The sequence below is a fragment of the Sorex araneus genome, chromosome 3, assembly GCF_027595985.1.
Source record: "Sorex araneus isolate mSorAra2 chromosome 3, mSorAra2.pri, whole genome shotgun sequence".
Taxonomy (NCBI): Eukaryota; Metazoa; Chordata; class Mammalia; order Eulipotyphla; family Soricidae; genus Sorex; species Sorex araneus.
In genome coordinates, this window is record NC_073304.1 from 175,938,237 (window position 1) to 176,049,872 (window position 111,636).

Sequence of the window (111,636 nt, forward strand, 5' to 3'; positions counted from 1 at the left end):
AGTGCTTGCCTTGCACATGGCTGATCCAGGTTCAATCCCCGGTGCCTTACATAGTTCCCCAAGTCCGCCAGGAATGATCCCTAAGCACTAAGTCAGAAATAAGCCCTGGGCACTGCCAGGTGTGGCCCCAAAACAAAACAAAACAAAACAAAAAAATGATTTAGTTTACTTTCAGTATTTTGTGGCTTTAGTTACATCACATTTTTCTTTCCTTTCACATCCGTGTCTAGGAAGCATAAGACACACGAGGAGTTCCATGATCATTTCTGCTGCTCTGGTCTTGGTGAGTACCCGCGTTGTGGGGGTAACCCGGCATTCTCATTTGTTTCTTCTGACTCCTGAATTCTGTCCTAACTAGGAACCATTTCAGAGCCAGGACCTCAGCTCATAGCTCTCCCCTAATCGTACTAGGAGCATCCTGTAAGATGTAACTCACAGTTTTTACTGTGTTTGGGTTTTGTAACATTTTAGACTATTGGAAAATTACAGCACAAAACTTAAAATTTTGAATGGCCAAAACAGCCTACTCACATTTTGGTGGACAGATATTTTCTTATCTGGTCAGTTACAGCTTGAACTCATTCAAGTGGAAAATTAAGGCTATCAGGGAAATGTTGACAATTTAAGGACTCCAACATTTTATATTGATGCTATAACAAACTCTCCATAGCATGATTAAAGCATATGGGCCTATAAAATATTCAAAATTATAAAGATTTAGAAGTACAATTAAGTATACTAAAGATGCATGAAAATCACTCAGATATGGCCTTTGGTTGAATTGTCTGGGAACCCCCTCCATGTCTTCTTCATGTGGAAGGGGCAGATATTTGGGGGGAAGGAGAGGGGACAGGTCAAACCAAGAATTATTCCAGGGCTATGAAAACACACAGCTTCTTCTGTTTCCTGTGCGGAGATGTGAAGGGAAAGAATGCAAGGAAGTTCTTACCTATTGCCAATATACTAGTATATCCATAGCAGCTATGACCCAACTCGTATCTCTACCTGGAAGGCTGTTTTTATAAATTTTATCTATTAAAATATTCATTCTTAAAAAAAGACAGCTTTACAGATGAGAAAACTAACACTGGAGAGGTTAGACACTGGATTCAAGAATCTGTTGAGGTGATTCAAGAGTTGGGGGTGGGAGGGTGCAGTAGTACAGCAGGTCGGGCATTTTCCATTTGCCTTGCATGCGGCTAGCCCAGGTTCGATCCCTGGCACCCCATCTGTTCCCTGAGACTGCCAGGAGTGATTCTTGAGTGCAGAGGCAGGAGTAACCCTGGAGCATTGCCAATGTGGTCCCAAAACAAACAAGACAAAACAAAATAGTGGTAAAAAAAAATAGTGGTACAGAAAAGGCAAGTTTAGAACCCAGATTTGTTGTCTGATTTCTCATGCAGTATTCTTTCTACGCTACCACTTGGATGTTCACATAAATAAGGCAACTATAGTTTAACAATTAAAAAAACATGATTCTAAAAGAGGCACCTTCATTTGGTGTCCTTTTTATCATTAGGAATGGTATATGGACTAGAAATAGGCATTTAAAATATCTGAAAAAGATAAAATTAACTTTTGACATGGAAAAAGAAAACAAAGTGGGGGCTGGAGTGATAGTGCAGTGGGTAGGACGTTTGCCTTGCACACGGGTAACCTGGGTTCAATCCCCAGCATCCCATATGGTCCCCCAAGCACTGCCAAGAGTAATTCCTGAGCACAGAGCCAGGAGTAACCCGTGAGCATCGCTGGGTGTGACCCAAGAAGCAAAAAAAAAAAAAAAAAAGAGCCCTATTGGTGTGACCCAGAGAAGAAACTCAAGGGCTGAACAGACAGGCTGCCAGGCCATTCTTGGACCACCTGGTCCGCAGGTACTAGCAACGGTGACCTGTGACATGGACCTGGAGATGGAGCTGCCACAAACAAAGCTGGTTGTAGCCTAGTGTGGTCCCAAAACAAAATTCCAGCAAAAATTCCCCCTCCAGGAGGAGAATGTAATCAATGCATCAAAAATTCAGAAATGTGAAAGCATCTATACCTCTTCATCCAAATCTGTAATTTTACTAATAAGATTATAAAATTCCGTTTGAGTGCTAAATATATCACTTTTCCTAGTCTGTTTTTCTGACTCAGGAAAAGTCTCCTATATTTCTTCTACTAGAAATGGGAAAAATGAAAATTTACCTGCCAAAATTATTACTAAGTCTATATTTGCCAATATTGATTATTTTGACAGTAGTTCCAAGTACACTACAATTACTTTATTTTTCCCTTTTGCTTTTTTGGACCACATCCAGTGGTGCTCAGGGCATACTATTTCTCCGGCCCCACAATTACTTTCTTTGAAGATGCAGTGTATAAATAAATTCTTCTTGTCTAAATAAGGACACTTGGGGCTGCAGTGATAGTACAGTAGGTAGGGCACCTGCCTTGCATGTGGCCGACCCGGGTTTTATCCTTGGCATCCCATATGGTCCTCTGAGCACTGCCAGGAGTGATCCCTGAGTGCTGAGCAAGGAGTAACTCTGAGATCACCAGTTATGTGGCCCCAAAAAACAAAAATTAATTAATTAAAAAATAAATAAGGACACTTATTTTCTGATAGTGGTCCTTTTAATTTTTATAAACATTTTCAATAAAATATTTTGTTTGGATTCTAGGTATCTTTACAAAATAAAACTTTTATGAACAAGAAATCAGAGAAAGTGAGTATAAAACATATTTTCGCATGTTCAAGCAAAATTATGGAGGATGGGGAATAAAGATTTCAGACAATAGTTAAAAACCTGGTACCTTGACCTAGGAGCAACTATTATAGCTCTCACTGATATCTCTAAATGGATTTACTTTGTAAATGAACGGTACATTTTAAAATCGACCTTACAGTTAGTTCATTATCTGCAATGAACAAATTCATATAGTCTACATATATTTATATCACAGAATATAATTCCTAGCAGAATCTTTTCACTCCAGCTCTACATACATAAGAATGACATATTTGGTTCAAGGTAAACCTGATAGGAATAAAGTGAGAAGAACCGGGGGCTAACAGTGCAGATAATAGCGTTCCACAGGGAATTTGTCTGCTGAGAATTTGACAAAAGAGCCCGTCGATTTACCCACAAGAAAGCAGAGTATCCTGGATCAGATCCCCATCAGACTCCTGTTCCCTCGGGACAGATCCCTGTTCCGAGGCTTCCCGCTGCCCTGAGGGTGGTGCCCTGCACCCCGGTACCCTATGTGAGGTAGCCAGGGCAGCGGGCAGTGGGCAGCGGTCAGCAGAGACACTCTGCTCGAGGCTTCACAGCCTCCTCGGAAGAATGCACAGTATTTGGCACAAAGCCACTTTTCACCCCTTCCCAGCCATCCTGGATGCAAATCTCTCCCCTTTTCACGAGCTCGTAGATGTCCCTGGTGAGGGCGGTGAAGGACTCCTCCACATTGGTGGCATCTTTGGCCGAGGTCTCCATGTACTTCATCCCGCAGTCTGCGGACAACTGCTCAGCTTCTTCCCTCGTCACCTGGCGCTGGGATGCCAAGTCACACTTGTGTCCCACCAGCAGAAACACGATCCGGAAGGGCTGTACGTGCATCCGGGCTTCCTCCAGCCAGTCCTTCACGTGTTCGAAAGAGCGTCGGTTGGTGATGTCGAAGACCAAAAATCCACCCACTGAGTTGCGGTAGTAAGAGCGAGTGATGGATCTGAAAGGGACAGCAGGAAGGGGGTCAGGGGACCAGCTGCTCTCTCTGCCCGCCTTCAAGTGGCACCCTAGGACGAGATGCAGGTGCATGGGTGCAACTGAGTTAGAATTTATAAATCTAATTGGAAGTGTCCCATGTGAGCACTGTTGTGTGAGACTGATCTGCAATCCGGATCAGTCACGACAGAACTCAGAACTAGCACTGCCTTTCAGGAAGGCAGACACACATTCTCATGGATGGCATCTTTTTGTTAGTTCTGGTTCCCCTCCCCACCCCCTTTTTTTAAGGGGGCCACACCTGGCGATGCTCAGGGGTTACTTCTGGCTCTGCGCTCAGGAATTATTCCTGGTGGTGCTCGGGGACCTTGAGGAGAGCCAGGGATCGAAGCTGGGTCGGTTGTGTGCCAGGCAAACACCCTATGTGCTGTACCAGCCCCAATGTTAGGGTTTGAGGCTCCATGTTCTGTGGTGCTTGGGGGTCACCCGTGATCAAGGTGCTCAGGATATCAAGCTCTGGGCTCCATTCCAGCTCTCTGAGTCACCGCCCCATGAGGAATTCTTGCCTGAGGATTATCCGTTTTTACGACGGATCCAATAGACTCATCCTTCCAACAGTGTTAATTAGGCAGTGCCATTTGGTGAAGGGCCAAGGAAATGGATCTGAAGATGTTTTTACTTTGTTTTATTTTGGGTCTACACTGGGTGGTACCTGGGAACAACTCTTGATTGCATGGCCAGGGGCTCTCCTGACAGTGCTCAGGGGCCATGAAGTTGCAGAGACTGAATGCGGGCCCTCATGCATGTTAGGCACCTGCTCTAACCCTTGAGCTACCTCTGGGGCCCCCAGAGTGGTAATTTTTATTTTATTATTATTATTATTATTATTATTATTTGGGGGGGTCACACCCAGTGATGCACAGGGGTTACTGGCTCATGCACTCAGGAATTACTCCTGGCGGTGCTCAGGGGACAATATGGGATGCTGGGAATCAAACCCAGGTTGGCCGCATGCAAGGCAAATGCTCTACCCGCTGTGCTATTGCTCCAGCCCCCAGAGTGGTAATTTTTAGAATCAACTTCTCTGATACAGGAGTTACTGGTGCTTCAAGGAAGATATTGAAGGCACACGGGAGGGATTTAGGAGATTATTCTTTTATAGGAGAAAAAAAATATTTGAGTAAGAAACCCGGAAAGGGAGAAGGGAGGGAGGGAACCAACAGCTAGATGATAAAAATCTACTTGTGAAAAATCTACACTCTGGTTACTGGATTTCTCAGACTTCACCGCCTGCCTGCTTATGCACTCTGTCTGACATGAGGTCTGGATCATCTATAATGTCCCCTGGCATCTAAAGTGGTGGCTAGATTTCTGTTATAACCAAATAGCTTTAGCCAGTGCATCCTAGCCCCTGGGTGCACTATATAAACAGCCTGACCTTACTCTGTTCTAGTGAACGGAAGCTCCAGGGAGACAGTGCTCCTCTGTGGGCCATCTTGGGTACCCAGGCATTAGGAACCTGCCCATCTGGGATCAGATCATCTCTTTTTCTGGAAGGCTAGGAACCACATCGAAAAGTGTAGGAATTAAATGAGTCCCCTTAGGAAGAAAGCCTGCTGGGTGGGTGCGATAGTGCAGCAGGTAAGGCATTGGCCTTGCACCAGGCCAACCTGGGTTGAATCCCCAGTACCGCATATGGTTCTTCTGAGCCCACCAGGAGTGATCCCTGAGCGCAGAGCCTGAGTGCTGGGTGTGGCCCCCCAAACCAACAAAAGGACTGCTTTTTAGCTTAGGCATTTTTATTTACTTTATTTTGATGGGGAAGGGGTCACGCATAGCCCCCAAGGTATCATGGTTTTACCCCAAGACTGCAGCTCACTGAGGGAACTTCCCTGTTCTTTACAATGTCAAGTGTCATAGATTTTTCACATTAAAAAGAAAAAGTCCCTAGGGGGAAGTAAGAAGAGGAGGCCTGGGAGTGACAGGGGCAAGGGCCTGGTTCTCAGGCTCTGCTGTGGTGAAGTATCTGCGTGTATCTAATCCCTCAGGGCCAACACCATACCCAAATGACAGCATTAAACTTGGAAATGTGACAGATCAGGATGGAGGGTTTGGGGGGGTGAGAGGCCTGGGGTCACTCACTGGTGCAAGGACCAGAGCTGGAACATTGTATACCCAAGTCTCTGTGTCAACAACTTTGTCACTCACGGTGCCTATACTAACAAACAAACAAAAACCCTTAAATAAAATTGGGCAATGCTAGTTTAAGCAATTACAGTTGGCAGGTTTCTCTGCTGTGCTGCTTCTTAGAATTTTGATAGGAATTTCTGAGTGAGAGCTCTGTGAAATACTTGGGTTTTTTAGATGTGCTTAATCACAGAACCCAGTGCTCTGAGACTTCAGGAAGACTTCCTTTTCTTGGGGCTGGAGAGATAGCACAGCGGGTAGGGCATTTGCCTTGCACGTGGCCGACCCGGGTTCAAATCCCAGCATCCCATATGGTCCCCTGAGCACGGCCGGGGGTAATTCCTGAGTGCAGAGCCAGGAGTAACCCCTGTGCATCGCCAGGTGTGACCCAAAAAAAAAAAAAAAAAAAAAGCAAAAAAAAAAAAAAAAAGACTTCCTTTTCTTGGTCTATAACCTGTAGCTAGAATCAAAATGCCCCAAAGTTTATACAATCTGAATGGAAAGCCCCCAAAAGAGAGTAGTACAGAGAGTGAAAAGCTCTTGCCTTGTCCATGGTTAACTTTGGTTCAATCTGAGCACCACGTATGAGTCCCTGAGCACTGCCAGGAGTGAGCGCTGAGCGCAAATCTAGGACTAAGCCCTGAGCATAGCTGGGTGTGGCTCTAAAGCAAAAATTAATACTGCCAATTATACTTCAGTAAAGCCAGAATGTGGGGGAGAAAATTAAAGCCAAATCTTTAAGATATTATTTTTTGGGCCACACCAAGTGATTACTCTTGGCTTTGTACTCAGGAATCACTCCTGAAGGAGCTTGGGGGACCATATGGGATGCTAGGGACCAGCTGTGTGCAAGGCAAGAGCCCTGCCCACTCTACCACATCTCCAGCCCCCAATATGGTTATAACTATCCCCTCACTCTTTTGTTGTCCTGTAGCATTTGCTAATGCTTTCAAGTCAGTGTTGAAAGTTGGTTTCTTTTTATTTCTAATTATCAACAAACTGACAAATATACTGTTTCCCACAAATCTTGCTGGTATAATTAGGACAAAGAAAAAGTCTTTAAAATAAAATCAATTAATCAATGTTCATTTTCTTGTCCAGACGTTGAGGGAAAAAATCTTTTGGAAGAATTAGATACAAGCAAGATTTTACTACCGATCTTATAGATATAAATCAACACAGTTGCTAGAAGTTTAAGCATAAAGAAAATGTGGACTGGAGAGATAACACGGAGGGTAGGGCACTTGCCTTGCACGCTGCCAACCTGAGTTGGATTCCCAGCATCCCATATGGTCCCCTGAGCACTGCCAGGAGTAAGTCCTGAGTCCAGTCCCAGGAGTAATAACTGAGCACTACCAGGTTGTAGCCCAAAGTACTTCCAGGTGTAGCCCCAAAACCAAAACCAACCAAACAAAAAATAAAACAAAAAAATAAAGAAAAGGTTTTATTATCTTCACTTAAATCTTTTGTTTTGTTTTGGGGGCAAGGACTGGACCACACCCTGCTGTATTCTGGGGTCACTCCTGGCTCAATGCTCAAGGTCCTCAATGTGCCAGCCAAGTGCTACAGCCACTCCCTGCACTATTATTCTTCCAGCTCCAATTATATTTAATTTAGAGGGGAGAACAAATTACTGCCAGGAAATATGTTTTCCTGACCAGGAAACATCTCAAAGTTCATGTCTGAATGAGATCAGAAGTCCAGGAATTTGCTATCAACATCAGAATGGTAAAAACGTAAGGAATCTGAGAGAGATAACAAGGATGCCTTCATTTGTCAGATAAGAAATCAGGAGTTTGAGAAAGGCTTTCAGAGGAAGGAGACTTCTTGAAAAGAAATCAATGCCCTCTTTGTGGAGTTCTAGGTCCTGGTGGTTCAGATCAATGACCTCTGCACATCTCCAAAGGGTGGCCTTGCCATCTCTCCATCACACACACAGCAGTAAAGGAAGTCCCGACATGCTAGGAGCTCACTTCTCTCTATGAGTCAGTGTCACAGCTGGAACAGGAGCCGGCACTTTAGCTGCTGGAGCGGGCTCCCTGGGGTGGGCTGATCTCATGCACAATAGAAGGGCATAGTGGGGGGAGGTGAGGGTAGGGAGAAGTGTGTTTGGGAAGTCCCCTCCCAAATCTGTCTTCAAAGCAGTGGCCTGCTGAGAATTGCAAAATGCTCCAGCCAGCAATGCAACCTTAAAAATAAACAACAGGGGGTGGACTAATAGGGCACTGGCCTCCCATGTGGCAGACCCAGGTTTGCTCCCTGGCACTCCATAGGGTCCCCCCACACCCCAACACCACCAGGAGTGATTCCTGAGCGCAGAGCCAGGAGTATGTCCTGAGTATTGTTGGGTGTGGCCCCCAAAGGCCCCCCCATGAAAAAAATAATAGCCCTCAAACACTCAACTTACCAGGTTCTCTAAAAAGTTAAGTAACCTTGACCCAGAAGATCACAATGTTGAAGATCACAGTGAAATATAGTCACTGCTTATATTTCACAGTTGGGTTTATTCCTCTGAGCCACCTCTGTGGCCGCCCCCTGGACCTTTGGACAGACGTCATTGGGAGCCTTTCTCCACTTAGAAACGCAGGTTCTGGTCTGGGATGCTGGGGAAGCAGCCACACCCATGACAGATTAAGGAAGGGGCAAGTGCCTGACAAATCTCAGCATCTCTCTTTTCTCCTTAAAGCAACACCCGCAAACTTCCAGAGACAGCTCAAGCCCGGACCAAAGAAGCTGGCCTCGGGGACTCAGTCCCTGATGTCACATCTGATTGCTCTGAAAGACACATACCCAGGGACCTGGCCCGGTGCTTCTGATGACTAGAGAAGTACTGCCAGGTGTTCCAACAGTGACAGCGCCTGCCCTCTGCCTCTGAGCTTACTCGGTGAACTGGGTCAGAGCATCACTCATGGAAAGAACCCAGAATCAACCAGGAATCCCAGAGCCGGACTTCGCAGTTTGGCCAGAAGCGACTGGTAAACCCGCGAGGGAGGAGGAGGGGGGAAGAAGGGGAGGAAGAGGGGGAGGAGGGGGAGGAGTGGGAGGAGGAGGAGAAGAAGGAGGAGGAGGGGAGGAAGAGGAGGAGGAGAGAGGGTGGGATCTTAAGAGCTGGGCATCCAAATCCCAGAGGGGCAGAGGGAACTGGGGGACCAGTGGGGAGTTAGGGGGACCGCGAGGGTGATCCCGGCTCAGGCGGAGAAGGGAGGACGCAGAAGTTAGAAACTGCCGGCTCTGGAAGAGGAGGGGCAAGGGGAAGCGAGATCCGGAGTGTTTGCACTTTTTGCATGGGAAGTGTTTGTCCACATGCAGGAGGGCAGGACCGGGCCGGGCCGGGCCAGGCAGGGCAGGGCCGGGCAGCTCAGCGCAGCCCCCCACCTCCACCGTGTAGGAGGCCCTACCTGAACCGCTCCTGTCCCGCCGTGTCCCAGAGCTGCAGCTTGATCCTCTTGCCCGGCTCGATCTCCAGCAGGCGGGAGAAGAAGTCCACGCCGACGGTGGGGTCGCAGGCGGGGGCGCGCAGCCCGGGAAAGCGGCCCTGGGTGAAGCGGTGCAGAAGGCACGACTTGCCCACAGTGGAGTCCCCGATCACGATGAGGCGGAACTGGTAGATCCAGATGGTCTCCATCGGGCCGCCCCGCCCGCCGTCCGGGAACTGTCCCTTCAGCACCTCCCGACCGCGGGGCCGCGGGCTTCCAGCATGTTCCTGCAGCCGCAGCCGCGCCTGGTCCTCCGCCCTCCCGGGAGCAAGGGGCGTGTCCGGGCCCGTGGGGGCGTGGCCGTGAACCAGGGGGGCGTGGCCGGCCCGCGGTGGGCAGAGGAAATTAGCATTCCCGCCCCCGTGACTACTGTAAATCACTCTCTCGCACTTCTCACTGGGCGCCGACGGGAAAGTGGGTGTGGTCAGGGGACGTGACAGCAGCAACTACCAGTGAGAATAAAGCCAGGGCTCAGTTCCGGGAAAGTCAGCCAATGAAAAGTGCGACTCGTTTTCTTGCGCTTCAGAGCGGGCTCTTTGGATTCTGGCTGACGGAAGGCGATCGTTCAGGAAGTCACAGTTAAGTCTTGAATTGATTTCACGTGTTCTAGGGTTCTTACCTCCTAGGTTTTATTTTTTATTAAAACAAAGCTATAATAATTAAAAAAGATCGTGATTTACAAATTTATTTATCATGCAGTTTCAAGCATTAGTGTTTCAATACCACCAGTGTCCCCAGTTTCCCTTCTAATCTCAACCTGCCCCCTTAAGCATATAACAAATTTACTTTATATTACTTGTTCCAAGAAAACTTTAAGAAATGATAAGTAGATTGATTAGATAATAATGGTTTGTAGATTAGTATATAATTTTAACCTATGTAATTAAGGAAGTTAAAATCATTTAATACAATATAATAAAATGCCAGTTCTCACATAAGTAAGTTTTCAATTCTGGAATCTAAATACTTGGATCTCATTATGGTAATAATTATATCTTAGCTGTCACTGAAATTGTGCTAATATATTTTGGAGTTTACATGAAATCGATAAGGCCTACATATGTAAAATTTCCCCCTACACTTTATATAAACACCATGGTTTACAAAGTTCATGATGATTTGTTACAGTCATTCAATATTCCAACACCAATCCCACCACCATTATCTTTCCTCCACCACTGTCTCAAATTGGGAATTTTGCTTCTCCTGATTTTATTTAATTAATTAATTAATACTCTTTGGGTCATACTCGGCAGTGATGCTTAGGGGTTACTCCTGGCTCTGCACTTAGGAATTACTCCTGGTGGTGCTCAGGGGACCATCTGGGATGCTGGGGATCGAACCCAGGTCGGCCACATACAAGGCAAATAAATGCCCTACCCACTGTACCATCACTCCAGGCCCCTCTCCTGCTTTTAAAGAGGACTTTGCTTTAAGGTATTCTAAGGTGAAGGAGTTGAAAGCAGGTTTGAAATAAGTGGCCGAGCAAGTTCTAGATATTACCTGCTCAATGACAGCCACCAATGACAGCGCTGCTAGAATTGTACATAATACACGGGGTGGTGCTGGGATCAAATTTTTGGCCTCAAGCCTGCAAGGCCAACACTCTACCACTGAGCCATGAGGCACAAGCCACATTCCCACCCAGAGACAGTTCTTTTGACATCAGCTAATCCCTAGGTTCAGGCTACAACTGTATCGCTATATCACTGCTACAACAATAGCAAGATTTTTGAGCTATGTGGTAATGATCAGTTTAGCCCAAGGTCTAAGGTGGTGCTTCTACAGTGGGTAAAGAAGATTCTTGGCTTGAAAGCAGAGGTTCTGGTGAGCGGTGGTGGCGCTGAGGCACCCCCTTGGGAACTAGGGGGTTTTGTTTGGTTGTTTTTTTTACCACACCCAGTGGTGCTCAGGACTTAATCCTGGCCCTGCACTCAGGGATCACTCCTGTCTGGGCTCGGGGGGCCATATGGGGTGCTGAGATCAAACCTCCTTTGGCCTTGAGCAGGGCAAGTGCCCTACCTGTTGTACTCTCTGTCCTGGCTCATCGAGCCCCATGGTTTGGCCTTTGCTAGGGATAGATCTTAGCAGTTTTTTTTTTTCTTTTTGGGTTGGTCATAACTGGCAATGCACAGGGGTTATTCCTGGCTTTTCACTCAGGAAACTACTCCTGGCGGTGCTTGGGGGACCATATGGATGCTGGGAATCAAACCTGGGTTGGCTGTATGCAAAGCAAATGCCCTACCCACTGTACTATTGCTCTAGCCCCCCTTAGCAGAAATTAAGTTCAGTCTTTCATAATTATTATCAGACTCACTTTGGACTCAAGTTTTGTGAGTCCAATATTATTGTTAATGTCAGGTACCTTGCCTCTTACCTGTATTTAAAGGCAGAACCAGGGGCTGGAGTGATAGCACAGTGGGTAGGGCATTTGCCTTGCACGCAGCCAACCTGGGTTCAATTCCCAGCATCTCATATGGTCCCCTGAGAACTGCCAGGGGTAATTCTTGAGTGCAGAGCCAGGAGTGACCCCTGTGCATCGCTGGGTGTGACCCAAAAAGCAAAATAAATAAATAAATAAATAAAGGCAGAACCATAGATATTAATAGTCCACGTCCACTGGGCTGGAGTTAGGATTGGCAACTTTATATATATTTTTCCTTTTTTGGGGGGGGAGGGTCACACCCAGTGATGCTCAGAGGTTACTCCTGGCTCTGCCCTAAAGAATTTCTCCTGGCGGTGCTTGGGAAACCATATGGGATGCCAGGGATCCAACCCAGGTCAACCGAGTGCAAGGCAAATGTTCTACCAGCTGTAGTATTACTCTGGCCCCAAGGATTGGCAACTTTAGAAGGATGAAAAATCTTAGAAAAGCATGGAGGGAAGCCAAGGGAATAAATCTTTTGGTAGGACTTTAACTCTTCTCAGGAAGTAGTTTGGAGTTCTAATTCAATATAATGGGATATACCTTTATGGAACGATAGTACAGTGGGTAGGGCGTTTGCCTTACATGCGTCTGACCCAGGTTCGATTCCTCTGTCCCTCTCAGAGAGCCCAGCAAGGCACCAAGAGTATCCCGCTTGCACGGCAGAGTCTGGTAAGCTACTGATGGTATATTCGATATGCCAAAAACAGTAACAAGTCTCACAATGGAGAAGTTACTGGTGCCCACTTGAGCAATCGATGAACAACTGGACAACAGTGCTACAGTGCTACATACCTTTATGGACTTAACCTGGAAATATTTTATCAGGTGAAACGGAGTCTCTCAGTTGTTCAACATGAAAACACATGTAGGCAATTTACGGAATTAAGTTTACTATAATAAACAAGTTAAACATAGGGATCTGTGTTTCAAGGTTTAGCTTTTAAAAAACTGTTATGAATATTCCCATGGTGGTTAGGTTTTGGGCATGGTTGTCAGTGCCGAGCAGACCATGTGGTGCTGGGAATCAAACCCGGGCCTCTTATACGCAAAGAGAGAGCATCCCACTGAACTATTTTTCTGGCCCTATCTTTGTTTTTTTCCAGGGGGAGATCTTCCCAGCAGGGATGTTGGGGCACTGGAGCTGTATCTAGAGGGGTCTGGGAGACTCTGCTATTCCAGGGATTGAGTCCAGGGCTCTGTCTATGCCAGATATGGGCCCCAGCCCTCTGAGTTGTCTCCCAGACTCTTCTTTTTAAAATTGTTTTTCTTAAAATAGCAAATCCATTAGAAAAGTGATTCACGTTTAAGATGAAGATTGTTTTTTTGTTTGTTTGTGGGCCAATCTGGCAAGCTCAGAACTTATTCCTGGCTCAGTACTCAAGGATCATCACTCCTAGTAGTGCTCAGGGGATCCTATGGGGTGCTGGGGATTGAATCCAAGGTTGGCTGCATGCCAGGCAAGTGCCCTCCCTGCTGTGCTATCTGTTGGGCCCTTGTTTTGCTGTGTTCTCTGGGTAGGGGCTTTCAAGAGAACTATCACTAAGGTACAAATTTAAAAAGAGGACCCAGAACATAGCTTGGTTGAACTTACCTGGGAAATTGCTATTTGATTAGGAAAGGTCATTTCTGCCAATGAACAGGTTGCTTACAAATGAAGAATTTATGATCATTAAGTGGGGTGGAGGTGCATGTCTGTCCTCACCAGTAACGAAAGAGATGCAAATTAAGTCAATGCTATGCAACTTTTGCCATCAAAGGGACAGTTTTGCTGAGGGTGACTAACTTGATGATCGATTACTCTATTTTTTTCCTTACCTCACTTTTCCCATCACTGGAAATTAAATGGCTCAAAGGTTAGGGTATAAATCATCACAATGAATTTCAAGACCATTAAAGAAAGCAATTTTGCTGGAATTTCTGAGCAGTAAAAGTAGAAGCAAATTTTCTGCTAGTCCCGGTTCTCAAGCATTAAAATATTTCTGCTTTCCAAAGATGCTTGGAAATCAATATAATTGAGGGAGAGAAGGGAGAAATGATTGGTGCTCTTCCAAGCCAAAAGCCCTTTTGAGATGCCTGTTATTTCGGGTTGGAAGCCTCCCAAAGACTGTGCAGGACCTTTCCACCTCATCAGAGCTAACTGCTTGGCTCTGACTGCTCTTGAGAAATGACTTCACTCTTATTGTGTTTTATAGCAAGCAGTTTTTCATTGGGGAACAGGCCACCTGCATTCTTCAGTAATGCATTTGTGGAGTTACGGCAAGAGTGGTTATTCATTTATTTATTTTATTGAAAACATAGATTGGGGCTGGCGAGATAGCACAGCAGATAGGGTACTTGCCGTGAAGGCAGCTGACCCGGGTTCAATGCCTGGCATCCCACAGGGTCCCCTGAGCTCTGCCGGGAATGACCCCTGAGCACAATTGGAGTAAGCCCTGAGCACTTCTGGGTGTGGCCCCCAACCCAACCCAACCCACAGGGACCAGGTGTATTAGAGAAGACATTAGATGGGCCTCCCTGAAGTTTGTATATTGAACTGTATTTCTCCAACATCCCAAAGATCTTAAAATGGAGAAGAAAGAAATTTCTTTTTCCAACCCACTAGCTCCAGATCTCATCACGTCTGGCCAGTAGTTCTTTGGTTTTCTTTGCCTGAATTGGGGTTGGAAATCAGGGTCTCACCAGGAGAGGCACGTGCCACCAAGCCACAACTGAGACCCTAGTGAGCATGTCCTCTTGTTTCCTCCCACCCCTGCCTGTAGCTCTTTGAAACCTGTTGTGGCTACCTCTCAGCCTCAGCATGGGCAAGGGAACACAGCAGGCTACACCTCCACATGGCCCAGGTCTCTGTCTCTGTCTGTCTGTGGGTCTGTCTCTCTCACACACACTCACATACATGCATCATTTCCTGTTTTCAGGACCACCACTGTTTGCATTTCACTCTTTTCTTCCATACAATGGACAGTGAAAACTGGTTTAATGACTGAAAACACACGATTTTCATCTTTCTATATTAAAGTTTTTTTATTGTTATAAAGTTGTTCATGATGATTTATTACATTCAATATTCCAACAACCAATCCCACCACCCTTGCACCTTCCCACCACCATTATTTCCAACTTTCCCAACCCAACCCTTATAGCAGGTCCTAAATAGTTTATTTTATGTTACTTGTTATGAATAATTCGCTAAAAGTGATGAGAAAAGCTTTCCTTAAAAGACAGTGTGTGGGGGCTGGAGCAATAGCACAGTGGGTAGGGCATTTGCTTTGCACGCGACCAACCTGGGTTCAATTCCCAGCATCCCCTATGGTCCCCTGAGCACCACCAGGGGTAATTCCTGAGTGCAGAGCCAGGAGTAATCCTTGTGTATTGCTGGGTGTGACACAAAAAGCAAAAAAAAAAAAAAAAGACAGTGTGTGAAGATTGTGTGTCTCACCCTGGAGCTACTAAGCCCTTGTACAAGAGATTACTAACATGTTGTTGCAGGTTAAGCCTTGTGTGTTAATATCTTCTTAATGGAGATTGGTTGCCTTCTCCTTTCCATCCCATCCAATGTGGCATGCTACTCCTGGTATACCAGTGGTGCAGTGTTTGCAGCATTTGCAGCCATGTGCTCCAGGAATTCTAAAATTTTGAATGGGGTGATACAGCTGAAGTTAATTTTTTTTTTTTTTTTGCTTTTTGGGTCACACCCGGCAATGCACAGGGATCACTCCTGGCTCTGCGCTCAGGAATTACCCCTGGCAGTGCTCATGGGACCATATGGGATGCTGGGAATCAAACCCGGGTCAGCCGCGTGCAAGGCAAACGGCCTACCTGCTGTGCTATTGCTCCAGCCCCTGGAGTTAAATTTTTAACTGGATGATGACTTTGGGGTCCAAAAGCATCTCTGCAGCTTGTTTATCTCTTACAATATTTATTTATGAGTCTCTGGATCATGGCCAGTAAATGAGCTTATTCATGGGTGTGACTGCCAGGCTCCAGGAAGAACAGGGAGAAAGTGCAACCATTTATAATGGTGGTTCCAACTCTGTCCCCTGTCCAACAAACGATATATCTCCAACTTAGCCCTCACATTAACATAAAATATTTCTAAGGCGACATCCCAAAGCTGATCATTCAACTCATAACCCCCTTTCTCCACAGGGACTATATGGATTTTTTTGGAGGAGAGCTATGGGGCTGGAGAGCGAGCTCCACAGAGTCTTGGGCATACTGTGCATGCGCGCAGGCCAAGTTCAACCTCTGGCACCTCTTGGTTCCCTGAGCACTCCCTGGAGTCACTCCCTAATTACTGAGCTAGAAGTGGCCCCTGAGCGCCACCAGTGTGTGTTTGTGAAAACCAGAACAATCCCCTCTAAAAGAATAGAAGCCAGGCAGGAGTGAGAGTCCAGTGGGGAGGACATTTTTCTTTCATGTGGCCAACCCGGCTTTGATCCCCGCCATCCCATATGATCTCTTGAGCACCGCCAGGAGAAATTTCTGAGTGCAGAGCCAGGAGTAATCCCTGAGCATCACTGGGTGTGACCCAAAATGCAAAAAAATAAAAAAATAATAATAAAAAGCTGTCCTTCTATTCTGTTTGTGTTGTGCCCCGAAAACCAGAATAGTGCCTGGCTTGGAGCCAAGCATCTGATCTCTGATGTTTTAGAAAATCAACATAAGGGTTTGTGATCATTTTCATCCCTTTGGAGCTTTCTAGGCTTAAACCTGGGGCTCCCATCAGCAGGCGCTGTGCTCCAGTCAGGAGTTGCCCCAAACCTGGAAAGGAGACCTCGCTTCCTCTGTCTGCACGGTAAGTGCCAACCAGCTTTTACAGAGTTTGGATGAGCCTGTTCCCCAAAGGTTAGAAAACTCATTCCTTACCGTCCGGGTGTCACCCCCAAGCCTTCAGAGTATGCGACTGTAACGCTGAACCAAGCTTATGTTTTGGTTGGTACTCGGCAGAAAACCAGGCTGTGATTTGGACTGAAGAACAGGGGGAAATTCCTTTAGTTCTGCTTCTAGCTTTATTTCTAATCAGTCCGTGGCTACTTGGTAACTTAATAAAGCTACGATTCAAGTCTTTTCCAATTACTTTTCCAATTTCTTCCAATTCCAGCTGCTTTTTAAGGCCATATGTAGTGATTACCATTAGTTAAGATTTTCTTGTGGGAAATACCAGACACGGCCAAACTCCCCACAACCCCACTCCAGGCAGTGCTCGGTGCTCAATTATATAGGTTAAGAATTAGTTTCTATTGGCTTATTTCCAGCGAAAGAAAGCGTGTGCTTCAGAAACAGAGCCAGCTTCCCTCTGCGGTGGCAGCTGGGCTCCACAAGGAGGCAGTGCAGTCCAATGGATAGCTTCCCCGGTGGGCAGGCCCACGGGTGTTCACCGCTGTGAGCTCTTGTTAACAGTTGAGTGATTTTGCTTACTAGTCTAAGGTATTAAATCTATACTTGTATATCTCTATAGGAAAGGGATTTCTTTTCTTTTTTGGGGGTCACACCCAGCAATGCTCAGGGCTTACTTCTGGCTCTACACTCAGGAATCACTCCTGGCAGTGCTTGAGGAACCATATGGGATGCCGGGGTTTGAACCCGGGTTGGCCGTGTGCAAGGTAAATGCCTAACCCACTGTATTGTTGCTCCAGCTTGAAAAAAGGGATGTGTGTATATGTGTGTGTGTGTGGTTGCCAGGGATCAAACCCTCATTTTCCGCATGCCAGGCATGAGCTTGACCACCAAGTCACATCCCCAAGAATGTTTTTGTTTGTTTGGCTTTTGGTTTTCCAAGGACCCGGTAATGCCGAGGTTGGCCCTGGGCCTCCTGCAGGCACAATACATGCTCCAGCCTATTGAGTGAGTCGTGGCCCCACAGATGCTTTTTGAATTCACAGAGGAACTGGCACACCCAGCGGGGCCTGGCGAATTGATATTCGGGGGTATTAAGAAATCATATCCGAGTGATAGACACAGATTTTCATCCTCTTGCTATTTGCCTGCAGCTTTAGAGGCTCCCAGAAGCTAAAAGCCAGGGAGAGAGAGTGGGGGGGGGAGAGGAAGAGAGAGAGAGAGAGAGAGAGAGAGAGAGAGAGAGAGAGAGAGAGAGAGAGAGAGAGAGAGAGAGAGAGAGAGAGAGAGAGGAAGGGAGAGAGAGAGGAAGGGAGAGAGAGAGGAAGGGAGAGAGAGAGGAAGGGAGAGAGAGAGGGAGAGAGATGGAGAGAGAGGAAGGGAGAGAGAGGTGCTTGCCATAGAGGCAGGTGGGGGTGGGGTGACTTGATGGGGTGGGAGGGAAACTGGGGACACTGGTGCTGGGAAATTACACTGGTAGAGGGATGGGTGTTGGAACATTGTATGACTGAAACTCAATCATGAACAGCTATGTAATGCTCTATCTCATGGTGTTTCAGTTAAAAACAAACAAACAAACAAACAACAACAACAAAAAAAACAGGCGTGAAAGCCCTCATTTGCCCACAGGCCTGCTCCCCTCTCCAGACCCTTCCCGAGGAGTAAGTCACCTTTCACTCGGGTTCCACAGAAGCCTCCCACATCCTGTGGCATCCATCAGCAGTAACCTGCATCCACTCTGTCCCTGGATACCCTCACAGCCTGCTCCCTCCTGTGGTCCCTGACTTCATGCTCTTGGAGGCCTGGCCGGCTGCGCAGGGTCCCCTACGGAAGGTTCTGGCCCTGCTGTCTGTCAGCCTTGTGGGGCTGGTCTCAGCTCCCTGCGCTCCTGTGATTCTTGCTCTTAGGACCTGGGCTCAGGGGAGGGAACCGGTTGACCTCTGTCCCCCTACTCCCGCCCCCGGCCCCCAGTGGCCTTGGTTTTGGTGACTGTGGTAGCCACTGATGCGTGTTTGCAGTTCCTGTTCGTCTTGCCCATGCTGGCCCTGTCCATCTCCTGAGCTGCATTTCCTGGTGGTGGCTGAAGGGCCATGCCTTACAGCGCTACAGGAACCATGTGATGCCGAGACTGGAACTTAGACTTCTGAGTTGGGTCCCTCGCCCCAAACTCCTACTCCTACTTTTAAAGAGGATGCTTCTGTCACCGCCTCAAGGAGCCATTCCAGACATCCTCGTGCTCTGGCCAGTGCCTCAGCTTCACTCCCTTTGTTATAGTCAGGAATTCCGCACCAAAACACCGGGGGAGGTCACACACACACACACACACACACACACACACACACACACACACACACAGGGCAATGGGAGTTGACTGCACCCTGTTCCTATTTTCGGGATAGGGTTCGAGTAATGCTGCCACAACGGAGCTGTGGCTGGGGTCAGGATTCAGCTTCACTAACTCTTGCTTCTGTAACCTGCTTGCTTGCTTAGTGGAGTTCCAGGATACAGTTTTGCCCTCCCCCCTAAAAAAAATCCTCGAGTTTTGCTCTCAGCAGTGCCTTGCTCATCAGACTGGGCTTGAGAGAAAGCATCACTGGCCTGCTAAGAAAGACTCCTTCATTTGAAACAAAACTCTGAGTCTGTGGAATATTTGGGGGTGCCTGCCTAGCCTCTAACACTTGCTCCTTCCCCCACATCTTCTCCCCACCCTGGAGATTGCAGGCAGCTGTCTCTGGGAGCCAGAGCGGGCATCTACAAACCTAGTCAGTGCCAGTCCATGCTTAACTGCATGACTCTGGGCAGTTACGAACCTTTCAGAGTTTCAGTTACTTGTTTTGTAAAATGAACATGATCATTGCCCCATGGGAAGCACTCACAGCTAATGATGTTGCGATTTCAGTGTTGTGTGCTGTGCAATGGGCAGTGTGGGTCTGGTCAGAACTCCTTAAGCCCTCACTCAGCACCGTGTAAGCACCCTTAGATGCCTCTCTCTCTGTCCACAGTCCTCCTGGCATTCTGTGTGGGTCTCAGTTTGTCGATCCCCCAGGACTGCACTCTTTTGCTGAGCGCTGTTCTGCCTTTGCTGTCAACCTCTTTTAATCCTCCCAATCCTTTGATAGTTTCATAAAAAGCCATCAACAATTGCTATGTACTTATTCAAGGTAGTTTTTTTCCTTTATTTAAAGACTGATTGATTAATTTCTCTTCCTTTCTTTGCATGGTTCGCTTGTTTTGGAGCTGTCTACTATTCCTGGGGCTCTGCTGGGGGTTGCATTCCTGAGCACCCCCAACTTCCCAGAAATTCTCCGGGGAGCTTAAGGCAGCTCACCACCACTCTCACCCAACACTGAGCCCCGTCCTGGTGCATCCATGGCACTTAACATGTGTGGTGTGCTACTGCTGTCACTGACCGTTTTGTACATCCTTTATTTCTCCAACAAATTATTGATTTTTTTCCTTTCTTGGGGGCTTGGGGTTGCAGCTAGCAGTGCCAGGGGCCAGTCCCAGTGGTGCCTTGGGGGACCACGCGGTGCTGGGGTGCAAGGTCCTGTCCAGTCCTCTGAGCTTTCTCCTGGTTCTTTTCTCTTTTCTTGTTTCTGGTGTTTGGGGGCCACACTCGGTGCGTAACTGATTACTTTTGACTCTGTGCTCAGTGGTCACTCTTGGTGGGCTAAGGGGACCCTCTGGGATGCTGGGGATCAAATCTCAGTCAGCCACATGCAAGACCAGTGCCTTCCCCACTCTTCTACTACTCTGGCACCCAAGTTTCTTTCTTTCCTTTCACGCATTTATTTTTTTAGTTTTGTGTGGTATGGAGTGGGTCAAATCCAGTGTCTCATAACTGCAAGCATGCACTCTTTCTGTGAGCTCTCCTCCCAAACTGTTAACTTTGGATGCAAAAACTACATGCATGTGAACACATATGTTAACCTCCTGAATACGAGGACCATCTCTCTGTTTGTTTGTTTGTTTGTTTTTTGCTTTTTTGGGTCACACCCGTCGATGCACAGGGGTTACTCCTGGCTCTGCACTCAGGAATCACCCCTGGCAGTGCTCAGGGGACCATATGGGATGCTGGGAATTGAACCCGGGTCGGCTGCATGCAAGGCAAATGCCCTACCCGCTGTGCTATTGCTCAAGCCCCGAGGACCATCTCTCTGAAACCAAACACCGGGGCATGTGGCTTGTGAAACTGGTAGCTCCCGGACTGGGAGACAGCACGGTCTCTGGACTTGGGCAGTGAGAATGTGAGATGTCCACCCACCTTCCATAGCCAGTTTATAAAGCCTTCTCGTTGGCCCATTTAAGCTTGTTTTTCTAATGCATTTGGCAAAATCGGAAAAGTGACATAATTTGGCATCTAGAAATTGGAAGTGTAACTTTGGGACTTCGATTTAATGAGAAACAACGAACTCGAAGTATGAACCTCAGATCCTGTAAGCCGCAGACTAGTAGCCAATTTATTTTGACAGGAGTTTAAACGATTTAACCGTTCTTAATTTATTTGGTTTTAATTATTTATAGCAGCACACTGGAGTGCGAGTAACAGTCTTGGAAAATGTTCTGCAGGAGCGGGCAGCGCGTGGCAGTGACGGAACGTCGGCGGTGAGGCTCTTTCCTTTCTGCTGATGTGGGTGAGTCTGTGAGGGTGACGGGAACCCCCACGGGGACGGGCCGTGGGGTGATAGGGCACCACCATCCTCGCCTTTGTGACTCTCTGTGCTGGAGTCTTTCTGCTCTTTTCTCAGCTGTCGGCAGTTCACCAGACTTTCAGTTCATACTGAGCTTCGGTTTCCACGCATGCGTGCTCTATCCCCAGCCCTCTCTACTTACTAGCTTTTTAACAGCAAAACGTGGAACGCCGTTCCCTTATATCTCAAATGTTTAGATCACTTCTTTTCACTTCTGCTTGGAAGGTGTTAAAAGCACTCCAGGGAGCTGGAGTGATAGCACAGAGGGTAGGGCGTTTGCCTTGCACGCGGCCGACCCAGGTTTGACTTCCAGCATCCCATATGGTTCCCCGAGCACCACCAGGAGTAATTCCTGAGTGCATGAGCCAAAAGTAACCCCTGTGAATCGCCAGGTGTGACCCAAAAAGAAAAAAAAAACAAACAAAGCACTCCAGTATTTGAAAAATAATGCAATAATGTAAAGTGTACTAAGACCAGCTTTCTGGGTAAAGACCCCCACTTTCTGGGGTGGTTCCCTGCTAATACTTGCCCTGGCATGTCAACGAAGGCACCTTACTTCCTTCTTACTGAGCATGAGACTTGTACTTTCACAGTCTGTTGGCTCGGAGTGCAGAACCAGTGAAATCAGCGTGCTCGTTACTCCCAGCAGTCGGGGGCGGGGCCGGAGGAGCACTCCCTCTGAGGGCCTGGTGTCCCTGGGATTCTGCATCCCGCTCTCCCGCTCTGCTGCTCCACTGCCCGTACAGAGCTAATATTCCCATTATTGGAGGAAGGAGCTCTCGTGGGACAGACTTCCCATAAAAGTGTAGATTCCCTCTTCTGTGTTTCACTTCGATGGTGACAGAAAAATGAGAGCCTTACCAGAAGCGGATGATGGAATTAAAAAGAAATTTCAGAAGGGAAGTTTCCTGGGGTCCAGTTCGTGTGTGTGTAGCATGTCGCAGATGTGGTTTGAGTCCCTGGTTCCCGGTGCTACAGGGAACCACTGGGTTTGGCAGAGGCCGCAGGGCACTGCTGGGGGCACCAGTATCGCTAGGTCCACAGGGCCAAGCATTATCCCCACATCCTTGGACCATCACACTGAGTTGGAAGCTCAGTTGTAGGAGAATTGGCCGAGAATTAATTCCTTGGGCACATCTTGGGAGCCCCCCATCCCCAAAAAGGAGGTGCCTGTCTTGAACTTCTGACCTGTTCACTGTCACTGTCACTGTCATCTCATTGCTCATCGATTTGCTTGAGCGGGCACCAGTAACGTCTCTATTGTGAGACTTGTTGTTACTGTTTTTGGCATATTGAATATGCCACGGGGAGCTTGCTAGGCTCTGCAGTGGGGGTGAGATACTCTCGGTAGCTTGCTGGGGCTCTCTGAGAGGGATGGAGGAATCGAACCCAGGTTGGCCGTGTGCAAGGCAAATGCCCTACCCGCTGTGCTATCGCTCCAGCCCCAAATGAAATAAATACAAAAAGGAATCAAGTTGCAGGGCGGGGGTGCGGTAGCCCTAGAGGGGCGAACTCTTGGGGTCAGGTAGGAAATGACCAAGGCTGGTCGTGCTATTCTGACCTGGTAGAGGCAAAAAATAGCCCTTGAAGATTCAATGAGCCCTTTAAGATCTCTCTCTCTCTCTCTCTCTCTCTCTCTCTCTCTCTCTCTCTCTCTCTCTCTGTATCTCTGTCTCTGTCTCTCTCTGTCTCTTTCTCCCCCCCACCTCCTGCGCTGCCTCCACCTCACATGGCACAGAGATTGCTTTACAACAGAGTGCTGCTTTTATTTTAAACCCTATGCATAGTGTCATTTGTAGTCATAAAATATTCAGTTCAGATATAAAACAATTTTAAACTGCTTTGAACCAGGGAGCTAGTACAGGGGTTCAGGCTTGTCTTGCATGCATGTGGCCAATCCCTGGTTAATCTCTCGCACCTCATAAGGTCTCCTGAGCACTGCCAGGAGTGGCCGCTGAGCACAGAGCTGGGAATAGCCCCAGAGCACCTAAAAAAAGGCAAAAACAAAAATCAAGAAAAAGAATTTGTAATAAAGCTACTGTGTACAGAGGTGGAAAATTTTGAAGTAAATGTGGCAGATCTCCAAGTCTCCCTTCATGAAAGTGAAGGTTAGCTACACACATTCACCTGCACACTCACAACACACACACACACCCACACACATCTACACCTACACTCACACACATACTCATACACACACAGTTACACACACTCATGCACACACACATACACACTCATACACACACACACACACACACACGGCGCAGTCCATGGCATGGAAGCTCAGGTGCTGGCTCTGGCTCTCCTCCAGTGCTCCTGACTGAACAGGCCTAGCGTGAAGTCGGAGAGTCTCCACTTCTCTCAGGCTCTCAGGGCTGCTGATGTTTCTGATTTGGGAACCACATTTTGAGAGTCACTGGTTTAAAAAAAGCCTTCAATAATTGATGGGGCAAACAGACAAAAAATCAGTAGGAGATGGGATATTTGAAGAACCCATTACTAATTGATTAATTTAATGGGCATATTAGATCATTAGAGAACACACATCATTTTAAACACATATGAAACATTTATGAAAATTGACCAAAACGAGGGCATAAAGCTAGGCTTGGCAAATTTCAAAGTATTGGTAGCACGTAGACTGTGTTATCACATAATTGAGTTAGGAGTTGGTAGTAGAAATATACTTCTTAAAAGACTATACTTTTTCTTAGAAATGAAGAACTAGGTCTTACCTGGTGGTAAAAAAGAAATCGTAGCGGAAATTGGAAAATCCTGAGAAACCAGCCAGAGTGCTTTGAGATCCAGGGAAGGTGACATCAGACTGTGAAATTGTGACCAGCCTGGAAACAGGATGGAGGAAAGGAGGCAAACAGGAGTTGGCAGGAGAGAAAGAGGCTGGAGAGCTGGTACAGGGCGGGGTGCAGACCTGGATGCCAGTGGAAAGGGGAGGGGGGGGTCAGAGTGCCCGTTGCAGGGTGGGGGAGGGGCAGATCACTCTGGTTAATTACCAACTATTATATTTGACAGATAGGTTTTTATTATTATTATTATTATTATTATTATTATTAGTAGTAGTAGTAGTAGTAGTAGTAGTAGTATTACTAGTTTTGCTTAACCCCATGTCTGTATCTTTACTGATGTCTCTTGGTCACTTAGTTTGGTATCTGGCCAACATCACTTGTATCACTTGTCATCCCGTTGAACTTCGATTTGCTTGAGTAGGCGCCAGTAACATCTCCATTTGTCCCTGTTGCATGCTAGTGTAGCCCAGTGGTATCTGCTCACTCCAGGAACAGGAAGAACTTCAAACTGTTCATTCAGGGTTTTGACAAAAATGTCTGACCATCTCGTTGGTGGGTGGCCATGTGGTCTTTTGATGTCCCATGGAATCCAATTGGTAACAGCTCTAGTCCAGCGGTTTTCTCTGAATTGCATTACTGTCCGGCCCATCCAATTTTTGATGTCTTGGCAAATGACACAGCATCCCTGATTCTTGACTGTCGACGGAGGTCGAAACTCCGGATTCCTTCTCTCATTTGAGTGAAACATGATATACAAGGATAGCTCTTTCGATTCCTCTTTGAGATACCCGAATAGCATTCTCATTCTGTTTTCGTAGGGCCCAGGTCTCTGAGGCGTATGTTAGTGCAGGAAGAACGGTGGAATCGAAAGCATGTGCCTGGAGCCAGAGGTTCTTCATCCTCTTCACCACTTCTTCAACACTCTTAAAGGCGTTCCATGCTGCTCTCTTCCTCCGCGCAATTCTGGCGCCAAGTCATTCCTCATGTTGAGTTCTCAACCCAGGTTGAGAGCTACTGCATTCGGAGATGTTCATTGCATTGAGAGCAAATGGAACGTCAGGGACTAGTTCGTTTTTCATGAACATTGTCTTGGTGAGATTCAGCTGCAGTCAGACCTTTCCACACTTGCAGTCGAAGTCGGCCAGCATTTGTGCCGCTTGGCTAACGTTTGGTGTTATGAGAACGATGTCATCAGCGAAGCAGAGGTGGTGTAGTTGCCAACCATCTATCTTCACTCCCATTCCTTCCCACTCCACTACCTCCACTACCCAGCCACAGCCACGCTCCAGGCCGCTGGCCAACCTCAGGAGCAAGATTTCAGGCAAGGGCTTTTAGAAAGGCAAGAGAGAAATTGTCTGCGACTGGGGGCAGAAATGCGGGGGTGAGGTGAGAGTTGGCCATTACTTAGGAATAACCAGGAAGAAAAAGCAAGTTTCTTATAAAAGCAAGTTTCTTTCTTCAAATAGAGAAGGTCTTGAGGGGTCTTTTCTTCTCTAGTAAATCACGGACCACTTGAGAGCGAGAAGCAGATCTAAATGGCTCTTTATCCCCCTGACACCTGGCACGGGGCCTCGTTGGAGTCGGTACCTGGAGATGCTGGTGGAGGGATGAAAGGGAGGAAGGAAAGGATCAGACATCCTGAATATTGCTGATCATGGCTAGAACTCTGCACAGAATTTGCATTCAACCAATATCTGGTTGATTGATTTGCAATATGTTCCCTTGTAAGATAATGGCAATAATGAGAATTCTTCAAAGTTGCCATCTGAGCACACAGCGTTATCGATTCATTCAGCTTCAGGATAAATAATTCTGACATTTTTGTTTTAGGTACGGTGTGTACTTTGGATGATTCAAGCTGAAGACAGAGTGATACTAAATTTCTTAGAGCATCTCTGAACAGGAAAGTGAGGCTTGGCTGGAGAAAGTTATTTGTCTCTGTGAGCCTCAAGTGTACCCGCCAGAGATGGATCTGATTGGATGCTACCACAGGGGTTTCTAACAGAAGGATTCTGACTGGGGAGGGAGTTTATGCTTGCCTTGGGCACCGAGCGATAGCACAGTGGAGAGAGTGCTTACCTTGCATGTAGCTGACCTGGGTTCAATCCCCGACACCCCATAGGATCCCGAGCTCTATCAGGAGTGATCCCTGAGAGTAGAGCCAGGAGTAAGCCCTGAGCATTGCTGTATGTGGCCAATGCTCACTGGGTGCTCACACAGTCTGAACACCTCTGGGAACGCCCCTGAGCACAGAGTCAGACTATCACCTGAGTACTGCCAGGTGTGGCTCCCAAACTCCAAATATAGAGAATTAAAACACACATCCCAGCCTTAGTGGGATAGAACTGATCCCTAAAAAAAAATGCTTAAAGTGGTTAATGTGATGGCTACATAACTAACAGGCTAAGGACCGCAGCAAGCTCAGTCAGCGTGTGCAGCACCTCACGTCGAGGCTTTCTGTGTGTTTGGGGAGAATGTCTGCCATCTGCTCTGTGGGCACGTTTCAGACCTTGAGTGGAGTATTGTGAGCCGCACCCTGGGGACAATGCCAAAGAGCCCCAGCACTTCCTGTCTGCTGAAGGCACTGCTCTAGATGTCGCCCCTTCCTCATGCCCTACTTCTCTGATTTCTATTTCTCTTTCTCTCTGTTTTTGTTTGTTTGTTTGTTTTTGCCACACCCAGTGATGCTCAGGGGTTACTCCTGGCTCTGCACTCAGAAATCACTCTTGGCAGTGCTCAGGGGACCACATGGGATGCTGGGATGGAACCCAGGTCAGCCACATGCACGGCAAAGTCCCTCCCTACTGTACTATTGCTCTGTCCCCTGATTTCTACTTTTGCTTTGTTTCTTGGGCCACACCTGGTGGTACTTATGGGCTGCTTGTGTGCGATGCTCAGGGGCCACTCCCAGTGGTGCTCCACCATGCTGAGGATGGATCCTGAGTCTTTTCCATGCCAGGCCTGTGCTAGCCCTTTGGGCATCTCTGGCCAATCATACTTTTCCGGATTCAGGTATCATGTGGTGTTTGTCTTTCTCTGACCCACCAGTTTCACTCAGCGGCTGCACTTCAGGCTCAGTCCTCTGCTGCAAATGTCGAGACTGGCCCTTTCTGGACTGAGAAATATCTCAGAGCATTAATCCGAGCTTGAACATCGGCTATACCCCAAAGCTCCCACACTTCTCATAAAAACTTTTCATAAAGCTTTTTTAAAAACTGCGGTAGGGCGTTCGCCTTGCACGCGGCCAAGCTGTGTTCAATTCCTCTGCCCCTCTTTGGAGAGCCTGGCAAGCTACCGAGAGTATTGCGCCCACACGGCAGAGCCTGGCAAGCTACCCATGGTGTATTCGATATGTTAAAAACAGTAACAATAAGTCTCACAATGAGAGACGTTACTGGTGCCTGCTTGAGCAAATTGATGAGCAACAGGATGACAGTGACAGTGACAGTGACTTCAATGGACCTGAAACATTGCTTTCGATATTGAAGGAGTTTCAAATACTGATATCTGTAATCTATTTTAAATTCTTCCTTCTTTTTTAAATCCTTTCAAATAAAGAAGTTGTATCCATGACTAATATGGTATGAAAATATGCCTCATGAAATAACATACTCCTAAACCATAAACGTTTAGGATTATAATCCTGGGGCTTTTGACTGGTGAGGATGAGGGTATTAAGCCTATGTTGTGTTTAGTGAAATTTTTATTTATTCTAAAATTTGAGGGTCCTCACTTGGTGTTGCCTAGGGCCTCTTCCCGGGGCACCAACCACTGGGCCATCTGCAGGGCCCTTGGTGAAATTTGTAGAGTGGATTTTGGTCCAGTGGCAATGGGGTGGGAGGGGCTCCATCCAGGGGACAGCATCTAGATGTCTGTCCATCTTTCCTCTCTCTAAGGACTAATTTACTCACCTGACCATTTCTGTCTTTGTTGTTGTTTGTCTTTTTAGTGTTTTGGGCCACACCTACACTCAGGGCTTCCTCCCTCTGTGCTCAGATATTACTCCTGGGCCTGGGGATTTGTTTATTTATTTGTTTGCTGGGCTGGAGCGATAGTACAGCGGGTAGGGCATTGGCTTTGCACCTAGCTGACCTGGCTTTGGTTCCTCTTGGAGAGCCCGGCAAGCTCAGAGTATCTCGCCCCCACGGCAGAACCTGGCAAGTTCCCTGTGGCGTATTTGATATGCCAAAAACAGTAACAACAAGTCTCACAATGGAGACTGGTGCCCACTCGAACAAATCGATGACAACGGAATGACAGTGATACAGTGATACAGTAATTTGCTTGCTTGGAGGCATCTGGGCTCTGGCTCTTTTGCAGGGAAAGCTACAGAGGTTACCCCTAGCGTCCCCCCTTCTGTGACCCTGACGAAGCTCCCCAGGATGGGGGATTGTCTTGGTCAGTAAGGGCTGCATGACAGTGACCGAGCTGACCCAGACCCCGAGCTCAGAGTGGGTCCCTCGCAGAGTCCTCACACGCCAGGCCAGACGGCCCCTGGATGCCATCACGGGGAATGATGGCGGGACCCAGATTCTCAGGCGTCAGCAGCTCAGGCCCCCTCCCCTGTGCCTGGCTGGGAGCCATGTGACTAGGAGCAGAGGCTGTCCAGGGGGACTCTGTGATAAAGCAGAGTCCATCCCTGCTGGACATGCCCGCAGCCACACCGGGCACAGAGGGTCACACAGAGGACACGGAGACCGTGAGAAAATGAGCCCAGGCGAGCGGCCCATTATCTAAGCCCCAAAGGGTGTCACCGCACCACCCCCGCGTGCCTGCCCTCCTTCCCACCAGATGAATGGCTGTTCCCTGGCTCTTCCTCCTTCCCAGGATCAGTCACAGCTGTGTCCAGTCCTGGTGGCAAAGCCCTCCTGTGTCCCAGGCTCTTTCCCACAGCTGATGGTCTGAAAGTCCGCCTGGAGGGACCAAGCAGCCACAGTAGCCTTTGGCTTTTAGAGTGCAACCCCAAGACCCCCAGCCATGGGGTAGCCCCGCTCACTCCACCAGAGACCCCGGGAGCTGCGTGGAGAGCGACACTGTGGGGCCCCAGCTATTAGAGCCCAAAACCACCCACTGGTGGTCCCCAGGCTGTGCAGCTACCCAAGGTACCCGAAGCCCACTGCCCGTAACTGTGCATCTGTGGGTCACACTTGGTAGTGCTTAGGGGCTACTCCAGGCTCTGTGCTCAGGGGTCACCTGCCTCAGATTCTCCTAATTTTCTTTTCTTGTTTGGCTTTTTGGGTCACACCCGGCGCTGCACAGGGGTTACTCCTGGCTCTGCACTCAGGAATTACCCTTGGCAGTGCTCAGGGGACCATATGGGATGCTGGGAATCGAACCTGGGTTGGCCACGTGCAAGGCAAATGCCCTCCCCGCTGTGCTATCGCTCCAGCCCCTCTCCTAATTTTCTGATGCACAGAAACCGTGAGAGAGATGATAAGGGCTGTGGCGTGAAGTTGCTAAGACCCGGGGCTGTCTGACCCCGGCAGCACTAGTGGGGACAGCACAGGGGTGGTGGGACATTCCTGGTCCAGGCGATGCTCAGTTCCTGCCACGTGTTTGCTTTATTTCTTCCGCTCTGTTTCCTGGCACCATTATCAAGTGCAAAACCCCCAGTACTTCAGTGACCTTCTGAAACAGCAAAGTGTGGTTTGGTGCTCACAGATCCGCTCCATCAGAATCCTGAATCTAAGAGAAAGTGGCCTGAGCTGTGGGGAGCAGGAGGGGACGAGCCGGTGTTGGAGAGACGCTGCTGGGTCCGGTGGGCATTACGCTTTCAGGCTTGCTCTGGGCGTACAACACACTGGTTTGATGTTTACTCCGTGACACCGTGGCCCGAAGCTGACTCTACCCCGACTTACAATCCCCCTGCCGCTTGCTCCGTCCCCTGTGCTGGCCTCTCATGTTCTTTCCAGGTCAGTGCAAACCAGCCCCTGCTGCTTGTTTCTGGTGGGTGGCTACGCTAACAACTTACCACCAATTCAGTGGCTTCAAACAGAACAGATGCATTCTCGGAAATCAGTTTCCCTAAACTGAAGGCAGCAGGACTCCTTCCTCCCAGTGGCTCCGCAGGCTGCCTTAGCCCTCGGCATCTGGCACCTCCCCCATCTCCCCGAGCACGTCTGCAAATCTCTGCTCTTGCCAGTGCTCCCTTCTCTGGTCTGGGCCCTGGTGGTTCCTATCCCCCATGGGAAATGAATGATTTCCCCTCCTTACCTCTGCCTAGCCCCTGTCACTCTGTATTGCCGTGTGTAACTAACTGCTAGGGATCAGGAACCGGCTCTTTGGGGGAGGGTGGAACCCAGCCTGCCACAGCCTCTAAATCCGTCTCCGAGCCCTGCGTATATGGACTAGACCCACATACACTCTCTACAAATGGACCGACTGTACAAGCTGGAGCTTTGTCTACATTTTTTTTTTCTTTCCGCATCCCCAGACTCTCGGGCTGGCTCTCAGTCTGTCCTTTTGTCCCAGCTCATGCTGCCGTGCATCTGTTACAAATAGAAAGCACATGAATTTAGGGAAGGAGAGACTTGGCTGGGAGGCAGTGTGCCAGGGTGGGGGCATGGTGACAGTGGGGCAGACAAGGGGCAGGATGGAGTTGCAGCCATGACCGAGGCGGAGAAGGAGAGGAATCAGCCTGTTTGGCCATCAAACATTTGTTTCAGTGGGAGCAGCAGTTCAGCCTCTCATTTTGGAGCTAAAGATGGGGGCCTGCCGGATGGGAAGGACACATCTGGGCCTGGTCAGAGGCTCCCCTGGAAGGCGGGAGGTGCTGTCACTGTCTCATCTGTTTCCGGGAGGAGATTCAGCATGGCCAATGGACAGGTGTCACGGACACTTTCTTTGGGGGATCTGGCTGAACCACACCTGCCAGTGTGTTGGGGGCTACTCCTGGCCCTCCTGGTGGCCACTCATGGTGGGGCTCAGGGGGACACGTTCCCATGCAAAGCGTGTGCCACAGCCCCTCCTCCCTGTCCCCCCCCCCCCCACCTCCACCTGGAGCTTTCTCCCTGCCCTTGCTGGGAAATTGTTTTCCTAAGCTGCTTAGAGAGATGACAGAGGCTATGTCCATTAGCCGACCTCAACTCCACCACAGCCTGTCAGAGGCCCTCAGGACCTGTGCACTGAAATAACGGTCCTAACGCTAGTCAAGGAAGAGTTGGCCATGTCATCGGAAGCACAGAGGATTCAAACGGGAGGAGAGTGAGCCTGTGAGAGCTCCCGCGTCCCGCCAGTAGAGCAGGACCAGAACCATAGCACAGGGGTGGGATGCTTGCGTCGGCAGTTGCACCGACCCGGGTTCTATCCCAGCATCCCACAGGGCCCCCTGAGTCCCAGACATCACCGGGTGTGGCCCCCAAACCAAAACAAAATAAACTCGCTGCAGAGCAATGGGTAGTGAGGAGCCACAGAGCCACAGAACCCGAGAGCTGAACGGGCCTCCCAGCTCCGTGCACAGGTTTCCTTTGATTTCCGATGTTCCTTCTCCTGAAGAACGTGGCCTCATGTCCCTGCAGAGCCGGAGGCAGTCAGCTGGCTGGGTTAATCATATCCGGACTTCTAAGGACCAGTCAGGAGCCTGGCCGGCTCAGGCCCATTGTCCTGACCTCCTGCTGCTGGCTTCCTGGCCAGAGCAAGGTTGGGGCTGGCTCGGCGTCCCGAAGGCTCAGGGCTCTCCCCACCGGCTTCGAAAATCAGGACCTCCCCCCTCCCCCCCCCCCCCCCCCGGCACATGGGAAGCTGATGCTGGGGGCGGGGTGAGGGAGGGTTCTGTCCCCGCATCACCGGGTCAACTGCTGTACATTCACGTCATCTTTTAGGTCTGAACCCACAGTGGCATTTGTGATGAGCATTATTTCCCACGCTGGTTGGGGTACCTCTGGCATGTCCGTACAACTGACTGGGACCAGCTCTGCCCCTTAGTTGGGTCCCAGCCGTGTCTTCCCGCGGCCCCTGGTGGCCCCTTGCGGAGCATCTTGGAACGTCGCAGTAAAAGCAGAAACCTGTCAGTCATCCCAGGCGGCCGCGGCTCTGTGCCGAGTCCTTTTCAGTTCACGTTGCTCAGATCAGGGGTAGGCGGAGAAAAGAAGTAAGAGCAATCCGGGAAGAGCAAACGCAACAGCCGCCTGTCACAGAGCCATCCAAAAGGCAATGCGGAGAAACAGCCAGTGCAACCAACCCCCCGACAAGCATTACCCCATTGCTACGGGGCTTCTGTGCTTCCCTCCTCCGCTGCTGCAGGGCACAGTGAGCCCGAGAAGGAGTCCCGCGGAACCTGACTCAGTCTCTAGTGCTCATAATCCCCGTTCTGCTCATGCTGGGGAAGCAAGTACCGGCATGATTTTTCTCCCCTTCTGCTGTGTTGCCATGACGGGGACTCACACTCACTTCTCAGTTGCACTGTTTGCACACATCTTGTGTGTGTGTGTGTGTTGGGGGGGCGAGGGGGCACTCAGTTTTAGGGAGTGGGGTGGGTGTTTGGGTCGAACCCAGCAGTGTTCAGGGCTGATTCCTGGCTTACTATTCAGGGATCACTCCTGGCGGTCTCCGGGAACTATACGGTGGGCTGGGGATGGGGCCCAGGCTGGTTGCCCGAAAGGCCAGGCCTTACCCTGCTGTCCTCTCACTCCTGCCTGGGTTGCTCTCATTCAGCCTGTGTGCAGTGCTCATGGGGTCACACCCCTAGCCTCAGGGCTCACCCATCTGTATAGCTGGGGACTTGCACGCACCTGGCTGTGTTCCTGAGATTACACACAGGGGGCTGAAGCCCAGGGACGCACTCTGCATGTGGGTGACAGCAGGACAGACTAGTGTCCACATGGTTGGAGGGTACTTTCAGCCACTGAGCCAATGCCCGGGCCTCGGGCCCCAAACCCTGCCTGCCCATCCCATGGCCACGGTGCCTGGCCACTCCAGTTTCCCGTGGTAACAGATGAAGAGCCCCACAGATACAGAACAGGGTGTGGCTTGCGAGCTTTCCTTTTCCTTCCGGGCACCAATATCTCTTCCCCACAGCCTGAGTAATGATTGTTTGGGAAGGTTTGATGGACCATGTCCGAGAGTCTCAGGAGATCTGGAACATGTCCTCTCACCCTTTTATTTAAAAAAAAAATTATTTATTTATTTTTGCTTTTTGGGTCACACCCAGTGATGCTCAGGGGTTGCTCCTGGTTCTGCACTCAGAAATTGCTCCTGGCAGTGCTTGGAGGATCATATGGGATGCCAGGAATTGAACTCGGGTAGACCACGTGCAAGGCAAACCCCCTACCTACTGCACTATCGCTCCCCACCTCTCACCCTGTAGGTAGCCAAGTGTGGTTCTCCAGCTGTGGAGGACGGGGGCTGTCATGGTGCCTGGATGCACACCAGGCTGATTATCACGGGACATGGTCAATGCCCAGTGAACACTGGACACAGCGGGGACTGACACTGGGGGTGTGCCTGGAGGGGGGGGGCAGGGCAGCTCAAGTGCAGCGATACGTCACATCTACCATAAAATGATGGTGAGAACCCTGGGTTGGTGTGTCTGGTTTGCGTGTCTCATGTTCCCGGTTTGTTAAAACTACCCAGCACCCGGCTCTTCCTATCCTACCCCAGCCTCTCGCAGACTCGCTCTTCCTAAATGCTGCCTGACGCAAAAGTCACTTTTGTTTGAATGTTTTTCTTGGTCAATAGAAATTTGGCACGGGCGACCCGGGTTCAATCCTGGGCACCCCAGATGGTCCCCTGAGCACCGCCAGGAGTAATTCCTGAGTGCAGAGCCAGGAGGAAACCCTGAGCATCATCGGGTGTGACCTAAAAAGCCAAAAAGAAAAAAAAATGAAGAAAGAAAAAGAAACTTGGCTTTTTTCGAAGGGCAGAGAGAGCTGATGTTATTTCTCATCGCACTTTGGTTTCTTTGCAGGGTTTTGTTGTTGTTGCTCTTGGTTTGTTTTTGCTTTGGGGCCACACCTGGTGATGTTCAGGGCTTACTCCTGGCTCTCTGATCAGGGGTCACTCCTGGCAGTGCTGGGGGGACACTCTGAGTGCTGGGGATGGAACCTCAGTCTGCAGCCTGCAAGGGAAACCCCCTCCCCACTGTTCTGTCTTTCCAGTCCCCTATTTTATTGCCCTGACAGTGCTGCCGCCCTTGGGTTGTTTCGGGGTACAAGTCTGATAACAATTATGAACTTGAAAGAAACAAAGAGTCTTTAGGACAAAGTTGGGGAGCCTGGTCACCCAGCAGGAGCTACTCGGACCTGCGTGAATGCCAGTAGCAAGGTTGAATGTAGCACTGTAGCACTGTCATCCCGTTGTTCATCGATTTGCTCGAGTGGGCACCAGTAACCTCTCCATTGTGAGACTTGTTGTTACTGGTTTTGGCATATCGAATATGCCACAGGTAGCTTGCCAGGCTCTGCCATGTGGGCGAGATACTCTCAGTAGCTTGCTGGGCTCTCCAAGAGGGGCGGAGGAATCGAATCCGGGTCGGCCACGTGTAAGGCCAACGCCCTACCCGCTGTGCTATCACTCCAGTCCACAAGGTTGAATAATGGCCCTAAGCCAAAGCAAGAAGGGGGGAAATGAAACCAAAAGTAAACGAGGCTGCAGCTTCGATTGGCCAAAGGAGACAGATGAGCCTGTCCTGGAATGACGGGTCAGAGGCAGCAATAGGATTGTGACCCCAAGAGGGGATGGAGAGTCGACAGGTCATTTTGGGGTCCCCGTCTCTGGTTTGTCGGGTAAAGAAAGTGGAACCCTGGCAAGATGTGGGGTCAGCTTAGGGGCCCCCCATCCTGGGAAGAGCCAGCAGCGTCCCCGGCACCTCCCAAGCCCATGAGGGCGGCCCAGTGCTCAGCTCACAGGGTGTGCTCGGCCTCCAGACTGGCCTCTGGCTTCCCTGGATGTGGAGAAACCACAGAACCTCCTGCTCCAGACCACTGGGGGAGAAACGACCACCAGAACCCTGGCCAGTGGCTCTGGGCCAGCTTGCCCTCTGAGAGAGGGGTCATTTGCTCCTGCCCTAAACGAGCTGGTCTCGCCCAACCTGGACGGGGCAAAGGTCTCACCCAGAGTCTGACAGAGTGTGGGCTCTGATCCTCACTTGGCATCATAGGTCCTGCCCCATCTGGGTCCACCTCTCTCCTTCCACGGCACCAAGGAGGAGGAGGAGAGAGAGGACGAAGGGGGTAGGGGGAGGAGGGGAATGAGGGGGAGAGGGGAGGAGGTGGAAAAGGGGAGGTGGAGGATCAGGAGAAGGATGGCTAGGAGGAAGAGAGAGAGGGGGTGAAAGAAGGAGAGAAGGAGGGAGAGGAGGAGGGGGAGGAGGAGGAGGAGGAGCAGGGGAAGGATGGGAAGGAGGAAGGGGAGGAGGAGAGAGGGAGTGAGAAGAGGGGGAGGAGCAGGGGGAGGAGGAAGAGCAGGGGAGGAGGAGGAGCAGGGGGAGGGACAGGAGGAGGAGAGGAGAAGGAGGAGCAGGGGGAGGAGGAGAGGAGGAAGCGTCCACGCGCTCCGGCGCCCCCGGAGGTACCTGGCTGTACTGAGCCGCACAGACAGTTAATCATCTGCAGCCCGGGAGCCGCGGGCCCAGTCGCCGCACAAGCGCCGCCTCCCGTTTTCCGGGCCCCGGCACTTCTGGGGTTCCGGGCGCGGGAGCGCAGGGGGCCCCCATGGAGGCCACGTCTCGGGGTGCCGGGGACGCGCAGCCGCGGGCGGGCTCCCGGGCCAGCCTGCTGCGGCGGTCGTGGAGCAAACTCTTCACCTGGTGAGTCGGGGCGCGCGGGCCGGGTCGGGGCGCTGCACTGAGCCTTTGTCCCCGTGCGGGGACCTGCGGGTCGGGGGGCGGAGCCACAGCAGGGACGCGCGGGAAGGGCTGGGGTCCCGGGGCAAGGCTGAGCCCCGCTTCCTTCCCGCGGGTCCTGGTGTCGCGTGGAGACAGAGGGGGGCGCGCCCGGCTGGGGCCTCGGCGTGGGGCTGGAGAGCTGTGCCAGAGGGACCCCCGTTCTCCAAACAGAGGGGCCCCCCATTCTGCAAACGCTCCCCCCTGGGCGGGGCGCGAGGGCCCCCTTGGCGCGGTGTGTGGCCGGGACCGTCTCGGATCTCGGTTCCCCGGTGCGTGCGCGGGAGCCTTTGCTTTCATCGCTCCTATGACCACAGAGAAGGGCGTTTCGGGGCATTTAATTTCCCCGATAAAACCCGGGTCTCTGACGGGCTGGGCTCCACCGCTCAGTTGCATCCCCGACCCGGCTCCCTTCCCCAGAGCCTGGACACGAGGACCGGGAAAGCCTCGCTGTCTTGTCCGCGGGATGCATGCGAGGCGCGCGTTTCTGGCACTAACTCCGGCTGGGTCTCAGTGCACGCCGGGGTGGGATCGGGCCACGGGCTACGGGCCACCAGAGAGTCCTGTTAAGCACAGCCCCGGATTCGGCTGTGGGACTCACAGCCTCACTGCTGGGCACTAACCTCTGTGCCCCAGGTCCCACCTCTGAACCGGAGGTAACACACAGAGGTGATTATCCCGGCTGCAGTTGCATCCAAGGTGAACCTTTCCGGAAAAGATCTTAACTTCCACCACAGCCATTCTTGGTGCCTGTGGTCAGGGGCTTGGTGCTGGGCCTGTTTTAGCCCCGCCCCCAGCCCTGTGAGTGCAGGGAAGGGGCTGCCTGTGTGAGGACAGCTTTCAGGTGGCACTAGCTTCAGGCAGGCCTGTGCTGTCTGCTTGCACCTGCTGAGCGGGGACATTGCAGGGTGCCTGGCTGGCTGTCGGTAGGTGCCAGCACGCTTAGGTTGGGGTGGGGTAGGGGGGCACACCAGCTCTCCCTCCCCACCCAGGGCAGGAAGCTGTGAGGCACTCCAGCTCCCAGCCACGGGGACCTGGGCCAGGAAGGTCTAGACGCTTCCAAAGTCTGAGCTTTCTTCTGGCTCAGAACACACTTGTTTTCCTTTCTTGTCATTTTTTTTTTTAAATTGGTATGTTTTTGGGTCTCACCCTGCGGTGCTCAGAGATCACTCCTGTGGGTGCTTCAGGAACCGGTGCAAGGCCAGTTCCTTAACCCTGTGCTGTCTCTTTGGCCTCAGACACCCGGTATTTTGGATAATATTTAAAACTCATTATTAAGACTCAACCCGGGTGTGAGAGTCCTCACCCTGAGCCTGATTTCCTGCTTTGATAGGGTCAGGAATGCTTTCCTTTCTGGTTAAGAAAATGGACTCACCTGTTCACTGGCTTATTATTGAATGTTTCCTGTGGTGGGCACCCATGAGGATGAACTCTATGCATCCCCGGTGGACTTTGCTTTTCACTTTGGCTTTTCTCATCGATGACCCATGCTGTGGGAGGCTGTGGATTTCCCAGGAGCTCTGGGATTTGTTCTATCATCTGGCCACTTAGTTCAGTTCCATTCCACGGGAGAAAAGAATGCAAATTCCTTATCGTGACTATCAGTTTTCTATCTCTAATAGATTTCGAACCGTGATTTCATTTCTTCTTTTTCCTTTAAAGTGGGTCATCCTGTGAATTCTGTTCCAGCCTCTCTCTGTGTCATGGTGCAGAACTCATGTTCATTCCTCCTTCTCTTCACACAGGATTTCCCAGAGCCTCTTGAGCTGTGAAAATGAATAGGAATAGGATTTTCTCCCTGTCCCGAGAGAGCTTGTGATCAGATGGGCAGAAGGTAGGGTTGGAGCAAGGTTGGCTGGCAGCAGGTAGGGCGGAGGTCATGTTCCAGTGGTGAGGTGGGTCCAGGAGTGGGTGGGCGAAGGTGATGGGGTCCTGAAGTTTGAGTAGGAGTTGGCGGGGTGGACTAGGAGGGAAGCTCTGTGTCGAGTGTCTTGCCTTGGGAACTATAAGTTGCTTAGCACGATGGGAGCAGAATGTCAGGGAGGGACAGCAAAGGTGACAAATCTTCTAGTACTTTCTGTATCCTCTAGCAGGGGGCTTGCCCTCGGTTGCTCCTTTCTTAGTTCCCAGCCTCCATCACTACACGCTGGACACCCTGTGCTCGTCCCCTCTTCTTCTGGGGAGACTGATATGGCCAACCTCAGGATTAAGCCTTAGTCGCTGAGTCCCAGGAAGGAGACTCATGACCACAGAGTCATTGGTAATGACTCTTGTCCTCTGTTCCTTGGCCAGGCTGTTGCATGCTGGGGCCTTAGCAGCAGCTGCCCTGAAGGTGGGGTCCTTTCTCTCTACCTCTTAATCCCAGAGCTCAAAGACAGCGGAGGAGCAGGCTGGACCCTTGCTACCAACTTCGGGAGTTGCTTATTATTATTATTTTTAATATTTTTTATTTAATTAAGGGTCATGATTTGCAAAGTTACTGACAGATGCGTCCGAGGCAGACAATATCCCAACACCAGCAAAGTTATTGATAGATGCGTCTGAGGCAGACAATATCCCAACACCAGCAAAGTTATTGATAGAAGCATCTGAGGCAGATGAAATCCCAACACCAGCAAAGTTATTGATAGATGTGTACAAGGTAGACAATATCCTAGTGGCTTCCCTTGTGGTGTCCCCGCATTCCCTTCACTCACTGACCCCACACCTCACCTTGACAGGTGTGTTTCAGAGGTCCCTGGTTGCAGTTCAGATCTCATGTTCTCAGTGTTGTTGGGTCTCTGCCCAATTGTGCAGCGGGGAAGGTGCTCACACCATTCCTTGGCATCCCATATGGTTCCCCGAGCCTGCCAGGAGTGATTCCTGAGTGCAGAGCCAGGATAAGCCATGGCAAGGTGGGTGTGGCCTCCCCAACAGAAGCCACCCAGGGAATTGTTACAGGGACCAGCAGCGATGGGCCCTGGAGTCAGAGACATGGGCTCTAAAAGCCTTTCTTTGCCTGCCCTCTCTCCTCTGCCCCAGGCCAGGGCTCCCTCCCTCCCAGGTGACCAGCACAGGTCCTCCAGATCCTTCCCCCAGGATCTTCAGCACAGGTGGAGGCAGGGGAGAGTCATTTCCAGAACATTCCAGGAATCCTGTCCCCCCTCCATCCCTCTTGTCCTAGGTCTGGACACTTCCTCCCTGCTCCCCACACTCATGTCACTTCACAGGAAGTGGGTGATACTGGCGCCCACTCAAGGATGCCGGCTGCTGTCACCAAGGTGATGAGAGGTCACATGAGCACTGAGAATGACCTGGGCAGGAGCGGGCACCCAGCTCTGGGCTCTGCGGCCCTGGGGACACGCTTCTAGAAACAGGTGGTTCACCCACCCCTGCAAGGGCCCAAGAGTGAGGGTGTAGAGGTGGGGTGTGTGGGTGGAGGCTGAGCTGAGCTGGTTTCTATGCACGCAGAAGACCAGCCCTGAGAGACTGGCAGAAACCCCACTCTGTGCACCTGGGCTTGCAAACTGGGTTCCCTGAAGGTGCCTGGGGGCAGATGGGGAAACTGGAGCTGGGGAGTTCTCTTGCCTTTGCCCGTTTGGTTGTCAGGCGCTGGACAGAGGAACATGCTCTTTCTCTGAAACAAGCATGGGGTTGCTTGGAGGGAATCCACGTGTGCTTCTTTGGGGGGGGGGCACATCTGGCGATGCTCAGGGCTTCCTCCTGGCTCTGCACTCAGGAATCACTCACGACGGTGCTCGGGGGTTTAAGTTGGGTGGGCTGCGTGCAAGGCAAGCGCCCTTCCTGCGGCCCCTCAGCCTGTATTCCTGCATGGGGTCCTTCCAACCCCCTCAGCTTCCCTTCCTGCGCCCGAACAGACCCGTTGTTTCTCTTACAAAATACTCATCTGCGTTGTTAGGAAGGCTGGGGTGTGGAACAGAGCGCTGGGGAGAGGTTGGTGTATGATTACTCTGTTCTACTCCTTTACCAAAAGGGGTAAAAACAGACCTTTTGGCAGCAGGACACTAAATTTTGAGAGCTGGTTGGTTCTCTTTTCTTTCTTAAAATTTCTTCTTTTCTTTCTTTCTTTCTTTCTTTCTTTCTTTCTTTCTTTCTTTCTTTCTTTCTTTCTTTCTTTCTTTCTTTCTTTCTTTCTTTCTCTCTCTCTTTCTCTCTCTCTTTCTCTCTTTCTTTCTTTCTTTCTTTCTTTCTTTCTTTCTTTCTTTCTTTCTTTCTTTCTTTCTTTCTTTCTTTCTTTCTTTCTTTCTTTCTTTCTCTCTCTCTTCCTTCCTTCCTTCCTTCCTTCCTTCCTTCCTTCCTTCCTTCCTTCCTTCCTTCCTTCCTTCCTTCCTTCCTTCCTTCCTTCCTTCTTTCTTTCTTTCTTTCTTTCTTTCTTTCTTTCTTTCTTTCTTTCTTTCTTTCTTTCTTTCTTTCTTTCTTTCTTTCTTTCTGGGGAAGCCACACCTGTGATTATACCTGGCTCTGTAAATACTCCTGGTGGTGCACAAGGAACCATATGGGATGCTGGGGATCAAACTTAGGCTGGCTACATCGCTGTATCACTGTCATCCCATTGCTCATCGATTTGCTCAAGTGGGCACCAGTAATGTCTCCATTGTGAGACTTGTTACTGTTTTTGGCATATCGAATATGCCATGGGTAGCTTGCCAGGTTCTGCCATGGGGGCAAGATATTCTCGGTAGCTTGCCAGGCTCTCTGAGAGGGAAGGAGGAATTGAACCCGGTCGGCCACATGCAAGGAGAACACCCTACCCGCTGCGCTATGCAAGTCATATATCCTATCCACTGTACTATCTCTCCAGCTCTTCTTAAAAATTTTATTTTAGTCACGCTGTCTTGCATTACTGTTAATGATGGGGTTCACTCAACCAGCCCCCGGACTAGACTCCTACTGATGACTCAGATTTTCTTGTTGTCCACTTCCTCCCCAAATACATATAATCACCATTCCAAATTCTTCCGAATTTTCCTTTCACCATTCCCTTGCTTTCAGTTTTACATAACTTTATACCATTGTGTCTTTCTAAAGAAATGATTTTTTTTTCTTTTTGGGTCACACCTGGCGATGCACAGGGGTTACTCCTGGCTCTGCACTCAGGAATTACTCCTGGCGGTGCTCAGGGGACCATATGGGATGCTGGGAATCGAACCCTGGTCGGCCGCGTGCAAGGCAAACGCCCTACCCGCTGTGCTATTGCTCCAGCCCCTAAAGAAATGATTTTTTTAAAATAATATTGTTACCTTATGAAAAGAATATCCTGCTCTATGTGACCTGGGGAGCTTAATTTTCCTGACATGTTAAGTTGCTACCTGGGTCCATTTGTGCCTAAGGCCACTAAACACTCACTGTGTTTCTTCTCTGTGAAGACACACCACTTCGTTCATCCTGCTGTACTTAATGTTTTGAGTCAGATGAAAGTAAAAGTGAACGTTTTTATCTGCATCTCCTGGGCACTAATGGTCATTATCCTTACATGTTTCCGCTTTTGTAAAAAACCCATCTTGTGTGGCCGTGGTTGTGGAGACCACAAATAACCCCCGTCCTCTACGCTTGAGCCACGTCCTTGGCCCAAGCCTGTTCTTTTCCACATCATTTGAACATTAAACAGTTTGCTTTATGCAGTTCACAGGGATTTTCAAACTAGCATGTGGGGCTTGGGGAGAGTTGGGGGTTTTCGGCTCCACCCCCCTGCTCTTTTACCTCTTCCGCCCGCCTGGCCGTTCAGCTGAGAAGTTGGGTCACCGTTCCCAGCTGGCCGGGTAAGGTGGGTGTTTCTCGGGAGGAGAGCTGGGGGTCTCCAGCTGAGTGACCAAAGTGACTCACAGGAAGTCTCACCCCTCCCCCTCTCCGGATGCGGCTCCTGACGCTTTCTAGGCCAGACAGAGCCTCCTGCTTCCTTCTGGTGCTATAGCCTGTTAGTTGGCATGTCCGCAGAGACAGGCGTCCCGCTGCTGGGTCTTGGGGGCTGCAGGGCTCACCTCCAGCTGGCATGACCTCTACAAGAAGAAAACATCCAACCCCATCAAAAAATGGGGCGAAGAAATGAACAGAAACTTTACCAAGGAAGAGATACGAATAGCCAAAAGGCACATGAAAAAGTGCTCTACATCACTAATCATCAGAGAGATGCAGATCAAAACAACCATGAGATACCACCTCAATTTTTAATTTTTTAATGAATCACCGTGAGGGACAGTTACAGACTTACAAACTTTCGTGCTTACATTTCAGTCATACAATGATTGAGTACCCACTCATCCACCAGTGCCCGTTCTCCACCACCAATGTTCCCAGTATCCCTCCCATCCCCCGTAGCCCCCCACCCCCCAACCCCAACCTCTGTGGCTGGCACATTCCCTTTTTACTCTCTCTCTCTCCTTTAGGGTGTTGTGCTCTGCAATGCATGTATTGAATGGCCATCATGTTTGGTCTATAGTCTACTCTCGGCATGCATCTCCCATCCCAAGCGGGCCCTCTAAATATCCTTTAGTTGGTGTTCCCTTCTTTATCTGAGCTGCCTTTTCCCACAGCATGTGAGGCCAGCTTCCAAGCTGTGGAGCAAACCTCCTGGTACTTAACTCTACTATTCTTGGGTGTTAGTCTTCCATTCTGTTACTTTATATTCCACAAATGGAATATAAATATCTGTCCCTCTCTTTCTGACTTATTTCGCTTAACATACTTTCCATGTTGATCCACTTATATGCAAATTTCATGACTTCATCTTTTCTAACAGCTGCATAGTATTCCATTGTGTAGATGTACTGAAGTTTCTTTAACCAGTCATCTGTTCTCGGGCACTCAGATTTTTTCCAGATTCTGGCTATTCTAAACAGTGCTGCAATGAACGTACAAAGCAGATGTCATTTCTCCTATACCTTTTTGCCTCTCTGAGATATATTCCCAGGAGTGGGAATACCTTTGCTGGGTAATATGGGAGCTCAATTTCTAATTTTTTGAGAAATGTCCATACTGTTTTCCAAAAGGGCTGAACCAGTCGGCATTCCCTCCAGCAGTGAAGGAGAGTACCTTTCTCCCCACATTCGTGCCAACACCGGTTGCTTTTGTTCTTTTGGATGTGGGCCAGTCTCTGTGGTATGAGGTGATATCTCATTGTTGTTTTGATCTGCATCTCCCTGATGATTAGTGATGAAGAGTATTTTTTCATGTGGCTTTTGGCCATTCGGATTTCTTCTTTGAGAAAGTTTCTGTTCATTCATTGCCCCATTTTCCGATAGGATTGGTTATTTTCTTCTTGTAGAGTTCAACCAGTGCCTTGTATATCCTTGATATCAACCCCCTTTCAGATGGGTCTGCTTTGCTGATGGTATTGGTGACTGACCGAGGCCCCTGCTGTCCACCTCCAAGGCTCACTTTCACTGTTTAACTGGACTGTTCAGGAGGAGGTCCTGGGGAGTTTCGACTCCCCAGAACCACACACACTCTCACACATACTCACAAATACACATATACACATACTCACATACACACTCACACTCACACATACACATACATACACTCACTCACACATATACACATACTCACACATACACACTCACACTCACACATACACATACATACACTCACTCACACATATACACATACACTCACCCATACACACATACACTCACCCATACACACTCACACATACACACATACACTCACACATACACACATACATACATATGCACTCACCCATACACACTCACACATACACACACATACACTCACACATATACACATACACACACTCACACATACACTCACCCATACACATATACACTCACCCATACACACTCACACACACATATATACATATGCACTCACCCATACACACTCACATACACACATACACTCACACATATACACATACACACTCACACATAAATATACATGCACACATTCACACATACACTCACCCATACACATATACACTCACCCATACACACATACACTCACACACATATATACATATGCACTCACCCATACACACTCACACATACATATATACATATGCACTCACCCATACACACTCACACATACACACATACACTCACACATACACACACATACATATGCACTCACCCATACACACATACACTCATATAAACACATACACACATGCACACACACATACACACACCCACACATACACACATACACTCACCCATACACACATACACACATACATACATATGCATTCACCCATACACACTCACACACACATACACTCACATAGATACACATACACATATGCACACACACTCACACATTCACACACATACACACATACTCAGACATACACACACTCACACATACACACTCACCCATACACATATACACTCACTCATACACACTCACACATACACACATACACTCACACACATACATACATATGCACTCACTCATACACACTCACACATACACACATACATACATATGCACTCATTCATGCACACATACACTCATATATACACATACATACATACACACTCACACATACACACATATTCAGACATACACACACTCACACATACACACATACACACTCACCCATACACACATACATATATACTCACCCATACACACTCACACATACACATACATACACTCACATATATACATATACACACACACATGAAATTACACACAGAAAACAGGTTGACCAGGAATGGGGGCGACCAGCAGTGAGAAGCCTGCCCCATCCATCCTGCCCCCATGACAGGCGGTGTTGGGATGTGGGCACTGTGGGCTTTGGGGCCGCTGGGTGGTCCCAGGACTGGTCTGTCCTTGTGCTTGTGATGGGTGGGTTGTGGCGGCTTGTGTGGGCCAGGGTCATCAGACAGGAAGCAGTGCTGACCCCTCCCTTCCCCGCCTGCTTAAACCACTGTGCCATGGCCTTGAGCTCCCGCGGACTCCGGCTGGGGTCTCTGGAACCCTGACGGCAGGGAGGATGCTGGTGGCAGAGGCCACGCTGCCACATTGCCCAAGGTTGGTGCCCGACTCCCACCCCCGCACGCTGTAGCCCCCATTTCTGCGGGGTGACCAGAGACTCAGGGATTGGAGTGGGGGTTTCATACTTTTCAATCCCAAGAATCCAGCCTTGGAGGCTGGGGAGTCGGGCTGGGGGCTCTGGGCTCCCTCTTGAGAGCCTGCAGCCCGGCGGGGATGTGGGCTTGATCCTCTCCCTGAGAACCCATAGGACCCCCTTAATGCAATGACCCGCTGTATGTGGAGGGTGGAAGCGAGTGGTCGTGGCGGTCAGTGGCCACTGTTGGGGCTGTGGGGTAAGTGACTGGTGTCCCTGTGGCCTGTCACAGGAGCAAACCTTCTGCCATGTTCCCCCCATCCTGCCCCCCCCCCCCCCCCCCGCCAAGGGTTTTGTTCGGCCTCAGTGAGATGTGTCTCTGCACTCAGCATGGTTCTGCCACGTGATTCTCTTCACCCTCCCTGTGGCTTCGGGGAAGGCAGGGTTTCCATTTGCTCTTTTTGCCCTTTTCTTCGGGGACTGGGCCCACCGCGTAGGAGGGTCAATGAGTGACCCGTGTGCTGGGGCCTGCTGCCAGTCTGGTGGGGCTTGAGGGCCCCCAGAACCAAACCCAGCAATGCTGAGGACCCCATGGTGCTGCGGATCAAGGCGTGGTGAGACCAGCACCCCTACTCCTGTGCTCTCTCCCAATGCAGCAGCCGGGTTTGGGGCCACAGAGCCACTTCCCAGCTAACCGGTTCTGGCTGCACCCCACGTCCCACCTTTAGCTGCGGATGCAGTTCGGGTGAGCTACGGTCTCATCCTATGTCCCAGCATATACGGCAGGCTTGCTGGGAAGATTCTGCCTCAGGACCAGGAGCTGTTTATTGGGTGGTTCACACAGTGCAGGGATACAGAGTGCTTTTAGGGCTGAATAGTCCAGTCGGGAGGAACTATAGCTGCGATTTTAACAGTAGCCACAGCAGCAAGGACAGATCATAACAATGTAGCTTCTCAGGGACCAAGGGCTCTAATAATAATAATGTAACAGTCTGGGGACCGCTGGCTCTGTATGCAGGAGCAGCCAGGGAGAAGCAAACGCAAGGAAGCTAGTGAAGCAAACGCCACAGACAAAATTTTGGAAAATGGGGAAAGTCAGCCGTGACCTGAATGCTACAGGAATTTAGGGGCCCTGTCCCCGGAACCAGGTGCCACATTGTCACTGCATTGCTTCCCACAATTTATTTCATGCCCTTAACCTGGTAGAATGGCAAGAACAGCCTGCAGAATTGTTTTTTCAGGGCCATATGTGGGGGTTCTCAGGTGGCTACCCCGGCTCTATGCTCAGGGCTCAGCCCTAGGGATCACAGAGCAGGTGATGGGACCCCAGGCCCTGCAGTGTACCCCAGCCTGTACAGTACACCGCTGGGATGCTCCCGCCCCCCACTGCGCGCACCCTCTCTCTCTATCTCTCACCCTTCCCCCCCTTTAGGATCTTATTTAGATTTTGATTCTAGTTTAATTCCAATTTTAATTCTACTTTAATTTATAGTGCTACCACTATACAGCTATTATAGATGCTATTGTATACTATTTTTCCTTTTGTAAAAATATTGAATCACAGTGAGATACATAGTTACAATGCTGTTCATGATTTGGTTTCAATCAGATAATGTTCCATAATGTTCCAACACCCATCCCTTTATCAATGTGCATTTCCCACCACCAATGTCCCCAGTTTCCCTCCTGTTCCTCCCCGCCCCCACATGCCTCTATGGCAGGCGCTCTCTGCGCTCTCTCTCTCTCTCTCTCTCTCTCTCGTTGATGTAGTATTTTATGAATGTGAATAAACAAAATTGAACTTAGGGGTTGGAGCAATAGTACAATGAGTAGGGCACTTGCCTTGCATGTACTTGACCTGGGTTTGATCCCTGGCATCCCTGGTATGGTCCCTTGAGCACCGCTATCAGTGATCCCTGAGTGCAGAGCCAGGAGTCAGCCCTGAACACTGCTGGGATGTACCCCCTCCCCCCAAAAAAATACCCCCAAATTGAATGTGACAAAATGATACCTTCATTTTAAGGTGTATGGAAATTCAATCAGTTAGTATATATCAGAGTTCAATATAGGGCCTGGAATTTTCCCTTTAATGAGAGAGAATGAGAGTATTTGCGTGTTTCCCAAGAATTTTATGTACTCTCTAAGGGGCTGTGCGGGGCATAGTAGATAAGAAGAAATCCCTGGGTTTCTAGTCTCAATTTTGATGGTCTTCATAAAAGTCATTCAGGAGTTTCAGGCTTAATGGCCTGGTTGTTTTCTCCCCGATAATCCCGAGCTGCGGGCCCAGTGCTCTGCATGGGACACTCGTCCCTCGGGACCAAATGCACAGAGCCTGATTCTGTCCATTACACAGTGCGGGGCCATTAGCCACAGCAAGGTCGTGAACAGTTGGGGGCATAATTTTCATGACATTTCATTTTAGAATCTAAAAATGGCTCTAATAAACACAGCCTCAGGGTAAGATGTGAGGAAGTACGATGTGAGCAATAAAATAAACAAACCCCAAACAGTCCTAAGCCCAAGTGCCAAGGCAACTTTTCCGCACCTCAGTCTAGCCTATTGCTTTGTTTTTGTTTTCTAAAAGGCAGGAATAGAAACAGGATGTCCCCCCTCCCCTTCCTCTCAGTTGGCATAGTTTCAGGGTCCAGGGGTCCCACACTTGGTCATGCTGTTTCGCACACTTTTGATTTGGGGGTTGTTTTATTTGGGGTGTCAGGGATCGAACCCAACGCCTCACCCATGCCGGGCAAGTGCTCTACTGACCCTGGGGTACACCTCAATTTTTATTTATCGTCTTTTAAATTTATTTAATTTTTAGTTACTTTTTTTTTTAAATTTTATTGAATCACCATGTGGAGGGTTACATAGTTCTCGGGATTATGTCGGTTATACAATTCTCAAACACCCTTCCCTTCACCAGTGCCCATCTTCCATCACCAACCCCCCCAGTATACCTGCCACCCCCTCCCACCTCCCCAGTCCCCACCCTTGTACATGATAAGTTTCACTTCGTTTACGCCTTATCTCGATTACATTCCATGTTTCAACACACAACTCACTACCGTTGTTGGGGTTTCCCCAAAAAAAGAAAAGCAGTCCTATTGCCAAGGAGGCATTTGATAGTTCTCCACTGCTAAGAATATAGAGATATTAAGTCCTGCTGTTTGTTACATAACTTTTCTTTTTCCCCCTTGCCCCTCGCCACCGAGTTCACGCCTGTTTAGTAATCGCCACGCTGCCTGACAAGGGGAAAAAAAAACGAAAAGGATGGTTATTTCCCGTCATCAGCAGGCGTGGGGCTCTGGCTTAGTTGATAGACTAGTAGAGTGTCTGCAAGCAGTCTCTGGAACCGAAGGTCTTGCGCTGGTGTCGGCTCCGGCTCAAGATTCCACCAGCGTCCCGCTGTTCCATGTACATAATTTTCCCCCTTATATCCCATTCCCACGCCACCAGGTCTGTTTGCTTAATGGACATCACACTGTAGTTGACGACATGCCGCGTTTCTTCCCGAGAAAGAAGAAAATTTCTTCTCAGCCGGCGTGGGGATATAGCTTAGTTCAGTCTAGAGAGATGGCTACCACTTTGATTGCCTTCAATATTTCAACAAAAAACTTACTATTCTTGTTAGGATCTCCCACAAAAGTCCGACCCATTAAAAAGGAACCATTACATATTGCTGATGCTAAGAAGACATTAGGTCGCTGCTGCGGCCGCGTGGTTTTGGGTTTCTGTATAAAGTCCAGGGAAAGTACAACCAGAAATAACATCACTACAAACTTTTACCCTTTTATGGTGCTCATAAGATGGAGAAACCTAGAGAGAGGCTCGGCGTCTCCATTTTGCGCTCAGGAAAACCGCGGCCCCTGCGCTGTGCTCAGGAGGAAGGAGTTGAGAGAGAGAGAGGTTAAAAGAATTGGGGGATGCCCGGTTCCCACTGTTTCAGCGCACCGTGGGGTCTCTGGTCCCATGCCGGGATTAGTTCAGTGGGCCGCTTGGAGTCCAAGGGCGCTTCCTTGGGCTCTTCCATCATGCTCGCTCCACAGCCGGGTCCAAAGGGCTTTTTAGTTACTTTTTTATTTTATAAAGTAGTTAACAATATTTGATTACATTTAATATTCAAACACCAATCCCACCGCCATTGCACCTTCCCAACCACTATATTTTGGATGTTTCCATCCCAAACCCCAACCCCTGCCCCAAAGCAGTACCGAAATAGTACATTTTGTGTTGTTTGTCATGGAAAACTCTGAAAATGTTACAAAAAAGTATCCTTAGAGGAAAGAATGTGAAGATTGTTTTATTTCACCCAGGGACCGCTAAGTCCTTCTATAAGAGATCACTAACGTGTTGTTAAAGGTTGAGCCTTGTGTGTTTATGTATATCTATATATCTATATATATTGTACATATATATATATCACTGTCTGCACTGTCGTAGCACTGTCGTCTCATTGTTCATTAGGTTGCTCAAGTGGGCACCAGTAACATCTCCATTGTGAGACTTGTTACTGTTTTGGGCAGACTGGAGTGATAGCACAGCAGGTAGGCTGTTTGCCTTTTACTCAGCCGACCCAGGTTTGATTCCTTCGTCCCTCTCGGAGAGCCCGGCAAGCTACCGAGTGTATCTCGCCCCCACAGCAGAACCTGGCAAGCATATATATATATATATATATATATATATATATATATATACACACACATACATACAATATAATGTATATATATATGTAAAAAAAATTCCCTCTAAGATTGGTTGCTTCTTACTTTGAACCCCATCAAATGTGGTCGGTATTCTTGGAGTATGGGTAGGGTCCAGGAATAGCTTCACTCGTGGGTGAGGGTCAGCCCGAGCGTGTGGAGAGTGGCTATGATCATGGTGATGGTTGAGTTCTGGAGGTTTTTGGCTGCCGGGGCTGGGTGCCTTGGGTCAGGGAGGTGTCTCACCCATTCCCCTCGGGGGTGCCCCAACCTCTTTTAAATTTAATTTTTGAGTTAGTGGGACACACCCAGTAATACTCAGGGGCCACTTCCGCTCAGTAGGGGTTTGGACCTGGGCTTCCTGTCTAGAAAGCGAGTTCTCAAGCCCTTGAGCCGGATGATGTTATTGAACTGACTGGAACATGTCAGGAGACAGTTGTATGGAGTGTTCCTGGTATGAGGCACCCGAGTTCGCACCCTCTAGCCACTCTCCCTGGCGGGTGGAAGGTGGCATATCTGCTATAAAATTCCAGATGTGTGTAACACTGCAATAATATTTAATGGGCAGATTCAAGGTCAGGTAGTACATGGAAAGAATCAGCTTTTGGGACTTGGGAGGCGGAGGGAACTATCTTGGGGGTGCGTGATTTGCCCCCTGCCTCCTCATGGCCTCTGAGTACCTGCCTGGGGGCAAACTCTGAGCATCGCAGGGTGTGGCTCTACCCTCACCACCACCCCAAAAGAGAAAGAGTTGACATTAGCGTCACCCAAGCTTCGTCTTTGAGCCTTTATCCATTTCCACCAAATATCAGTGTAGTGGGATGGAGTGATAGCACAGCGGGTAGGGCGTTTACCTTGCATGCCACTGACCCGGGTTTGATTCCTCTGTCCCCCTCGGAGAGCCTGGCAAGCTACCGAGAGTATCTCACCCGCACGGCAGAGCCTGGCAAGATACCTGTGTTGTATTCAATATGCCAAAAACATAACAACAAGCCTCACAATTGGAGACATTACTGGTGCCTGTTCAAGCAAATCGATAAGCAACGGGATGACAGTGATGACAGTGATACAGTGGTCAGTGTAATGGGACAAAAAAGAAGGGGTGTATTCTGAATTCACAGGGGCTCGAGCAGTCATGTAGGAGGAAGTGTCGCGAGTTAGCACAAGTGGCAGAGCCCATACCTAGAGGGTCTCTGGTGGTCCCTGAACATGGCACTGCCCAGGTAGAGCACTACTAGGGATGGCCCTTGTTTAAAAAAAAAAAAAAGGCAAGAGTGACTTCAGCACCAGCAGATATGTCTGGCTTCTGAGTCTGCTTTTAGATATTACCAGGGCTGTCCCTGTCCTCCGTCTCCGCTCTCTCATCTGTAACTCCCTTGTAGAATGGATCGAAGATCAAATCAGATCGGGTATAGGCAGGTTTTCTAAATAGCAGGGCACGATGAAAAGACATAAAGTCAGGTATTCTGATGGGCTCCATTAGCATGGATGCGATAAATAAATCATGCTCGATGGTGATGGATGCCCCTCCGGCGAGCCCAGGGAGCTTTGTCAGCAGTTTGGAGCCCCGGATTTGCGACCAAGCAGGACATGAGGAAGTTTGGGGGCAAACGGAGGCGGGTAGAAGAGCCGAGGATTCAGCTTAGCACCAGGGCCCAAAGGCGGAGTTATTCCTCGTGCTTCCTGATAACTTCCCCAGCCAGGGGCTTTCAAGAAAGAACCTAGATTTGGGAAGTAGACCTCTCGCTGTTAGAAATCTGGGTATCAAAGGGCAGATGATGACAGCAGGAGAAATGTTCTATGGTTCCTCCACATTCTGTTTCTCTTTTAAGGTTCAGTCACCTGATCCATCCCCCCGCCCCCCCCCCCCCCCCATCCATCAAGCCATGCATGTCTTACCTGGGCACAGGATCTTTTGACTTTGGCCGTTTCTTGCCCGCAGACCCAGAATACAATCTGTGGTTCCAGGAATTAGCCGAGTTGAGAAGTTAGAGATTGAAGTTCATGTTGGTTGAAAATATTTGCAACTGCCAAATGCAGTTGTCAGTTACATGCTTGAGTGAGGGTGAAAGTGCCCGGATAGGGTCCACGGGGCTCCCGGCTGATTCTAGATGGACCCAGCTTGCTCCTCTCTTGGCTTCTGCTGTGAGGTTCTAAAACACACAGGGTGAGGGGGGTTCCCCACCCCGTCTAGGCTGGCTTCTGAGGATGAAAGGCTTTGCTGACTTCACCTTCTGTATTATAATCACAAATGTAAGAAGTGTATAATGGTGCTAGGTCTGGTTTACGGGGCAGTTTTGAGAAAAGCTTGCTTCATGCCTTCATGAAATGAGGTGGTTTGGGGGAAAATTTTAGGACCCCGAGTCTAGCATCATGGGTAAGAAGATGAGCATCAGAACCTTTGGATTATTCTTCCTCGGTGGAATTTTCTAGTCATTTGTGTCTGGAAACATCACAGTCATTTTATTTGGGGGGTGAATAGGCATTAGGTAAAGTGGTTCCTGCTGTTCCAGTTCATGTTTCTAGTTGAAACCAATCGTGATGATAAGCGGCTGCCACGGTGAGACCACCCAAACCCCCTGCAGAGACGCAAACCCTGGAGTTTGGTACATTGGCACAAGGAGCAAAGACGCTATGATCCCCACTTCCTGCACTCTGCTCCTGGCATCTGCCTTCCCCCTGTTGAGTCTGACTTGTTTATGGATGGGTGGGAAGGGGGCGGCTGCTGGTGTATTTATTGGAGAGAATTTTTTTTTTTTGGCTTTTTTTGGGTCACACCTGGTGATGCACAGGGGTTACTCCTGGCTTTACATTCAGGAATTACTCCTGGTGGTGCTTGAGGGACCATATGGGATGCTGGGAATCGAACCCGGGTCGGCTGCATGCAAGGCAAATGCCCTACCAGCTCTGTGCTATTGCTCTAGCCCCTGGTGTATTTATTGGAAGATCAGAGAAAACGGACAATTTATCAGCTTCCTCTTTCTAGAACTGTATTGCCTGGCGGAGACTGTTATCATCTGCCCCATTTCAGTATGCATTGCAGCCTGCCTTCTTTCCTTCCTTCCTTCCTTCCTTCCTTCCTTCCTTCCTTCCTTCCTTCCTTCCTTCCTTCCTTCCTTCCTTCCTTCCTTCCTTCCTTCCTTCCTTCCTTCTCTCCCTCCATCCCTCCTTCCCCCTTCCCCCTTCCTTCCTTCCTTCCTTCCTTCCTTCCTTCCTTCCTTCCTTCCTTCCTTCCTTCCTTCCTTCCTTCCTTCCTTCCTTCCTTCCTTCCTTCCTTCCTTCCTTCCTTCCCTCTGCCCCCTCCCTTTTAAATGAGAGACGTGCGCTTTCCCACTGAGCTATATCCAGCCCTGGTTTATTTTCATTTCGAAGTTGAGTGCTTTTTGATGGTTTGGGGTTGACCCATGTCCAAGTCCCTCTCTGGAATCGTTTCTTCTACTCCAGTGAATCGCCACTCCTGGCACTCGGCAGGGGCTTCGGTGAGGTCTCTCTGGTGGCGTTTTTGCCTTTGTGGCCGTCAGCCTCCTTGTATCGATTCGAGTACTGGAGAAACGTCGATGACTGTGCTGTGGCTTCTGCCTTTTAGGAGCCTCCAGTTTATCTGGAAGCCAAATGCATACCCAGAGCAGAACACATCATTTTATGTAGTAAGAGAAGTCTCAGTTTAATCTCCATTATAAACCTCTATTGTTCTAGGAATTGCATGTTTGGAAATATTTTGGAATTCCTCTAAATTACGTTTTGGGGCAGGGTAGCACACTGGATGGTGCTTAAGGCATGCTCCTGACTCTGTGCTCAGGGATTACTCCAGGCAGTGCTGGGGATCGAACCTGGGTCAGTGCTGTGGCAAGGCCAGCTCCTTCCCTGCTGTCCTATCGCTCCCCCCAGGGAAGGGGCAGGTTTTAAGAGCCTGTGGTGATGTGAGCCTTGATGCCTAAGTGCTTCTTTTTTTGGGGGGAGGGGGCACCCACACCTAGAGCAATCAGAGCCCCAAGCTCCTACATGCAGAGCCTGGGGCTAGCCCTTGGGGCCACTCCCTGGCTGGGTGCAACTCTATACATTAGAGGAAACTAAATTTGACATCATGTTAAAGCAAAAATTTTAAAAAAGGGGCTGGAGCAATAGCAGAGCAGGCAGGGCGTTTGCCTCGCACGTGACCGACCTGGATTCGATTCCCAGCATCCCATATGGTCCCCCGAGCACCACCAGGAGTAATTCCTGAGTGCATGAGCCAGGAGTAACCTCTGTGCATCGCTGGGTGTGACCCCAAAAGTAAAAAAAAAATTTTTTAAGAAATATTTTAAATTTAAATTCAAATTGTCTATTTTAATAGTACTTTCATATTTTAATAGTTCCTTTACGTGCCACTGCTGGCAAATCTGGCCTGGTGTTGCATGGGGGCTCCCGGGCTGCCCCTGGCTCTGCTGGGGGAACCATGTGGTGCAGGGGTCGGACTTGGGCCTGCAGTTGTGGTGCTCACCCTGAAGTGCTCTCCCAGCTGATAAATGGTGTTCTGAGATGTTGGCAAGCATCGCTGTGTGACACACATATGTCTGTGAATTCTTTGACTGTAAAAATGGTGGGTAGAGCTCAAGCTGCTCTAGTTAATTACCCACTTGTCTATGGGAAAGGAACGTTCAACTCCAGTTAGATGCTAGGGAAAGCCAGTATAAGTGTTTCTGGGGCGGAGCGATAGTACAGCGGGTAGGGTGTTTGCTTTGTGTGTGGCCGACCTGAGGTTTGACCTGGCATCCCATATGGTACCCGAGGACTGCCAGGACTAATTCCTGAGTGCAGAACCAGGTGTCACTCCTGAGCATCGCTGCTGGGTGTGACAAAAAAAAAAAAGACAAAGAATATGCATTTCCCCAGTTGTGGTCCCTTCCAAAGCTCTGGATTCTGTGCTTCTGAGGTGGGAAGCATTTCACAGAGACTGTGTGTGGCCACAGGAGGTAGGTAATGTCTGCCAGTCTCTCTCTTTGTTGTCTGAGGAGCTAATGAAAGCGATTCCCTGCCTGCGTCATTTTATTAGGGGTTATAAAATGATACTGGTTTTTTTTTCCCCCAAACAAAGGTCTCACTCATTACAGAATCAACATTGTCATTCCGTTTGTTTGTTATCTGAGTATTTCTTTGTGCCAAGGCTTACCCCGCCATGCATTCTCCGAGGTGCCGTCTGTCTGGGAAGGTGGAATCAGGGACTGGCCCTTCTCTTCCTTACTCCCACTTGTGAAGACAGTGCTTGGATGGCCAAGTTCCAATGATGACCCGAGAGTCGGGAGTGTCTGAACGGGACCTGTTGTGGTGTTGGCTTTGTTGCGACTGTTCCCGTCTTTCGGCCCTCCGTCCACAGCTCTTGTGTGGCTTTCTTGCGTTGGATGGGCCTCAGTTTCTTGCCTTATTCCGAATCTATCTTTTTTTTTTCTTTTTGGGTCACACCCGGTGATGCACAGGGCTTACTCCTGGCTTTGCACTCAGGAATTACCCCTGGCGGTGCTCAGGGGACCATATGGGATGGCCGAGTGCAAGGCAAATGCCCTACCCACTGTGCCATCGCTCCAGCCCCGTCTCCACATATTTCTTGCCCTAGGTCTGGGCCCAGCCGTTCCCGAGCTGCATCCTTTCCCACAGGGAGTGACAGCCCTAGGCTCCAGGCTTGGTTGTTCTGTGGGGTGGTCATTGTTTTAGGACTTTGGGGCACATAGAAAGTCTTTTTTTCCCCTCGCTTTTTGGGTCACACCTGGCAATGCTCAGGGGTTACTCCTGGCTCTGCACTCAGGAATTACTCCTGGCGGTGCTTGGGGGACCCGATGGGATGCTGGGAATCGAACCCGGGTCGGCCGCGTGCAAGGCAAACACCCTACCCGCTGTCCTATCACTCCAGCCCCAGAAAGTCATTTTTTTCTGATAGAAAGTGCTTCAGTTCTGTCAGCAGTGTTTAGAGAAATAGGGGTGGAGAAATGGCACGCACCGCGTCTCAGGAGCATGTACCACACGCTCCTCAAGCATCACTGGGGTCACCTGAGAGGCCCCCGAGCACCACCAGGCTGGCCAGGGTCCCCCTGGCACTCTCAGCGGTGGGCAGGAGCCCTGGTCTTGCTTCCTACAGCTGCACGGTCCTTGTCTGCCCAGCAGCCAGGCCTTTTTTCTTTAGTCTCGCTGTGGTGAGTGACCTGGAGGAGACGGTGTTGTCCGCTACCCTCAGGAGAGTTCCTCAAAGGAGGAGCTGGAGTGAGCTCGTGGAGCCCTGCCTGAGCACCTCTCTGTTCGGGTGCAGCCCGGGGACGCCCCGGAGAGAGTCTGTAACACGCTGGGCCTCTGGCTTTTTCTAGCTGCGGACGCGAACGAGGCCTGCAGGCTGCAAGTTACCTGTGGCCAGCAGAAAGTAGCACAGCCAGTGGGCAAAGGCGGCCCCTTGCGTGCATGTGGAGTGTTGTTGGACCCCCTGAACCATCTGAGTGATGCTGCCTTGTAGGTTATACATCTGGGGGTTCTCCTTGAGGTGAAAGAGCTTCCGAGACATTGTCTCAAAGGCAAAGGACAGGGCCAAGGGGGCGCCAGGCCCCCCATACTTGTGATTGTTGCTTCTCTATTACGAGCACTTCACCTTGGCTCAGTCCTACTCTTCCCTCTAGGCAGGTACATTTAGTGAGTTTCCCGCCACCCTCCTGTCTCACCCCTTGCAGTGCTCCATGGCTCTTGGAGTCCCCAGGGATACTCCCAACTCCCTAACTGTGATGTGGTGCCTGAGCTAAACTTCTCCTTGCGCTGCTTCCGCTGCATTCAGTGCCTGCCTGTCACCATCTCCCCACCCTAGTCTTTGCCCTTCCGCTATAGCTGGTCTGTGGAATTGGGAATAAAGGTTGTTGATTATTGCCTGGTGATCTCCCTGTAACCTGTTCCATCCTGGGGAACATCTACTGGCCCTGAATGCACCAGGCCCACTCAGGGACCCCTGTCACCAAGGGCCGGTGGCTCTGAGTTTAGACAGAGTGCGTGTGCTGGGGTCACAGGGAGCGGGGGTGGGGCGCGTGGCGAGGACAGCTGCCAGCAGGGTGGCCAGAGCTGGCATCCAGGGCTGTGTCTCGTTTGCCTGTTTGACTCACATATGTGTCCCCTCCCGACCCGCTCTGGGGACAAGGGGGTCTCAGCAAGCAGGTGGGGGTTTCCAATCTCCGACCCTGCAGCCTGGCACACGTAGTTGCCAGCCTGGGTCAGTGTCTCTGTGGTTGGGAACTTCCTCCCCGCCTGAAGAGGAAAGAGGAGACAGCTGCGGTGCAAAGTGCGTCCCCAAGCCGGGGCTTGGGAATGGGCCCGCGGGAACAGCTGCTGAATGAAGAGAGGAAAGCGGGTCCTCCGTGACACATGGGGAAGATGCGAGTGGCACGAGTCCCATGGAGGAAGGCAGAGGCCATAGGGTGTGTGTGAACACCCGCCCGAGTGACAGTGATAAGTAATAATCAGACCAACGACAGGCAAACAGACGCTGGGCACGGACGATGGTGGTCAGGATCAGGAAGGGGCGGGGAGCAGAGGTGGCCGGGAAGCCTGAGGGCTTCCGTGCTGATGCTGTGCTCAGCGTCCCCACGACACTTCCACAGAGAAACCTCAGGTGGCTGGAGCAATAGCACAGCGGTAGGGCGTTTGCCTTGCAACCTGGGCCAACCCGGGTTCGATTTCCAGCATCCCGTATTGTCCCCTGAGCACTGCCAGGGTTGATTCCTGAGTGCATGGAGTAACCTCTGAGCATCACTGGGTGTAACTCAAAAAGAAAAAAAAAAAAAGAAACCTTGGGCCTAAGAAACTCAGATAAGGAAGATACATACTGTAGTTTTGCTAGAAAGAAGAATCAATGGGGCTGGAGCAATAGCACAGTGGGTAGGGCATTTGCCTTGCACGAGTCAGACCCGAGTTCGATTCCCAGCATCCCATATGGTCCCCTGGGCACCGCCAGGGGTAATTCCTGAGTGAAGAGCCAGGAGTAATCCCTGTGCATTGTTGAGTGTGACCCAAAAAGGAAAAAAAAAAAAAAGAAGAATCAAAATGAGTCAGGCCAGAGAGACAGCACAGGGACTAAAGTGCCTGCCTGGCATGCTGCTGACCGTGTTTCGATCCCTGGCACCCCACATTGTTCCCCAAGCCCCCCCAACCCACATCGCCAGGTGGCTCAGGACCTTCCGGCACCACATCTTTGGGCCCTCACCTTGCCCTGCGGGCCAGGTCAGCTGAGAATTGCCTGAAAGGGCCCCCAGGCCAGCGGAGCCAGCACTGAGCATGTCTAACCCTATTCTTTCTTGGCTCTGACATCCATCCGCGGCTCCCAGTGGGAATATGGCCAGAATGCTCACCCAGTCTCCCCTGTGGTCCTGGCTGTTCACCGGCTGTGCTCTCCTGTGGCTGGGCTGGATCGTGTCCTGCGCTGATGTTTGCTCTGCGGGGTCCTGCTGGACGCACCATGGCAGGCAGGATGTCTATGCCCCGTGCTGAGATGCATGCGGCTTCCAGAGGCTGCCTACATGGGGGCAGGTGGGCCTGATTGTGGTGTGGTGTGGAGAGTGGGCCTGCTGGTCAGTGCAGACAGTCCATAGGCAGCTGCAGGAACAGAAGCTATTTTGACAACTCTGTGTTTGTCTGGGTGCTGCTTTTCTTTCTCTTTTTGCTCACCCTCCAACCTTGTGCAGCCTGCCCCCACCCCTCTCTCTAACACACACACACACACACACACATACACACAGGTACACACACGCTCTCGTACGCACACACGCTTGCCCTCTGCTATCTCTTCCATTATAGATGAGCTCATTGTGACTCGGAGCCAAGAGCAGCGCATTCCTGTAACTTTGAATCTTCCAGCTCAGTTTGTGCCTGTCCTGTGTGCCTCCTGGAAGGTTGGTCAGACTCGGCTCACTGGGCATCTTAGAGCATAAACGTGGACGTGCCCGAGGAACGTTGTCAACTGTGGACAGGCTTAGTTCTTAGCCTGCCTGTTCTCACTTATTTTAGATTTATTGTTGCTTTGGAGCCCATAACATGGAGCGTGTTTGAAGTTTGATGAGTTTTCAGCCTCTCGACTAGTCGTTGGGGCTTGCAGAAGCTCTTGGTCAGATTGCTGGCTGGGTGATGGCGGGTATGCCCTCCAGGAAGGAGGGTGGCTCGGGCCAGCTCCTGAGGGTATGCAGAGGGAAGAGCAGGCAGGGGCGGTGGCAACCGGAGTGCGGGCCCTTACTTTTATTCCGAGTTCAGATGCTTTGGGTGACTGACCATGTTTAATAGCACTGTAGCACTGTAGCACTGTCGTCTCGTTGTTCATTGATTTGCTCGAGTGGGCACCAGTAACGTCTCCATTGTGAGACTTACTACTGTTTTTGGCATATCAGATACACCACGGGGAGCTTGCCAGGCTCTGCTGTGCAGATGGGATACTCTTGGTAGCTTGCTGGGCTCTCCGAGATGGGTGGAGGAATCGAACCAGGGTTAGCTGTGTGCAAGGCAAATGCCCTACCCGCTGTGCTGTCGCTCCAGTCCCATGTTTAATAACCCCAATTAAAAAAGTATTTTTACTTATTTAAGTTGTTTATGATAATTTATCACTGTATCACTGTCGTCCCGTTGTTCATTGATTTGCTCGAGTGGGCGCCAGTAACATCTCCATTCATCCCAACCTTGAGATTTTAGCAGCCTCTCCTTACTCGTTCTTCCAAATGGTGCAGTATTGGAGGCTCTTTCAGGGTCAGGGGAATGAGACCTGTTATTGTTACTGTATTTGGCACTTAGAATACACCATGGGGAGCTTGCCAGGCTCTGCCTTGCGGGCGGGATACTCTCCATAGCTTGCCGGGCTCTCTGAGAGGGAGACAATAATGCTTATCTAAAAATAAGATAAAAATGGTGAGAATTTGTATTTTAAGTTATCAAAGAGATAGTCCTTGGTTCACTTTTCTGGGCTTCAAAGGGCACTATTGCTTATATAAAATGGTGGTAAGGTATGGTCATTAAGAGGCCAGGCAACCACTTCTGCAAAATCACTGCAGTCACCTGAGTGATTTTAGGTGATTTACTTAAACTAATGTACTCCTAGTTTTTTCAAATATAAACAGGGACATTCATATTTATCTTGCATCAGACTTAGGATCTTCAATAAGATGACCTAAGCCCAGCACACAGCATGGGACCTAAACCACGGCAAATTCTTTATGAGTGAGAGTGACGATAACAAGGAGGAAGTTTGAGATATGTCCTGTCAGGCATCAACCAAGAGACAGAAAAATCACCCACAGCTGCTCAGGGGCCATGCTGAGAAACCATGACATCAATCTTAAAGAAAATAAGCAAGATCAAAAGTAACATCTAAACAAACTTTGACATTCTTTAAGAGAACCAAGTGACAATTTACTATTGTTTACATTATTTCTTTTCAGGTAATACATTTTTTCCAACCAGCCTTAAAACCAGAATAATAATTAGGGAGGAAGTTATTAATATGGAAATCAAGTCAGAAGAAAAATCTTTTCTATCACATTTCTTAATATTACTCAAATAACACCAAAGGTAAAGCTTTCTATTTTGACTATAAGTCAAATGACCAGCTTGTAGACAAAGCTCATGTTTGATGGGACTAAAACAAATGTTGCCAAGCAAGCACCAAAACAGACATTCATCAAATTTCATATGCTCAAACAAAACCAAAGGCTAGTCTTTAAAATGAGCTTATATAAATGAATAGAACATAGAAGCATCAATAAACCTGCAAGAAGACTGAATTTTTGAGTTAAGCCATCTTTAATGAGAAATTTACATACATACATCAACGAGTAATTCATCATCATCATCCTCCTCCTCCTCATCATCATCCCATTGATCGTCGAATTTCTCGAGCGGTCTCAGTAAGGTCTCCTTTTGTCCTAGCCCTGAGATTCCAGAAGCCTCCCTTTACACGTCCTTCCCCACTATGCTGCATTGGAGGCTCTTTCAGGGTCAGGAGAATGAGACCCAGCCTGTTACTGGTTTTGGCATATAAATACACCATTGGGACCTTGCGAGGCTCTCCCACGTGGGCAGGAAACTCCCGATAGTTTGCCAGGTTCTCCCAGAGGAGAAGTAGGCTATTAGATATCGCTTGCTTCCGGGAGCTTGCTTTTAAGTCTGGATGCTGGCCGTTGACAGGATTACAGGCGCCGGGCGCAGTCCCTGGGTGTGACCGCCTAGCTACTGGGAAATGGAAAATCTGGGTGGAGGAGGCCCAGTCCCGATCCAAGCAGGCTTGGAGGTCTCAGTCCCGGGTCCCACACACCTGGGTTCCTCTGCTGGTACCTTCATGCGTGAGGCTTGTCCGAACGTGTGGGGAGGGGCCTTGAGCATGGCTGTGGCTAAGTTCCAGAAGTCTTCGGCTGCTGGGAGCTCTGCTCGGGGTGGGGAGGGAAGCTGGAGCCATGCCCTCTGAGGGGCCCTGGGGAAGACAGCCAGGTGCACAGGCAAGAGATTCTCTGCCAACGAGTAATTATACATATTATTGGTACATACAAAATGTCATGTTTAAGAAATCTAACTTCCTGAATAAAGCTTATATTACATTTTTCTCCTTTTTAACAAGGATTACATATGGCAGTGCTGGAGGGTTGAGAGGGTGGTGTCATATTTTATACAGGAATCAAAACTCTATATGCTGGACATGTGCCTTACCAATTGTCATCTCTCTGATTCAATAAAGTAAATATTGCTTTGGCTTATTTTGTGGAAGGAACTCCAGAGCAAAGGGGGATCCCAGGGACCATTTCTGGCATATGTGATTGGTTGTGTGGTCTGACATTTCTGTGCTCAAGGACCAATGATAGCATGTTGCTTGGACCCGTTCGTGCCGAGGAATGCCGGGTTTCACATACCTGCTTCTTTACCACTAGCTTGACTCAAAAATATCCTCACCTTGTTTATCTTAGTGACTGTATGATTGGTCTCTTAAAATCAGTAGAGTTGCAAATGAAACTAGAAGCTGTCAGTTCACTTCTGTAAATGTCAACATGCAGAAGTTTGTGAATAATTTTTTCCCTTTTTTGTCACATATAATAATTTATAACAGTTAACATTCAAACACCAACCCTGCCACCATTGCACCTTTGCACCCTCAGCACATTTGGTTTTTATCAGTTAATGATTCCATTCATTTAACATTTTAAAAAAGAGTTGTGCCTGCTTTTGTTTTGTTTTGGAGCCGCATCTGACAGTGAGTACAGACAAGGGCCTGGTTGAAAAAAAATGGTCTCATAATAGTTGTACCCAATCTTTTTTGCCAAAAGAGTCTTTTTTGGCCTAGAATCTGTGACAGTTTATACAGGTCAGCAAATAAATGAAGAAAAGAGGTCTGGGAGCAATAGCGCAGGCGAAGGCATTTGCCTGGCATGTGGCTGTGGCTGACCTAGGTTTGATCCTTGGCATCCCATATGGTGTCCTGAGCTCACCCGGAGTGATTCCTGAGCACAGAGCCAGGAGTAACCTTTGAGCGTTGATGGGTGTGATCCTAAAACCTTACAAAAGAGGGAAAAAAAAGAGGCAAAGATTTCAGGTTCTATCTGGAACCATGGCGTGTCCCTGTGATCAGCTCTTAGGAGTGTGTGTGTGTGTGTGTGTGTGTGTGTGTGTGTGTGTACGCGTTCGTTACACGTATGCAAGGTTGAATTTACAGCTCAGTAGTCTTCATTTCCTCCTTTCTTGTCTTGTTCAGGAACTTTCTGAAGACGATCGCGCTGGGCCAGATGCTGTCACTATGCATCTGTGGCACGGCCATCACCAGCCAGTACCTGGCCGAGCGGTTCCGGGTGAACACCCCGATGCTGCAGAGCCTCGTCAACTACATCCTGCTCTTCCTCGTCTACACGGTGATGCTGGCCTTCCGGCCAGGTAGGGCTTAGGGCCGGGACTTTCCAGCCCATTATTATTATTATTTTGATTGGGTTTTTTCTTTTTTTTGTTTGGGAGGGGTTGGGTACTCCTGGCTGTGCTCAGGACTTATCCTGGCTCTGCACTCAGGGATCACTCCTGGCAGTGCTCATCGGGGACTCTGGGGGATCAAACCCTTGTCTGCCGCATGCAGGGCGAGCACCCTCCCTGCTGTACTGTCGCTCCAGCCCTCCAGCCTGTTATTTTCATAAGCATACTTGATTTCTAGACATTAAAAAACAAATCAAAACGTGGGCCCACAGCTGTCAGTGCCAGGAGGAGCCCCAGAGCACCACAGGGAGTGGCTCAATCCCTGCACACGTTAACAAATAATAACAAAACAATAACAAAAAACCAATAACCAGAACACCTTGGGTGAATCCAGGCCCAGGGATGATAGCTGGTTTAGGAGATGGGTCAGGGCGAGCCGTCCCGGGAAGGGCTGTATCCGGCCAGTGCGGATACTGTGGGTTACTGTGGTACCAGATGCTGACAGCGGGATTTGTCACACACACTTATCAAATGGGGAAACTGAGGCACTCAGCCCTTGCCTCCTTGCTTTTGAGGGAATGGAGGGAGTTCCAGGAGGGTTGGGATCACCCCCCCCTCAGGAGCCTGTGCTCTCGGCCCTCCCATACAGGGTCTGCTCTGTGTGACTCTGAATGATGACCACTGAGTCCCACAGTGGACAGCTGGCTCTAAAGCAGTGAGCGGGCTTGAGTTCCAGCTCAGGAAGGTGGTACTGACCAGGCCATCGGGGAGCCCAGGAGCCAAGGCCCTTTCATTCTCTTCCTGATCGGGGTTGCTCATGGGATGGAAGTGCCTGCTGATATTTGAAGATTGTTCGGTTCTGATTCTCTCCACCTTTATTTCCTTGGTTTCCCTTACCCTAAAGCCTTCTCTTCTGTCATGCTAGACTCTCTGAAGAAGTCAATTTGCAGTTATCTTGAGTAAGTAGAATCTGGGGGTAGGCTGTGTTTCTTCAGTGGTGCCCCTAAGTCTTTCCCAAGCTGACCATGGACTTAATTTTCACTCGAAAGCACATTTCTCCCACTGAAAATGACCCTACAGACCTTCTGGTAAAGGTCTTGTTGAGTAGGGATCAGATAACCAAGGAATTACCGAGAAAGCGTTTCATTTCCCGGGATGATCTGTGAGGAAGGTGACGCCCCCACCCATGTCTGTTGGCCCTGCTTCTTTATAATAACCACTTTCCAGCACTTTCCCTGCGGTGCTTTCACTGAGCACAAGGCCTGCAGGGCTGTGGCTTGGATGTCTCTAGAAAGCGGCCTGGCTGCTGGAGTTTGGGTTCTGTTGGGGTGACGGCAGCCAGGAGGCTGAGGAGACCTTGGCTTTGCTAAGTCTTCATGTGTGAACGAACATCCCGGGTACCACATGCACTAACCCCAGCTTCTTTCACCAGACAACGAAAACCTCCTGTCCATCTTGAAAAGGAAGTGGTGGAAGTATGTCCTTCTGGGCTTGGCAGATGTGGAAGCCAATTACCTGATTGTCCGGGCGTACCAGTACACGACGCTCACCAGCGTCCAGGTGAGAGCCAGCGTCCAGCCCACTTTGGATTCACAGCACCAGGGGAAGATGCTGACTTCAGAACCCCGTTCACGGGAGAGCTGCTCGCTCGAGGCACACCTGCACGTGGGTGCCGGCTGTCGTCCGGGGGAGCAGATGCGCTAATGAGCAAGGTTTCCTGCAATTCGTGAAAACAGAGCCAGCTAATCGGTCCCCACTGCTAATGCGGCAGCAGATTAGAAACGCTTCCACCAAAACAAGCGTAAATATTTAGTTAGCGATGGATTCTGTGATGCTGGCAAGGTGCTTTTTCCTGGGTTACCCTTGTATGCTGTAAAGGGGGGTTTGTAGGCAGAACTCTCCAGGTCCACGGAGCCAAGGAAGGGGCCTCTGGGATGGAGATAGTGGCTCCCTGAACTTGTCAGCCTATTCTTTGGGGGGCCTCTCCTTGCTGGAGAGAGCAAGGCTGTGTTTTTTTAAAATTTTTTAAAAAATTTTTGGGTCACATCTGGCGATGCTCAGGGCTTACTCCTGGCTCTGCGCTCAAGAATCACTCCTGGTGGTGCTCAGGGGACCCTATGAGATGCCGGAAATCGAACCCAGGCCAGCTGCGTGCAAGGCAAGTTCCCTCCCTGCTGTACTATCGCTCCGTCCTGAGTATGTTTCCATACAGAAGCACTCTCCCAGCTGCTGTCATTCTGACTGGGTGTCAGGGTGGCATACTGACCCGTATTCTAGCAGGGACTCACTGTCAGGACTGTCTAATGTCTCTCTGGTCAGGGCTGGGGCAGCTCAGCATAGCGACGGACAACTTTCTCAGCGTTCCAACATCACACGGAAGAGGCTGAAATTGCTCACTGCATTCCAGGGTCATCAGAAAACAAAGGTGAAGTTAGACTTATTTCACTTGCAAAGATATACAGAGATCCTGACACAGGATTTTTTTTCAACACAAATAAATATTCACACGATGGCATGCATTACCAGAATGCATTTTTATTTTTGCTTTGTTTCAGTTTGGGGCCAGAATGCATATTTATGAGCGACCTCCCTGGCTGGGGTCTTGTGTTAAGCATTGTTCGCAGCCAGTCACTTGGGTTTTGACTCCAGAAGCCCAGAAACAAAGATGAGGGGACTGGCTCGGGGTGGGGGGTGCAGGCCTTGCAAGTGAAAGTGCCCTGAGGGGGCCGCAGCCCACTGCCCCCCCCACCCCAACCAGCTGAGATAGCAGCTATTTATTAAGGCAGGGAGCAGAAGGGGCTCATTTCAGAATTTCTCTGTCTGTCAAAACTGGAAGCCTGATTTCATAGAGGATGAAGCTCGCCACCCATAGAATCAAGTGCCCCCAGCGGCGGCTAGACCAGGGCATCGGCACATTGGAAATGTTTTGTCCTCACAGCTTCTCTTCCCGTCTCCCACACAATCTAGTCACTTGATGAAGATTTCCAGAGACTTTAATCTTCAGCGAATGATTATTATGAGTTTTAGATTGTGCCAGTCATCACAATTTGGGTTTGGGTGACTGAAATTCGAGCCCGTGCTTTTGTAAGGGGGGTGGGGGTGGGGCTTCCTTCCCTGCACTGCTCTGGGGGCCCAGGGCTGCTCCAGCAACACTCGGCAGTGTTGGGATTTGAGCCCAGGGCCTCTGCTCTCCGGCCCTTCAACCACCTCCATGGCCCTGCCCTGTATATTTAAAATGTTTTTTTTTTTTTCTTTTTGGGCAATACCCGATGATGCTCAGGGATTACTCCTAGCTGTGCACTCAGGAATTACTCCTGCCAATGCTCAGGGGACCATATGGGATGCCAGGGATTGAACCCGGGTCAGCTGCATGCAAGGCAAGTGCCCTCCCCGCTGTACTATTGCTATGGCCCCTATCCTGTACTTTTGGAAATAGTTTCCTCCACTCTGGCCTCTTGGGAAAATCTAGGCATTTGCTTGTCAAAGTTCATGCTGAGGATCCTCATGGACTCCTCCTGCAGTGCTCCCTGACTCGGGGTTTTTTGACTTGAAGATTTTTTGGGGTGTTTTTGGACCATAGCTGGTGGTGTTTGGGGACTCCTGGCTCAGTGTTCCAGGGCTGCCCCTGGTGGTGCTGTGGGGCCCCAGCCCTTATGCCCCTCCCTGGTGCTATTATTATTTCACTGGGTTTTTCAGGACCACACCTGGTGGTGCACAGGGGCTGCTTCTGGGTGGTTCGAGGGCACCTGGTGCTGGTGGAGCCTGATTGCTGCCCGCCAAACCTGTGCGTCAGCCCATTGGGCTTTCCTGCCTGGCCCCCAAATTAAAATTTTAATTAAAAAAACATTTTTGAGATATTTAATATTTTGAGAAATATTAAAAAATATTTGAGGGAGTCTTCGGCCACATCTATCGTTTTGAAAGATGAAGCAGGAAGACTTTCGAAATGGCGAGGTCAGCCCTCTGTGCACGCGGGAGAGGCCGCCATGTGACTCAGGACTGGACACGGAGCTGTTGGCCCAGGAATCGGGGCTAGTAGAGCAGGGGCCATCCGCGAGGGCTTGGACGTTGGCCTTGCACGAAGCTGACCTGGGTTCGATCTCCAGTATCCCATATGGTCCCCCAAGCACCACCAGGAGTGATTCCTGAGTGCAGAGCCAGGAGCAACCCCTAAGCACCTCCAGGTGTGACCCAGAAATCAAAAAAAAAAAAAAATAAAGGAAGAATGTGGGGAGTTAGGGATGGAGAGCTGGTTAACGGCAGGTTGGCAAAACAACAAACAAACCAACAAAAAACAAAACACCCACAAAGGAGTGATTTGGGTTGTCTGACCCTGAAATGTCTGACCTTCCTGAAACGGCCAGTCATTGTCCGCCCAGAATGGTTTGTTTTGTTTTTTTTCGTGTTAAGGAACAAATTGGCATGGGTTTGCATCTGTGATCGTTTTCCGAGCCGCCTTCGCTTCTCTGTACTGTCAGGAGCGTAGCCCAGACTTTGTTAAGTCATCAGAGCTGGATGCTGTCTTGGGACGGGCTGTTACCGAAACGTTCGAAGGTTTGTTATGCAGGCAGGCTTGATAAAGCACTTAGAAAATCGGGCGGGAATACAATGAGGCAGGGTGCTTGGGCTGTGCAGGGCACGAGACTTCTATGGGCTGTCCTGGGAGAGGCAGCGGCTAACATGCAAGAGCTCCGGGGCATGTTGGAGACTGAAGGGGCTCCGAGGGGGTCCGAGGGTGGTCACAGGAAGTGGGGGACCCTCAGAGAGGCCCCTTGATGTGCTTACCCTTGGATGTGCTCGACAGGCCTGGTGAGGGTGAGAGCCCGTGGGAAAAGGCAGAGGAGGAGCGTGAGTGCTGAGCCCTCTGCGTCAGAGTTTGGGCGTGCTGTGAGGTTTTGTTTCGTTTGCTCTTGTAGTTCCCTTGATGCAGCCTGGTGGGTGAGGGGCACTTCCTGGGCTGGGGTCAAAGGTGAAGCTTTGATGCTTTTTGAGGGCACTGGCTGTGAGCTCAGCGGTGGTCCCAGGTCCTGCCCAGTGCGTCACATCAGGGAGGGGATGTTGGGGTTTTCTCTGAGTGACCCACACTTGGTCCTGGTTCCCAGCTCAGCTGCCTGTCTCCACCCGCACCCCTCCCGCCTCCCCTGGGCCCCGGCTCAGAACCTTAGATTGGCAGAATCGCTGCATCCTGGGTCAATGGGAGAGCTCCGGCGGGCCTCAGAGAAAAGCTGCACAGACCCCCGAGACAGAATTCCAGGGATCCAGCAACTGGCCACGCTTGAGGCCCCTGCAGCGGCAGGGGTCAGCACCATGGGCTGCGCCAGGGTCTCTCCCTGTTGAACCATGTGAGCTGGACGGGGCGGGGGAGGGGGCAGGGAACCTGGGTGTTCTCGTGTGAAAAATAGCGGTGGAGGTTCAGATCGTGTGAGGTCATCGTGGATGCTGAAGGGTTCATCTCTGCACGGTGCTCAGCCCCGGGCTAGTCTCATGTTGGGTACCAGACTGGTCCTCTGATTAGTACTGAGCTGGCTCTGTGGTCAGTGCTGGAATGGCCCCATGGTCAGTGCTGGGTTGACCCTGTGGTCAGTGCTGGGCTGCTCTGTGGCCAGTACTAGGCTGGCCTCCATGGTCAGTGCTGGGCTGGTCCCATGATCTGTACCTGGCTGGCCCCATGATTGGTCAGTGCTGGGCTGGTCCTGTGGTCAGTGCTGGGCTGACCCCGAGATCAGTAGCGGCTGACAGGCATAAGCACTCAGCCCACGCTGACCCTCGGTCTCCCACAGATGGGCGCTGACGGGCGCTGACGGGTGGTGACCAGCACTGACCGGTGCTGACGGGCGCTGACAGGCGTGGCTTCTCTGCAGCTCCTGGACTGTTTCGGGATCCCCGTGATGATGGCTCTCTCGTGGTTCATCCTGTACGCACGGTACCGTGTCATCCACTTTGTGGCCGTGGCCGTGTGTCTGCTGGGCGTGGGGACCATGGTCGGTGCGGACATACTAGCTGGAAGGGAAGACAACTCGGGTAAGGCTGTGCTGCCCAGCCCAGACATGTCCCCCCTCTCCTTCCTTCCCCTTCAGCCCCTTCTCCTCCTTCCCTGTCTCCCTCCCCCCTCCTTGTGTTTTTGCTTTCCTTTTGCACAGAGTAAGGGTAGACACCAAGCCCTGGCTGGCAGCTTGAGTTTAATTCAGGGTCAGTGGCACCTGCTGTCTGGCGGCCACACCACGGCAACCCCTACCCCGTGTCCTCTAGCCTGGGTCTTTTCTGTGGCCTTCAACAGTTTTGTCTCTCAGAGAGAAGCTTCCTCCTCTAGGTAGAGTCATCCTTGTCCACCCGTCCACTGGGGTCAGCCCCCGAAAGCCCCACCGTGGAGTCTCAAGTTTCCGTTTTTACCGAGAAGGAGACTGCGTGGCGTGAGTGAGCCCTTCCCGGTCACGAGCCGTCAGTGGACAGACCCGGGTCCCGGTGACTGTCCCGTAGAGAGCTCCCCTGTCCTCACTCCCTTCCTTCTCTGGGGTCCCCCCACCACCTAGACCCCCTTCCAGCAGGGGGTCACTGTCCCCACTCTCGAGCCTGGGCTCCTGAGGAGTTCAATGAGGAGAAAGTGAGGAGAGAAAAAGACTTTCGAGGTCAGGCACTTCCCCCCTCCCCCCCGCCCAGCCTCCAACTTGCGCTTTACGCCCGTCTTCCTGCAGGGAGCAACGTGCTCATCGGGGACGTGCTGGTCCTGCTGGGCGCGTGCCTCTACGCCGTGTCCAACGTGTGTGAGGAGTACATCGTAAAGAAGCTGAGCCGCTGCGAGTTTCTGGGAATGGTGGGGCTGTTCGGGACTCTCATCAGCAGCGTCCAGCTGTAAGGAGCGACACGAGCCCATCTGGGCCGAACCCCCGTTCCCTGGTCATTGGGAGAAGCAGCGGCCAAGAGGCCTCCTTCCCAGGGCTGCGAGAGGCAGGGTCTGGAAGGGTGTGGCGGGAAGGTTACACTTCTAGCTCGGGGGAAGTGAGTTCCACGCCTGGTCTCCGTGGCTGGTGCTGGGGCAGAACACCCCCACTGTTCACGGGCGCCTCTGGGCTTCTCCTCTCAGAAGGGTCCCCAAGTTAGGGCAATTCCCCACCTCGGCCAAAGAAGATAAGTGAAAATACATCTAAGAGGACCCAGGGGTGTGGCTGGGTGGAAGACAGCCGTGTGTCCCACACGTGTGGTACCCTGGCTTCCATCATGCCACCACACAGGCAAGTTAAGCAACATGCTTCTGAGATACGTGCGTGAATCCTGATTCCTCTTGATTCCCTCCTAGGCTGCTCGTGGAGTACCAGGACGTGGCCAGCATCCCCTGGGACTGGAGAATCGGTAGGTGGAGCAGATTCTCTCCGCTCAGCACCCTCGTTGAGTGCATGTTGAGAAGGGAGCACTTGGAACAGATTTCATTTGAATAGGCCAGAAGCATTTTTGTAAAACAAAAGAGACAGAATGCAGGAGGAAAATGTGGTGAAGCAGAAGGAAAGATTTTTTTGTTTTATTTTTGCTCTGTTTTGTCTTTTGAGCCAGGCCTGGTTGTGTGCAGGGACCATACACAGTGCCAGGGATCAAACCAGCACTGGTCACATGCAGGGCCTTGAGCTCTGGCCTTCTCTGAGGCCCATCAGGGAAAGATTTAAATTTTACTTAATGATGGATGGAAAGCTGTTCAATGATTAGATCATTTAATTCAATTTAGATTGTGTGTTCATATGTGAGGACATGATTGTAAGTGTGTGTGAGTGTGTGTATGTGTGTGTCTGAGTGCGTCTGTGTGTGTGCATGTGTGTGAGTGAGTGCATGTGTGTGAGAATGTGTGTGAGTGTGAGTGCATGTGTATGAGTTTGAGTTTGAGTGAGAGTCCACATGTGTGAGTGCATGTGTGTGTGTGTGTGTGTGTGTGCGTGTGTGTGTGTGTGTGTGTGTGTGTGCGCGCATGCACGCTCTCGCAGGCAGAGGCACTGCTACCCCATTGGCATCCACACAGCCACTCTGCCTGAAGGAGAACAGCCAGGCTGTGCCATCTGGGGGCACTGAGGGAGCAGGCGAATGGTAACAGAATACCCAGCTGCCTCCGTGCCCTTGAGGAGATTTGGTGCTGAATCCAATGACACAAATCATGTCCAACCACCATCCTGATCAAACAAAAGATACGGGGGACTTTTCTTTTTTCCTTTTTTTGGAGGGTGTTGGAGGGAACCACAACAGGTGATGCTCAGAGGTCACTCCTGGCTCTGCATTCAGGGATCACTCCAGGCGGTGCTTGGGGGACCCTATGCGGTGCCCGGGATGGAAGCCGGGTCAGCTGTGGGTCGGGCAAGCGTGCTCCCTGCTGCGCTGTCTCCGTGGCCCGTACTCACCCGCCCCCCTCTTGCCTCCACAGCGCTGCTCTTTGCCGCCTTTGCCCTCTGCATGTTCTGCCTGTACAGCTTCATGCCAGTGGTGATCAGCGTCACCAGCGCGACCTCGGTCAACCTGGGCATCCTGACCGCCGACCTCTACAGCCTGTTCTTCGGACTCTTTCTGTTTGGCTATAAGGTAAAGCAAGTGGATCCGTCCACAGAACTCTGGCTTGCTGCTATGGAAGCTGCTACAGACTCGGGAACAAAACCTCAGCCTTGGGCAAGAGCGCCACGGTCCCTCCTCGCGCCCCTGCTCCCTGCTTAGCGAATCAACCGCGGATGCTAGTGCTTCCAGGGCCTTTCTATTTTTTAAAAAAAATTTATTATTATTAATTTTTTAATTTCCCCTTTACACTTTATCTAAACACCGTGGCTTACAAAGTTGTCCGTGATGATTCGTCTCAGGCATTCAGTATTCCAACCCCAATCCCACCGCCACCCACCTTCCCTCCGTCACTGTCTCCAGTGTCCCCAGCCACGTCAAGGCTCGCACCCTGGTCAGTCCTTTCTGATCCTTCCGCTTTGTGCCTCTTTGTCCTTCCAGAAATGGTCTCCCAATCTAGCCTTTACCCAGATGTGGTTTTATTATTCTTGGCCAAAAGCCATTTTCAAGTCTTACAGGGCAAAGAGCAGGACTGCTGTGATCTTCAGAGTAGATCAGGAAGATAGAAAGCCTGACAGTGTACAGACAGCCCAAGCACCTTAGGGCTGGTTTGTAAAGGCAGAATTCTATTTTTTTTTTTTTTTGCTTTTTGGGTCACACCTGGCGATGCACAGTAGTTACTCCTGGCTCTGCACTCAGGAACCACTCCTGGCGGTGCTCAGGGGACCATATGGGATGCTGGGAATTGAACCCGGGTCGGCCATGTGCAAGGCAAACGCCCTACCTGCTGTGCTATCACTCCAGCCCCTGTAAAGGCAGAATTCTAAGGTCACATGCCATTTTTTTTTTTTTTTGGTGTTTGGGCCACACCAACAATGCTCAGGGCTAACTCTTGGCTCTGTGCTCAGGGGACTATTTGTGGTGCCAGTATCAAAACTGGGTCAACTGCAAACAAGGCCAGCACTCTGCGTCCTGGACTATCTCTCTAGCTCCACCGTGTGTTTGTGTGTGTGTGTGTGTGTGTTCAGTCCACGAATAGAACTCTGGACCTCACACCTGCAAAGCAAGTGCTTTTCCATGGAATCATATCCATTTGGCCTTGTCTACCACCAATTTAAAATGTTTTGATAAAGAAACACATTTATTCATTTATTTATTTATTTAGATTTGGCTGTTTTTGATATTTGGGCCACGCCTGGTGATGCCCAGGGCTTACAGCTGGCTCTGCACTCAGGAATCACACTGTGGTGTTTGGGGAGGACGCCAGGGATTGAACTTGGGTCGGCTGTGTGCCAGGCAAACACCCTACCCACTTTACCATCCTTCCGGCTCCGAGAAACAACAATTCTAAATAACTATGGCTCTGCTTTATATACATATAAATATAGCAGTTATATATATATATATATATATATATATATATATATATATAAAACAGCTAAAAATGAAAATAAAAGAGGCTTAAACTGTCTGTTCTCCCTGATGTGGGCTCTGCCCCTTTGGCAGTGGTTCTGAGGAAATGCTGGCCACACAGTAGCGCTAGGTAACGTCTGGTGGAGATACAGATGCAAGGAGAAGTTTAAACAGGAAGGAGAGGTAAGCGCCTCTGATCCAGGCGCCTAACCTCCCGTCCTGTCTCTTCTTTCTAACAAACCCTTTGAGAGGGACTTTGGGAAAGGACAAGATGGCTTTTCCTTTTCCACGTTAACAGCCGCCAAACCTCACAGGACAGGGCGGGTGAGCCCAGAGAATGCTCTGCCAGAACCTGACTCAGCCGTGATTCTGTGCCCAGCAGCTCGGGGCATGCTGGACCCCTGTGATTTTTCCCTGTTAGATGCGAGAAGGAAAAACTGTGGCAGGAAATGAGTCTCGCTCAGTGAGTCTCTCCCTGGCTTTGCGGGAAGGAATGATTGCCCTGCTCTTGGGGGGCTGTTCTATCCAGCCTGGAAGGGATTCTGGGGGGGGTCCCAGTAGAGAAAGAATGGGGCACCTGCGATATTCACAAAAAGGCTGTGGTGGCCCCCCAGTGCCCCAGCTGGGAGTAACCACAATCTCAATAAGATGCACCAGTTCCTCCTGCTCGCCCTGGGAGAGCATCTTGTCTTCTCTCCCCATCTTCTCTCTCTCCTTTCCCACCGTTTCTATTTGCTTCTTGTCGGCACGCCCTTCTTCAGACTCTGCCTGTTGGCTGTAATCGGAATCTAAAGGAACTGGAAATGTCTGTTGCTCTGCCTGCAATAGCGCCCCCGCCTTCATTTCAAAACCAGCTGAGCAGGGCCGTTCGTAGGAGCTGGTGGCTAGTAAATAATCGAGCCTGGATGTTAATTCCTCATTAACCATGTTCCATCCTTTCTCTGAATTTGATGACACCCTGGTTGGTCAGTCATCGGCTGTTTTCTTCCTGGCTTTTACATATGTTTTTTATCCTGTTAGAAACAAATGTGGGGCCTGGACAGACGGTACTGCGGGGAGGGTGCTTGCCTTGGAGGCAGCTGGCCTGGGCTTGATCCCCCCGAGCCCCACCACGGGTGATCCCCAAAAGCAAAGACCAGAGTCAGCCCTGGGTGTGGCCCCCAAACAAAATGCAGTTGCTGGAGCAGGATAGTGGCTGAAGGGCAGCGCGTGCTTTGCTTATGGAGGCCAGGTTCCACCCCCAGGAAGCTCTGTGGGCCGTGGCCCTTGAGCACTGCTCCAGGAGTAGCCTGAGCACAGCCAGATATGCCGCCCCACCCCAGCCCACCCCAGATAATCTCATCCCTAACGCCTGAGCTTTTGCCTGGTTCCTCGATTCAAGAAAGCCTCGGCATGCAAAGGGATTTGTGAGACGTGTTTGAACTTTGGGGCTGAGGTGCAGGAGAGAGATGGGGTGTCCGTGCTCTCTGCGATCCCCTCTAGGGAGGGGCAGCTCGGGGAAGCAGCTGGCCTCCCTTCCTCCCTCTGCCCTGGCTCTTGTGGGTCCCAGGGAACAGAGAGGGGAGGTGCACCTGGGCCCTCCCGAGGCCTCTGCTCTCCTCACGAGGGGGCCGGGTGGGGTGCGGGGCAGGGTCGGGTTGCATCGCTGCTGGGGTCGGGGTATCCCCGAGACTGTCAGCACGCGCAGACCCCGCTCCCATCCACCGGAGCGCAGGGGCGCAGTGTGCGGCCCATGCGCCCCTCCCAGGAAACACCGTTGAGGCCTGGGGAGGTGCAGGCGCCGTGCCCACGGCCGTTCCTCTGTCTCCCCAGTTTTCGGGACTCTACCTGCTGTCCTTCACCATCATCATGACGGGCTTCGTCCTGTACTGCGCCACCCCGACGCGCAACGCGGAGCCCCCCGCCAGCAGCATCCCGCCCGCCGCCAGCATCGGCTTCGACAACCTGGGGCTGAAGCTGGAGGAGAGCCCGCAGGAGCCGCCCGCCGCCGTGGTGTAGCTGCAGCCGGCGCCCCCGCGCCCCCCGGGACCCTCGGGGAGCTGGGCCTGAGCACAGGCGCCGACAAGACCCCCGGGACGAAGCGCAGAGCCTGGCAGCTGGGAGAAGGGGCCAGCAGGCCTTGGGGCGCCCCGAGGGGGCCCGCCTGGGCGCCTGGGAGCTGCTCGGAGCGGGGCTGCGGGGTTCCAGCCACAGAGCGTGACGCACAGGAGACCCCGCGGCTCGGAGGGGCCCAGGACTTCCCGGGACTATTGCAGAGCCACCAATAGCAAGGCTGACCAGTCACCGCTTGGGGGCGGCGCCCTCTGCCGCGTCCTGGGGGGAGTGTGAGAGGAACTGAGGGTACGAATTCACGGGATTAAACGCTATGGGTTTCGTGGACACACGGCGCGTGGCTTCTCTGATTCCCAGCCCTCCCCTTGGGGGCTGGACGGCACCTGGCCTGGTAACCCTCCCTTCTCCGGCCGGAGCTCAGGAGCATCTTTCCTGCGCGCGGGGCAGCTGTGTCTCGGGCACTCCACCCGCTGGAGGGGCTTCAGGCCAACTTGTGGGTCGGCTGCAGGAAGAAGCGTTTTGCGTATTTCATTTTGGCCTTGGGGCCACATTCGCCAAGGCTCGGAGCTTACTCCTGGCTCTGCGCTCAGGGATCACTCCTGGAGGTGCTTGGGGGACCCTCTGGGGTGCCGGGGAATGAGCCCGGCTTGGCGCATGCAAAGCCAGCAGCACCTTACCTTCTTGCTGTACTGTCTCTGGCCCCAGAATAAGCATATTATTTTATTTTTATTTATTAAATTTTGTATTGGGGGGGTTGGTTACACCTGGCGGTGCTCAGAGGTTCCTCCTGGCTCCGCACTCAGGAATTACTCCTGGTGGTGCTTGGGGGATGCATATGGGGATGGCGGGGATCGAACCCCGGGTGGGTCATCTTCAAGCCAGGCTCCCGACCCATTGTACCATCGCTCCGGCTTCAGGATAAGCATTTTACAGTACTGAATTTGAATATTTCTTTTATTATGTTTGATAAAAGCTTTATTCTATTTTATTTTTTTATTCTTAAATTTAAATTTTATTTTTATAAAGTTGTTCACAATAAGTTATTACATCATTCACTATTCTAACACCAATCCCACCACCATTACACCTTCCCGCCACTATTATTTCAAGTTTTCCCAACCACCACCCAATCCTGCCCCAATAGCAGACCCTACATAACTTATTTTGTTTTACTTATGAATAATTTGATAGAAATGATCAAAAAAGTTTCTTAGAAGAAAGTGTGTGAAGATTGTTGTACCCCATTCACTGTGGCATGCTACTATGGGTGTATCGGTGTCTTTTCTCATTTTTGAGTGATAGGACAATCTCTGCAGCCAGTTAAAACTGATGACTGTGGGGGTTGGAACAATAGCACAGCAGGTGAGGCATTTGCCTTGCACTCAGCTGACCTGGGTTCCATCCCGAGCATCCCATATGGTTCCTTGAGCACCGCCAGGAGTAATTCTTTTTTTTTTTTTTTTTGCTTTTTGGGTCACATTTGGGGATGCTCCTGGCTCTGAACTCAGGAATTACTCCTGGCGGTGCTCAGGGGACCATATGGATGCTGGGAATTGAACCCGGGTCGACCGCATGCAAGGCAAACACCCTACCCGCTGTGCTATCGCTCCAGCCCCAGGAGTAATTCTTGAGTGAGTGCAGAGCCAGGAGCAACCCCTGGACATTGCCGGGTGTGACCCAAAAAAGCCAAAATTAATAAATAAATAAAACTGATGACTAGTGTGGCCAGCAATTCGGCTCAAGTGGAAGGGCATGAGCAAGACCTCGGGGTGCTGGCACTGCCCTGCAGTCCCCACCCCCATACCCTGTCAGTCGAGCTGTACAACCACCACTGACTGTAGGCGAGTGACCAACCTGTGGGCAAGGGAGAGCTCGAAGGGTGGGAGTGGCTGCCTGGGGTCCTGGGCTCCATCCCAGCATCGCTGGCCCCCCTGGCACCACTGGTGTGACCCTCGCCTCTCCCCAAAGAAACAGTGCATGGCCCTTTGGGGAGGCTTTCAGCTGGGTTGCGCGCTAGTTGTTTTGGAAAGCACAGGCTGAAGAATAAATGGGCATCTGCAGGGACAGTGGAGGCAGGGACGCACTGTCTGTTAGGGAGGGGCTTTCTCCACCCTGCAGGCGGGAGGAGGGGGGTCTGCTCTAGGCCCCAGGGCCCAGGCCTACCGAGGCTCCCTCATAGCACTTGGAGAAGCTCTAAGACTCCCTGCCTGCCTGGTGCACAGACCTTCCCTGTCTGCCGTGGCCCATGTCTGCCAAGGTCCATGTCTGCCATGGCCCATGTTTGCCGTGGCCCTGTCTGCCATGGGCCCTGTCTGCTTTGGTCTGTGATTGCCATGGACTCTTGTCTGCCGTGGCCCATGACTGCCGTGGCCCATGTCTGCTGCAGCCTGTGTTATCCTGGTAGTCTGGCGTTATTCTGGTCTGTGTTATCCTGGTCGGAGCTGCAGTGAGCTGGCATGTCCTCTTCCTGGCTCCAGCTTCCTGTCCTCTGTTCCTCAGGTGCTGGTTAAAGAAACTTTGGTCCCCATTCAGACCATTTACAGGGTGACCGCACGGAAAACCCTGCACTCTCTCGCCCACCCCCCAATGCCCTGGCAGAAGGACTGCCTGGTGCCTGAGGGGTCCTCGGCAGCCGGGCTGTGAGGGCAGGGCAGGTGACAGGTGGTGCTCCCCCAAAGTGAGGAGGGCACTTGCCACGCCCCACAGCACTGCCTCTGGCGCAGGTCTGCCCAGCTCCAGCCCTCACGGCCCTGCAGGTGGCCTGGTATGTCGTCTTCCAGTCTGTTCTAATTGGTTGTCCATCTTGGGGGCAGCCATCCAGGTCATCAAGCGCATGAACTGGACAGTTCCAGAAGGTTCCGTGCAGGTGATCTGATCACGGCCCAGGAACTGTCATGTGGCTTAACATGGTTAGGCAGATAGTGACCCTCAAAGGAAGAATTCTGATCATTTCCCTGTGTTTCTCTTTGTTAATATATTAAATCCCCCAAACATCATGCCCACTGAGCTCCTGGGTATTTGGCTGTTGTGCTGTGTCTCATTTTGCTCAGATAGGAGGGAGACTAATCAATAGGGTACTAGAGTTGCATTCACCAGTGTTGGTCTGGGGGTCACTGCATTTGGAAATTGGAGGCCCCTTACTTTCTTACCTTTCTGACGGAAAACGGCAGAGAAAGGGTTTGTAATACAGCAGTGCTACCAGCAGGTGGCGCCATGACAGAGAACTCTGTCCCCTCCATCCCGACAGGCTCCCAGTGTCCACTGCAAGGCAAGTGTTGTATTTTTAGGAGGTTGTTACCAAAAGTGACTTCCACAGGGCTTGCCTTTGACAACTGGGTGAAGAAGCAAGGTTAGAAAACAGGAAGCCACTTTGCACATCGTACAGCTTGGGTAGTTGGTCCAGGTAAAAACGATTTTTCCTGTTTGGCTGTTGGCCTCAAGACCCCACAACAGCGAATGCTGAGGGGGACCCTGACCACCGGGCCGCCCAGCGCCTCGGTGGGTGGAACTGGGGATAGTTTCCTGCAAAACCCCAAGGGATGAAGCCGTGAAGGCCTTATCTGCATCGTCTGCGGGAGGGGCTCCACGGGCCAAGTGTGTTCTGACGTTGTTACCGAGATGAGCTGTTTTCACCCACATTTAATCACTTAGTATCTGGACACGGCCTTGGCCCTCCAACAAAGATATCAATAAATCAGGGAAGCGCAGCAGAGAGCCACTTAGCTGATTAAAAGGCAAGAGATTTATGAGGAAATTAGGTCATGCTGAGCGCGCAGTTCTCCGGGCGCTGTGGAGGGTGTTGGGAGGAGTCTGGAGATGTGGAAGTGGCATTTCCCGGGTGGGAGCGCCTCTCCGGGGTGCCTGCAGGCATAGGGAGCCGCGGCTTTCTTCTCCCCCAGTTTCACCAGGCACTGCACTGCTTGTTTCCTTGGAGCCCCCTTCTGGCAGCATTAATTCAAAAATGCAGCCACCCGGGAGCTGGGAGATAGTTCAAGTGGTCCAGGAGAAGCCTGGGACGAGGCTCGGGAGAGAGCACAGATGAGAGTGCCAAGTCCTCGGTTAGATCTTCTGCACGGCACCCGGAGTGCTGCCAGCGGTGGCCCTTACAACACACATAATTCTCTGCGGACACTTGGGCTGAGATGTTTTTTGTTTTTTTTTTCTGGGCTGCATGGCTCAGAGGGTGCCTGGCCCCCAAGTGTGGACGTCCAGCAGGAGCCACCTGTCCCACAGGAAGCAGAGATAGTATCCGGGAGAGCATGCGTGAGCCCTCGTCTGTCTGCGCTTGTGGCCACTGCCAGGCTGGGACACTGTCATTCCCCGCATCGTCACCCACGGGGGCAGAGGCACAATGAGTGGGATGGGGTGAAAATGAAAAAAGGTAGCTCCATTGCCTGGCATTGCCTTTGACTGGCACCACAACAGAATTACTGTTTAGGTAGTACCAGGGAAGAATGAGATAGTGGTAGGTCGGCCTTAGGTGGTACCGATGCAGTGGTTGTGGGCATCAGGGGATTCTCAGCACTGAGAACTGAGCTGTGCTCCGGGCACACCCCCTCACCCCCCCCCACCTTCACCTCCTGGTGCAGTGCCCAGGGCAGTGCTTGATCGAGTGGCGCCCCAGCCAGCTCGAGAACACATTTCCCCAGCCAGTCAGGAAGTAATTCTGTGTTTCAGGGGCTGGCCGCTTCCCAGGTGCAGATCAGCTCAGCGGGCAGCTCCGAGCCTCAGGCCAGCATGATTGGCGGCAAACCCAAACACAACCCCGGCTGGACTACTGAGTCCCCAGATGGCCTGGCCAGGGCCCTCCGCTGCGGGAACCCGGCTTGGGCTCTGACTGGCGCCTTCAGTAAGGCCGGGCCCAGCACACACACTTCCTCCCCACTGGGTGCTCCCCCTGGCCCTCGTGCCTGGACCGGTGGGTGACTCAGCATCAGCCTCCTCGTCTGCAGGGGAGCGCAGGGGGCAGGTGTGCAGGAGGTCAGCACTTTCTGCATGTCCACTCAAGGAAGCTGGCAGGCAGTGTCATGCTCTGAAACACACCTATGTCATACATGATGCTGACACATAACCTTCATTCTTCATGGCACTGAAACATACGGACCCAAGTCATACGTGGCTGTGAGGACTGAAAAAAAGATGGAAACATTCCCAAAACATTCTGTAGCTTTTCTCCCCACTCGTGTGGATGAGGAGGAAGGCTTTATTGGAAACATAGAGGGGGATTGTGCTGAGGGTTAGCCTGGAGGAGAGACCTGGATTCAGCTCTCATGTGCTCTGTGATTTCAGGTAAGTTACTTAACCTCTCTGAGCCTCTGCATTTCCAACTCAGGAGTTTCACTGCTAAGGTTGTTTGAAGACTGAGATGCAGCAAAGACATGTGAAGTGGAAGTATTTTGGTACAAGGGCATTACTTGGTTGGTGTACTTTTAAAAGCAAAAATTAAACTTCCTCCCTTTTTCTTTTTTTGGTTTTTGGGCCACACTTAGTATCCAGTCAGAAATTACTCCTGGCAGTGCTCAGGGGATCATATAGGGTGCCAGAGATCAAACCCTGGGTTGGCTGCATGCAAGGCAGCCCAATCTGCTGTACTATCTCTAGTCCCCCAAATTTTTATTGAATTTATTTAACCTTGACATATAGCACTGTAGCACTGTTGTCCTGTTGTTCATCGATTTGCTCGAGCGGGCACCAGTATCTCTCCATTGTGAGACTTGTTACTATTTTGGGCATATCAAATATGCCACGGGGAGCTTGCTAGGCTCTGTCGTGTGGGCGGGATACTCTTGGTAACTTGCCAGGCTCTCTGAGAGGGCGGAGGAATCGAACCCGGGTCAGCTGTGTGCAAGGCAAATGCCCTACCCGCTGTGCTATCGCTCCAGTCCTAGTAATAACTAATACTATCAATAAATGCGTCCCAAATACTAAGTATATATATGTATATATATATATATATATATTTGGAGGGGACTAAATTATTTTCTTAGGAACTCATTTATTCTTAAAAGATCAAGTTTTCCCAATATTTACATAAATATTGTTATGACAAGTTGAAGTACAAAATAGAAAAGTCACAAAAAACTCCCTCAAATTCTTACCAATCAGAGACAATCACCACCAGTAAGTCAGACAGGGCCGAGCTCGTGGCATTGCAGGAGGAGGGCACTGATCTCAGCCACAGCCTGGTCCTTTGCACCGTGGGGAGTCACCCTGAGCACGGCCAGGAGAGACCTCCCAACAAAAAGCCAACAAAAGTGGACAGTATGTCATTTTTTTTTGCCACACCTGGCATGCTCAAGGGTTACTCCTGGTTCTGTGCTCAGAAATCACTCCTGGTGATGCTCAGGGGAATCCTAAGGAATGCCGGGGATTGAACCCCGGCCGCTTGCAAGACAAACGCCCTCCCAGCTGTACCCAGTTCTCCACCCTGTTCCCAGATTTCTGTGGGTATACACATGAATAAAGTCTGAACACACAAAGCCACAGCCTAAGCACAAGGAATAATATGGCAATACACACAGTTCTGTAAATTCCTCTTTTTCAGGCAGCGAAAGTGCGAAATAGGTTGTTCGAAGGCAGCGAACTGACCATCTTGTCTAAGTCAGAGGCTGAACACTAGATGGCGCCATTGGAACAAAAACAATACTGTACAATTAAAGAGCAGCGAGGAGGCGCCTGGGACTGGCTCAGCCTAGGCCTGTTCCTGACACCTGATCTTTAATAACTGGCGGGAGGACACGCGTCTGGTGCGGACTGCGTTCCCGGGAGGCTCCGTGTGCCCCCTGCGCGGGCCGTAAACGTTCGATCTCGGGCCTCTTCAAGTCTTGCAAGCCAGCCGCATCGCCCTTTGTGTTCATTATTGTCCATGAAAGGGACAAGGAAGCCACACTCTGCCGCCCCCACCCCAAAGCAAGTCTCCTTCTGGAGCCCCCAGTTGGGCAGACCCGCACCCCGGGCCAGGTCCTCACCCCGCACCCCTGCTCTGTTCCCTCCCAGCGGCACCTGGGCCAGGCCCAACTGTGAAACATGGAGGTGAGGTGTCAGCCTGGGGCCCTGCCAAGCCCACCATTGCAAAGAGAAAAGCCGTGCTGAGAAATTTGGCTAACTCTGCTTCGGGAAGAAATGGTCTGGGCTGGAGCCCTAGGACAGCGGGGAGGATGCTTGCTTGCCCGCGGCAAAGCTGGGCTCCAGCCTGGCTCCATCCCGGCACCCCATAGGGCTGCCTCAGCCCTGCCAGGAGTAATCCTTGAGCGAAGATCCAAGAGTCAGCCCTGAGCACCCCTGGGTGCAGCCCCCAAATGAAAACAAAAGGGAAAGCAAGTGTTCTCAGGGAAAACAAGAGCTTTAGGAGCCTTTTTAAAAATATTTATTTGATGGTTGAGGTTTTTTTTTGTTTGTTGTGGGGCCACAAAACCCAAAAAGTCTGTCATTCACATGGTGTCAAATCCACAAAAGTAAGCAGCAGATTGAAATATTAAGCGTCCATAAATGAATGACACCATACTTTTATGAGAATATAGACTAATTGGGCTGGAGTGATAGCACAGCGGTTGGGCGTTCGCCTTTCATGCGGCCTACCCGAGTTCGATTCCTCCACCCCTCTCGGAGAGCCCGGCAAGCTACGGAGAGTATCGAACCCGCGTGGCAGAGCCTGGCAAGCTACCCGTGGCATATTGGATATACCAAAAACAGTAACAATAATTCTCTCAATGAGAGACATTACTGGTGCCTTCTTGAACAAATCGATGAGCAACAGGATGACAGTGACAGTGACCGACTAATTTAAAACATGACAGTACATAGTGGGCAGCGCCTCCGGAGATCAGGAATGAGGGAGTTGTGATGGTGGCGAGCAAGAGGGGCTTTGCGTGCACTGACGCTGGCCCTGGGCTTTATGTAAAACAAAAACAAGAACCACCTGTAGACGCCCCTGCACACCTGTGGGCAGGTGAAGGGCTGAGTGGCAGGGTGCGGGCTACAGTGCCCAGGATTAGGATGGTGCAAATATCCAAGCACAGGCACAAATGCTCCGATGACATAAATTCCAGGGTCAGTCAGGGGTGGGGCCTTCAGGGACCCGAGAGCGGACGCTTCCTGCTTCCTCCTGGGACCTGGTCAGGGCGCTCCCCTGTCTGATCTGGTTGGTTAAAGGTGAGGGGTTCCCTCTGTCGCAGGAGCTAAAGGCAGGAGCAGGGACCACTTCCCTGAGTCCCCAGGATGCACAGTGGGAGTATTTCTCAGGGGGTCTCCTGCACAGACAGCACCCCGGTGGCTGGACTGTACGGCAGGGCGCTCTGGAGTCCAGAATGCATGCAGCCCGAGAGACCGTTGAGTTTCAACTGACTTAATCTATTTGACCAAAATAATGTGCTCCACGTCCAAAGAAAGTTAATTTAAGGGAACTGTGTTTTTCTTTTTTTTCCCCAATAAAAGAATCTTTTTACTAAATTGTTGTTGTTGTTTTGGGGCCACATCTGGCAGTGCTCGGGGCTTACTCCTGACTCTGGGACCATCTAGGGTGCTGGGGATTGAACCTGGGTTGGTCACATGCAAGGCAAAATGCCCTCCCTGCTATGCTATCTCTTCGCCTCCTAAAAGATGAATTTTCTAAGAGGAATATGAAAATGGTCATCCTTTTGGGCAATAATGAGTCTTTAGTTATGTTTGTGCATCCTTGTCTGGAACTGGGGACTGTGTTAGCTTTCTCGCACATTCATGCATTTATAAACTCAAACCGGTACTGAATGTTGATGGCCAGGCCCTGGGCATCTGAGGCTGGACAGGACAAAGCCCTGCTCCCTGGGCCTGACTCTGGAGAGAGGAGCTCCCCAGAGGAAGAAGAGCGCCCCCCCCCCCCAAATCTGACATGATCCACGTGACCTGTGAGAGAGGCCAGGCAGGGTGACGGTTAAGAATGAAGGGTGGGTGGAGTGGATGGAGGGGTCTCTGCCTGGAGGGCTTCACGGGAGGGCTGAGGAATAGTGAGTTGGTGCTAAGAAAGTGGGAGAGAAACACGTTCTGAGGGGCTGGGCCCGGGTTTGAGTCAGAACGACAGTGCGTATGTGGGGGGAACCTCCTTCCTGATTGCAGAGTCCCCCTAAACTCAGGTCAAGTTACTGGCTTTCCCCAGGTTCTCAGTTATTTTTTCATATTATTTGCCTTGGCTGGAGCGGAAGCACTGCGGGTAGGGCGTTTGCCTTACACGTGGCCGACCCAGGTTCAATTCCTCCGCCCCTCTCGGAGAGCCCGGCAAGCTACCCAGAGTATCTCGCCCGCACAGCAAAGCCTGGAAAGCTCCCCATGGTGTATTCGATATGTCAAAAACAGTAACAACAAGTCTCACAATGGAGATGTTACTGGTGCCCGCTCGAGCAAATCAATGAGCAAAGGGATGACAGTGATACAGTGTTTTATACAGTGATTATTTGCCTTTAGAAAATAGATAATCTTGGGGCTGGAGCAATAGCACAGCGGGTAGGACGTTTGCCTTGCACTCGGCCGACCCAGGTTTGATTCCCAGCATCCCGTATGGCCCCCTGAGCACCACCAGGAATAATTCCTGAGTGCAGAGCCAGGAGTAACCCCTGTGCATCACCTGGTGTGACCCAAAAAGCAAAAAAAAAAAAAAGAAAGAAAGAAAATAGATAATATTGGGGCTGGAGTGGTGGGACAACAGGTAAGGTGCTTGCCTGCACATATATGACAGGCCCGGGCTTGATCCCCGGCACCCCATAGGGTCCACTGAGCTGTCAGGATCCCTGAGAGCAGAGCCCTGAGCGCAGAGCCAGGAGGTAGTCCTCAGCACCACTGGGTGTGTGCCCAAGACAAAAACAAAGAATCATGTTTCTTTTACTTCCATGTTTTTAGATGTTCTTAATGCAGCCCAGGGATGCCTCGCCCTTTGCTAGTTTTATACATGACAAACATTTCCCCAATTGATCATGGTTCTAGTAAATTCACATATACGTGTTATCTCCCTTTCTTCACACTGGAGTTCTTATGTTATAGCTTCTCTTGAGTGTTTTCCTTCCTCTCAATTCACAGTATGTTCTGAACATCAGTCCATGTATCTGTTGGGGCTTCCTTGCTATTTAGGAAGTCTGCATTGTTCGCTGGAACTATCCTTTGTTCTGAAGTCTTCTCAGTACCCCTAGTTCCTCCTTTGAAAACTAGCAAGATGCTTCTCTTTTAAAAACGGGACCCACTTGAAGGCAGAGGATCTATTTCAAAGGGTTGGAGCACACACTCTTTGTTTAAGGAACCCAGGTTTGATCTGGAACCCAACGGTCCCCTAAACAGTCCCCCTGGAAGTGACCCTTGAACACCAAGCTGGGAATAACCCTTGAGCACTGTTAGGTGTGCTCCCACCTCCTTCCCCCCAAAGAAATAAGGGGTGGAATAAAATTGGTATAGTTTTATCTCATTAATCTTCCCCTCCCCCACCCCGCTCCCCGCTTTTCTCATCTCCTCCCTTTGTTATGTATTTTGAGTGTGTTCTCCAACTTTCCTTTTTTTTTTTTTTTTTGCTTTTTTGAGTCACACCCAGCGATGCTCAGGGGTCACTCCTGGCTCTGCACTCAGGAATTACCCCTGGCCATGCTCAGGGGACCATATGGGATGCTGGGACTCGAACCCGGGTCGTTCTCATGCAAGGCAAATGCCCTACCCGCTGTGTTATCACTCCAGCTGCTCCAACTTTCCTTCTATTCCTCATCTCGCTTTACTACTCAGCCCTGCAGGAAGACACAGTGACCACCAGCTGTCCTCTGGCCGGAGATTTCCATGCTTTCTCGGGGGAAAGCACCGGCCATGGGATATTCTTCCGGAAGCCCCTGTGCCCTGGTGGTTGTGGAGGAATGTGAGGTGCGGCCAGTTCTCCTCTCTGACCTGTTAGCTGCTTTCTGCATCCCCCCTGGCACCATGGCTATGCTGGAATCACCCTAAGGCAATTATCTGTCCCTATAGCACAGTGGGTAGGGCGTTTGCCTTGCACACAGCCGACCTGGGTTCAATTCCTTCATACCTCTCAGAGAGCCCAGCAAGCTACCGAGAGTATCCCGCCTGCACAGCAGAGTCTGGCAAGCTACCCGTGGCGTATTCAATATGCCAAAAACAGTAACAACAAGTCTCACAATGGAGACGTTACTGGTGCCGCTCAAGCAAATCGATGAGCAACGGGGTGACAGTGCTACAGTGCTCCACCAGGCAGGACAGCCCCAGAGATGTGCCCCAGGTTCCCTGTCTGCTCAGCAAACCGCCAAGCCTCATATTTCAGGCAGGAATTTGTAACCACAACGTTTGGTGCCAAGATCTGAGGCTGGGGGAGAGAAACAGGAGCAGGGCACACAGCGGGGCACCCCACGGGGCTTGTTTGAGAGCGGACTCTCCCGAATCTGAGCCAGGACCCCGCGGGGCGGGGCGGGCGGCGCTGGGTCCACAGGGGCGACGGGGAATTTCCTTCGTCCCAGTGCTGGCCAGTCCTGCCCCTCCCAGAGCCCCCGCGAGCCGAAGGTCATCTACAATCTCTCGGGGGCTGGCGGGTCAGGATGGGAATGTCCCTCTGGCGCTGGGAGGGGAGGCATGTGAAATGGATATGTCAAGTGTCAGCTGGTTACAAATGTTGTGGGGAATAATATTGGTGTGGGGCCAAGGAGACCAACCCGGGGACAGGACATATGTCCTGCACGTGCAAGGCCCAGGACCTGTCCCCGGTGCTGTAGGGGCCCCGGTGGCCCCGCCACAGCCCTTCACCACTGGGGTGCATGCCAGGAATGGACCTGGTGGCTCTGACCACTATGCTACCTCCCCCCATTGCTGGGTATGGGGGCCTATGAACAAAGAATTATCAATGACATGTGTCGTCAGTCCAGAATAATTTGGGGAAGGAATTTTGGGAAGGAGAGACACTTCCAGGGATTAGGTGGGGCAGGGCATGTGGCCTGTGCTTGGACACAGGCTAGTGGGGAGTGAGTGGGAGGCTCTGGACTCAGGCCCCTCTGGTGGGTGGTTCTGTTGGTACCCCAGCACTGCGTGGGGGGTGTGGGGGGGCTCCCCTCCCCCAAAGCTTGTGTGGAAATAACTGTAGCTGGCAACAACATTTTGCTGTAACCAAATGGCCTGTTTAGTCTCTAGTTGTTATTGTTATTGTTATTATTATTATTATTATTATTATTGCTTTTTGGTCATACCCAGCAATACTCAGGGGTTACTCCTGGCTCTGCACTCAGGAATTAGTTCTGGTGGTGCTCGGGGTACCGTATGGGGTGCTGGGGATTGAAACCAGGTTGGCCACATGCAAGGCAGTCGGCCTCCCCGTTGTGCTATCGCTCTGGCCCTAGTCTCTAGTTTTTGAAGATCTGAAAGCCAGACCATAATCCAATCTTAGATAAACAGGTATTACACACACACAAAAGGAAACATTAGCCTCTATTTCCACGGTATTCTTTTCTGTAATGAGTCCTCGACAGATTTCACTGGGGAAAATTTCTCTCACACCTTTGTTTCATTGGGGGACATACTGGCTGTACTCAGGAACCCTGCTCTGGCTCTGTGCTCAGGGTTCACACCTGGCACCTGTCTTTGGTGCCGGGGATGGAATCCTGATCGGCCACAGGCAAGGCAAACTCCTTCCCATTGTGCTCTGTCTCAGCCGCTGTTATCATCCTTCAATGATGAATAATAGAGCTGACGACTTATCAGCCTCAGCCGAGAGAGAGGAGGTCTCAGATTCTGTCTCATCTCCCCACCTAATAGCATTTTTTTTGTTTTGTTTTTGGGTCACACCCGGCGATGCACAGGGATTACTCCTGGCTCATGCACTCAGGAATCACCCCGGCGGTGCTCAAGGGACCATATGGGATGTTGGGAACGGAACCCAGGTCGGCCGCCTACAAGGCAAATGCCCTATCCGCTGTGCTATTACTCCAGCCCCCCTAGTAGCTTTTTAGCGTTTGAATCTTCATTTTGTTTTACCAAGTTTTACGTCCGTAGTCTGGGTATTTGCCTCTCTCCATCTACCTCCGGCAGAGTGGTCCGTCTAGGACTCTGCCTGCCACAACTGGGTGTTGGGAGTTTTCTAAGTCTTGGAGAAGTGGCAAGAGGGCTAAATTATTTACTATTGCGGGTGAAACTTTAGGAGAGCAAGGATGTTCCGGGTCCGTGTCTGGGTGCTTTGGAGCTGACCCCAAGCTTCACAGGGTCCTGTTCAGACAGAGCATAGCCCCAGGACGGCGAGGTCACATCAGCATGATTTTCAAATACTGGTTAGGCTGCAAGATTTAATGTGGATTCATTTAAAACTATTTAAAAATTGTTGATAAACATATGTACTTATATGTATATGTTCCACCGGAACCTAGCCACAGCCATGCTCAAGGCCCTCTCCACACATTCGGACAGGCCTCACGCATGAAGGAACTGGCAGAGGAACCCAAGTGTGTGTAATCCCATCTACAGCCAACATCCAGAGACTTAAAAGCAAGCTCCTAGAAGATATCTTGTAACCTACTTCTCCCTCTGGGAGAAACTGGCAAGCTACTGAGAGTTTCCTGCCCACATGGGACAGCCTCGCAAGCTTCCCATGGTGTACCTATATGCCAAAGCCAGTAACAAGCTGGATCTCATTCCCCTGACCCTGAAAGAGCCTCCAATGTGGCATTGGTGGGAAGGCCGAGTGGAGAGAGGCTTTTAAAATCTCAGGGATAGGATGAATGGAGAGGTTACTGAGCCCGCTCAAGAAATCGATGATCAACGGGATTTCGTGATTCGTGATTCATGATATGTATTTTTAAAATTCTAGAAATCAGCATTGGATCTTTGATGCATACCTTTGGCAACATATTGCTTCTGTATATAAAAATAAAAGTATAATCTGGGTTGATTTCTATGGGGGTTGTTTTTGGGCCATACCCAGCAATGCTCAGGGGTGACTCCTGGCTCTGTGCTCAGAGATTAGTCCTGATGATTCTTGGGGGGACCATACAGGATGCTGGTATTAAAACCGGGTCCGCCTGTGCAAGGCTAATGCCCTCCCTGCTGTATGTTGCTCCAGCTCCTGGGTCGATCATTTCTTAACAAAACATTCTTTTACTTTAGAGATTCCTCTTGTATGGAATATAGACCTGCATTTAATTTAAGGTTTTCTTCTTCTTTCTAGTTGGGTTTTCTAGGTTTGCACTTTCCCCCTGAGCAATTTGGGCCCTCTGAGATGATCACAGAAATAGTTGTGTGGTTCATTCAATTTTACTCACTTGAAGAAATAGACAGTGACTCCAATGACATTGAGTCCTCCTGGATTTTTTTTTTAATCTCAAGAGCTTTGACAAAGCTCTGGGCCTTGGGAATCCCAGTTCCCACTCCACTGACGGTTATTACCACCACGGTCCACGTCCCGACAGGAAGCCCAAAGAGACGATGAAAAATAATGATTCTCCGACCGCCGCTGACCCCACGCTCAGTTCATGTTTTTTGACTACTTAAGTTCACAACCTTGAGCTTTTGTTGTTGGGCAATAACTAAGTTGAAGAAAGAAGCCAAACTTTGGGGTCTTACTGACAGAGTGAGTCATGTGGAGACCTCCACCATCTGATCCAAGTGCCCAGCGGTGAGGATTAAGGTGATAAGTCCTGTGAAATATCTCTGTCACGGGAAAGCAGTTTAACAGGTGTAGGGCAGTAGGAGGAAACTGGGGGAGGGGGGGGTCTGTTCCACAGAACAGAGTCTGGGCACAGAGTCCTCTGGGTGCCAGAGTTGAGGGACATCAACTCCCCCATCTCCTGGACCCGCTTCTGTGTGGCCCATGTGGCTTCCTGGTGGCGTTTGTGCTCAGAGGGAGACTGTGGTTGGGTCTGCCACTAGGTGGGAAGGGCAGGCCAAGAGTGCCCACTGGGTTGGGGTTGGGCATCAGTGAGGCTCAGGGGAAGGGGAGGACCCCTAAGTCCAGCTCTCGTGCTTGGGCTGATGTTGGCAGGAGTGGCTGCATCTGGGTCCCCGGACAGAGCTGTCCCTTCTGCCAGCAGGGGGACGGATCTGCAGGAGAGCAGGAAAACGCTGGCCCATGGACTTTGGCTGCCACTTAAGGTCTGGTGGACCTGGAGCGCGGGGCGCTGGTCCCCCCACCCCCCACTGACAAATGGGCACAGGAGCCCAGGGCAGAGGGGCCTGAGCTGCCCCTCCTGGGTCCGTCTCCTGCCAGCCCGGAGCAGTTGTGCTTCAGTTTCTACTGTGAACGTGCTTAGGTGATCGCCTGTCTGTCAAGCGCCTGGTGACCATCGGGGACAGCACGTCCCTCACCCAGACAAACTCTGGAGGGCAGCTCACGTCCAGCTTGGCTCCCTCCCGTGGCTGCGTCTCTCCTGGGAGCAGAGCGAGCTTGTCCTGAGGCTTCAGGGCCTGTTCTCTGGGCTAAGGCCCGAGAAGTCCTTCACGGAGACCAGCAGCATCTGCCAGGAGACAACACCTTCCTGCGTCTCCAGCGGACGCTTTCTCCTGCCGGAAAGACCCTTGGTGGGTGACACGAAGGAACTGGGTGTTTCCAGTGGGGGAGTCCGACTAGATGACCCCCAGAATTCAGGCACCTCCCAAGGGCTGGCTTTTGATTTCCCCTCGAAATACAAGCCAGGCAGCTCGAGATGTGTGAGTTTGGGGAGCAGATGGCAGCTGCCTCGTAGTAAACACATTTTTGGCTGTTGCCTCACGCCCCGTCTCCCCACCCCACCCCCAAGGAGCTATGTTTAATGTGCTGAGAGAAAGCTGTTCGCTTGCAGAATCTTATTATAGAGCAGAAGAAACTTGTTCCGGAGACCAGGAATTTAATTGGGTTCAAGTCAATGATACTAACAGGTGTCCCCTCAGGACCTTCCGAGACCTAGAGCAGGGGGTGGCCAAGAGCATGGCATGTGTGGTGTGTCCTTGGCTCAGGGCCCGGCTGGCATGCAACGCCGCGTGACCTGTTAATGTTCCTCCCCACGACCCCCGAGACATCGGGTGGGGGGTCGGGGTCTGTCTTTTGCTCGGGCTGTGTCTCCTTGAGGAGCTGCCGGGGTGTGTGGGCACTGGGGACCTTCAGCAGGAGCCAGTGACGCACCAGCCCGACTGTGGGTGACTCTCTGTCCACTGTGGGGGTCAGCATGAAGTAGCCCCATGGTTTGTGTCTGTGTTTCTTGGAGCGCAGGAAGCCCAGAGGTGTGTGTGTGTGTGTGTGTGTGTGTGTGTGTGTGTGTGTGTGTGTGTGGCGGTAGGGATCCCCATGACGTTTCGTCAGGTCTGAATGTTCCCAGCCGTCAGCGTGACCGACAGCTGCCCCCAGGGTGACAGGGCTGGGGGCAAAGGTGATGGTCGATTGGGCCCAGGGGGGCTGCACGCACCTCTCAGAGGCACCTTTGGGGGACCTCTAAGCTCATGCCTTCCTCCTGTGCAGCCCCGAAGACTCAGTTTCCCCTTCCTTCTGTAGCTCCTCTCACAGGCATTTCCCTTTCCTCTCTCCCTTCCTTGGCCACAACCGGAGCGATGCTCAGGGCTTACTCCTGGCTCTGCACTCAGAAATGACTGCTAGTGGTGCTCGGGGGACCCTATGGGATGCTGGGATTTGGGCAAGGCAAACCCCCAACCTGCTGTACTTTTGGGACACCCCAGCCCCCCCAATACATTTTATTGGTGCACATTAAATATTTTAATTAATAATATAAGCTCTCTCTCTCTCAAAAAAAAAAAAAACGGATGTTGCCCCTAAGTACTGTACTGAACCCCTTAGAACACAGCGGCCCAGAGACCTGCTTTCATTTTATTTTGTTGTAGAGGTTCATGCTTTTAATTTGGTTTTGTTTGGGGTTCCACTTGGCAGTGTTCAGGGTCACTCCCGGCTTAGTTCCAGGGGTCCACCCTGGGCCTCATGGAGCCAGATGTCCAGCCTCCCGAGTCCGGGTCTCCAGCCCCAGCTTTGGCCCCAGCCACCCCTGTCTGCTGCCGTCAGCCTGGCTGGGTCTGCTCTGGGTGGGGGGGGGAGCTGGGGTTGTATTTTGCTTTTGTTTGGGGGCAAACCCTATGGCTCTCCACTCAGTGCTCGGGGCCCCTGGGCCCGGTGCTCGCAGCCCCGAGGACGTCTGTGCATGTCCCGTCTCGGTGTCAGTCACTGGGTGCCTGTGCACATTGGGGGCGCCTTTGTGGACACTGCTGGTGAGGCCTTTGGAGCCCGTGGGACAGATGGGGAAAGTGAGACTCTGACCTTTGTTCCATCTCCCCTGTGACAAGCAGCTTCCTACATGGTTCTGAGAAGAAGGACAGTGGACAATCAGCGGACACGGTTTTCATCACACAGGAGCCGCAAACTTCAGTTGGTCCCAGGCTCCTTGAGAGCCAGTGCGCCCCAACAGCTGTCCCAGGAGGCCGGGCTGGGTGGCTCTGTGTGGGGTGCAGCCAGGCAGGCTCCTCCTGGTGTTGGGCGGTGGGAGTCGGGGGGCTCTGTGTGGCCGGAAGGGCAACTTGTCCATTGTCACAGGACGGGGTGTCCACTCTCCTCTGGGTCGGGGCTGGTTTTGGGGGTGACAGGGGGATTCCATAAGGAGCCCCAGGCTGCATGCCCAGCACTGCATGGTCAGTGAGTACCACTGGGGGAGCACCCTCTGAGCACTGAGACAGGAGTAGTCCCTGAGCTCTGCTGGCTTTGTTACCCCCTGCCAAAAAACCCACACAAAACTCTCCTGTATCACACAGGGTTTTCACTCAATAAAATTAGAAGGTTGAGGAAGTTTATTGACTCCCAGTCGGGCCGGAGCGCTCAGCCCAGCTCCCCCCAGGCCAGAAAACTCCCCCTCCCCCTCAGTGACTGTTACCGCACAGCTGTGGGCCGAGGGGGAGAGAAGCTCCTCGGAGCGCCATGCCCAAGCCGGTTTGAATCTTGTCTCCTCACGTTTCTGTCCCTGGGCTGAATTCTAGATTTAGACCAACGGTGGCAAGAACATCTGAGGCCATTTAGTAAAGCCTGTAGATGGGCGGAACGGGACCCTGAAATCAAGGCGAGACGGAAAGAACGTTGTTAGGTCATGGGAATCACTCGGCGAAATGAAAATGTCAGCAGAATGAAGGAAGGCTGGGCCGAAAAGAATGAATTTGCTTTGACTCTCAGATTTAAAATCTTGCTATTTGTGGGGCTGGAGAGATAGCACAGCGGGGAGGGTGTTTGCCTTGCACGCGGCTGACCCGGGTTCGTATTCCCAGCAACCCATATGGTCCCCTGAGCACCGCCAGGGGTAATTCCTGAGTACAGAGCCAGGAGTGACTCCTGTGCATCGCTGGGTGTGACCCAAAAATAAAATAAAATAATAAATAAATAAATAAATAAAATCTTGTTATTTGTGCTTAAGCCTGGGACAACAATGTCATTTTTTTGGGGGGGGGGTCTCCCACATGGTACTCAGGGGGTGCGTAGGTCACTCCCCGTGGTTCGAGGCCACCTGGCCAGGGAGTTTGAACCCCAGGGCCTGAGGCGTGGAGCTGCTTATGCCCTGGGGGTCCCTCTGGGCCCCACAGTGCTGCTTGGATATGATGAAGGTCATTATCACTTGACCTGGTTAGGTTTGGGGGGCCACCGTGCGGCCCGGCATGGGTAGGCATGAGCAAGGCCTGCGTCCTACTGCCTGTGCTATCTCCCTGCTCTCATGGGGATGCTTTTTTAGTAACTCATTTGTTTTACTTGTGTATGTGGGGGTGGGGCGGACCCTGGCAGTGTTCAAGGCTTATTTCTGATTTTGTACTCAGGGATCACTTGTGGCAGGGATCGAGGGATCAGAGGTGGTGCTGGGGATCAACCTGAGTTGACCACACGCAAAGGTAAAGCAAGTGCTTTACCTATTGTACTATTTGTCTGGCCAGATGTTTTTTTCTTTTTCTTTTTTTTAATAATAAAAATTTTATTTTATTGAATCACCATGTGGAAAATTACAATGCCTTCAGGCTGAAGTCTCAGTTATACAATACTGAAACAATCATCCCTTCGCCAGTGCCCATATTCCACCACCAAAAAAAAAACCAACAAAAACCCAGTACACCTCCCATCCCGCCCCCCTCCCCCGCAACTGATAAATTTCACTTTACTTTCTCTTTACCTTGGTTACATTCAATATTTCAACAACAACATCACTATTGTTGTTAGGAGTTCCCCACTAGAGTCAGACCTGTTGTGAAGAGATATGAGGCTGCGCGGTTTTGGATTTCTGTACTTTAGCAACTAAGTCCAGGGAGATTTCTTCCAGATATTGGATCATTGCAAGCTTGTAACTCTCATCTGTGGTCGTCATAATATGGCGGTCGCCACGCCCTTTCCCCTCCTGGGCAGGCATGGGGCCGAGGCTTAGTTCTCAGTCTGGAGACATTCTGCAAGGAGCTGCCGGTACCAAAAGTAGTTTAGCTGGCCTGTGCAGTCATGCTCGTGCAGCTGCAGAGAGGCTGCACACGTGCAGCCCCCGGGATCACATCTCGGCGGCAGCTGGTTTTTCATTTTTCTTTCTTACGTATTTCATTGTATTTTGGGGTCACACTCATCTGTGCTCAGGGCTTACCCCTGCTTCTGATTGCAGCAAATCGACGATGCTTTGTGGCTTTCCACCTTTCCCTTCCCTTTCGGTTGTCGTTGCTGTGATGTCTGGGGGTTGTACACTCACGGGGGGCTCCAGGAGTCAGAAGCTTGCCTCTGGGGATCCTCCTCTGTGCGGTGGGACTGTGCCAGGGATCAAACTCTCGGTCTCATGCACGCAAGACTGGCCTTCCAACACTCAGTTTTCAGGCGCTGTTCTGTGACCAGTTCACACTTTCTCATTGTATCTGACATTATATATTGTTTGATTTGTGTGTGTGTGTGTGTGTTTGGCTCTGGGCTCTGGAGTGTTCCTGGCTCTGCCCGGGGAACGGTGCGTGGTGCCAGGGATTGAACCGGAGTTGGTAGCATGGGGAGCAAGCGCCTTAACCCCTGTATTATCTCCCTTGCCCTTACTATTAACTTTTGTAGGGCTGGTTCATTAAGTCTAATATTCACCAAATAAGTGCTTACCCTCTACATGGCATAGCTTTGGAGTAATTTTATTCTAAATAAATTTAAGAAGAAAAACTTTTTTCCGTATTAGATTCCCAAAAGTATCTTGGCAATTTGAGGCTGCACTTATGTAGCTTCAAGTAGGAATGAAACGTATATATATATATATATATATATATATATATATATATATATATAATAAAATAAAAATAAAAAAGGAAAAAAAGAAAAATATATAAAGGTGCGTCTCCACTCTATTTTGGGTAGTCGGGTAGTGACATTATAGGTCGTTTAGAGAGTTTAATTTTTTTTTTTACAATTCTGACTGAACAGAAATGTTTGTGTGGTTAAAAAAAAAAAGAAAGAAAGAACAGGTGTGGTTGTGTGACTAGGGAGCAATTCCAGCATTTGGAACAGTTTGGCGAAGGCTTGAAGGCAAGAGACAGAAATCTAACTCCCTTCGAGGACGGGCCAGATGGCAGCAAGAGCTGCCAGCGCTGTCGGGCTATAATTATTGCAACTATCTGTCACTGCCACAAAAGCTCTTTTCACGGGCATGTGGCAATGGAATCTTGTATTCACATTATATCCGTCGTTAGACGCATGGTAAAAAGATGGAATGGATGAAAAAGTTCCTGTCCTCCTGTTTGATTAGAAATATCCCGGGGTAGGAGGAACGGTGGGGGAAGGTTCAGCTCTGAACATAGTGGTACGGGGAACTTGGTTTGCTCATGCCTTCTGGGAAAGCATCATTTTGATGAATCCTAGCAGGGAATTCAGAGGGGAAATTTGTTTTGTTATATAGGAAGGATTTCAGAGAAGTGCAGTGGGAGGAATTGAGCTTAAAGTGCTTAACCGATGGGTTTTCAAGTCCAATGAAAGACTTCCTAGGGCCCTACAGACATTTGGAATATTGATTCCAAGCCCAACAATCTACTGTCAGTCAGCATTTACACTAGAATGTTAGGTAACTGAGGCGGCTGGAGAGGTAGTGCAGCGACCTGGGTTAGGTCCTTGTCACCACATATGGTCCCTTGAGCCCTGCCAGCAGGGATGCCTAAGCACAGGAGCCCCGAGGAAACCCCAGACATGGCCAGGTGTGGCCCCCAAAGAAACAAAAAATCAAAATAAACAAGAAAGGGATTCTGTGCCCTCCAGATGGTCGGTCCCTCACGATTCTCACAGGTTCCGGCTGCTTCCCCTTTGACCCCAGCCCACCCCAGAGCTCCGTCTGTGGGATTCCTGCCACCGGAGCGCCATTCCTTCCGATGAAACTCTACCGCACTGTGTGATTCACAGCCGAGCAGCAAAGTAGGTGAGAGCAGGTGCTGAAGAGATAGTATTCCTGCTTGAACTCCACTCAAACTTTTTTTTTTTTTTTTGGAGGGGAGGGTCACTCCAAGCAGTGCTTAGGAACTGTTCTTGGGGTGTGCTCAGGGCCTCTCCCAGGGCGCCCTAGGAAGTCAGGGATTGGACCTGCCTTAGGGCTCCTCTATGCTCTGTTCTGCTCCAGCCCTTTGACCCATCGCCCCAGGCCCCAGAGCCGGTTTGGAGCTGAAATTATCTACTGAGACCAGGCTGAATCCTGGCACCATGGCGCTGCTGGGGGTGTGCATGCACAGACACGGAAACCTTGGCACTGGACAGTCTTTCTGAAGAAGCGGGTGGTCAGGGGGTCATGGTTTCAGCCCTTCTCATGCTGACCAGCCAAAGGCAGCATTTATCCACAGATAATCTCAGTTCATCAACCAAGACTATGAGGCTGATGTAAACATGTTAGGGATAATCACGAAGAGGCAAAAGATAAATTCAAAACCTACATCAGTTGTACCCAAATCTGCTGGAGAGAGACCCCAGGGCCCTGCCGCTGGATGTGAACTGGTTGCGAGGGAACAAGAATTAGTCAACACATACTCGTACACAGGGGCTCTGAGAGCCTGAGCCTCTGGAGGCGGGTCCTGAGAAATGTTTCATGAGTGACATCAGGGCGATGGCACCGCCCTCCAGCTACTTTAGGGCCTGCCCAGAGCCCAGGGGTCCAGGCTGCCTGGACACCAGCAGGAGTGAGCCCACGGTGGAGAAGAAAAGCCTCCCGTAGCCAGGTGTGTTCCTGACACTCACAGGACAGCAGGGTCTTGCACTCTTGTAGCGTGTGCATGTGTGTGCGTGTGTGTTGACCCTCCATGGAACATCAGGATCCTGTGCTCTCCTAGTGTGTGCATGTGTGTGTATGTGCACGTGTGTGTGCGTGTGCGTGTGTGTTGACCCTCCATGGAACATCAGGATCCTGTGCTCTCCTAGTGTGTGCATGTGTGTGTATGTGCACGTGTGTGTGCGTGTGCGTGTGTGATGACCCTCCATGGAACAGCAGGATCCCTGTGCTTTCCTAGTGTGCGCATGTGTGTGCGTGTGCATGTGTGATGAGTTTCCACAGAATAGCAGGATCCCTCTACTCTCATAGTATGCATGTATTGTGCATGCATGTGTGTGTGTGTGTGTGTGTGTGTGTGTATGCATGGCCCTCCATGGCACAGCAGGATGGATTCCTGCGCTCCCATTGTGTGTGCCTCTGTGTGTGTGAGAATAATTGTGCATATAAGTCATATGCATGAGGAGTGAAGAAGGTTCCATTTCTGAATGAAGCAGGTAATGCATTTGTCAGTATTTCTTTTCCTTTTTTTAAGATGCACCTGACAGTGCTCAGGGGCCACTCTCAGTTAGTGCTCTGGGGTCACCCTAGGGGTGCTGGAGGACCAGGTGGTGCCTGGCCTTAAATCTAGGCCTTTTGAAGCAAGCCAAGACTGTGGGCTCTTGTAGCTGCCTTATGATGCCAACCAAAGGGCACTGAGTTTTGTTTGACCCTTTCTCCCTTTTTATCTCTTCTTTTTCCTCCATAACCAGGGGCATCTGTCTCTTTCCTGTCTCCTGTCAAACTCCCGGCACCATTTACACAGAGCTCTCTGGGTTGTTTTTCCATCGACATAGTAACCGCTTTGGCTCTTTACTCTAGGCAAAATTTCAAACGAGGCTAAAATTGTCTTTGTAGGTTGACAGTAGAAAGATGGAAGTTGGCACCTAGGAATCTCTGCCTGACTTTGGTGCCTGTGTGGGGAGTAAAACCCTCCCTTTCAGTGAGCAGATTTAATTGGGTTCATCACAAATTCTTTTTAAAATTTGTTTTTTGGCCACACCCAGCAATGCTCAGGGTTTACTCCTGGCTCTGTTCTCAGGGGTGACTCCTGGCAGGTTTGGGGCTGGCGGGGGGCGGGGGGACCGTATTGGGGTTTCGGGTATCAAACCTGGATCAGTTGTGTGCAAGACAAAGGCCCAACCTGCTACACTATCGCTTCAGCCCTCATCAGAAATCCTCCTTAGCTTAATTCTGTTATTCATTTAGAAAATGAATTCAATAAAAATATATTACAACAAATAGGGTCACCATCAAAGTGCAAGAAGTATTAAGAGGCTAATAATGGGAGGGGCAAAAAAAAAAGAATTGTGAGGTTGCACCTCAGGAAATAGGCCGTGTGGGGGGCGTCCTGGGAATCCAGGGCCACTGAGCACTGAGTGGGCAGGAAACTCTCCCACACAGTGCTCCGGGCAGCATCTCTGCCAGCAGCGCTCATGTCAGGGAATGTGGCCAGCAGCCTGGGCATCTCTCCTGGTTTCTTCTGGCTCCTGCCCAGAGCTGAGTGGCCACACGGCCTGTTTACTTACTCTTGTCCTTGCTTTTCCCCACCACGCCACCATCTGTATCCGTGCCTCCACGCAGTGACCGTGTCCCTGTTTTGGCTTTGTGCACACGGAATCCTATTCTCGGCTTCTTGGGGACCTTTTCCTTCTGCCTGCCTATCTTGCGTGTGCTGTGTGTAGCAGTTCAGATGCTTCCTTAGCTCTATGGCAGGCACACGTATGCACACACCACGAGTCCTCATCTGTTCTGCTGTGACGAGCAATTGAGTGGTTTCCAGCTTGGGAATATTTTGAAAATGTGACTATGAACATCTCTTATTTAAGAATCCTATACATATGGGGACAGAGAAATAGATAGTAGAGAAGGCACTTTGCACTTAGCTGACCCAAATTTCAATCCTGAGACTGAATACAGTCCCACAAGCATCCTGAGGAGTGCTCCTGTGCACAAAATCAGGATTAAGCCCTGAGCCCCACTGGCTCTGGTCTGAAAACCAAGAAAAAAACCCAACCCTTAAACCCCTTAGGTCTTAAATACTAATGTACGTGCGTGAATTTCTTGAACTTTTTTTTTTGCTTTTTGGGTCACACCCGACAATGCACAGGGGTTACTTCTGGCTCTAAACTCAGGAATTACTCCTGGCACTGCTCGGGGGACCATATGGGATGCTGGGAATCGAACCCTGGTTGGCCATGTGCAAGGCAAACGCCCTACCCGCTGTGCTATCGCTCCAGCCCCCCTTGAACGGTTTTTAATAGATGTTCCAGTACGGTCCTGCTGGGCCTCCCCATGACCCCCTTTGTTTCAGAGCTTACTCTAGACTTGACAGGACTGATATTCTGCTTTTCTGAACTGACCTTTGACCATTATAACTTGGGGATGGAACTTGGAGCCTCACCCATGCACGTGCTCCGCCGCTGAGCTCCAGCCTTGCATGCCCCCCCTGCCCCCCCAGAACACACACACAAGTGAATAAGTGTTTGGACCATGGTTTGATTTTATTGCTAAATTCATAAGTTGGATCCCGCCTTTGATTTCTGTTCTACTTCTTGCTCCCGAGCTGGGGATGTAACACATCTGCTGTTTCTGTGTGAAATTATTATTATTTTTTTTGGGGGGGGGGCATACCCAGCAATGCTCAGAGCATATCCCTTGCTCTACACTCAGGGATCACTCCTGGAGGTGCTCAGGGGGCCATGTGGGATCCCTAGGGGATTATACGGGGATTGAACCCAGGTCAGTTATGCTCAATGTAAACGCCCTACCCCTATACTATGGCTCTGCCCCAGCACGATCATTCTGTATTCTACTTCCTTCACATGTCACTCGATTAATTTGTCTCTCGAGCAAATCTTTGTGAGTATTTACATTAGCACTTTACCACTTCATGTAGAGGCCCCCAAAGCAGAGAAGAATAAAAACAAAAATGAGGCACCAACTGACCATCATTGTCAGATTTAAAACCATGACTCAACTATCTGTGGGCTGACACCTTCTCCTTTGAACCAGCTTGCGAAAACAACAATGATATGATATGATATGGAAAAATGATTATTCATTTGGTTTATATAGCTGGTCATTTGTCTGAGAGCAATCTGAGAGCAATATAACAAATGCAACAGTCACAATAAACAATTTAGTCAGGAATGATGGCTAAAAATACTATTTAGGTCAAAAGTTAATTAAAAAAAATAAAAACCCTTCCAGGCCCAGGGGAGGCTTGTGGGTAAGTATAGACCTTGCAAGTAGGAGACGTGAGTTTGATCCCTGGCACTGTCAAGAAACAAACCAAAAATAAACACCCTGAATTCCTATTCTATTTTAAAGGGTTGGGGTGGGGGGGACGTCGAGCAGTGCTCAAGGCTTATTCCTGGCTCTGTGCTCAGGGCTTACTCCTGGCTCAGCACTCAGGAATCACTCCTGGCTCTGTGCTCAGGGCTCACTCCTGATTCTGTGCTCAGGAACCACTCCCGGCTCTGTGCTCAGGGCTCACTCCTGGCTCTGTGCTCAGGGCTTACTCCCGGCTCTGTGCTCAGGGCTCACTCCTGGCTCTGTGCTCAGGGATCACTCCTGCTCAGGGGAACATGTAGGGTTGGGGCTCAAACCCAGGCTGGCCTTGTGTAAGGCAAGCGCCCTACCTGCAACATCATCTCTTCGGCCCTGGATCCCCGTCTTCCCAAGCACACAGAAGGCCCTTTCCCCACCAAAGCGTCTCTCTACCTAGGAGGCATTTGTCCTAAATACCTAAAATGCTGCCGGCATCCCCCCCCCATGTGCCGGGGCACTGGAGGTTAAACAGGTGGCCCCAGGGTGCTGCGTGCACGGATGGCACGACGTGGGGAAGCCAGCCCTGCTCCCTCAGGTTTTACAATCCAGGCACATCCTGGGCCAGACTAAAAATAGCTGGCACAGAAGTGCCGCGGGGCTAGTGTTACCGTTTACACTGTGTTGCTGTGTTCGGGCCTCTTGGCCCGCCCCGCGGGCCCTGCGCCTGGGCAGCTGTTGACAGGGCTTCATACTTTCCCCGGGGCCACATGAAGACCCAGAGCAGCTGCAGCCGAGCGGCCACGCAGCCCCGCTCCTGCGGGGAGTCAGGGCGAGGACAGGACAGCCACGTTTGTGTCTCCTCTTTCCTCGCTCTCCCCTGGCTGGCTGCTGCTACTGACCTTTGCCAAGCGTGTCCCCCTGACCCCCCGCATCCCTTCCCCGGCCGGCCCACTTTGCTCCCCCAGACACACAGATACCCGAAAGGAACGTGTGATCTACTGATGGGAGAAAGACCATCACCCCGTGTTTTCTCTGCTCTTCCTGTCAGCAGCTGGGAGCTCTGCAGTGCCCTTGGGGTCAGAGGTCAGAGGTCCGCCAGTCGCCGCCGTCAGCCCTCCCCACCCAGCGGAGATGGAGCGCTCAACCCGGGAGCTGTTTCTCAACTTCACTGTGGTCCTCATCACGGTCCTCCTCATGTGGCTCCTTGTGCGGTCCTATCAGTACTGAGGGCCCATGGTGCCCGCCGCCTGGCCCCCCGCCCCCCTATCTGAGGGGCCTGCGGGGCTCTGTGTTCTCCCCAGGTGGTGCCCAGCTTTGCTAACGAGTGTTCGATGCCTCCAACTCTTCCTGCAGCAGGTCCGCAAGCGGCCTGGGTGCGTGATGACGTAGAGCTGTCGCGACTCCTTGCCTGGTCCCCACGTCCCCTCGGCCCACGCTGACTCCAGCCTCAGGGTCTCCAAATCAACCAGGCGGGGGCAGCCTCAGCGTCTCCATCAGCCCCATGGCGCTCGTGGGAATAAAGTGAATCCACCACGAAGGACGAGTCTGGCATTTCTCTCTGTGTCTGTTTGGGACCCGGGGTTTGGTCCTTGGCTGGGGGGTGGTCGAACTGTATCCCGGCCACAGCATTCGGGAGAAGCTGAGGTGCTCGAATGCAGGAATTTGAGCCAAGTCCATGACGAGTGTCGTCTTTCCCACATGAATCTGTGGCCCCCACCGGGCCAGCGGCAGAGGGAGAATGAGCCTCGGCCTAGGGAGTGTGGGCAGGGCTGAAACGCCCGTGAAAAATGGAAAAATGTAGCGTTTCTTTCAAGGACTGGGCTTTATCTTGGAGTTCGCAAGGAGTGTGTACTCTACCCGCCAACATCTCCGTGTTTATTTGAACAGAAATGTTGAAAATCACTCACCAGTGAGTAGGCGAGGACCAGTCCCAGCCTCAGGCGAGCGGGTCCCTGTGGGGGAGGTTTTCAGATACAAGGTCATCACACAGGACAGGGAACAAGGACACGTGTAGCCAACACCTATGAGCATGTCTCATGAGACAGCAAATAGGTGCTTTTTTTTTTTCCCTCTGGGGGATGCTCAGGGACCCCTTCTGGCACTTCTGGCCCACCAGGCCGGGCTGCCCAGTGCTTACACCCGAAGATTTGGGGCCACTCAGACCCCAAGTGCTGGGGACCAACAGGGCCGCCCCCAGTTCTTGGGGTGTCCAGGGATGCGTGTAGGGTGTTGGCGTGCTGGGGAGTGGGTCCGTTCCTCTCTCTGACTTTCGGTTTGGGGGTCACACCTGGTGGTGCTCGGGGCTCACTCCTGACTCTGCGCTCGGGGGTGACATTTACAGTTTTGATCTCTCAAGTCTCTTCTCCTTTACCACCCCCAGGTACCCAAGAGCCCCCACTGCTCTCCCCACTTCCCCTCAGGTCCCTGTCTTCCTCCTCACCCACCCCCGACTTCGTGCTACTGCTCTGTTATCAAAGACCTGCTTTTGTCTACACTGCAGATGAACAAGATGAACCCTAAAGCCCCTTTGTCCGGAGAATCTTCCCTGGGACCTCGGCTCCCCCAGCTACTCACGTGCCCCTCCCCCAGCACTACTCACCAATGCTGACGCCATTCCCACACAAGGCGTCTGGACCCCAAAACCTGAATCCTGCTTGTTAGCGCCTATCCCCCCAGAACCCCGTCCTAGGGTACCCCACAATGACAATGCAGGACAGAATGACCCAAGCTGCCTTCATCCTCTTTCCTCTCATTTCCTGGATACAAATGGGCATTTCCTGTTTGTAGAATGTCTGGGTATAATAAACGTTGACACAGACACCCCAGCTGGTCTATATCTCTTCTTGCTCCTCTTCTGCTAACCTGTGCCACCCTACCCCTTCTCTCCTGCTTCCTTCTGTGTGTGGGGGGGTGGTGAGCTGTTCTCTGACACTCGCTGGGCAAGGTTCCCAGTGGACATTGTTACCCCTTGGAAGCTCTCCTCAATTATTTGTTTTTCAACTGCACCCAGGGGCTCTGGCATTTCCTGTAGGGCATGTGGTTTGTGATTTAGTGCCAGGAATCAAACGGGGATGCTCCTGACCTTTGAGTCTTCTCTCCTATCCCCAGAGAATTGTTCTTGTCTAGCTCCCATGAGGAACAGACTCATTGCAGCTGGCGCACTGTTGACCTTGTGTGGTTTTAGTACGAGTCCTCCATGTTTACTTCCAGAGAGACTCCTTTCACACGGAACTGCAGCGCCTTGCAGGCTCACCTCATCATTGGGTGAGTGTCAGTCATTCAGAGCAGTAAAGGCTCGGCTAGAGAGAAGTTCCTGTGAACTAGACTTGTGCCCTTTCGATGATTAGCATGACCTCTGCTCACCCAGTTCATCTGGGAGTTGGGGTGGTGGCGGGGGCAATGACAGGAACGTTGAGCTTCTGAAAGTTCTAGTACTGCAAAGAGCAAACACACTTCTCTGAAACGTGAGGCCATTGAAACCGTGTTCCCAGAGGCAGGCTGCTTTATGAAACAGTCACGGTGGCTGCTTCTTTTTGATGCTCCCAAGCCCCTTCTCTCACCACCCCGAATGGTCTGACAATGTGTACAGATGATTCATCCACGTGTGAAGCATATCTTTGAGTTCAGAGTGATGCTGGAGAAATTTTCATTTCCCACGCTGCACAAAGTTAAGGTGAAACTTAATTTATAAAGCACCCAAGTCTGGGCACACTTGCTAGATGTAGGAACAAGTTTATTTAATTCTCTGTCTCCTCTTTTGGAGGGGACGTGGCATGCCCAGCAGTGCTCAGGGCTGACTCCTGGCTCTGTGCTCAGGGCTCACTCCTGGAGGGGCTCTGAGGATCTTAGGGTCAGCCACGTGCGTGGCAAGTGCCTCACCCCTGTCCTATGTCTCTGCTCCCTTAGATCTTTCTTACCTTATGGATTTGCGTTTGCTCTTACCTAAAACACGAGCAGACTGAGATGCAGGAAGGACGGTGGATAGCCTCAAACTCGGCGCTAAGGTGAGGGAAGCCGGGACCGAGAGGCAAATCAAGTTCTTCCTGACTCAGAAAGGCAGTGTGCCTCCCCAGAGCCACCCTCCACACCATCAGAAAATCCCAGAGCACAAAACCTGGTTCCTATTCTGGGCTGACTGTGCCCAAGAAATGCCCGAGGCCTCTGGGCAGTGCCAACAGGCTGCTTCCTACAAGCTTCTCTCTCTCTTGAGAGTTGAAACACGGAAGTCAGTCCACAGAGGCATAGACAGGAAGAGACAAGATGGTCCAGAAGTGGCTCTGTTGAAGTTAACTTGCTCTGAGAGGGAGGGAGGCCCTGGGTTTGATTCCTGGCACTGAGAAACAAACTAAAATTTCCAGGGCAGGGCAGCTTTTTTTTTTTTTTGGCTTTTTGGGTCACACCCGGCAATGCCCAGGGGTCACTCCTGGCTCATGCACTCAGGAATTACTCCTGGTGGTGCTTGGGGGACCATATGGGATGCTGGGATTCGAACCCGCGTCGGCTGCGTGCAAGGCAAACGCCCTACCCGCTGTGCTATCACTCCAGCCCCACCAGGGCAGCTTTTATAGCTGTGTCCAGAGCACCCGCTGGTCGGACGGGAAGTGTGGGCAGCCAGAGCGGTCACTCACGAGGCCTCGCTGCTGCTGGCCACACGGAGCCACTTCATCTCCCCTCCTCGATCTGCTTTAAACTTGAGCACTGCAAGGGGAGGACAGGAATGAAAGAAAGCACCAGAAAGGCTCTGCTAGGAGCTGCCGGCCATATCTCCCCACTCACCCGTGGACGCTGGTGGCATATTTCCCCATTTATGGGTGGATGATGCTGGTGCCATATTTTACCCACTCATGTGTGAACACTGGTGAGCACCCAAACTCTGTGAGTCACATTTTTTGGGGCTCCAAAACCAAAAAAATCTTTTTTTTTTTCCCTCAATAGGCAGGTTAAGTTAGAGATTAATTTGCATCTAAAATATGTACTATAAATGCTTTAGTTTAGGCCCAGGCCTTGCCCCCTGCCATCCCTGGTCCCATCCCTGGAACCATGTGGCTCCCAGCATCGCTGAGGCCCAGGTCCCTGGCACTTCAGGCCCCAAGCAGTGCCACATCCTGGTCTCTCTCAGAGCAAAAGTGTCTTCAGGGAATGGATGGAGCAGTAGTGGTGGGTGGGGTGCTTGCCTTGCACATGGCCCACCCAGGTTCAATGCCCAGCACCCCATCCAATCCCTCGAGCCAGCCCAGGAGTGATCTCTGGTTGTTGGAGTCCTTCCTGGCACAGCTCCCTGACCATCTAAGCTGCTGGGCTTGTGCGGAGAAGCCTCTAAGACCCGACGATGAGGACGGTGCTCCCTGATGCCCGGCATCGCTCTCTGGCCTTGCAGCGGGGTTTGAGACTAGGGAGAGACTCCTGCAGTGTCTGGAAAGCTCATTGTTCCACCTCTGCATCAGCTGAGAGAAATCCCCGTGAGACCTCATGATACTTCATCCCACCTAGCCTGTGTAACCATAGAGTTCACCTTCCTCTCCCCGTCCCGTGGTCCACATGTAATGCATCCCTTTCTGCTCCTATGTAACCACTGTTCTAAGAAACCTTGTCATATGGCTACAAGTCCATGGCCTGTTTGGGTGGCCTTGTCTGGGCCATGCGAGTGAGCCTTGAGCATTTGTTGTCCCTGACATGAGGATTTGTCCCCTGTTTTCCAGGGTCCAGGAAGCTACAGGACCCGAGCACAGAGGAAGGAGTAAGCCCTGAGCACTGATAGGGGTGGCACAAAAACAGACAAACAAAAAACCAAAAACCCCAAAACCAAGTGTTTCCATACCTGCTGTGTCTATTATGATGATGACGATGACAACGACGACGATGATGACGATGATGACGACGACGATGATGATGATGGACACGTTGCTAAGCACAAGCTCTCCCCCCCGCCCCCCCCCCCCGTCCTGTGGTAATTCATCCTACAGGGCAAACTATTAGTCACTCAGAGGCCATGTGGTGGTGGCTGTGAAGCTGCTCCTGTCCTTGCTGCATTCTGTGGAATTTTCCATCTTCATCCAGAACAATGAGGCACTCCTTGTGTCTTAGCATCCACCTTGCAATTTCCATGTGGGAGGGTTCCACTGGCCCCAGCCAGATGACCTGCCACCAGGAGCCCCACACTGGGTCACGCTGGGGTCCCACTCACATGATGGATGTCACAAATGGCCTGAGCAGGTAAACTGGAAAGGTTAGAATTGACACCTGGATTTTGGAGATGCCACCTATAGTCTGAGCGACAGTACCTGAAATGCCATGTTACTCTGTTTGCCACTGCCTTTAACGGTGGCTTTGGACCTTTCACTTGGAATGTCACTTAGGAAAGATCATGTCTGTAGCCTTGAATGCAGCTGGTGGTTAGTCTTTCAACTATTAAGCAAATGCTCGTCCCAAGAAAAACAAGAGCTCTGCACTTGATTTCATCTTTTCTATCTTTTAATGGTAATTTTAGTGTATGTTAAAAGTAGACTCATTATGAATAATCAATACTGAGGCCATATTTAATATGTAATTGATCTCCCCTGATTTTCTACTCCCGGTGGTGCTCAGGGGTTACCCCTAGCTCTGTGCTCGGGGGTTGCTCCTGGTGGTACTAAGGATTGAACAAGGAGGCTGGGGATGGAACCTGGGTTGGCTGCATACAAGGTGAGTGTGTTAAGCCCCACATTATCTCTCTAAACTTTAGACATTTTGGCGTGGTGGAAATGTCAGTAGCGGCCAGGAACAAAGGGCCCTGTGGCCTCCGAGAGGCCCACGGGGTCCCTGGTTTCCCGCTTGGAGATGCTAAGCCCATCTGCTCACAGACACCTTTCCCTACTCTCAAGGAACATGATGGAAACACGACTCGCTGTGGCACCAAGGCCCTGGCTCCCCGCTCCTCCCGGTGACACAGGATCTGAGCCCAGGCCCCGAGCCAGAGGCCTTCTTGCCTCCAAGCTTCCTCACGGGAGAGGCACTCGGGCAGGGTGGAAAAAGCACCGGTGTGGGCAGCAGCCAGATGGGTGTTTTGCTCCTGACTCAGCCACTTATGAGCTGTTTGATCTACCAAGAGGACATTCCCCGAGCCAGTTTTCTCATCTAAAAATGGAGATAACTCCAAACAATAATAGTGAGTTTTGTTGAAATATTGTATGCAATCAAAGTGAAAGTAAAGTGAAATTTATTAGTTACACAGGCGGGGGGGGGGCTTAGGGTGGGGGGGCTAGGGGCGTGGGGGTGTTTGGGGTGTGAGGGGGCGGGGTGGAGCTATACTGGGATTCTTGGTGGTGGAATATGAGCACTGGTGAAGGGATGGGTATTCGAGCATTGTATAACTGAGATTTAAACCTGAAAACTTTGTAACTTTGTAACTTTCCACAATAAAAAATTAAAAAATAAAAAATAAATAAATAAAAAAAGATATACAAAAAAAAAATATCATCACTCAATCTATTGACCTTTAAATATAAATGAGTAGGTCTGACCAAAAAAAATGAAAAAAAAAAAATAAAAATAAAAATGGAGATAATGTGACCTACCGGACAAGGCATAGGAAAAAGTGAAAATGGTGTGTCCAAAAGATGCAAGCATAGAAGAGTCTAAATAAGTTACAACTTTTCTTTTTTTTGGGGGGGGGAGGTAGGCCTACAGCTGGCGGTGCTAAGAGGCTCCTCCTGGCTCTGTGTTTAGGGGTCACCCCTGAGGTGCTAGGGGAGACCCTGTGGTGGCAGGCTTCCTGTAGACAGAGCCCCCGGTCCTGATCATGGAGCCATCTCTCCAGAGGTGGATGGCGATTTCTGACTCTTAGGTTGAGTCTGGTTACTAGGCAGAATACTGTCTTTTCATGTAAGATGCATGTTTGAGGGGGGTTATGGGAGAGAAACTGGAGTCATTGGAGGTGGGAAATGTACACTAGTAGAGGACAGATGTTGGGACACGGTGTAACTGAAACCCAAGCATGAGCAGCTGTGTATTTCATGGTGATTCACAAAAAAAATTTAAAAAAATCAAAATTAAAACACCCTCACATTGTTATGATTAAAAAAAAAGAGAGAGATCCATATTTGAGAGCTTAATGTTCCTCCAGCACCGTATACTGGTCCGTGGGTGTATTGGGAGTTGGGGGACACGAATAAGAAATAAGATGCCAATATTCATCTATTCATTTAAATGTTAGTATTCATGTCCTTGCCTTCCTTTGTGTCTCACTTTCTTATTCACTTTCACTAACAAATCTTAACTCTCTCCACCCTTTCCCTTCACAAATACCCCACACCTGCAGTGGCACCCACATTTCCTGTCAGTGGTCGATCTGGCAGTTGCGTGGCTCGTGGGTGCTCCCTGGGTTTGCACTCCTGTAAGTTGAGTCATGCTCCCAGGAAAAGTGCTCTTAGCAAGGCTCCCAGGCCATGGATCTGGAGCACTCACACCTGCTTGCCAGGCCCCACACTTTATAGTCATGGTACACAGTGGGTACCGTGGGCAGGAGGTGGGTCACACCCGGCGGTGCTCAGCACTTCCTCCTGGCTCTTCACCCAAGAGTCACCCGGCAGGGCTTGGAGGAACCCATGTCGGGCCGGGGAGCCAGCAGAGCTTGGCTGAGTGCAGGGCAATTGCTTTATCCTCTGTTCTCTCTCCACCCCATAAATATGTTATTCTGAATAACATGCTACACTTTTTTTTTTATCATTTCTACTTCACAGATGTGTGATTAAAATATCATGACACATAATCTGAGGATTCTATGACCCTCCTCAGAATATATTTGTCCTCTAAACGGATGTCTGTCTACACTCAGGTGTCCTGGGTCAAAATCGGAAGTGGTCAGGTTTGTCTCTCTCTTGCCAGGGATTTCAAGCACAGTGGGGCAGGCTGGGGCAGGGTTGATCCTTCCACCCTCTCTGCCTCCATCCTCTCTGCCATACGGCTCCATTATTCTGTCTAAGGACTTGCTTCTGAGCTGAGCCAAATCTGAGCCAACACATGATGTTCTTACAAAGCAATGGGCTGTAATGAATGCAGTCTGGCTGCGCCCTGGGCACAGAGATGGCTCTGCCTGGAGCGAAGTTTCCTAGTTGGATTAAAGAAAAAATTATCAAAGCACCACGTGTGTAGCATGCCATGGTGAACTCAGTTGTTCACGGTTGGGTTTTATGTGGAGGTTTTTGAGGGAAGGAGGAAAGGATAAGTGAAAGAGAATAGTAAGAGTAACGCGCTCAAGAGAGAATGCGGGCTTCTCCAAGGGTGGAGAGAGCTCTACACACATCCCAGCTCTAGACACAAAAGCATCTCAAGAGGGGAGATGCGGGCGACACACATGCTCGGCCGAGCACTGCATGTGCTCAGCCACGTGGGCACAAGCAGCACATGGGCTCAGTCAGCATATGTGCTGACGGTTGGGTTTTAGACATCATAGTGTTCTAGTATCCACGCCACCACCAGGGTCATCTTCCCTCTGCTAGTGTACCCAGGTCCTCTCCCACCCCCACCCGAACCCCTGCCCAGCCTGCCGACCTTTAAGTTTTGTTGTTGAAGTTTGGATCTCATTTTAATGTCGCCGTCCCTGTGGTTTGGATGTTCGGCTGGCCCACTCCTCTACACCACTGATGTGCTTGGATCCCCTTGCCCCCCCCCACTTCCTGAATATCTCTTCTTCCCCCCTCTACTTTCCTTCTCTGCCCTTCCCCTCCCTATACTCCTGGCCAAGGGTGATCTAGGCACCCCTCCTTTCAAATATCGCATTCTCCAATCCAGTTATTCTACACACCACATGTGAAATCACCCTGTGTTTGTCCTTCTAGCTTGCTTCATTTACATGATGTCTTCCGGTTTCCTCCACATTGCCGTGAGCTGCAGGATCCCATCATGCCTCACAGTGTGTAGCATGCCATGGTGTTTATCTGCCACGTCTTCATGCCCCACTGGCCTATCACTGGACATCCAGACTGAATCCGGGTCTTAGCTACCACATCATAGCTTGCACTAAGTGCAACAAATAACGGTGTGGAATGTCTGTTTGAATGAATGTACCCAGAAGTGGAATTGCTGGGCCATACTGCAGTGAATTCTTAGTTTACTTCAATATCTCCAGACTATTTTTCATAAAGGTCGAACCAGCTGACACTCCCACTAGCAGTGGATCAGTTTTCCTTTGCGCCATGCCCCAGACAACACAGATGGGTGAACTTCCTAGTTTTGGGGTCCCTCAGGAGGGAGCTTCATACCCACCAGATGTGAGAACAGGCCCACACACAGCAGAGGGCGCCCCAGGACAATGCAGAACCCCAGATCAATGTTGGGTCCATAGTACTCGGTACACTTCAGGTACTTAAACACAAAGGTGGATCTGACTCACCACCACTCTAAGAAAAACTTAAACATGACGGGGCGGGGGAGGTGAAAATGTTTGCTAGCTGAGAATAACAGCAGCCAACACTTTATCTCCTCTTGTGTGCCCTGCTCTCTGCTAAGGGTTTTGCCTTTATCATCTTGAAATCTTTATCAAGTTAGGGAGGGTCTTAAGATTGGCACTACCCTATGAGCAATGAGAGTGTGTGTAAATGAGCCAAGGGAATGTTGGGGAAGAAACAGGGCTTAAATCTACCCAAGGGAGCAGAGAGAGAGAATGTGATGTTGGCTATTTACGTGCTGCCTCTCACTCCTCTGTCAGCTGGTCGGGGGTGGACAGAATCCTGCTTGGAAGTTTCAGTGCCTTGTCTCAAGAAACATCTCATGGATGAAAGGACCAGTTTTGAAACTCAGGGATCTTGAATAGGAGTACATTAACCTGTGCTTTTTGGGCAGAGGGAACAGCAGGGCACATCAATGACAAGACAGAGAGGCTGGAGTGTCTGCAGTGTGGACCAAGGCATGCACCTCACTGCACACGCACATACACACACACACACACACACACACACACACGCATGCGTACACAGAGAGAGCAAGAGAGAGGAAGAGAGAGAGTGCACAAGAAAGGGGACAGATGGAGAGAGAAAGGGAGGGACAGAAGGAGAAAGATATAGGGGGATGTGGGAGAGGGAGGTTGTGGCAGGAGTGGTCCATGGGCACAGATCCAGGAGTAAACCCCAAGCACTGTCAGCCTGTCCTCTAGACAAACACATGGACGTGCAGGACCAGGAGTGACCCTGTTATGCTGGCCAGGAAGGGATACAGGGATGCATTTATTTTTTTCTTTTCTTTTTGTTTTGGGGGCCACGCCCAGCAGTGCCCAGGGGTTACTTCTGGCCTGGCACTCAGGAATCACTCCAGGCAGTACTCAGGGGACTCAGGGATGCTGGGGATTGAACCTGGGTCAGCCATGTGCAAGGCAAATGCCCTCCCCACTGTACTATGGCTCTGGCCCCTGCGTTTCTGACAATGGTCCTGGGCTGCCCCAACCAGGACTAGACCAGAAGCCAAGAAACAGTCTGTGTCTGGAAGAGAGATTATTAAGAGCCTCCTGTTTTTCACAGCTGGTACCTATTTACATTTCTTTCCAAGTAGATGAGGTGGTGAGTTACCAGGCGGGAGACATTTATTTCTGTCACAGGGACTCATGGGCAG

General features: G+C 50.8%; 3 protein-coding genes across 4 annotated transcripts; 2 read left to right on the top strand and 1 right to left on the bottom strand.

Annotated features, from left to right (window-relative positions):
• Positions 1-1,548: 1,548 nt before the first annotated feature.
• RAB39A (RAB39A, member RAS oncogene family) lies at positions 1,549-9,611 on the bottom strand. The gene is made up of 2 exons (XM_004604792.2): positions 9,287-9,611; positions 1,549-3,705 (listed from the first exon to the last, which is right to left on the bottom strand). Exons 1-2 carry the CDS (start codon positions 9,511-9,513, stop codon positions 3,279-3,281), a joined length of 654 nt encoding a protein of 217 aa, XP_004604849.1. The 5' UTR covers positions 9,514-9,611; the 3' UTR covers positions 1,549-3,278.
• A 25,952-nt stretch (positions 9,612-35,563) lies between these two features.
• On the top strand, positions 35,564-75,914 carry SLC35F2 (solute carrier family 35 member F2). Of its 2 annotated transcripts, none has more exons than XM_004605153.2 (8): positions 35,564-35,866; positions 62,382-62,557; positions 64,020-64,147; positions 68,449-68,608; positions 69,280-69,436; positions 69,882-69,934; positions 70,986-71,140; positions 74,333-75,912. In XM_004605153.2, exons 1-8 carry the CDS (start codon positions 35,772-35,774, stop codon positions 74,516-74,518), a joined length of 1,110 nt encoding a protein of 369 aa, XP_004605210.1. In that variant the 5' UTR covers positions 35,564-35,771; the 3' UTR covers positions 74,519-75,912. The 2 variants fall into 2 exon arrangements, with proteins under 2 accessions (XP_004605210.1, XP_054986102.1); XM_055130127.1 differs by lacking the exon at positions 35,564-35,866 and adding an exon at positions 37,697-37,775 and having other exon boundaries at positions 74,333-75,914.
• A 20,738-nt stretch (positions 75,915-96,652) lies between these two features.
• On the top strand, positions 96,653-101,572 carry SLN (sarcolipin). Its single transcript, XM_055130129.1, has 2 exons — positions 96,653-96,697; positions 101,108-101,572. Exon 2 carries the CDS (start codon positions 101,188-101,190, stop codon positions 101,281-101,283), a length of 96 nt encoding a protein of 31 aa, XP_054986104.1. The 5' UTR covers positions 96,653-96,697; positions 101,108-101,187; the 3' UTR covers positions 101,284-101,572.
• The last annotated feature ends 10,064 nt before the right edge of the window (positions 101,573-111,636 follow it).

Coding starts and splice junctions, on each gene's coding strand:
- RAB39A (XM_004604792.2), bottom strand. CDS start 9,513: ATGGAGACCATCTGGATCTACCAGTTCCGCCTCATCGTGATCGGGGAC. Junction 3,706..9,286: donor GCGGGACAGGAGCGGTTCAG/GTAGGGCCTCCT, acceptor TGTCCCTTTCAG/ATCCATCACTCGCTCTTACT.
- SLC35F2 (XM_004605153.2), top strand. CDS start 35,772: ATGGAGGCCACGTCTCGGGGTGCCGGGGACGCGCAGCCGCGGGCGGGC. Junction 64,148..68,448: donor CGACGCTCACCAGCGTCCAG/GTGAGAGCCAGC, acceptor GCTTCTCTGCAG/CTCCTGGACTGTTTCGGGAT. Junction 69,437..69,881: donor CTCATCAGCAGCGTCCAGCT/GTAAGGAGCGAC, acceptor ATTCCCTCCTAG/GCTGCTCGTGGAGTACCAGG.
- SLN (XM_055130129.1), top strand. CDS start 101,188: ATGGAGCGCTCAACCCGGGAGCTGTTTCTCAACTTCACTGTGGTCCTC.